Genomic DNA, 144,179 nt, shown 5'->3' on the forward strand with positions numbered 1-144,179 from the left:
CACACGGAGAACCGGGATCTGTGTGTGTAAACACACAGTTTACGGTTCTCTGAGGGGAGAAGAGACAGATCGTCTGTTCATACAGAGTATAAACAGCGATTTATCTCTTCCCCTACACAGTCCACTCCCCCCCTTCAGTTAGAAAACTCACTAGGGAACACATTAAACCCTTGATCGTCAGCTAGTGTTAACCCCTTCTCTGCCAGTGACATTTTTTACAGTAATCAATGCATTTTTATAGCACTGATCGCTGTATAAATGTGAATGGTCCCAAAAATGTGTCAAAATTTTCCGACGTGACCGCCATAATGTCGCAGTCCCGATAAAAATTGTAGATCGCCGCCATTACTAGTAAAAAAAAAATTAATAATAAAAATGCCAAAAAACTATCCCCTATTTTGTAGATGTTATAACTTTTGCGCAAACCAATCAATATTTGCTTATTGTGATTTTTTTTTTTTTTTTTTTTACCAAACATATGTAGAAGAATACTTATCAGCCTAAACTGAGGAAAAAAAATGTTTTTTTTTATATATTTTGGGGGATATTTATTATAGCAAAAAATATTTAGTTTTTTTCAAAATTGACGCTCTTTTTTTGTTTATAGTGCAAAAAAAAAAAAAAACCGCAGAGGTGATCAAATACCACCAAAAGAAAGCTCTATTTGTGGGGGGAAAAAGGACATCAATCTTGTTTGGGTGCAATGTCGCACGACCGCGCAATTGTAAGTTAAAGCAACGCAATGCCGAATAGTAAAAAGTGCTCTGGTCAGGAAGAGGGTAAAATCTTCCGGGGCTGAAGCAGTTAAAGTTCACTAAAACCTAGAGTTTTAATCACTAAAATCTACGCTTTAACATCGTAATGGAATTTTAAATTTAGCAAAATTTTTAAATGTGCATTAAAATGCTACCTGATGATGCTGAAATAAAGGTCTTTCCGCAAGCACTTCCTGTTATGGGGTGAAAACTGTCTATCACTTGTGACTTTACATACACCGTAGGTGGAGACTACAAGCAGCTGAGTGGACACACATTGCACAGACATGGTCTGCCATTGTCACTATCTGGAAACTGGTTCACAGCATAAATATACAGCTGACACTGAAGCAAATACATGTAGATAGGAAGTAGTTGAAATAAGCTGAAGAAGGATGAGAAAGGTGAAAGCAATGAGTTATGGGTAAAACATGGGATAGAGTACAGTGGAGTAATTTTGGGGAAGTGTAAATACAGAAAAATCTGGACATGCTATTTCTAAGACTGGGAATGTCTATTATATAAAGGACTGCTGGACTTCTTACCTTTGCTGTTTCAGAAGTTAGCTCTCAACTCCTAGGAGACATACAAGTGTTCTCTCTCCTTTCTCTATCCCCTTCCCTGTTCCTTTCTCTCCTCCCTACAGTCCCTTTCCTGGGAAAGGGGGTGAATATTGTAGCCTGTCAATTGCAGTACCAGCCATGTGCTTGACATGTTTTATGGAAAATACCTCTTGGTTCCTGAAGAACCTTAACTCTGAAACGCGTTGAAATGAACTACTTCTCAAGCCAAGTGCCCTATGTTAATGGGGGAAACATGGCAATTGCTTATGATACAGAGTGCTTTAGCAAGCCAAATGTCATGCAGTTGCGGTTTAGTTCTAATTTTAAATGGGCTAAACTGGAGTACTAGCACAAGGAGCCAACCAGAATCTATTCTATTTGTCCTAACATGTTTAAGAACTGGGTGCTAAACTGGGAGGTGTTTAGGCAAAGTAGGAGAGCATAGAGAGAGAGTCTCATTTATAGACCAATGAACAAAATGGAGTGAGGAAGCTGCAGAAAAGTCTGAATTATGGTGTCGCCCTCTGCTGATTAATGTGGCAATAATGTGTGGTGTCACCCTCAGGTTGCAAAGACATAAAAGTTTATATTTTCTCAAAAATTATGTTTTTATAGTACTGGATTCAGATTTATAGCAGAGGTGATATAAACATAACATTAAAAATGATACACATTGTACATTGATCCAAATGTTTGTGTCGAAAAACTGTTTGTGTGACCCATAGTAGTCAATCAGATTCCCATTTTTGATGTTTTTAGGGGTTAAATGATAGTAAACACACATAACCTTTTAGTTGTTGCTAAAATGAGCAAAGCAGCACAGTCACATAACTAAAACATCAAATAAAGTCCTTTCCTGCAAAGAAGAAAATATATGCTTACCTCTCCCACTGCCTAAGCCATCAAACGCTGCTTTGATGAAGAGAAATTGCTGCACAAAGTTAGTTCAGAATCCCCTATATCGCTAAAGGACACAGTAGTGTAACAGTCTGGTTAGCACTTCTGCCTTGAAGCACTGAGATCCTCAGTTTGAATCCCAGTCAGGATGGTATCTGCATGGAGTTTGTATTTTCTTCCTGGGCATGTGTGGGTTTCCTCTGGACACTCTGGTTAATTGGCTCCTGTCTAAAATTGCCTGTGTATGCATGTGAGATTGAGACCTTAGATTGTAAGCTCCTTAGGGACTAAAAGTACCCAACATCAACCCCCATTCTTCCATGGATGGGTACCAGAACAACCCCCATCCGATGGATGGGTACCATAACACAACCCCCATCCCCTGGATGGGTACCACATGTTCCATACATGTAACATATAACTTCTCCTATTCCAGGAACCCAACACTGCCAAATCAGCCTGATCACTGCGTTACCCCACCTGTAGAAACCTAGGGCAGGTGGGTGGGAATCTCTTCCTCCACCGCTCTCCTACTGGCGTCACTTCCCCCTAACTTTCCATAGACTCTGCACTACGACCTAACCAGCGCCTCCCCTTTTCTAAAAGGGGAAACCTACTCTTAAAGCGGCATCTGTGCTGTCCAACACTGTCATGCCGTCCCTGCGCACATTGCTTCACATTAGCTCCGGGACTCTCTTGACATTGTAGGACTTAAGCCCAGTCTCCTGATAACCCTCCTTTTTACCCCAAATTTACCCTGCCTCCAAAACATCAGAAAATGACTCAACCCAGTTCTTAGAGTAAATGGCCTTTACGGCCTTATTAATTAAACTTATAAATTAACATAAATATATCATAAATAACCATAACAGTGACCTAACCTTTTTTACCTCTTCCGGGTTAACCCCTCGTAACCTAAAAGTACCCAACATCAACCCCCATCCTTCCATGGATGGGCACCAGAACAACCCCCATCCGATGGATGGGTACCATAAAACAACCCCTATCCCCTGGATGGGTACCACATGTTCCATACATGTAACATATAACTTCTCCTATTCCAGGAACCCAACACTGCCACAGCACGCAAGGGGTAACCCCTTACCCTTGTGCTCACCTCCACACCCTCAGCCCTCTCTGTATCCCTTCTTGCAGTCCCAGAGACCACAAATCCGTCCCCACATCGTTAAGATGTACGCCATCACTACGTAAATACCTCCATATATCCACCTCCAGCTCTCTGTGGCGAATGGCTAAACCCCCGTTTTTGATGAAAAACCTGCTCACCTCCTTATTCACCTTTATCCTAGCCCTGTCCACCTTTTTTGCGGACCATGCCCAGCGCCATGACAACCTGCCCACCATATCCGACCATACTATCACCATCTTCGGATAGGCTGCTCGTAGACGTAAAAAGTCACATTTTACGCCCCGAATAAGGTCCCTCATGGATCTGGCTCCCATATCGTCCCCCCCCTACATGTAATAACAAAACATCGGGGGCCCTATCAAGGCGGGAGAACCTGTGTGTTTCCCCCAAAACCCTGTTCCATCGCATGCCCGGGACCCCGATCCACCTGATAAGAGCCTCTTGCCTGGGTATCCTTAGCTGCCTGCCATTCGGCCAAATATCAGCTCTCTTGGCCCCCCAAAAAACATAAGAATGGCCGAGTATCCACACTAGGCCCACTTCTTGACCTGTGAACAAGAAAAAACAACACAAAACACACATAAAAATATAATACCAATACTGTATAACCATAACCAAAGTATGCAAAAACTATCGCTGCACCATTTGTGGGCGAACATACAATTTGAATCTCTCTGAGTCCCACCTACCAATACGCCTGATTACCTCCTGACTCAGACCCGCCCTGGCCGCCTCTGTGGCCGCCCCAATCCGAAAGGAATGAGAAGAGAAATTTTTCGGGTCGAACCCCCCAAGTGACACGCATCTTTTAAACACCGCTTTAAACTGGAATTTCGATAAGAACGCACCATCCTCATGTATTAGAAAGGACCCCTCAACTACCGGTCGTACGGCTAGAAAGGATTCCACCGCCCTAACAGGGCAAATGCCTGACTCTGTAATCCTGCAGAACTCTAGTTGCCTACCCTTTCCTGCCTGATCAGTCTTAGATCGTCTGATCCAGATTCTGATAGCATCCTGCAAATACTCCACATTCCCACGCATAAGCCCCCCCTGAATCCTTTTAGAAGGGCTGACTAACTCACTTATACGTAGTGCCCAAAAGAAGGCCAACGCGAAAGCAAAAAAACACATTCATAAAAGGATCTGCAGACTTTTTCCAAACTAGCAAATAAAATTTTTAGCATTTCAAAGGAGACAGGGCGCCTCCCATCACTCTTCTTGTGTGCCTTCCTATAACCTTTGACTGCCTGTCTTAACCAGAATTCATTTGTGTAATCCCGTTGCCCTTGCCATTTAAAAAGAAAGGCCAAACCTGCCAACTCAGTCGATGGCAGCTGCCGAGATACCCCTTTCCAGTCCCCCAGTGATGAAATAAAGGACGGCTTGCGCTACGTCCGGATCATCCGGGGCCATACCAAGCTCGTTCAAGCAAGCAAACAATTCTCTCCATACGTTTGAGTAGGCATTCCAAGTAGCCGTACTCACGGATTGCTGTATCCAGTACAGTAGTCAGGACAGGCAACCCCTTGTTGCTCCGCTTCTGGTGCCAACTTTCGGAACCTGTCTATCCCAGGTAAGTGTACAGCATATATGAATGCATTCACTTGTAATCAGCGTAGGACCAAATGTCGCAACAACCTGACCACCGGAACAGATGCCACTGTCAGACGGTTAACCACTTGGACTACACCGAGATTGTCGCAATTAAAGCAGACCTTCAAGTTTCTGAAAGATTCACCCCAAATTTCCATAGCCACAACAATTGGGAACAATTCCAAAAGAACCAGGTTCTGCAGGAACCCGGCATCCTGCCATACCGAAGGCCATCTGGCTGCACACCATTGTCCCTTGCAGAAAGCCCCAAACCCCGTGGAACCCACAGCGTCCGTGAATAGCTCCAGGTCAGAGCCCGCCCATTAAACGACTCTAAGAAAACTTGCCACACCCGCAAATCCTCCCTATGTTCTTGATTAAGACTCACAAAATGCATTGGAGTCCTGATCCCCACGGTGGCTGCCGCCAGCTGACAGCAAAAGATCCTCCCCATCGGGATAATACGGCAAGCAAAATTCAGCTTACCAAGTAAGGATTGTAGTTGGCGCAGCTGCAACTTCCTTACTCCAATGGTCCCACGCACCTCCTCTTTCAGCTTCTCCAATTTGTCCCTCGGAAGCCGGCACTCCATCCTCGTCGAGTCTATTTCGATTCCAAGAAATTGTCTCTGTTGGGCCTTCCATTTTTTCCGGAGCTAGCGTAACCCCAAAACCTTCCGCCAAATGTTGTAACGTCCCTAACAAGACCGCGCAGATATTGGAGCCCGCCGGGCCAACACATAAAAAAATCATCCAAATAATGAATGACTGAGTTGATACCCGAAACATCCCGAACTGCCCATTCCAAAAAGGAGCTGAACATCTCAAAGAGGGCACATGAGATAGAGAATCCCATTGGCAGGCATCGATCAACATAATATGTTTCGTTCCAAGTACAGCCGAGCAGCCGAAAGCTGTCCGGATGCACTGGCAATAGCCGGAAAGCCGACTCAATGTCCGACTTCGCCATTAAGGACCCCTGCCCGAACCTCCTAACCCATGCAACCGCTGCATCAAAAGAGGTGTACGTTACTGCACATTCTTCAGATGCAATGGAATCATTGACCGCCCCCCCCTTTGGAAAGGAAAGGTGGTGTATAAGTCTAAACTTGTTGGGCTCTTTTTTGGGAACCACTCCCAGCGGAGAGACCACCAAATCCGGAAGCGGCACCTCTTTAAAAGGGCCTGCCATGCGCCCCAACAAAACCTCTTTTCCCAATTTTTCGGAAACCACCACTGAGTGCAGCAGTGCTGACCGTAAACTCTTAGCCTCGGGCGGTACTGTCGCCAAAGAACAAGGTATTCGAAAACCACTAGTAAAGCCTGCTTCCAACGTAGCAGCCGCTTCCTGGTCGGGGTATCTACTGAGGAAAGGAAGCATCCTTTCCACCTGCACCGGAGTCCTCCCTCTTACCCGCAGAATCTCCAGCACGACCTTTCCTTTTTTAAAATATTTGGACAGTGCATGAGATCCCTCGCAGCCTGAACACAAGTGTTTGAATCAACAGTTAGAGCCAGATTTACAGGTGCCCTCGTTGAACTGCCAACAATAACCCCATCTCTTTTCGGTCGGTTGTCCTGGAGCTCCCGAACCTCCGACCCCTGCCTAAAAAAACTGATTAGGGGCCCTCGCCGCGGTCATCAGCCTCATCCACAGACTTATGTCATTGTGGTCCCAGCGCAGAGTCGGTCGTACTGCCATCCGTTGTCGAAATTGTTCATCGAACCGGAGCCAAGCCATGCCGCCATAAGTCCTGTGTGCTTCGCTAATGGCTTCCAGATAAACAAACAGCACTGAGCAGTGTTCAGGGGCCTTTTCACCTACTACACTTGCTAAAATGGCAAATGCCTGCAGCCAATTGGAAAATGTACGCGGAATTAAACGGTATCTCCGTCTTTCCTCGTCTTCCTTCTTCCCTTCTACCGGTTTCAACCTGTCCAGGTTGAACTTCTCCAAAGGCAATAACGTGAATATCTCCACGTATTCCCCTTTCCAAATTTTTTCTTTAACCTCTGTCTTTAGATGGGCACCCAAGGGCCCTCAAAACAGACATACACCTCGCTTCTTGTGGCGTCTGCCAACCTAACTGACTCCGCTTTCTTATCACCCGTCTTCCCTTGATCAACAGGAGTAGGAACGACAGCTGTCAGGCTGGGAGACTCTCCTACAGCCGTAGCTGCTACCGCAGGCGGCACAGGCATATCGTCTGCGGCTCGCGTAGCGTCCACCGCCAGTGGGGTGGTTTGCGCCATTGCCCATGCACGCGCCGGACTGCCTGCTGTCCCTGTCTCAATGCGTTGTACCAATTCTTTGAGCCCCACCAACAATTCCCGTAGGCCCTCATTCCCCGTCTGGGGTACCGCAGCTAGCGGTGGAACCGGGTTAGTCTGAACCCCCCCCCCGCCCCTGCTGTCCCCCCCAGCCTTGCATGCCCCGTCTGCTTACCCCACCCCAACAGGCAATGCAATATAGTAGATATGGAAATTGAAGAATCGCACTCACCGGGCTGCCCAGGACTGGGCCCATCAGCCGCCACTCCTGGAACCACCGCCGCTGGATGTCCCTGGTCCTTGCCTCCATCCGACCCGGACAGTTCACCCTCAGATCGATCGCTGCTGCTCTCATTCCTGCCGACCGACTGCTGCACCCCAAATGCGACCACTCTGGTTGCCGCGGGTCTGCGGTGCTGTGCACGACCTTCTTTCCCCGTTTTACCACCAGACTCGTTCGGTGTCCCTCGTGACGGGCTCCTGCGTCTATGACTTTGATGGGTGTGTGTCACTTGTCTGTTTCCTTCACTCACACTGGACCTTGTGTTCCTCTCTGACCCTCTCCTGAACTGCGCTGAACTACTGGCCGACCCTACCGTCTGTGCAGTCTCACGTACTGCCGAGCCTCGCTCTTGTGTGTCCCGGCCACTCCGCCCCTCCCCTGCAGCCCAGTCCACCTGTTCGGTACATCTGCAACGGGCAGGGGCGGAAGAGCCGTGTGCTGTGCCAGGCCTGATTCAGGGCTGAATCTCTCAGGCGGCCGGGACTGCCGCGCACGAGGTGTTGATGGCCTCCTCCCCGCTCACCGCCGTACCGCTGTCCCGCCGTCCGTTAACTGCTGCTGAAGCCAATCCCACCCTGAGTGGCAACCGCCGCTCTTAATTGCTCCAGAAATCCCTCCATCGCTGCCATTATACTCGAATCTACAGAGGGAATGAAGAGCGGTGAGGGTGGTGACTAATCTCTTCCTCCACCGCTCTCCGACTGACGTCACTTCCCCCTAACTTTCCAAAGACTCTGCACTACGACCTAACCAGCTTCTCCCCTTTTCTAAAAGAGGAAACCTACTCTTAAAGTGGCATCTGTGCTGTCCAGCTATGTCATGCCGTCCCTGCGCCCATTGCTTCACATTAGCTCCGGGACTCTCTTTTCAAGCACTGGGAGCTGAAGAGGGAGGTTATCCAAGTGCTGAAACTGATTCATAGTCCAATGAGCAGGGTGGGATGTGGGGAGGTGAGTCAGGAAACTGCAGAGGAGACTTTGAATGCTGGTGTTACCCACTGGCTATATAAGGCACCAGTGTTTGGTCTCACCCTACAGGGTGGAAGTGGCTGAAATTACTTGTCTTTAGCTGATCAAGTGGACATGTATTTGCCAGGACAGAAATATTGAAAGGTGCAATTGCAAGCTTGGTTTGCAGTATCCAGGGCTGTCATCCTCATCCTTGATTCAAAATAGTGAGTTAGTGACCTCTTAATAGGTATGCAGGTCTGAATTCTAGACAGTGCCGGGACAAGGCCATCCAGCTCCCAGGGCAAAGATGCCAAACTGCACCCCCCCATTCCCTTAGGGTTAGGGCGCCCACATCCTGAAATAAGCCATTGTGCCCAGGGCAGCCGCCCCTCCTGCCCACCCCTTGTCCCGGTGTTCTGACATATAGTGTCCTCCTATCAGATGGTGTCCGCCCCGTACTGCGCAGGCGCAGCGCCTGCGCAGTACGGAGCAGCAGGAGATCCTGAAAATGTCCGAAGTTGATCAGCTGACCATCAGCTGTACACGGCGCTCGGGCACCTGTTAGCGATGGCAGTGTAAGAGGGCCCCTCGCGGGCTCGCTTCGCTCGCCACGCTTCGGGCACGGCCTCGCTGCGCTCGGCAACTATTTATTCTAACTCTATGTCCACTTGGATAGTAGGGAATGATCCTGGACATAGGGTAAGAATAAATGCGCAGGCGCCATGTACAGCTGACGATTAGCTGTTGAACTTCGGAGACTTTCGGCGTCTCGTTTGTCCTCCGTACTGCGCCTGCGCAGTACAGGGCGGACACTTCTGGATAGGGGACTGTATTCGACAAGACACCGGACCTGATTGTAGACTTAACTGATTGCATACTTTTTCTAGGTCAGTGACTGCTGAAGTAGTCAAGCCCAGGAACGTCCAAGTCTGCAGCGTATCCCTTATAATTCTGTCCTGATTCTTAAATCCTAAATGTGATGAATTCCACAGAACAACAAAGTTGATTATAAAACAAAACTAGAAGGAAGCAAAGTGGATGTTTTCTATAGCAAGTGAACATATTTTGTCTTTATTTTTGTAGTAGATAAGAGGTAGAATCTGGCTGCTAAATCAACACATATACATGTTCTAAACACAGAGACACAACTGCAATCAATTTCAGCTAAAAAAATTCTTAGGTATGGTGGCTGCAATAGTTTCCTTTTTCCAGAATTTTGTCCTATATTTTCACCCAGAAAATGTATTAATGCAGTTATCACCTTAAGACACCTTTCACACTGGGGCGGTTTGCAGGCGCTATTGCACTAATAATAGCGCCTGCAAACCGACCCGAAACAGCCGCTGCTTTCTCTCCAGTGTGAAAGCCCCGAGGGCTCTCACACTGGAGCGGTGCGCTAGAAGGATGGGTAAAAAAGTCCTGCTAGCAGCATCTTCGGTGTATACACCGCTCCTGCCCACTGAAATGAATGGGACAGCGCGGCTATACCGCCGGCAAAGCGCCTCTGCAGAGGCGCTTTGCGGTGGTTTTTAACCCTTTCTCGGCCTCTAGCGGGGGGTAAAAGCACCCCGCTAGCGGCCGAATACCGACAGTAAATCTCCGCTTACATAGCGGCACTTTACCGCCGCCGACGCACCCGTTCCAGTGTGAAAGGGTCCTAAGGGGGAACACTGAAGCTGCTAACTTTTAATAAAATGACACTTGATTGTCATTTGGGGATTGGGGATCCAGCACTGTCCTCACCCAAGCCTGTTGTTCGCCAGTCTTCGGATCCCCAGCACCAGCATGTTTACTGTGGGAAGCCGGCTGTGACTCCTTGGCTCATGCATGCACATTGGGAAGCCGCCTCCCCAATGTGCATGCATGAGCTGTTCTGTGCTTTGTGAATTCTCCTGCAGCTTTCTGGGACCTGGGATGTGTCCCAGTAAGCAAAGAGAGGAGGGGCAGAGTGGGAGTGGGTGCCTATCAAAACTATGTACCTGCTCTCCCAGAAAAAATTTGATTGTGCCAAATGTGCTAAAGAAGGGAGAGGAGGACATAAAGTAGAAATTCCCCTTTAGGGTGAACTTCTGCTTTAAGGACGGATAAGATGCAATATATTAAATTTTTGTTCTCTAGGTTAGATATTCAAGGCAATTTTGGATTACAGATAAATTTCAGTACAACATATCACATATCTATTTCGGTCTATTCTATACAGGATTATTGGTCTTGCTTTGGTTGATCTTTTTCATAAACTTGAAAGATGTATTTGACTCCTTTTTCTTCCTGAATTTCAGATGGAACTCCCGGGTAACTGAAGATTAAAAAGAGAGAGGATTACACAATAATAACATGTATTATGAGTGAGGAGAATATGAACTATAAATCAGATTTTTTTGTAAAGGTTATGTCCTCCTAAAAGCGTAGGTGGACCATATCCATTCAAGTCCTGATATCTTTCACAAAAGTGAGTACACCTCTCACATTTTTGTAAATATTTTATTACATCTTTTCATGTGACAACACTGAAGAAATTACACTTTGTAACAATGTAAAGTAGTGAGTGTACAGCTTGTATAACAGCGTAAATTTGCTGTCCCCTCAAAATAACTCAACACACAGCCATTAATGTCTAAACTGCTGGCAACAAAAGTGAGTACACCCCTAAGTGAAAATGTCCAAATTTGTCCCAATTAGCCATTTTCCCTCCCCGGTGTCATGTGATTCGTTAGTGTTACAAGGTCTCAGGTGTGAATGGGGAGTAGGTGTGTTAAATTTGGTGTTATCACTCTCACTCTCTCATACTGGTCACTGGAAGTTCAACATGGCACCTCATGGCAAAGAACTTTCTGAGGATTTGAAAAAAAGAATGGTTGCTCTACATAAAGATGGCCTAGGCTATATCAAGATTACCAAGACCCTGAAGCTAGGCTGCAGCACGGTGGCCAAGACCACACAGTGGTTTAACAGGACAGGTTCCACTCAGAACAGGCCTTGCCATGGTCGACCAAATAAGTTGCAGGTGCTCAGCGTCATATCCAGAGGTTGTCTTTGGGAAATAGACGTATGAGTGCTGCCAGCATTGCTGCAGAGGTTGAAGGGGTGGGGGGTCAGCTTGTCAGTGCTCAGCCCTAAGGCCACACACTGCATCAAATTGATCTGCATTGCTGTCATCCCAGAAGGAAGCCTCTTCTAAAGATGATGCACAAGAAAGCCCGCAAACAATTTCATGAAGACAAGCAGACTAAGCACGTGGATTACAGGAACCATGTCCTGTGGTCTGATGAGACCAAGATAAACCTATTTGGTTCAGATGGTGTCAAGCGTGTGTGGCGGCAGGTGGAGGGTACAAAGACAAGTGTGCCTTGCCTACAGTCAAGCATGGTGGTGGGGGTGTCATGGTCTGGGGCTGCATGAGACCTGCCAGTACTGGGGAGCTACAGTTCATTGAGGGAACCATGAATGCCAACATGTACTGTGACATACTGATGCAGAGCATGATCCCCTTCCTTTGGAGACTGGGCCACAGAGCAGTATTCCAACATAACGACCACATACACACCCCCAACATGACCTTTGCCTTGCTAAAGAAGCTGAGGGTAAAGGTAATGGACTGGCCAACCATGCCTCCAGAACTAAACCCTATTGAGGATCTGTGGGGCATCCTAAAACGGAAGGTGGATGTCAGGGCACTGACAGCAGGAGAAGGTCTTTAGGACCCAGCATCTGTCAGGGCACCAATAACAGGAGAAGGGGTCTAGGACACAGCTTCTCCAGCAGTACATCACATGGGCAGAATAATAAAACAGAAAATACAGCGCTGTGAGTGAAATAGCAAATAAATAAATAAATGAATAAAAATCAAAATCATAAAAGTCGAAAAAGCCGCTGCGAGAAGTGGGATACACAAAATTATAAATAAAGCAAAAAGTAGCAGTGCTGAATAACCTCTGGAATGAAAACCACACACCAATAATTAAACAATGTGCAATATAAATGATAAAAACTAGAAAAATGAATAATAGTCCGTCTTTAAAAATATGCTGCGCCTAAATAGACAGGATGTGCATGTAGTTCAATTCTTAGAGTTCATCCTCCACCTCAACACCCGTGAAAGACCACACGGAATGCTCGCTTACCAGACGGCAAGCTCAGAAAGGCTTGCGACCTATACCCGGCCAAGGCCTTTATCAATGGATGGCGAAATCCAGGCAAAACCCTTCAGGATGGTCAGCATGCAAAGCAGAGACCGCCAAACTCCCCAGTCACAGATCATAAGTACGGTCAGAAAATGATGGCATTAAGATGATAGAAGATGCATGCTTGTCAAAGTGAAGTGCAGTCCTGGCATTCCACATGGCTCTGTAGGTCCCACTGCTGTTTTGGATAGCTGGAATAGATCACAGTGTTTCTCCAGGAGCAAAGGTACCAGGAAGCTCCACACTGACCAGCATGGACCGTGGAACAGGAAGTGATGTCACCGGCGTCTGATTCAGACGTCTGACTGGCGTCTTATTCGGCGTCTGTGATCTATTCCAGCTATCCAAAACAGCAGTGGGACCTACAGAGCCATGTGGAATGCCAGGACTGCACTTCACTTTGACAAGCATGCATCTTCTATCATCTTAATGCCATCATTTTCTGACCGTACTTATGATCTGTGACTGGGGAGTTTGGCGGTCTCTGCTTTGCATGCTGACCATCCTGAAGGGTTTTGCCTGGATTTCGCCCTCCATGGATAAAGGCCCTGGTCGGGTATAGGTCGCAAGCCTTTTTGAGCTTGCCGTCTGGTAAGCGAGCATTCTGTGTGGTCTTTCACGGGTGTTGCGGTGGAGGATGAACTCTAATGCCGCGTACACACGAGCGGACTTTACGGCAGACTTTGCCCGGCGGACTTTTCGACGTACTTTACGACGGACTTTCTGAGTGAACGGACTTGCCTACACACAATCCACCAAAGTCCGACGAATTCGGACGTGATGACATACGACCGGACTAAAATAAGGAAGTTCATAGCCAGTAGCCAATAGCTGCCCTAGCGTGGCTTTTTGTCCGTCGAACTAGCATACAGACGAGCGGACTTTTCGACCGGACTCGATTTCAACAGATTGATTTAAAACATGTTTCAAATCTAAGTCCGTCCAACTTTTAAGCAAACAAAGTCCGCTGGAGCCCACACACCATCGAATTGTCCGACGAAATCCAGTACGCCGGACCAAGTCTGCCGTAAAGTCCGGTCGTGTGTATGCGGCATAAGAATTGAACTACATGCAAATCCTGTCTATTTAGGCACAGCATATTTTTAAAGATGGACTATTATTCATTTTTCTAGTTTTTATCATTTATATTGCACATTGTTTAATTATTGGTGTGTGGTTTTCATTCCAGAGGTTATTTAGCGCTGCTACTTTTTGCTTTAGTACATCACATGGGCCTTTATCAGGAAGTGCATCAGTGCTTGAAGTTGCTGACTGATCTCAGCTTGTTACCTGTGTTCCTGTGATTCCTTGCTCCTGTGATCCCTAGTTTCTGACCCGGCTTGTTCCCAACCTGTCTGCCTATCTCCAGTCCCTGACCCCGGCTTGTCTCACGGATTACCCTCTGCCTGCTTCTCGTGTTTGACCCGGCTTCCACCTGACTTCGTCTGCTCTGCTTTAAACCTGGTTCTGATCTCGGCTTGTATTGACTACTCTATTATCTCAGTGACTTTACAGACCTGTCACACTTTACAGGTGCTACCTGCCTGCAGAGTCTGTTTATTACAACAGCAGTATTTCTGAGCTTTCTGCAAGCAACTCCACAGGCGACCTGTGCTACTTTGTGCCCAACTCCTCCTGTCTCACCTTCAGGGGAATCTGGAACTTGGCTGCAAAGGAAGCCCTCTCTCCATTGGCCTCTAGCACCTGGTACGTGATAGTGGGGGAGCGCAAGGTCTCTAACATCCACCAGCTTCGTGATGTAGTCATGGAGGAATGGAAGAGGACTCCAGTGGCAACCCATGAAGCTCTGGAAAATAATGGTGGCCACACAAAATAGTGACACTTTGGGCCCAATTGGGACATTTTCACTTAGGGGTGTACTCACTTTTGTGGCCAGCGGTTTAGACATTAATGGCTGTGAGTTGAGTTATTTTGAGGGGACAGCAAATTTACACTGTTATACAAGCTGTACACTTAATACTTTACATTGTAGCAAAGTGTCATTTCTTCAGCGTTGTCACATGAAAAGATATGATAAAATAATTACAAAAATGTGAGGGGTGTACTCACTTTTGTGAGATACTGTATATCTATATAATGTAGCAGAGCATCCCAGAGAGAGCCGAGAAAAGTCCTGTTCGGGGTTTATACGTCTCCCAGGCTCCTCTCATACACGTTCTGGGATCTCTGATCCATGGTCCAGTTCGGATCTTTGTCCTCTTCCCCCAGGCTAATTTAAGCTCACCTGAGACAGACAGCCTTTGCTCTTGGCCTGGGAAACACAGACAACACTTGTCTGTGAGAGCAAAAGGTTGGTAAAAAGCTGTTAAGCTGTATCTGTGGAGGCTGACAAGCTGTAGGCTTGCTCAGACTGGTAGGTAGGACCTGTGTATATTGTATAGCTAGAGCCGAGACACGGCTAGGTTTTCGTTATGCTATTTTTGTTCCTATTTTGTTTTCTGGAACACTGTACAGCACCTGTATATAACACAAATAAACACTGCACTGTTTGTCACTACCTCACTGGATTTGATCTTTCTGTGCCTGAAAAACTGCTCATCCCAGGGATCTTTGTACTTGTTACCTGTCCCCCAGGTTACAACATACAGTGCTGTGAAATAGTATTTGCTCCCTTCCTGATTTTTTTTTTTTGCATATTTCTCACACTTAAATGAGATCAAACAAATTTTAATATTACACGAAGAGAACCCGAGTAAATCCAAGATGCGGTTTTAAAATTTCATTTATTGAGAGAAAAAAGCTGTTAAAACCTGCCTGGCCCCATGTGAAAAATTGCCCCCTCCCATGCTGAATCATGAATGAACTGTGATTAACCACAATTTTTTGGAAAGCTGAGTTAAATTTCACTTGCCACACCCAGGCCTGATTACTGCCAGACCAGTTGAATCACTTAAATAGAAGCTGTCTGACAAAGTGAAGCACTCTAAAAGATCTCAAAAAGCAACACATCATACCATGATCTAAAGAAATTCAAGAACAGATGAGAAATACATTTATTGACATGTATCAGTCTGGAAAGGATTACAAAGGCTTTGGGACGCCAGCGAACCATGGTGAGAGCCGTTATCCACAAATGGAGAAAACTTGGAACAGTGGTGAACCTTACCAGGAGTGGCCGGCCAACCAAAATGACTCCAAGAGCACAACGACGACTCATTCAGGAGGTCATAAAAGAACCCAGAACAACATCTAAATAACTGCAGGCCTCACTTTCCTCAGGTAAAATCAGTGATCACGATTCAACAATAAGAAAGAGAGTGAGCAAAAATGGCATCCATGGGAGAGTTCCAAAGCCACTGCTGACCAAAAAGAACACAAAAGCTTATCTCACATTTACCAAAAAACCTCTTGATTATCCCCAAGACCTTTAGGCAAATATTCCGTGGACTGATGAGACAAAAATTGTACTTTTTGGAAGGTGTGCGTCCCGTTACATCTGGCATAAAACTAATACAGCATTTCATAACAAGAGCATCATACCAACAGTCAGACATGGAGGTGGTAGCGTGATGGTCTGGGGCTGCTTTGCAGCTTCAGGACCTGGACGACTTACCATAATTGATGGAACCATGAATTCTGATCTCTACCAGAAAATCCTAAAGGAGAATGTCCGGCTATCAGTTCATGACCTCAAGCTCAACTGCATTTGGGTTATGCAGCAGGACAATGATCCGAAACACAAGAGCAAGTCCACCTCCAAATGGGTCAAACAAAGCAAAAATGTGGTTTTGTAGTAGCCTAGTCAAAGCCCAGGACTTAAATCCAATAGAGATGCTGTATCATGACCTTACACTGGCCGTTCATGCTGGAAAACCCTCCAATGTGGCTGAATTAAAACAATTCTGCAAAGAAGGGTGGGCCAAAATTGCTCCACAGCAATGTGAAAGACTCATTGCCAGTTATCGCAAATGCTTGATTGCAGTTGTTGCCGCAAAGGGTGGTACCACCAGTTATTAGGTTTAGGGGGCAATTACTTTTTTAAATAAAGCCAGGCAGGTTTGGGCAGCTTTTTTGCCTTAATAAACAAACCATCATTTAAAAACTGCATTTTGTATTTACTCGGGTTATCTTTGTGTAATAATAAAATTAGTTTGATGATCTGAGTCATTTTAAGTGTGACAAATATGCAAAAAAATAAAAGATCATATATATATATATATATATATATATATATATATATATATATATATATATATATATATATATATATATATATATATATAATATGTCGAAGAAAGAAATATGTAATTTTTTAATATAATAGTGGTGAACATAGTACGTAGTGACGAAACATGGGGATAACTGTACAGTGGTTCAGTAATGACGGGCTTGCAGGGGATCATTTTCTAGTAATATAGTTAGTTTTCTAAACAGTGATGACATAATATGTTGGCACCAACAAGTTATTTGCTACAGTATGCCAGCAATAAATAGGCAATCATTTCAATACATGGGCCACAAATGGGCAATTATATACAAAACACATACAGAAAATGGGCAAACATGACAATATGTGGGCAACAAACTGGTAAGCATGATAAACATTTCACATAAAAGGTGGAGCAGGGCTTTAATGATAACTCAAGATATGTATTTAATGTACATGCTGTAATTTCCCTTTTTAAAATGTGTATGCATTAGAAACACAGTTCTATCCAAAAAAACAAACACTTCTATCATTGGAATTCCATGTCCATAATAATAACCTGTTAATTCTTTTAGTATGTTTGCTAGCTGTGAACTTGCCATAGAGAATGAGTAGTAATTACTCTATATCTCTATATGTATCTGTGGCGGGTCCTCAGTCCTGCTGGTAAGCTTAATGAAACAGGATTTTCCATCTGATATATAACCGTGATAGTTGTGTAATCAACTCTATGGACTCAGCAGGAGATTGGGAGATCAAAAGGGACTTCACAAATACAGCATCAATACAATTCTAAAGAAATGCAAATGAAAAGACACCTAAACTAAACTATAGACATTGAGAAGGGTGAAGGGTAGAGGTCTTGAAGTCACTGTAAATGTGTGGTTATGTGTCAGCTGTGATACAAATATCCCGCAGTGTTCCAATTCCAAGTAATGTGACCCAGCACCTCAAGTCGCATGACCCGTGACAGCTATACTGTTTAGGTGCTAAGGTCAGCAGCCTTCACTGACCTTAAAGACTCAGTTGAGCTTGGGCTAGTTGGTACCATTGGGCTGGTTGTCAAGGTCCTATCCTAAAGCCTAAGGGCATGATTATGCTAACTTGGGTGTATCGTTGACTCTTTGGCTCGTTCCGCTATCTTGTCCCAGGTTCTATTTCCCAAAGGTGTAACGGTATCCAGGCACAGAGTAGCATCCCCACTTTTGGCTCAAAAAATTGTCTTATGCCCTGTACACACGATCGGATTTTCCGATGGAAAATGTGTGATAGGACCTTGTTGTCAGAAATTCCGACCGTGTGTAGGCTCCATCACACATTTTCCATTGGAATTTCCGACACACAAAGTTTGAGAGTTTGCTTTAAAATTTTCCGACAACAAAATCCGTTGTCGGAAATTCTGATAGTATGTACACAAATCCGATGCACAAAGTGCCACGCATGCACAGAATAAATTAAGAGACGAAAGCTATTGACTGCCCCGTTTATAGTCCCGACGTACGTGTTTTACATCACTACATTCAGAACGATCGGATTTTCCGAGAACTTTGTGTGACCGTGTGTATGCAAGACAAGTTTGAGCCAACATCCGTAGGAAAAAATCCATGGATTTTGTTGTCGGGATGTCTGATCAATGTCCGACAGGGCATAAGGCTTGCTTTTTAAAGTTGATTGCAGTATAACTTGGATAGGGCTTAAGGAGCTATGGGGGTACTCCAGTGTGTAGAACAATAGCAACAGGATGCTCTTTCTTCTTCTACAGACACTCCTTAGAAAAGTCCCTTAGCAATGGCTCTGGGAATGGGCAGCACTGGGCCACCAATAGCAGTGTACAAAGCTGGGTGAACCTCAGTCTTTGTATCAAGAGGATAACAGCAGCACAGTCACCCAGGTTCTGCTCTCAGGTCTGTACTGACAAGTCATGCCTTCCTCCTGCCTTAGACATTTGCAGAGTGGACTTTCCAGACTGATCCCTGGGTGAGATTCCCTCCTCTTCTTTAGCCTCAGAGATGTCTTTGAATAGATAGGCCCCAGCTTTATGTCTGCTGGGACTTTGAGTTTCTTGGCAGGGTCAGTTAAGTAACCTGGCAGGGTAATAATCCTCCAGGCTGGGTGCCTCTACTCCTGGAAAATAGCACTGACTGATCCAGCCACAGACTATTTATGTTCTTTCCAACAACCTTCAGAGCAAGCCTCCTCAGGGATTGGCTGGGATATCAGAAATATTCAGACTGCTCGTCTAGCCTGTTTCACTCCTATGTTCTGGAGCTTTCCAGAAAGTAAGGAGAAACAATGAAGGGTGCAGTCAATGGAACCCTGATCAGCCCAAAACAATCAGCAGCTGCTCTGCTGACTACAGAGGAGAACAAAAAGAACTAAATTTACCTCTCAGCCCAGCATCTAACTAGGAGGGTGCTACATCGGAATACGATTTATTGACCCTTCCTAATGACTGCCAAACTGATTATAACAGACCCAGATTTGGAGTTTACTGGTAAAGGGAATCTATGGATGTTTTCCAAGCCTTTTGTTCCTCAACCTAAAGTGAACCTGAGTTTTGCTTTTACAGGCCAAGGCAACAGTTGTACTTTAAGAAGAGATGCTTGAGAGGAGATATGATAGTCATATAGAAATAACTCAATGATGATCCCAGCTTAGGAAGAAAACTATTTAGTCTCAGGGTGTGTAAGTGGACACGGGCCACACATTGAGACTGGAGGAGAAGCGGTTTCACCTTAAGCAGGGGGTTTTTCACTGTCAGGGCGATAAGGATGTGGAACTCTCTTCCACAATCTGTGGTGTCAGCAGGAAGTATTGATAGTTTTAAAAGACTCTTGGACGTGCATCTTAGTAAACACAACATGCAGGGATATGGGAAATGATTATCGACACATGGTGGCTCAGATAGACCTACAACAGGTCTATCTGCTTAGTTAATATGGCACACACCACTCAATGCAAGTTTATTGTGCCAATATAATGGCACAGGAACATTTGTTAATTCCTGGTCTTGTGTTAAAGCATTAACTGGCCCAACAGTGTCCCATGGATTAGGTCACATGGACCTCCATACTTGGAAATTAAACAAAGCAATTGAAAAGGGGGGTATATGCTAGGGGTAAATGGAGGCTTAAAGCAAACCTGTTTCTTTGCTCTGAATAGACAGTAAATACTGGAGAAGTAGACTAATGAGTTTATCTTTCTGCTCTCTCCTCTTATGTTCCCTGTAAAACCGAGAGCGCTAGGCACAACTGCTCGGCCCCTTGTGTTGCTTCTACCTCTCTGAATCTGAGGTCTGCTGTACAGGCTATTGCAAGAGTCTGATTCCAAGCCAGATTTAGACACTTAAACCACTTGCATTTTACGCATTAATGCATAAAGAGCTTGTGGATGGGGCCTCCTTGCCCCTGAACGTGCGGGTTACCTCTCCTCCCGAGCGCATGCTCATCAAAGCTTAGGGGGCCTTGTTCATGTGAAAGTTAAAATTATGTTGGTACCCAGGATTAGAGATGAGCCATACACTGTATGGAGCTGTGTAACATACAGAGTTCCTCTGTGAGCTTACCGTCCCATGTCATTACACACCTTACTTGTTGTATGTTGCTTTTAGGAGGGATACTGCTGAGCCCATTGCTTCTCCACCAGTCCTATGTATCTCTGTTACCTCACTCCCAATGACAGAATTGGGACACCTAGCGCCTCATGCACAATAATTTAGCTCCTTCCACTCTCTTGTACCATGTGGCCAGGTACATGAGGTCTCCATATAGCCTGTTAAGTTCCAGATACTTTGGAGGAACCAACTGCTGGGGAGGGAGGCAGAACACAGATTCCCTCGCTACCAGATGACTTGTCACCAAGGACAGGTACCACGCCCTATTGACCAGCTGCCATACACTCCCACCAGTCTATGGTTACCCGTGGCAACTTCTCTCCTGCTCCAACTCTGCTACCAAGTTAAACTTTCACAGAGGCTTTCCTTCTGTGCCCCATCAGTGTTTTACAGGCCCTGTTCTTCTGTTACACCATGCACCCCTTTCAAAGACTTCAGACCAAGTGTTTGACCACTTTAAGAAACTTTACTGTACACTTCTGAAATATTACAGGTCATAAGGCAGACTCAGTCCTACTCACTAATTAAACTCTGTCTGCCCAGGCTTATCTGTTCAGGTTTAAGTCCATGACTGGCAGAGTCCATTGTTGGAGAATCCCCTTAGGGTGGAAGACGGACATGGCTCTGGGCTACATCTAATAACAACAATCACATGCCTGACAAAGGGGTCCAGCAGGGCTTCCGAAACATTGTGCTACTCTGTGATGTGATCTCTCTTCACTGAAAAAACGTTTGGCGTTCATGGAAGATCTATGGTGTGCTGGCGAATATTCACATTGGGTCCGGGCACATCTTTCCCTGTGATCCAGACTTTCTCATTTTCCATGTGGTCCCACTCGCTCTATATATAGTCCAGGGTGGAGGGCAGAACCCAAAAAGCCCAGTAAACAGGCAGATCCAAAGTTCAACCCTTCCCTAGTCTGGGCAGCTTAGTCTTGCTCACTAGTAGCATACTTCCCTAGTAGGCATCTGCCTACAAGCTGCTTCCATTCGTGTCTTTTAAATATACCCTTTTAACAAAATTCATGCCATTTTTAAATATAACTTACTTTTCCTTTAACTTAAAGACGTCTTTGTCAAACTCTGGGAAGAAGGTGTCACATTCAAAGTCTGCCATAATGTCCGTAAAGTAGATGTGGCTACACCCAGGGTGCTTCAGCATATTCTGCAAAGAGAAAAAACTGATAGGTGGGGGGCCACAGCATGAGTCTTTATCTAATTCTGCCTGTTTCACATTTTTAGACTAGAATTTTAGAATTTTTAGAATACACTACATTCAAATTCCTAAATTGATAAATGAGATTAGTACACACATACAGTTTCATAGTAATTAACAAAGCTTCCCTTGCCGGTCTTTTATTGGGTAGTTTAACCCTTTCAATACTGGGCACTTTTACCCCATTCCTGCCCAGACCAATTTTCAGCTTTCAGAGCTGTCGCACTTATGATGATAATTGCATGGTTATGCAAAGCTATACCCAAACAAAATGTTCATCATTTTTTTGAGACAGATACAGCTTCCTTTTTCAATTGCCACTGGGTTTTTTATTTCTTGCTAAAAAAAAAATGAAAAAAGACCGAAAATTTTAAATACAATAAAGGTTTTGAAAATAATTTTTTTTTTCTCCTTCACTAATGAGACAGCACTGAAGGGCACAGATGAGTTGGCAAATATGAGGAAAAGCACTAATATGCAGCACAAATGGGCACTGATGGGCAGTACTGATGGGAGGGCACTGATGAGCAGGCACTGATGAGCACTGAAAGGCAGCACTGATTGGCATCACTGATGGTCACTGATTGGCAACACTGCTGGGCTCTGACTGGCATCACTGATGGGCACTGTTAGGGCTGCACTGATAATCAGTGCCCTCATTATCTGTGCAGCTCATCCCTGTGAGGAAATGCCACTGATCGGCTTTTCTCAACTCACACACTGTCAGTGTGAAGAGAGGAAAGCCGAAACCCGGCATTTCCTTGTTTACATGTGATCTGGTATGACTGGACATAGCTGATCACATAGGTAAAGAGCCGCGTCATTGGCTCTTTACTGAGATCGGGGATGCGCCGTATCCCAGGGACACCTAAGCGCGGCGGGAGTGGGACGACGTCATATAATGACGTCCCAGAACAACAGAATCACCACACAGCTGTCATTTCCCTATACGGAGGTGGTTAAATGCAGTTACAAACGTAAGATGAACCTGTCATTTTTCCTATTCAATACAAAGTGACTGACTATCTTCATAGCTACCCCCAGCCCACATATACTCACCTCACTTTTGTGTTTTTGCCTATAGGAGCTAATCAGGAGTGTAATTTTTCACTGTGTTGGAGCGTACATAGGGTTAAACTCTATGAAAACCATAAGAACCCATTCTCAATATACATGTGTTGTGCTGTGCTGGGCAGGAATGGTCACGCAATCCCAACACATACTGTAGTCAAGGCAATTTGCTTTTGTCCTATTAGTTCACTTCACACCACTGCACCATGGTGGGATTCGCTGAAAAGTAGGACATGCTGCATTTTTACACAATGCAGGGTGTTACAATGTGACATTGTAATAAAGTTATAAAAATTAATTGAAAAAAGTAAACACACTGTATAACGTTTTGCTTGAATGAGCTCTAAAAGTGACATTTTATCAGTGCATTTCTCTGTTCACATGAATAATCAGTAATAAATACCTGGTGATTTTGCCAGTTCCCTTGTCTTCCTGCAGCAATCTGACCTTGCCAGACATGAAAGCAGATCCTTCGTGGCATGGTCAGCATGTGTCCGTCAGCTTTCTGATTGGAGTTACAAGATGCTTCTCCAACAAATAATGAACCTATAGTCCCATAGTCAGATTTGCTGCCATTCCCCCTGCCTAACCCTGCTCTGCTTTGGTAAAATAGATGGGGAACATAGAAAGCCGCTTCCCATGGGGGCTCCTGTGGGTGCTCGCTCACATGCCACCCCCTATTAACACAGAGCGGGTGGCTTGGCCCACCCCCCGCTCGCTCGGCACAGCATTTGATTGACAAAAGTGGGAGCCAAGGGCTCTCACTTGCTATCAATCTGCCCAATCAGATCTGCACATCACTGGATCAAATCTTGCTCAGGTAAGTAGGTAAAAGAAGGTTTTTCACTTTAATGTGCATTTCTTTGTTGGCAGGTTCTCTTTAATGAGCAATTAAGGGTCTAAAAGACCCCTGAAGTCTCACCTGTCTAAACAGTGAAGCAAATAGAATACAGATCGCATTCATTATATTCTAGCTGGAGAAAGTGACACCAGGAGCTGGAAGTAGGGATGGGCCGAACACCCCAAGGTTCGGTTCACAGCAGAACATGCGAACAGGCAAAAAATTTGTGCGAACACCGTTAAAGTCTATGTGACACGAACATGAATAATCAAAAGTGCTAATTTTAAGGGTTAATATGCAAGTTATTGTCATAAAAAGTGTTTGGGGACCCGGGTCCTGCCCCAGGGGACATGTATCAATGCAAAAAAAAGTTTTAAAAACGGCCGTTTTTTCGGGAGCAGTGATTTTAATAATGCTTAACGTGAAACAATAAAAGTGAAATATTCCTTTAAATTTCTTACCTGGGGGGTGTATATAGTATGCCTGTAAAGTGGAGCATGATTCCCGTGTTTACAACAGTTCGAGAGCAAAATGACATTTCTAAAGGAAAAAAAAGTCATGTAAAAGTACTAGCGGTAGCGCCAGCTGCTATAATGAATTGTTGGGTCTCTGCAATACTCATAAAAGTCATTGAAAAAAACGGCTTGGGATTCCCCCACAGTGCATTACCAGGCCCTTTGGGTCTGGTATGAATATTAAGGGGAACCCCGAACCAAAATTAAAAAAAAAAAATGTGTGGGGGTCCCCCCAAATTCTATACCAGGCCCTTCAGGTCTGGTATGGATATTAAGGAGAACCCTGCGCCAAAATTTAAAAAAAAAATGGCGAGGAGGTCCCTCTAAAATCCATACCAGACCCTTATCCAAGCATGCAACCTGGCAGGCCACAGGAAAAGAGGGGACGAGAGAGTGCCCCCCCTCCTGAACCGTACCAGGCCACATGCCCTCAACATGGGGAGGATGTCCCCATGTTGATGGGGACAAGGGCCTCATCCCCACAACCCTTGCCCGGTGGTTGTGGGGGTATGCGGGCAGGGGGCTTATCGGAATCTGGAAGCCCCCTTTAACAAGGGGACCCCAAGATCCCGCACCCCCCGTGTGAAATGGTAATGGGGTACAAATGTACTCCTACCATTTCACAAAAAAAGTGTCAAAAATGTTAAAAAAGACAAGAGACAGTTTTTGACAATTCCTTTATTAATGTCTTCTTCTTTCCCCGCTTCTTCTTCCATCCTCTTCTGGTCTTCATTCGGTTTTCTTCCTCTTTCTTCTTCCGGACCGTCAATTCATTATAGCGAGTAGTTTTAAATGACTTTATTTCCTTTAGAAATGTCATTTTGCTGTCAGACTATTCTAAACATGGGAAACATGCGCCACTTTACAGGCATACTATAGACACACACACCCCCCCCCCCCGTACGAAATTTAAAGGAATATTACACTTTTATTGTTTCACTTTAAACATTATTAAAATCACTGCTCCCGAAAAAATGGCCATTTTTAAAACTTTTTTTGCATTGATACATGTCCCCTTGGGCAGGACCCAAGTCCCCGCATATTAACCTTTAAAATTAGCACTTTTGATTTCTCCCATTGACTTTTAAAGGGTGTTTCGCGGCTTTCGAATTTGCCGCAAACACACAAAATTGTTTGCTATTTGGCGAACGGGCGAACAGCCAATGTTCGAGTCGAACTCATGTTCGACCCGAACATAAAGCCCATCCCTAGCTGGAAGTGATTCTTTACACCTCTGGGTCATTAACAGGAAGGGGAGATCAGTGAGCAGCTGTTCTCTGATCTCCATTCCCTCTACCCGGCTGCACCCACCATGCCAATCCCAGGTTTGACGAGGGGCAGGCAGAGTCCAGGGAACATGGTGGGGGAGCATGGGAGGGGATCAGCACCCATGGGGGTGTAGGGAAATGACCAGGTGGCTGCACAGGTGTTGGATTATTTCCATCTGACAGTTGGCTTGTCAGATTTACAGTCAGATGTTTCCTTTTAGGTCTTGTTTACACTTGTGCTTGGGAGGGCAGTGTAAAAACTCATTTTTTACCAAACCTCCCAACCACTCCCCTTGTGCTGCAAAGGCTCTACCACTGTAGTACATAGTATGGAGGTGGCGGTGGGGGGGTTGTACACACCCAGCAGACCTAAAAAGGAAGCTTATGGTCATTATCATCATGATGATGATCACACTACAGCAGGCGCTGTATGGCTGTCTGTATATACCTGTATCTCTGTCTGTACCTTCCGGAATGCTGTGCAAGCTTTGCTTCCTGTCAGTGCACCAGGATCCCTGTGCTGCGCCCTCAGCCACATCTCTGTTGAGTCACCCCCCCCATCGCCTGGCTACAGCCTCACCATCCGCACTTACTGAGGGAGGAAGGCAGTATCACTCCACTAGGAAAAGGCTGTGAGTGACTGTGCCTGGCTGGAACTTTAATATCAACATCAGGAAGTTTGGCGCTTGCATGCCAAAATTAAAAAACAGGATCCAGGGAAAATGTACTTAATTTCCTGGCAAGCCTAGGAACCTGGTCATCTGTTTAAAACTGCTTTCACCATATTTGAACAATAAATCTACCCAGCCCCCCCCCCCCCCCATTGAACTGGTGGGGCTCGGCCCAGTACAGGAGGGCTGATTCTACTGGCTTATCGGCAATCCTGCACGTGGGAATCACTTCACTGTGCCAATTGGGCACTATGTCCTGAAAAGAAGGATAAATATCACATCCCCTATACCTGAAAGTGCCATATAGTTCCAAGGGCTCCAGCATGCGGAGTGGGCAGCGAAGAGACTATGCTATGCAGGTCTACCAGCACTACTCTTCACACAAGAAGAAAAGGGGTGCTAGGCATCATGACACTTGGAAGTCAAGTAGGAAAAAGCCAATTACATCTTTTTTTAAAACAGTTTTTTAGGCCTCATTCACACAGGTGTACTTAAGCACACACCCATGTTTAAGGGCTGTATTTTGCCTGCATGGAATGTACAGGTGTTCAATGCATCTATGTGCTGACAGTCTAATTGATATCAATTGGGATTGTTATGCGTTGAAGTATGTCATAGCCCTGACATAACGCGCTATGGGGAACAAAAATCTTCTGACGTAAATAAGCCTTTTTTTAGAGATGGCCTAAACTATTGCAGAGGTAGAGTAACCTGATCTAGAGTGTTGTTTTATGTTTTAGGTAATGCCAATTCTTTGATCATCTTATCAGAATACAGCTCCTCCTTGTGTTCATCATCCTGTGTACAGCACTTACCGTGTAACACTCTATACCTCCTAACACCCATACTGTCTCAATCTCTTCAGACAGAGGAGGCTTTGATAAGAGCTCCACCACTTCTTCTTCATTATGGCAGATATAATGAGCATACTTTGGTAAGTCACTAGATGTAAAAAATAATAGATGTTATTGAAAGAAGATAAACACATTAGTATCACATCCATTCTGTTAAAAGAACAGTAATACAATGTAAAGTACTGGGCAAAAGTTTTAGGCAGGTGTGAAGAAATGCTGTGACATAAGAATTCTTTCAAAAATATATTCCCTAATCCCTTAAGAGTCCCCTTAACTGGAACTAAGGGACCAAGCCCAACCCCTGAACAACCTCACACCATAATCCCCCTCCACCAAATAATCTGGACCAGTGCACAAAGCAAGGTCCATAAAGACATGGATGAGCAAGTATGGGGTAGAAGAACTCAACTGGCTGCACAGAGTCCTAACCTTAACCCAATAGAACACCTTTGAGAATCATTAGAGCAGAGACTGCAAGCCAGGCCTTCTCGTCCGACCTCACAAATGCACCTCTGGAAGAATGGTCAAACATTCCCATAGACACACTCCTAAAGCTTGTGGACAGCCTTCCCAGAAGAGTTGAAGCTGTTATAGCTGCAAAGGGTGGGCCAACTCAATATTGAGCCCTACAGACTAAGACTGGGATGCCATTAAAGGTCATGTGTGTGTAAAGGCAGGCGTAACAATACTTTTGATAATATAGTGTATGTACTGAAAACAGAGAATGTCATTAGCATGGTGATGGGAAAGGAGGGACCAAGGAAGGGAAAAATAAAAGGAATAAACTTAACCTTTAGTTAAAATGTATCTAAAGCAAACATTTTTTTAGTTTTGGATAGAGTAGTGAGAGGTAGGGATGAGCCGAACACCCCCCTGTTCGGTTCGCACCAGAACATGCGAACAGGAAAAAAGTTCACTCGAACACGCGAACACCGTTAAAGTCTATGGGACACGAACATGAATAATCAAAAGTGCTCATTTTAAAGGCTTATATGCAAGTTATTGTCATAAAAAGTGTTTGGGGACCCGGGTCCTGCCCCAGGGGACATGGATCAATGCAAAAAAAAGTTTTAAAAACGGCAATTTTTTCAGGAGCAGTGATTTTAATAATGCTGAAAGTCAAACAATAAAAGTGTAATATCCCTTTAAATTTCGTACCTGGGGGGTGTCTATAGTATGCCTGTAAAGGAGCGCATGTTTCCCGTGTTTAGAACAGTCTGACAGCAAAATGACATTTCGAAGGAAAAATTCCATTTAAAACTACCCGCGGCTATTCTTCTGGTTCTTCTGGTTCTTCCTCTGGCGTTCTCGTCCAGCATCTCCTCCGCGGCGTCTTCTATCTTCTTCTCCTCGGGCCGCTCCGCACCCATGGCATGGGGGGAGGCTCCCGCTCTTCTCTTCATTGTCTTCTTCATCCTCTTCTCTTCTTCCTTCTCTTCTTCATTTTCTTCTCCGGGCCGCACCGCACCCATGCTGGCATGGAGGGAGGCTCCCGCTGTGTGACGGAGTCTCCTCGTCTGACGGTTCTTAAATAACGGGGGGCGGGGCCACCCGGTGACCCCGCCCCCTCTGACGCACGGTGACTTCATGGGACTTCCCTGTGACGTCACGGGGAATGCCACAGGGAAGTCCCATCATGTCCCGTGCGTCAGAGGGGGCGGGGTCACCGGGTGGCCCCGCCCCCCGTTATTTAAGAACCGTCAGACGAGGAGACGCCGTCACACAGCGGGAGCCTTCCTCCATGCCAGCATGGATGCGGAGCGGCCCGGAGAAGAAAATGAAGAAGAGAAGAAGGAAGAAGAGAAGAGGATGAAGAAGAAGATGAAGAGAAGAGCGGGAGCCTCCCCCCATGCCATGGGTGCGGAGCCGCCCGAGGAGAAGAAGATAGAAGACGCCGCGGAGGAGATGCTGGACGAGAACGCCGGTGGAAGAACCAGAAGAGCCAAAAGAACCAGAAGAAGATGAAGGAAGATAGAAGAAAGAAGAAGCATTTAAATCAAGGAATTGTCAAAAACTGTCTCTTGTCATTTTTAACATTTTTGACAGTTTTTTAGTGAAATGGTAGGGGTAAGTACCCCCTTACCATTTCACACAGGGGGGGGGGGGCCGGGATCTGGGGGTTCCCTTGTTAAAGGGGGCTTCCAGATTCCGATAAGCCCCCCGCCCGCAGACCCCCACAACCACCGGCCAGGGTTGTGGGGATGAGGCCCTTGTCCTCATCAACATGGGGACAAGGTGTTTTGGGGGGCTACCCCAAAGCACCCTCCCAATGTTGAGGGCATGTGGCCTAGTACGGTTCAGGAGGGGGGGCGCACTCTCGTCCCCCCCTCTTTTCCTGCGGCTTGCCAGGTTGCGTGCTCGGATAAGGGTCTGGTATGGATTTTTGGGGGGACTCCACGCCGTTTTTTTTTTTTTTTTTTTGGCGCGGGGTTCCCCTTAAAATCCATACCAGACCTGAAGGGCCTGGTATGGAATTTAGGGGGACTCCCACATCATTTTTTTTTAAATTTTGGTTCGGGGTTTCCCTGTGTTGAATTCCCATGCCGTTTTTATCAATGAACTTCTATGTGTATTGTCGGCAATGCAATAGCCGCGGGTAGTTTTAAATGGAATTTTTCCTTCGAAATGTCATTTTGCTGTCAGACTGTTCTAAACATGGGAAACATGCGCCCCTTTACAGGCATACTATAGACACCCCCCAGGTACGAAATTTAAAGGGATATTACACTTTTATTGTTTGACTTTAAGCATTATTAAAATCACTGCTCCTGAAAAAACGGCCGTTTTTAAAACTTTTTTTGCATTGATCCATGTCCCCTGGGGCAGGACCCGGGTCCCCAAACACTTTTTATGACAATAACTTGCATATAAGCCTTTAAAATTAGCACTTTTGATTTCTCCCATAGACTTTTAAAGGGTGTTCTGCGGCATTCGAATTTGCCGCGAACACCCCAAATTGTTCGCTGTTCGGCGAACTTGCGAACAGCTAATGTTCGAGTCGAACATGAGTTCGACTCGAACTCGAAGCTCATCCCTAGTGAGAGGTCAGAATTCCTGTCAGATTTTCATTGCTGTCTGTGTCTTTGTTGAGATTTAGTTTGGAGATATTTCCTCTCACTTCCTTGTCCTGTCAACAGGAAATGATCGTGAATCCATAATTTTACATTTATCCTTGCAACAGGAACAGAGTGGAACCTACAGCATGGGAACACCTGTTCTGGTAATGACTATCTAAGAACAGTTTGCGCCTTATTGTGGCTGATTTCATATCACTTCCTGTTTTATCTCGACAACAGGAAGTGAAGAGTAATCTCTCCAAGAGGACACGTACAGCAAGAAAATTGTGATGGGGTTTGAACCCTTCCCCACTGTATCTGAAAAAAAACTAAACTTTTCTTTATTTGGCTTCCAATCAAATTGACCCCAGGGTGTCTGTGTGCTAGTTTGATTTGTAGGGACAACTGCAGGACAATAAACAGCAAATAGTAGACTTTTTTTTATCCCTGCCCGATCCTTTTATAAACAAAAAGTTTCCTAGACTTAAAAGAGTATAGTAAAAAAATAAAAGAGAGACATTACTATCAATGCAAAGTGTCCTTTGTGCTGCTGGCTCTTGCTATAATTGATGCTTTGATGCCCCTGTGCCCCTACTGCCATAATCTTCTGGCATGGTAGAGGTTAATAGAGCCGAGGACCTGTCATATGCACTCATCAAGAGAGGCGATTACGCCCTTTTCACCCACGTCCTCCATTCATAGAAACTGTACTATGAGTAGAGATGCGCATGACGGAAAAATGTGTTTCATTTCGAACTAGTTCGTTAAGCTAATCATTTTGTTGTGTTATATTCATTATGTTAGAATGATTCATTTTCAGAATGTGCTTTGTATTCTCAAATTCATTTCCTACATGATTATTTTCAATTAGAATAGAATAGGAAAGAATAAAATAAAATAGAATAGAAAAGAATAGAAAAGAATAGAATACAAAAAATAAATAGAATTGAATAAAATTTCGAAATGCAAATTTTGGAAGATGACTATTTTATTCTATTCTTTTCTATTCTACTTTATTTTATTCTATTCTGTTTTTTCTACGAAAAGAAATGTTTCCCCGCATTGGGGTTTTTAGGCAGCACAAGAAAAAAATTAGTCACTATAGTATGAAAAAATATACACTTTTATTGAATAGATAACATGTATCATCAGAGTTAAAAAACCATGAGCTTCAGTGGGTATTTATCTAAAGATTTTAAGCTGAACATACAAAGCAGACATTTGTTCATAGCAATATTGTGTCATGAACATTAGACCTGACGCGTTTCAACCCCTATGACTGGGGTCTTCTTCAGAGGATAGGTCTGCTGGGAAGAACATAAGAATAAGGTTGGTCTACATATACATATTCTAAAAAGTATATATCTAGCAGAAACTACATTAATTGTGCAATGCAACAGTACAGTATAGTATAGTTACCAAATAAACGTATGTCCAATGAAAAACATAAATTCCCACATGGATGTCCCTTTTAAAAGTTTAAAATGCTTTATCCTCTTCCGCCAGAGGGTGATTCCAACCTCCTCTACCGCTGCCACAACCCAGACCGGGATGGCGAGAGACAACGTGGCTTACGAGAGGCCACACTTTGGAGCACCGCCCACCAGAGCAGACAACCAACGGGAGAGCACCAATTACCTGTGATGGAAATTGGCAAGGAAAGAAACATAATAACTAAAAAATCCGTATAAAGATAATTGGGTGTTATCTATGGTCTAAGAAAGCCTTTATGGTATCAAAGACTTTGTAAGTATGATATATATATAGCCCAAGCCAGCTGGGGAATTCTGAACCACAAAGAACAAATGTGGTAAAGGCAATAGACATTGTGCCTGTGCTAAAAAAGGGGAGTGATGATGGTAGTAGGGGAACACTAAAAAGAGGTGTAGTGGTGCTTGAAAAAAGGGGGGAAGTGTGTGAAATACAATTGAGTGCCAGTGCGTGAAACAAGGGGGGGAGGAGGGATGGGGGGGGGGGGTGGTTTGTGTGGAGGGGAGAAAAAGTGAGGGAAGGACAAGGGAAGGGGAGAGGGGAGAGAGGGGGGAGGAAAGGAGGAGGGGGAAGGAAGGGAGGGAAGGGGAAGGAAAGGGGAGGGTGGTATTGTAGTGGCATTACCTTAAAAAAGTGCTAGATGGCACATGTGGATGCATCAAGTTATCCCATATATCTAAACTGTTGCCTACTGGCCAACATGAAAGTGGTCATAGGCTGTATAAGACTCAGGTGATGGTATCCAAAAGCTGAGTCAGCCAGTCTAAAAATAAAGAGAGTATATAGTTGTAAAGAGTCTAGCCACATATATCATAGGTGGTCAAAAGACTGTATGTTGTTATAAATCATAGGGGTAGATAACCCCTATAATTTGGGGCAGCATGATGCTATACAACACAGGGCTATAAAAGTGTACTTACTGTGTGATAGAACACAAGGAGCAGCAAAGGGAGTGACAGACAGCAAGATGTGTTTGCAGTTCGCCAGGCAGGAGGAAATTGAAACTATATCACAGATGTAGGCTTTTATACCCATGATTAAAGGGGCGTGTATACCTTGACTCTTATCTCTCCAGGTGTGTGCAGTCCGGTGATGGTCACCTGGTGGGCGGTAAGGCGGCCAAACATGGCAGCCAAGTGTGGTCTCCCCGGCGTTCCGGAAAAGCTACGCTCCGAGTTCTCGTCATCCTCGCCGAAAACTCGCGATGTCTATGACGTCACGACGCTCGCGCGGGGCCCCGCGCATGCGCGGTGACGCCAGGCATCCGAGGATGTTCCGGAATGCCGCCGGCAGGGAGAAAGAAATTCCCAATGCAGCGCTCGGTGGCCGGCCGGGCGTCCAAGGGGAAAAACATGGGGGGGGGGGAGGAGCCGCCTAATAGCGGGTAGGCTCGTCCCACCTCCCTCACCCTGCCGGGAAGGCACGTCATAAATCACCCCCGCCCCGGGGATGACAGCAGGGAGGGTGCTCGAACTCCCCCAGTGGCGAAAAAAAGAGGAGCAACTTCAAAGGGGAAAAAAAGGAGAATTGATACAGAATATACACAATGCATTTGTTCACAGTTCAAAATTAACAACATTGTTGTATATCTTATATATATAAGATCGTATGTGGAGCTTCAGTGAAAAAACAGGAACAACTCAATCATATGTGTGGATACTTTTTATCCCATCGCTTAAAAATAAAACAGGAAAACAACAACAAAAACAGATCAAGACAGAGTAATGGTAGATATCATTGGATCAACAACAACAGGGAGGGGGTGGAGCAGTAAAAACTGCATAAGGAGGGAACAGGACCTGGTTGCCAATTTCAACCATTCTCTATTGCTTAAGACTATATCATAGCTGATTACAGAGGGGGGGGGAAACCATAATTATTGTGTTTTGCCAGAGACAAAACCTTTTAAGAAAGGAGCAAAAGAGATGGCTTCGTTCAATCCTGGGAACAGGGTGGAATTTAATTTAAATATCCACCTCTGCTCATGCTGCAAAAGAATTTTATTCCAGTCGCCGCCTCGCACTGGTATATGAATACGGTCGAGAGCGGCGAAGGATACCATAGGCATTCTATAGTTGTGGATTTCCCTCACATGTCTCCCAAGGGGCACATACGGGTTGCCAATTTGCATATGATAGATGTGTTTAGATATGCGCTGGTGGAATTCTTGTTTAGTCTTTCCGACGTAGTGTGCTCCTTTTCTTCAAACAAAAGTGTTAAGTCACGTAAGGCTTTACATTCCTTCATGGTGAAGGTGGCCCAATCTGTCATATCTAAGTTAGTGTCAGTCTTTGCATGTAGGCTCTTCAAGAGTAGCCGACGTGCGAATAATTGTAGATCAGTGATTACTTCGAATAAATCGAAGTTTCCTTGTGGGCAGAAAGTCAAACCGCGTGACAACACGTTAGTTTCCGCTACAGATAGCGAATGGGAGGACAAATTGATCACACTGAAGGATTCGTTGGAATCCGCGTGACATATGCGTCCAGGTTCCCTACTCCCCTGTTTGTTTGGGATGGAGAGAATCCCTGCACCTGGTTTAAAGGGGTCTGTGATCCAAATTTTTGATGTCCTAATGATGAGTTGGGGTGTGTTTTAAGTGCTGAAGTGTTAGATGAGAGATCTGTTTCATTTATAGCTACATTCATTCTGTCAGTTTTCGGTCCAATATTTGTCACTTCACCTATATGGTCCCCCAGGTTAGGCTCCAAATTGGCCTCTATGGTCCGTTTTTTACTTTCTTTTTCTGGGGAGCCCTTGTTGTTGCGGTTTCTCTTAAATTTACCGCGTTCTTTAGGTGTTTTTAAATTCTGATTGGTGTCAAGGTCTTTTTTGGGTTTCAAGCTATTGCTGTTTTGTTTTGGGTGTTGTTGTGCCACATGTTGTTTGTTTTTTAAGAAGTTTGTTTGGGACTTGCTGTTCCATCTATATGCTCGTCCTTCAGAAAAAGCCGCATGATCCCTCCAAAACTTTGACTCCTTCTTCTGCAGCACATTCCTATTATAGGTCGACAGGCCATTCCGAAGGTTTGCCTGTAGATCCAAATAAAGGGGGTGCTGCATAAAGGGTCTCAAAGCGGTGTCTATGCTGTCAATCTCTTTATCTAATGACCCCATTTGTTTGTTATATTCTCTAGTGAGAATGGCCATCATTTCCTGGGAACAGGCATTTAGATTGGCCTCCCATTCATTTTTACATTCAGCACTAATTTGGTCCAAATTGGGAAATATTTGGATCCGTAGACCCAAAGGATTAATTTTATCTTCTTTGTATCTATTTAAGGTTTTAATGTGCCAAAACAGTGCTGATTTTTTCTCAAGTGTTCTATTGAGTTTGTGAAAGAGGGAGGAGATCTGGGTTTTTGCTCTGTCCCCTTGTTCGAAATCTGTTTCGAAGCCTGACATTAGGTTTACCCATTCTGTACCTTGAAAATGACTCATATTAACAATGAAAACAGAGTACTTTTGCAAAAATTATCACAACACATAGACAATTAGTCCTATATACTGAAGCTCATGTTTCCACTCTCATGTGTCATTGGGGAAAGGGTGTTTAACCACCCAAATATATTCGAAAAAATGGAGAGACACTAGGGAGGGGAAGAAAGGATTGCTGCTCACCCCTTAGAAATTGGAACGAAAAGAAATGTTTCCCCGCATTGGGGTTTTTAGGCAGCACAAGAAAAAAATTAGTCACTATAGTATGAAAAAATATACACTTTTATTGAATAGATAACATGTATCATCAGAGTTTCTATTCTATTCCATTCTGTTTTATTCTTTTCTACTCTATAAAGCAGTCCAAATGGGAATCAACATCTTATTTCACTTTTACTGTATTTATTTCCATTTCAAATTCATTTTCAACTTCGAATAATTTGTTTTATTATAATCTATTTCAGATTTGTTGAAGTTTGTTACTACTGTGATTCAGAAATTCTGTTACAAAATTTTGTCCGAATTTCCATTCATAACTAAACAAAACGCACATGCCTAACTATAAATGAGAAACGATCAATGAATACTAGGACAGGTAGATGAATGAAAGTTCTGCCTCCTCTATTCATAGATCGTTTTTCATTCATACACGCTATAGTACAGCTTCTATGAATGCAGGAAAGGGGGGGGGGGCAAAAATGGCAGGCATAGTCACCACTCGTGATGAGTGCGTATGACAGGTCTATTAGCTCCTGCTACACCAAAAGATTGCGGGGGGGGGGGGCATCTGCGGAGGAAGGTTTCAACTAAAGCAAGAGCTGGCAACACAAGGCACACATCATAATGATAGTAAGTAATGCCCCTTTAGCTGATTTTTTTTTTTCTTTTTTTTACTCAACCTATGCCCTGTAAACCCGACCAGTTTTGCTGTTGGAATAAACTCTGAAGGTTTTTCCGACGGAGTTCCGACGAAATTCCGCTCAAGCTGTCTTGCATACACCCGGTCACACCAAATTCCGACCGTCCAGAACGTGGTGACGTACAACACGTACGACGGGACTAGAAAATGGAAGTTCAATAGCCAGTAGCCAATAGCTTACATCAGAGCATGCATCGTTTTTGGTGCGTCGGAACAGCGCAATAGTAATTTGTTCCGTCGGAAAAATATAGAACATGTTCTTTATCTAAGTCTGTCTGAATTTTCGACAGAAAAAGTCAGATGGGGCATACAGTACACACGGTCGGAATATACAATGAAAAGCTCCCATTAGACTCTTTCTGTCGGAAATTCCGCTTGTGTGTACATGGCATTAGACTTTGTTTTACTTGGTATCAGCTTATTGCAGTCTCTTTACAACAAAGCTCAATTGTACTGCAGTGCCCATTGTCTAACAAGAGCATGCTAATAGGGGGAGAGAGTAGCATGGTGGAGAGAGTAGCGTGACAGAGAAATGAGCTCATTAGTGTGCTGCTTCTCATTTCACTGCCCAGTCACAGGCTTGGGGGAGGGACAAGACCTGTAAATGTTACTGAATCAGGGCAGAAGAAAATCAGGCATCCTGCCCTGTTAGACAGAACTGTGCTTGGCAGAGCTGTATAAATCTTAGGACTGGTTGAACAAAAATACAAATCTTTTGGTGGGTAAAGAAGCCTCTGTAGTAGTTTATTGGAAAATGTAGCCGTTTGTCTGGAGTTTAGCTTTACAGATAAAAGTTTTGTGACCTCGCTCATCCTTTCCTATCTTTTTCATTTATTGTAATATTTCCTTTATTCTTTGTACTACAATGTCTCTTCCTGTGGTCCCAGAAGTCCCATTACCTCAGTTTCTCGGTCATGAGGGCTATAACAGTGTTTGCCAGAGGTAATAAGTTCTCATCAAAGTTCTCAAAAGACGTTCGGCCCCAGACAAGCAGATTTTTCTTTCCTATAGACAAGTACACAGTCAGAGGATTATTAACCAAAACCAGTTCTACACTACCAGCATGATACGTTGATAGGGGGGTATGTACACTAATATACATAATTCACAGATAAGTGGAACTATTTAATACTTACCTGGCTGTTCTACTGTTGTTAATTTGTTTAACAGATACTGAAATTCATTCCTGGGAAAAAAAAAACATCTTCAAATAGGAAATGTTCAGCATTTTAAAGGTTCAATACAGTTTAAGACAACAACACTAAAGCTGGCCACACACGATCGAAATTTGGCTGGTTTAGCAGGGACCAGCTGAATTTTGATCAGTGTGTGGTCATCTCTTCTTAACAGAAGTCGATCCTTTGATTAAATGAAGTGCAACTTTAAGTTAAAATGTGGTTTTACCTTCACTTCTGCATGACTTGATGATACCAGGAATTCTTAAATCTTTAGCGCTGCTTTTTGTTATTGGGACTTGCATAGGTAACATATTGTCAGAAAAATACTTACGGTAAATTCCACGGTATCCTCCCATTGAGACTGATTCCCATATTATTGCAAGCAGCGGCAATCACTTTTATTGGTTTGTATGTGATGGGCGCATCAGATTTGGACATGGTAGATCCTGAAAAGAAGAAGAATTTATTAAATATCTGCTCCATGCAGATGTGAAAACACTAATGAATGAAATTGTGGATTCATAAAAAAATCTAAATTTTTAAATACAACTAGTGTGAGTACCTGAATTTGGCTTGATATCAGCCTCTTATAATCTGTTGCCCAGTAGAAGGCCAGGGAAGGGGGATAGCGCTCTAAGCCAACTGCATGCTTCATTTACATGTGTCTGACAGGACAGTTCTGGGACAAGGTCATCTAGAGCCCAGGGTGAACCTACCGAACTGCACCCCCCCCCCCCAAGATGTATATGCAATATGTGTCAGCAAAACCCCCCCCCCCCACAAAAACACAGAACACTAATCTGCATGCTTACCCCCTAAGCATAAATTCTGCCTCCTCCCATTACAAATCCACCCCTGCTGAAATACCCCTTCTCAGCAGAAATCATTGCCTCCCCCATACCCTAATTCCCCCCGGCTCAAATGCCCCCCCCAAAAAAAATCACCCCCCCTATTACAAATCTTCTACCCCTAAAGTTTCCCTTCCTAATACACATCCGCCCACCTCACAGCACAAATTCCCCCAAAATCCTCCCTCTGAGCACAAATCGTTTCCCCCCTCCTCCAACACAAATCCCTCCCCCAATTCACCACACCACTTTTAGCAACCCCCCCCCCCCCCAATATCCCCTCCTAGAACAATACTTACCCCCTGCTACTCCCCAAATTTCCCCTTCCAACACAAATCCCCTTCACTCAATCTCCTTATGGTGCCCCAACGGCAGCCGTCCCTCCTGCCCGGCCCTTGTCCCAGCCCTGGACAAGGAACATTCTGACAGGAGGAAAGAGCAGAGGGATGAGCTCATCAGAACCTTGCAGCTCCTTCACTGTCCTTTGAAAAGTTGGGGGCAGAAAGGTGACCTAGCCATATTGCTTAAAGAAAAGTGAGTTCACCAACCTGGCTCTGCTTTCTGGCAGGGAAAACTACTCACACACTTAGATTTCAACAGTGCATTTAGCTGTCTTCTTCTTTAAAATGTATGTAAACCCTAAAAACAAAGTTCTTTTTTTGCTTCATTTTGTTCTGTCAAATAAACCATTGAAAATATTGTATTATATCTGTTCTATAAGTGCAAAAATGATTTATCGTGTCAGAAATTCAGAGCTGTCCTGTGCACACTTCCTGTGTTATCTTGAGGAGTCAAATTAGCCTGCATAGTTCTTCTCTTGGACTACAGATAAATGTGTCACTATATTGTGGTGAATAGGATAGGGGAGGATTTGAGCAAAAGAAAACTGGGATGGGCAGACATCACATAGTCCACAATAGTTGCTGTGTTGTCAGAGTACAGCAGGACTGAGTGCATGTCCTGCAGAACAGGTATTCTAATCTTCTGTACTTGAAGGGTCTTTAAAGGGATAGAACATTGTGAAACATAAATGTATTGCAGAGATATATTGAACAGCGGCGGGCGGTCCATAAGGGGCGCATGGGCACCTCCCCACAGTTAGTTTGCATAATCCTAGAACGATTTATTTTTAAATACCTGATAATATGACTAACATTTTTCACATCTTAAAGTTAAAAAATGTTAGTTATATTATCATTTAATTAAAAATCAATTGTTCTATGTGTGTGCACTTACTGCACTGTGCGGGGCGCCGAACTAGTGGGTTTCTATTAGGTCCGTCATTTTTACAAGCATGTGATTAGAGCCTGAGGCTCTAATTGGCTTGTTTTAGGTTGTCCTGGTCTGCGCCCCAAATCCTCCCACTTGTGATTTTAGCAAATCATTATTCGCCATTGAGTCACTTCCAGTTTCCGGCTTCTCGTCCCGGCCAATCAGGACAGGAGGCTGAAGATTTGGAACCCGGAAAGATGACCGGAAGTTAACACGGAAGGCGCTGGGTATCAGGGGAGCCATGTTGGCTGCAGGGCTCCATTTGTAGGCAGGTCTCACGACATCCTCTGGTGTGTGCGGACCTGGAGGGGTTTGTTTAAAAAACCTTTTAGCACCAGCCGTTACTGTTATTGAATATGTTTTTTTTTTTTTTTTCATTTTGCCATGACATACATTTTAATACTTATTATATGCTAAAGGGATATCAGTCTTAATATGCAAGGCTATTTTTTTTTGTAGAGAGGTATACAATTACTTCTGAAATGTTCATAATAACCGCAATGCAATGCAATGCAACATGCACTGCAATAAATAATATGACCACTAGATGGTGCTGCATGATCTTTAAAATGTGAATGATCATTTCAGGTTAAGTAGGGATGCGAGAATGTGCATGTGCAAAGTTTCAAGCTTTTTTGGGATCTCCTCTTCCAGTGCTCAGTGTCTTAGGCTTAGGGGTTGACCTGATGGTGGCCTGAGATTAGATGTTGCTAAATAAGGAGGCCTGACAGCTTGTCTTTTCTTAGTTCTAAACAGCTCTGTGGCTGACCTAAAGCTAGCCATATACGTTTAGATTTCTCATGTTCAGCCCTGTAGGCAGGAGGTCTTTGGACACGTGTGACCACATTTTGCTTGGCAAGTTGGAAGACTGCCCCGTGTTACTACTACAAATTATGGCACTTTGCTTTTTTTTCCATGTTGTAGCCAAATGGTGTATGTTTGCCTCCATTGGAGACGCACATTACCTTTTTTTTTTTTCTCTTTCTCTCTTTCTTTCTCTATTCTCCATCACTGTTTTCCACAAGTTCTACCTCATGGCCCTTCCAAAACATTGTTGGCCTACTTTAAGGAATGAGCATAATAAACAACAGGCGTGTCTCAAATCTATATTTTCAGTAAAAAAAAATACACTAAATTGAAAGTAGAACTATAGGCAAAGCTTTTTTTTTTTTTTTTTCATTTTGGATAGAGTAACCCCTGTTTGAATAGAATAACACCTGTCAGCTTTTTTTGCCATGTATAATTGGGGAGATTCAGCTTCACTTCCTCTCCCATAGGCAAAACAGGAAGTTAGAGGAAATCTCTCCAAATTAACCACCTTTTCCCCTCTTTCTGCCCAGGCCAATTTTCGGCTTTCAGTGGACTCACACCTTCAATGACAATTACTGTCATGCTCCACTGTATCCAAATAATGTTTTATCATTTTTTTAGAGACAGATAGAGCTTTCTATGTATATGTGTACAGTATCTCACAAAAGTGAGTACACCCCTCACATTTTTGTAAATATTTTATTATATGTTTCCATGTGACAACACTGAAGAAATAACACTTTGCTACAATGCAAAGTAGTGATTATTCAGCTTGTATAACAGTGTAAATTTGCTGTCCCCTCAAAATAACTCAACACACAGCCATTCATGTCTAAACTGCTGGCAAGAAAAGTGAGTACACCCCTAAGTGAAAATTTCCAAATTGGGCCCAATTAGCCATTTTCCCTTCCGGTGTCATGTGACTCGTTAGTGTTACAAGTTCTCAGGTGTGAATGGGGAGCAGGTGTGTTAAATTTGGTGTTTTCGCTCTTACTCTTTCATACTGGTCACTGGAAGTTCAACATGGCACCTCACGGCAAAGAACTCTTTGTGGATCTGAAAAAAAAGAATTGTTGCTCTACATAAAGATGGTCTAGGCTAGACTATTGCCAAGACCCTGAAACTGAGCTGCAGCATGGTGGCCAACACCATACAGCGGTTTAACAGGACAGGTTCCACTCAGAACAGGCCTCGCCATGGTGGACCAAAGAGGTTGAGTGCACGTGCTCAGAGTCATATCCAGAGGTTGTCTTTGGGAAATAGACGTATGAGTGCAGCCAGCATTACTGCAGAGGTTGAAGGGGTGGGGGGTCAGCCTGTCAGTACTCAGACCATACGTCTCACACTGCATCAAATCGGTCTGCATGGCTGCCGTCCCAGAAGGAAGCCTCTTCTAAAGATGATGCACAAAAAAGCCCACAAACAGTTTGCTGAAGACAAGCAGGCTAAGGACATGGATTACTGGAACCATGTCCTGTGGTCTGATGAAAGCAAGATAAACTTATTAAATTTAGATGGTGTCAAGCTTGTGTGGCGGCAACCAGGTGAGGAGTACAAAGACAAGTGTGTCTTGCCTACAGTCAAGCATGGTGGTGGGAGTGTCATGGTCTGGGGCTGCATGAGTGCTGCCGGCACTGGGGGGCTACAGTTCATTGAGGGAACCATGAATGCCAACATGTACTGTGACATACTGAAGCAGAGAATGATCCCCTTGCTTTGGAAACTGGGCCACAGGTATTCCAACATGACAACGACTCCAAACACACCTCCAAGACGACCACTGCCTTGCTAAAGATGCTGAGGGTAGAGGTGATGGACTGGCCAAGCATGTCTCCAGACCTAAACCCTATTGAGCATCTGTGGGGCATCTCAAATAGAAGAGGGAGGAGCGCAAGGTCTCTAACATCCACCAGCTCTGTGATGTCCTTATGGAGGAGTGGAAGAGTACTCCAGTGGCAACCTGTGAAGCTCTGATAAACTCCATGCCCAAGAGGGTTAAGGCAGTGCTGGAAAATAATGGTGGCCACACAAAATATTGACACTTTGGACCCAATTCGGACATTTTCACTTAGGGATGTACTCACTTTTGTTGCCAGCAGTTTAGACAACCTCTGGATATGACGCTGAGCACATGCACTCAACTTCTTTGGTCGACCATGGCGAGGCCTGTTCTGAGTGGAACCTGTCCTGTTAAACTGCTGTATGGTCTTGGCCACCGTGCTGCAGCTCAGTTTCAGGGTCTTGACAATCTTCTTATAGCCTAGGCCATCTTTATGTAGAGCAACAAACTTTTTTTCAGATCCTCAGAGAGTTCTTTGCCATGAGGTGCCATGTTGAACTTGCAGTGACCAGTATGAGAGAGTGAGAGCGATAACACCAAATTTAACACACCTGTTCCCCATTCACACCTGAGACCTTGTAACACTAACAAATCACATGACAACAGGGAGGGAAAATGGCTATATGGGCCCAATTTGAACATTTTCACTTAGGGGTGTACTTTTGTTGCCAGCGGTTTCTACATTAATGGCTGATGGCTGGAGTTATTTTGAGGGGACAGCAAATTTACACTGTATACAAGCTGTACACTCACTACTTTATATTGTAGCAAAGTGTAGTTTCTTCAGTGTTGTCACATGAAAAGATATAATAAAATATTTACAAAAATGTGAGGGGTGTACTCACTTTTGTGAGATACTGTACAGTATATAATCACCACTGGGGTTGTTTTTTTTCTTTTTTTTGTAAAATAAACTAAAACAGAATTTTTTTTAAAAAAAACAAGTTTTTCTTAGTTTGTTATAAAATAAAAATTTTGCAAATACGAGGTTTGTCCAGAAAGTTATGAGAGTGATATTTTAAAAATTATTTTATTGAAAAAAATTTACAATTGAACATTGTCTTCTTCAAAGTATGCACCTTGTGAGTGTACACAATGCTCCCAGCAATTTTTACATTCTTCATAGCATCCTGGAAGTCTTCAAGTGGGATGGCGATCAGAGCCTGCATAGTGACTCTTTGTACGTTATCCCCACTACCAAAATGGTGTCCTTTCTCATGTTCAATCCTGCGTCACAAATTCATGAACAATTAACTTGGTAATTCCCATTTCCTCTGCAATCATTTTGATAGTGAGCCGTCGGTCACGGTTCAGAACAGACCTCGCTGCATCCACATTCTGTTCCGTTTTTGACCGATGCCTCACTATCAGGAGGAGCATAAATTGCACCTAAATTATGCATGTAATTTCCTGACTACCTATTACACCCCAAAGTACAATCTGCTACTGAGTATGGCGATACCAGATTTTTTCATAGCCTAGCCGCATAGAGAGGCCCAACATCAAGGAGCACCGTTCTAGGGGAATACATTACAAATCTAATTTCCTGACTACCTATCACATTAATGGAAGCCCCCGGAGCACCAGGACAATGGAAACACCCACAAAATTACCACATTGTGGAAAGCAAACCCCCACCTGTGGTTTTGGTAGTGCAGTTGTCGGCAGAGGATGAGTAAAACTGGTGTCTCACAGGAATGTAGCCAGTGGGATGTGTAGATGGATCAGTACCGGCGGCAGGCAGAGAAGTGGTCTGAAAACAGGTAAAACATTGGTCCAGGCAGCAGGCAGAGATGTGTTCAGCAACAGCCAAAAGAATCATCCAGGCAGCAGGCAGTGGCATGGTCATTACAGCCAAACTATTGGTCTAGGCAGCAGGCAGGAACATAAAACAGGACATGGTCAGTACAGGCATCAGACTGACATCTAGGCAGCAGGCAGCAACATGGTCCATAAACAAGCCAGGGTCAGTACAGGAAGCAGGCAGAGACATGGTCAACACAGCCAAAGTACTAGTGCAGGAAGCAGGCAAGAACATGGCTCATTAACAGGCCAGGGTCAATTCAGGTGGCAGGCAGAGGCATGATCAGTTCAGACAGCAGGCAGAGGCAAGGTGTCAAGAACAGGTGTGACCAGATTGTGTGGACTGAAAAGAGGAAACCCAACCGCATGTAAAGTGAAATAGAATAATGTTTATTAAAGATAAGTGATATAAATAAACAACACCCCAAATACAAATAGTGCTCAACCAACCAACAGAAACCCACAAACAACAGATAATATATACAGCCAAAGGGAAGTACCAAAATCAAACACGTTAGCCAGGCCAGGGTCATACACAGGGGGATCAGCAACTGAACAAGGGCAGGTTAGGAGAGGGAGATAATGGATGGGATATAGCTACAAGGGAATAGGAACACAGGAGGGACAAGATCAGGATGGGATTGGATACCGGCTCAGGAGCAGGTTCAGGTTCAGGTTCCAGATACAGGTTCCAGATACAGGGCACAAGGAAGAAAGATACCAAGGCAAGCATGTGATTGCTTGCCGGGTATTTATAGGCCTGTGATTGGCCTTAAGTCACACCTGTTTGCAGGAGGTACTGTCTGCTCCACACTGCCAGGATCCATCCACTGGTGGACGGCAGTACTGCGGCCCAAAGATGACATAACATCAGCAGGGGAAAGCTCTCCTGACAGTTCCAAACTGCCAGCAGACACCTGCTGGTGGACCTCAGTACTGCATGCCAAATGACAGATATTACCAGCGGATGGAACATTTCCTGACAGTACCCCCCCCCCCCTCAAAGGAGCGGCCTCCGGATGCTCCAACTGGTTGTAATTGTCCATAGTCTATGGCATCAAGCAGAATGGTGGAAGAAAGTATTTCGTGTTGGTTGTCAGGCACATCCGGGCAGATAGGTGGCACATCCAGATCATTGAGCTGGGCAGCGGACAGAAATACACCAAGCTGGGCAGCAGACAGGAACACACCAAGCTGGGCAGCAGACAGGAACACATCAAGCTGGGCAGCGGGCACGGGCACTTCAAGCTGGGCAGCCAGCACTTCAAGCTGGGCAGCCGGCAAATCAGGCTGGGCAGCAGGCACGGGCACTTCAGGCTGGGCAGCGGGCACTTCAGGCTGGGCAGCAGGCAGGGGCACTTCAGGCTGGGCAGCAGGCACGGGCACTTCAGGCTGGGCAGCAGGCACGGGCACTTCAGGCTGGGAAGCTGGCACATCAGGCTGGGAAGCTGGCACATCAGGCTGGGAAGCTGGCACTGCGACATCAGGCTGGAAGTCAGGCACTTAGACAATAGGCTGGAAAGCGGGCACATCAGACTGGGAAGCTGGCACATCAGGCTGGGAGGCTGGTACATAAGGCTGGGAGGCTGGCACATCAGGCTGGGAGGCAGGCATCGAGACATCAGGCTGGAAGGCAAGCTTCGAGACAACAGACTGGGAAGCTGGCACATCAGACTGGGAAGCTGGCACATCAGACTGGGAAGCTGGCACATCAGGCTGGGGAGCTGGTACATCAGGCTGGGAGGCAGGCATCGAGACATCAGGCTGGAAGGCAAGCTTCGAGACAACAGACTGGGAAGCTGGCGCATCAGACTGGGAAGCTGGCACATCAGGCTGGGGAGCTGGCACATCAGGCTGGAAGGCAGGCATCGAGACATCAGGCTGGAACGCAAGCTTCGAGACATCAGGCTGGAAGGCAGGCATGAGACAACAGACTGGGAAGCTGGCACATCAGACTGGGAAGCTGGCACATCAGGCTGGAAGGCAGACACATCAGGCTGGATGGCAGGCACCAGGATGGCAGGTTTAGGTGGGTCATCAACTTCAACTGGCATGAACGCAGGCTGGAACAGGTTGGTTGGTGTGGAAGCAAGTTGGGTTAATGGCAGGATCGTGTGAGTGGGGAAGAACTTCCGTTTCTTCTTTGGCTTAACTGCTGGGGATCTGTAGGTGGCTGTATGACTGTAGACAGGAGGTGAGGCATACTGAAACAAAGGGCTAGGATATGGCAAGGAAGGTGGAACAGCGGCCAGAGGAAGTTCTTGTGGGGAAGTTGCAGGTATTAGAGAAGAGGCAGGTGGGTTAAAGGCAGGATAGGTACAGAAAGTAGAAACAGGGTATTGATACTTGGTGGGGAGCAGGGTATATTGGACTGTAGCTGAGGTTGCCAGGGGTGATGGGAGAAAGGACATCTGAGCAGGCAGGTGTTTAGTAGCAGGTCTGGGTTGTGGAGAGCTGACAGAGGCTGGGCATAACAGGTCTGACCATGCCTGAAGTACAGGTAGCACAAAAGTAGGGCTCACATATCCTCTGTCCAATCAGGGACTGCACTTCATCTATACAATCTTTCAGCAGCTGTTTGGGACAAACTGAATAATGCTCAAAAAAGGATGCAGAGTCATCCTCCAACAGTATGTAAAGTGAAATAGAATAATGTTTATTAAAGATAAGCAGACAGGAACACACCAAGCTGGGCAGCGGGCACGGGCACTTCAAGCTGGGCAGCCGTCACTTCAAGCTGGGCAGCCGGCACTTCAAGCTGGGCAGCAGGCACGGGCACTTCAGGCTGGGCAGCGGGCACTTCAGGCTGGGCAGCAGGCAGGGGCACTTCAGGCTGGGCAGCAGGCACGGGCACTTCAGGCTGGGCAGCAGGCACGGGCACTTCAGGCTGGGCAGCAGGCACGGGCACTTCAGACTGGGAAGCTGGTAGATCAGGCTGGGAAGCTGGTACTTCAAGCTGGGCAGCCGGCAAATCAGGCTGGGCAGCAGGCACGGGCACTTCAGGCTGGGCAGCGGGCACTTCAGGCTGGGCAGCAGGCAGGGGCACTTCAGGCTGGGCAGCAGGCATGGGCACTTCAGGCTGGGCAGCAGGCACATCAGGCTGGGAAGCTGGCACATCAGGCTGGGAAGCTGGCACTGCGACATCAGGCTGGAAGTCAGGCACTTAGACAATAGGCTGGAAAGCGGGCACATCAGACTGGGAAGCTGGCACATCAGGCTGGGAGGCTGGTACATAAGGCTGGGAGGCTGGCACATCAGGCTGGGAGGCAGGCATCGAGACATCAGGCTGGAAGGCAAGCTTCGAGACAACAGACTGGGAAGCTGGCACATCAGACTGGGAAGCTGGCACATCAGACTGGGAAGCTGGCACATCAGGCTGGGGAGCTGGCACATCAGGCTGGGAGGCAGGCATCGAGACATCAGGCTGGAAGGCAAGCTTCGAGACAACAGACTGGGAAGCTGGCACATCAGACTGGGAAGCTGGCACATCAGGCTGGGGAGCTGGCACATCAGGCTGGAAGGCAGGCATCGAGACATCAGGCTGGAAGGCAAGCTTCGAGACATCAGGCTGGAAGGCAGGCATGAGACAACAGACTGGGAAGCTGGCACATCAGACTGGGAAGCTGGCACATCAGGCTGGAAGGCAGACACATCAGGCTGGATGGCAGGCACCAGGTTGGCAGGTTTAGGTGGGTCATCAACTTCAACTGGCATGAACGCAGGCTGGAACAGGTTGTTTGGTGTGGAAGCAAGTTGGGTTAATGGCAGGATCGTGTGAGTGGGGAAGAACTTCCGTTTCTTCTTTGGCTTAACTGCTGGGGATCTGTAGGTGGCTGTATGACTGTAGACGGGAGGTGAGGCATACTGAAACAAAGGGCTAGGATATGGCAAGGAAGGTGGAACAGCGGCCAGAGGAAGTTCTTGTGGGGAAGTTGCAGGTATTAGAGAAGAGGCAGGTGGGTTAAAGGCAGGATAGGTGCAGAAAGTAGAAACAGGGTATTGATACTTGGTGGGGAGCAGGGTATATTGGACTGTAGCTGAGGTTGCCAGGGGTGATGGGAGAAAGGACATCTGAGCAGGCAGGTGTTTAGTAGCAGGTCTGGGTTGTGGAGAGCTGACAGAGGCTGGGCATAACAGGTCTGACCATGCCTGAAGTACAGGTAGCACAAAAGTAGGGCTCACACATCCTCTGTCCGATCAGGGACTGCACTTCATCTATACAATCTTTCAGCAGCTGTTTGGGACAAACTGAATAATGCTCAAAAAAGGATGCAGAGTCATCCTCCAACGGTATGTAAAGTGAAATAGAATAATGTTTATTAAAGATAAGCAGACAGGAACACATCAAGCTGGGCAGCGGGCACGGGCACTTCAAGCTGGGCAGCCGGCACTTCAAGCTAGGCAGCCAGCACTTCAAGCTGGGCAGCCGGCACTTCAAGCTGGGCAGCAGGCATGGGCACTTCAGGCTGGGCAGCGGGCACTTCAGGCTGGGCAGCAGGCACTTCAGGCTGGGCAGCAGGCACTTCAGGCTGGGCAGCAGGCACTTCAGGCTGGGCAGCAGGCACTTCAGGCTGGGCAGCAGGCACGGGCACTTCAGGCTGGGCAGCAGGCACGGGCACTTCAGGCTGGGCAGCAGGCATGGGCACTTCAGGCTGGGAAGCTGGTAGATCAGGCTGGGAAGCTGGCACATCAGGCTGGGAAGCTGGCACATCAGGCTGGGAAGCTGGCACTGCGACATCAGGCTGGAAGTCAGGCACTTAGACAATAGGCTGGAAAGCGGGCACATCAGACTGGGAGGCTGGTACATAAGGCTGGGAGGCTGGCACATCAGGCTGGGAGGCAGGCATCGAGACATCAGGCTGGAAGGCAAGCTTCGAGACAACAGACTGGGAAGCTGGCACATCAGACTGGGAAGCTGGCACATCAGGCTGGGGAGCTGGCACATCAGGCTGGAAGGCAGTCATCGAGACATCAGGCTGGAAGGCAAGCTTCGAGACATCAGGCTGGAAGGCAGGCACTGAGACAACAGACTGGGAAGCTGGCACATCAGACTGGGAAGCTGGCACATCAGACTGGGAAGCTGGCACATCAGGCTGGAAGGCAGACACATCAGGCTGGATGGCAGGCACCAGGTTGGCAGGTTTAGGTGGGTCATCAACTTCAACTGGCATGAACGCAGGCTGGAACAGGTTGGTTGGTGTGGAAGCAAGTTGGGTTAATGGCAGGATTGTGTGAGTGGAGAAGAACTTCCGTTTCTTCTTTGGCTTAACTGCTGGGGATCTGTAGGTGGCTGTATGACTGTAGACAGGAGGTGAGGCATACTGAAACAAAGGGCTAGGATATTGCAAGGAAGGTGGAACAGCGGCCAGAGGAAGTTCTTGTGGGGAAGTTGCAGGTATTAGAGAAGAGGCAGGTGGGTTAAAGGCAGGATAGGTGCAGAAAGTAGAAACAGGGTATTGATACTTGGTGGGGAGCAGGGTATATTGGACTGTAGCTGAGGTTGCCAGGGGTGATGGGAGAAAGGACATCTGAGCAGGCAGGTGTTTAGTAGCAGGTCTGGGTTGTGGAGAGCTGACAGAGGCTGGGCATAACAGGTCTGACCATGCCTGAAGTACAGGTAGCACAAAAGTAGGGCTCACATATCCTCTGTCCGATCAGGGACTGCACTTCATCTATACAATCTTTCAGCAGCTGTTTGGGACAAACTGAATAGTGCTCAAAAAAGGATGCAGAGTCATCCTCCAACAGCCATACTAAGGATGCAACCTGGTTAATGCTGAAGGGGGGAGAAAAGTCATCATGGCCCTTTGGGATACAAGGCAGAGCCAGCTCTGTACACATTCCAATCAAAGGCTTAACATCCTCAAACCGTATACTGCCCTGATCGACCACAGAGTGAGCTAAACGGATAATCTCCAGCAGCTGATCACTGGACCACCCTTCCAACGTCTGGCGGAGATATTCAGAACTCTCTGTTGCCAGCAGAGCATAATAAACAATAATATCTGAATTCATCCAAGCACGTGAAATGGAACCGAGATGGTTCCCCTGTGCAGCCACTTCTGGTCAGAGATGGCCTTGGTATACTGTCATGAACAGGTGTGACCAGATTGTGTGGACTGCAAAGAGGAAACCCAACCGCATGTAAAGTGAAATAGAATAATGTTTATTAAAGATAAGTGATATAAATAAACAACACCCCAAATACAAATAGTGCTCAACCAACCAAGAAAAACCCACAGACAACAGATAATATATACAGCCAAAGGGAAGTACCGAAATCAAACATGTTAGCCAGGCCAGGGTCATACACAGGGGGATCAGCAACTGAACAAGGGCAGGTTAGGAGAGGGAGATAATGGATGGGATATAGCTACAAGGGAATAGGAACACAGCAGGGACAAGATCAGGATGGGATCGTATACCGGCTCAGGAGCAGGTTCAGGTTCAGGTTCCAGATACAGGTTCCAGATACAGGTTCCAGGTCAGGACACAAGGAAGAAAGATACCAAGGCAAGCATGTGATTGCTTGCCGGGTATTTATAGGCCTGTGATTGGCCTCAAGTGGCACCTGTTTGTAGGAGGTACTGTCTGCTCCACACTGCCAGGATCCATCCGCTGGTGGACGCCAGTACTGCGGCCCAAAGATGACATAACATCAGCAGGGGAAAGCTCTCCTGACAGTTCCAAACTGCCAGGAGACACCTGCTGGTGGACCTCAGTACTGCATGCCAAATGACAGATATTACCAGAAGATGGAACATTTCCTGACACAAGGTCAATTAACAGACCAGGGTCAGTTCAGGCAGGGTCATGATCAGTTCAGACGGCAGGCAGAGTCGTGGTTGACTAACAGGCCAGGGTCAGTACAGGCAGCAGGCAGAGGTATGGTTGATTAGCAGGCCAGAGTCAGTTCAGATGACAGGCAGAGGCGTGGTCAATTAACAGGCCAGGGTCAGATGTCAGCAGACAGAAACATCAGGCTTAGGGCCTCGGTCAGGTAAGACCTTGGCACAGGGTTAGAAGCTTCTTCCCACCCATAGCTTTTCGAAGCCTCCGGACTTCAGACCCTGAAACCCGGGAATTACAAAACTTGGAAAAAAAACGAAAACGTTGATTTCTCCATTCAGAAAAACTACTCTAGAACTTCTCACATACGTGAAACTCCCATGTTATCTTGAATCCCACTACTACAGTGGCAGGGTAAAAGATCAGTTTAAGTGGCAGGTAAAAACGGTCAATAACAGGCAGAGGTTAGTTCAGGTGGAAGGCAGACACGTGGTCAATAAACAATCTAGGGTCAGTTCAGGCGGCAAGCAGAGGCATCATCAATAAACAGGCCAGGGTCAGTTAGGGCAGCAGGCAGAGGCATCATCAATAAACAGGCCAGGGTCAGTTAAGGCAGCAGGCAGAGGCATCATCAATAAACAGGCCAGGGTCAATTCAGGCAGCAGGCAGAGGCATGGTCAATTAACAGGCCAGAGTCAGTTAAGACAGTAGGCAGAGGCATGGTCATACAGGGAAATGGCAGGTAGCGGACACTGGAGCAATATCTTCATTATATTTAACCAATAGTGATGTATGGTAGATACAGAAGTACTCTCTTATACAGAGACCAGGCTGAGAGGGACATTGGGGACAATAGTATTGGGTGTCACATTAAATTCTGTCACTGGTGAGAACACAACATTTTTTGGTGGGTTGCAGCCTGTTTAGGGCAGGAGGGATGATATCGGAAGTGTCTTTCATGTAGCCTGCTCACTGAATCAGAGCAAGTTTGTTCAGGGGTATGGACTTCCAGATAGATAAGGGCTGTAACAATGTCCCCTTGGTACTTCAGGTAGGATAGGAGTCTTTGTGTGCACTTACAAAAGATGACATAAGAATTGTACAGGGCTAACTTAAAAAAGTATACAGATACTTTTTTGAACCAATAAATTGATCTCCTGGTGGTTAAGTAGGGCTGTAACATTTGGTCGCTGAAATCCACACCCACCTATGAATTGGCTATAGTCATGTATGCACTTGGGTTTTGGGACGGGACCATGCCTTTCTTGAAATTCCACCACAGTGTCATTTTGGATGGAGGAAAGGACATACAAATCTCTTTTACCCCTCTACTTTAGGCCAAAATCTTTTAATTCCGCAAACTGGCTGACTCTTCCCTTTTGAGTGTTGTGGTGACCAATCTTTGTGAGAAGCCCTTGTGGTTTGGAGGATTTGATTGCCAGTGCTTGTCTCTGACAACAGTGGGCACTCTGGAGACCAGTGCTGTTATGCACAAAAGTTCACAGCCTGCAGGCTGTGCATCTATCTGCAGCTGCTCGTAAATACACAGCCTTGGCCAATGGATCACACAAAGCCACAGCACTGAAAGATCTTTCACTACTATTGATGAAAAACAAAGGGGTCAGGCTGCTACCATGTATGACACAGTCCTGCAGTGTCAAGTGGTCTTTCATTCCATGTCACACACAACACCAACCTGACCCTGCTGATTGTTCATTTATAATAGTTATAATATCACTTAGTGCTACAGCACTGTGTGATCCATCTACTGCGGAAATGTATTTACAAACCGCCACAGAATATAACCGTCTTTCAAAAATTCGAAATTCAAATAGAATAAATTTCAATTAGACTAGAATTTGAATTCGTAGAGTTGAATTTTCCGAATTCGGTTGAATTGAAATCAATACAACCGAATTCGGAAAATTCAAATCGATTCAAATTCGAATAAATTAAATGAATTCCGAAAACAAATTAAACAATTAAACCAATTAAAATAAACAAATTTATGTAACTAACTAATTGAAACGAAACACATTGTTTTCATTCTGCACATGTCTATGAAGAAGTAGGAGCCATTGGCTCCTGCTGCTGTCAATCAAAGCCAGTGAGGAGGGGGCAGGGCCAAGTCCCACTGTCTGCGTCTATAGATGCAGACAGTGAGGCTCGAGAATGAGCCCGCATGAGTGCCCCCATAGAAACTAGCTTTCTTGGGTGTGGTCTAGACATGGCGTAGGTAGACGCATGTAGCTCGAACTCCCAGCCTGCCCCCACCTTGCCCAGCTTACAAGACCCTTAAATCTCAGATATTTATGGCATGCCCATGGTCAGGAAATGCAAAACGAAGGGGGGCACACAGACCAGCCGCTTCATCGGCCTCAGACTCCTACTCGGATGTTCCACTGGATCTCCAATCCGCCTCTCGGAGCCCTTTGCTGCTGCCCTGCTCCCTTCAAATGTATGCTGAACTCCGAGCTATTCTCCAGGCCCTCCCATCCAAGTCAGACATAGAGCTGATCATCGGGCGCCTGGGGGAGAAGCACCGCAAGGACTTACAGGTAGTAAAGACAGACGTTCAATCCCTGTCCACCAGGTTAACTACAGGGGAGCCCTCTATGGTGGCCTTGAGCCAGCGGGTGTCAGTGCTGGAGTCCAAACAAGACGCCCATGTAGATACTGCAGTATCCCTACAGCTCCATTTTGAGGATGTGGAAGATAGGAGCAGAAGAAACAATCTGAGGATTGGAGGCCTACCTGAGGCGACAGGTCCTGAGGAACTAGCAGAAACAGTTACCGCGTTCTTCCAGAGGGTCTCCGGAGATGCCCTCCCTAACCAGGTAGAATTCACAGAGCGCTGGTACCCCACTCTATCAACCCCAATAGACCGAGAGACGTGATCTGCAGGCTGCACAGATACACACTCAAGGAGACAGTCCTCAGGAAAGCTTGGGAGTTCGGGGAACTGAACTGATGGGGCACTCATAAAAATACCCCCAGACATCTCCAGAGCCACATTGCAAAGGCGGGCTATGCTTTGCCCGGTCCTGGATGTGGCCTGTCAGCCACCTTCCGCAGAGACCAACGCTCCTTTACACTGCGATCACCGGGAGACCTGCCAGCCCTATTTGCGTTCATGGGGGCAAACCCTGTCCCAGTCCAGAATTGGCTGATGTTCTTGCCCCGACCGAGGCGCGCATGTTCGGGGCCACCCGGGAGGACCTCCTAATCCTGGCCACAGAGAGCACGAAGACGCTCCCGGGCGCCCTCACCGGAGGCCCAATGGGAGTCATGAGCCATGACAACCGCAACACAGAGAAGCCTTTCCCCAACCAGTTCTGATGACCCCTCCGACTGTTCCAGGCTCCGCAGTGTTTTGGCTATATGACTTTTCTGGGGCACTCCCAATGGCCCCCGGAAGACATTCCAATCCGAACAAGTCCAGGATGGGGAAACCGACGTCTTACCGCTGCTCCACGGCACACCCAGGACAGGTAACTTTGGCTTATGGGCACTTTTGTCAGGAACACCAAATGACATGACTGCTACCCTGACTCCAACACTGAGCTGACACTCCCATGACTCTGCTCGACTTGCCTCCCCCTGGCCCCATGATTATCCATACTGTCCAATCCAACAGTCTGTCTACAAAGGGGTGTCCAGGGGTTACATCACTGACACTGGCGATTTAATATTGCTCTTCAATAGGGATGAGCTTCGTGTTCGAATCGAACCCATCGATCGTTCGTCGAATTGCGAACGATATGGGCCGTTTGCTCCAAATTCGTGTGGTGCGTCACGGCCCATAATTCACTCCGGCATCGCAGTGCATTGCTGGCTGATGATTGGCCAAGCATGCACTATGACCCGCATGCTCGGCCAATCACAGTGCCGTCGGTAGAGAGAGCTGTAATTGGCCAAAGCCAGGGTGGCTTTGGCCAATTATGGCTCAGGGGATTTAGAACACGCCCCACACTATATAAGGCCGCCTGCACAGCGGCCCTGTGTAGCGTGTTCCGGCGTGCTTAGAGAGGGAGAGAGACAGCGTCATTTCATTTGAGTTAGCTAGATTAGGCAGGACAGTAAGTGAGTTAGCTGCACTTACAGTGTATATATATATGCATCCCAGGTGTTGCATATATATATACATATATATATATATATATATATACATACACTGTATTCAGTTTAGCTAGATCCGTTCCTGTTATCTTCCTACTGACAGGCAGGCTTGTCTTGTTACAGTATTTACAGCTACCTGAAGAAAATTGCTGGTGTTCTTTTGATCAGATTAGTACCACAGTCAGGCAGCTAGACTATTTACAGTTAGTGTAGTGCGTCCTCCTCACAGTGTTCAGTTAAAGCTACAAGTTAGTTTAGTGTGACCTCTGCACAGTGTTCAGCTAACACTACAAGTTAGTGTAGTGCGTCCTGCTCACAGTGTTCAGCTAAAGCTACAAGTTAGGGTAGTGCGTCCTCCTCACGGTGTTCAGCTAAAGCTACAAGTTAGTTTAGTGTGACCTCTGCACAGTGTTCAGCTAAAGCTACAAGTTAGTGTAGTGCGTCCTGCTCACAGTGTTCAGCTAAAACTACAAGTTAGTGTAGTGCAACCTCTGCACAGTGTTCAGCTAAAGCTACAAGTTAGTGTAGTGAGACCTCTGCACAGTGTTCAGCTAAAGTTACAAGTTAGTGTAGTGCGTCCTGCTCACAGTGTTCAGCTAAAACTACAAGTTAGTGTAGTGAGAGTTCTGCACAGTGTTCAGCTAAAGCTACAAGTTAGTGTGGTGCGTCCTCCTCACAGTGTTCAGCTAAAACTACAAGTTAGTGTAGTGAGACCTTTGCACAGTGTTCAGCTAAAGCTACAAGTTAGTGTAGTGCGTCCTCCTCACAGTGTTCAGCTAAAGCTACAAGTTAGTTTAGTGTGACCTCTGCACAGTGTTCAGCTAAAGCTACAAGTTAGGGTAGTGCGTCCTCCTCACAGTGTTCAGCTAAAGCTACAAGTTGGTGTAGTGTGTCCTCCTCACAGTGTTCAGCGAAAACTACAAGTTAGTGTAGTGCGACCTCTGCACAGTGTTCAGCTAAAGCTACAAGTTAGTGTAGTGCGTCCTCCTCTAAAGCTACAAGTTAGTGTAGTGCGTCCTCCTCACAGTGTTCAGCTAAAACTACAAGTTAGTGTAGTGAGACCTCTGCACAGTGTTCAGCTAAAGCTACAAGTTAGTGTAGTGCATCCTCCTCACAGTGTTCAGGTAAAGCTTCAAGTTAGTTTAGTGTGACCTCTGCACAGTGTTCAGCTAAAGCTACAAGTTAGGGTAGTGCGTCCTCCTCACAGTGTTCAGGTAAAGCTACAAGTTGGTGTAGTGTGTCCTCACAGTGTTCAGCGAAAACTACAAGTTAGTGTAGTGCGACCTCTGCACAGTGTTCAGCTAAAGCTACAAGTTGGTGTAGTGTGTCCTCAAAGTGTTAAGCGAAAACTACAAGTTAGTTTAGTGTGACCTCTGCACAGTGTTCAGCTAAAGCTACAAGTTAGTGTAGTGCGTCCTCCTCTAAAGCTACAAGTTAGGGTAGTGCGTCCTCCTCATAGTGTTCAGCTAAAGCTACAAGTTGGTGTAGTGTGTCCTCCTCACAGTGTTCAGCGAAAACTACAAGTTAGTGTAGTGCGACCTCTGCACAGTGTTCAGCTAAAGTTACAAGTTAGTGTAGTGCATCCTCCTCACAGTGTTCAGCTAAAGCTACAAGTTAGTTTAGTGTGACCTCTGCACAGTGTTCAGCTAAAGCTACAAGTTAGGGTAGTGCGTCCTCCTCACAGTGTTCAGCTAAAGCTACAAGTTGGTGTAGTGTGTCCTCCTCACAGTGTTCAGCTAAAACTACAAGTTAGTGTAGTGCAACCCCTGCACAGTGTTCAGCTAAAGCTACAAGTTAGTGTAGTGCGTCCTCCTCACAGTTTCAGCTAAACCTACAAGTTATTTTTTGGCGAGCTCTGCACAGTGTTCACCTAAAGCTACCTGTAGAAGGTTGGTGGTGTTCTCATACTACAGGCAGTTGATTTTGCTAGCTGCAGTATCAGTATATATATATATATATATATATATATATATATATATATATATATATATCCCAGCTTAGTGCAGCTACAGGCCATTAGTATGTCTGGAAGGCCAATAAGGAGAGGCAGACAGTCACAAGCCAATAAAAGAGGGCAAGCAGGCTCTGTGTCTAGAGGCAACAGTGCTGGTCGTGGAGATGGTGCATCCTCATCAGCACGTGGCCGTGGGACACGCTTGGCCTTTTTTCGGCAGCTGGCCGTGTTGAGCCGCAACATGCAGAAGACTTGGTCGAGTGGATGACCAAGCCGTCCTCATCCTCTCTCACCCATGCTCAGGGTACTTTGTCTGGCAAAGCAGCGGCCCCTTCCCTCGGCTCAATGTCATCAGTGACTCCTTCCCTAGCCCCACCATGTCCTCCTGAGGAGTCCCTCGAACTGTTTGACCACAGTGTTGGGTACATCCTCCAGGAGGATGCCCAGCGTTTGGAAGGCTCTGATGATGATACTAAGCTAGATGAAGGCAGTAACGTGAGCATGGACAGAGGGGGTGCCCAAGAAGGACAGCAATCTGGCAGTCATGCTCCCCCTGCTGAAGCATACTGCCAGGTTTGCTCCAGTGATGAGGAGGGAGGGGATGATGAGGTCACTGACTCAACGTGGGTGCCTGATAGGAGAGAGGAGGAGGAGGCACATCACAAACGAGGCAGGATGCCCTCCAGGGGCCAGCCTAAGGGCAGCACACTGACTGCATCACACCCCAAAGCTCCGCATGTGCAGGGCGCTGCAGTCTCTGCGCATTATTCAAAAAGTTCTTTGGTGTGGGCCTTTTTTGAGACGAGTGCATCAGATCGCACCGCTGCTATTTGCAACATATGTCTCAAGCGTATCTCGCATGGCCAAAACATCTCCCGCTTGGGCACCACATGCTTGACCAGACATATGTTGACCTGCCATGCAGTTCGTTGGCAAGCGTATCTAAAAGACCCACACCAAAGAACAAAGAGGACCTCTCCTTGCTCCTCATCAGCTGAGATCTCCAAGCCCACTATACCTTCAGTCCTCTCTGAGACGTGCACTGAGAGGAATGAAGGTGTAGAATTAGGTGTGTCACAGCCAAGTACTTGTGGGCAATCTGCTTTCAGTACACCGACGTCAGATTGTACCAGGCAAATTTCCCTGCCCCAGCTGCTGCACCACTGAAAGAAGTTCGCTCCCAGCCATCCACATGCCCAGCGGTTGAATGCTAGCTTGGCAAAATTGCTAGCACTTCAACTGCTGCCTTTTCAGTTGGTAGACTCTGCCCCCTTCCGTGAGTTTGTGGAATGTGCGGTTCCTCAGTGGCAGGTACCCAAACGCCACTTTTTCTCATGGAAGGCGATTCCGGCTCTCTACCGGCATGTGGAAGGCAATGTCTTGGCCTCGCTGGACAGGGCGGTCAGCGGTAAGGTGCATATTATCGCTGACTCATGGTCCAGCAGGCATGGACAGGGACATTACCTAAGTTTCACCGCGCATTGGGTGACTCTGCTGGCAGCTGGGAAGGATGCAGGACAAGGTGCAGTAGTGTTGGAGGTTGTTCCACCACCACGCCTCCAAAATGCCACTACTAATGATTGTGACACACCTCTCTCCTCCGCCCCCTCCTCTTCTTCTTCCTCCATGGCCTCTTCCTGTGATTTGTCCTCAGAACCAGCGGTGCTCCGTAGGTGGGCCAAAAGATGCCATGCGGTGCTTGAGCTGGTGTGCTTGGGGGACAGGAGCCACACTGGGGCAGAGGTTCTGTCAGCTCTGCAGGGGCAGGTTCAGAGGTGGTTGACACCACGCCAACTTAAGGCAGGAATGGTGGTTTGCGACAATGGTACCAACCTCCTCTCTGCCCTCCGACAGAGACAAATGACCCATGTGCCCTGTTTGGCTCACGTCCTTAACTTGGTGGTGCAGCGGTTCTTGGGCAGGTACCCGGGCTTACAGGATGTCCTGAGGCAGGCCAGGAAAGTCTGTGTGCATTTCCGCCGGTTATATAATGCCAGTGCTCGGCTGGCGGACCTCCAAAAGGAGTTTAACCTGCCCAAGAACCGCCTAATCTGTGACATGCCCACCAGGTGGAACTCAACGTTGGCCATGCTGCAGCGGCTGCACACGCAGCAGAGGGCCATCAATGAATACCTGTGCGACTATGGCAACAGGGGCATGTAATTACAATTCTTGATCTAATATTTCACAGCAGGGCCCATTTCTGCGCCCACCAAGAGCGAGTGAGGACTTACAGTGTTGTGGCACCAGCACCACCACCACCACCAAGGCCCAATTTTTCTGCCCCTGTTCAACAGGGGCATGTAATTACAATTCTTGATCTAATATTTCACAGCAGGGCCCTGTGAGGGCTTACAGTGTTGTGGCCACAACATCACCTAAGGCCCAAATTTCTGCTGAGTATATAGGGCAGGCCCCTACTTTCAAACATCCAACTTACAAATGACTCCTACTTGCAAACGGAAGGAGACAACAGGAAGTGAGATTAAATCTACCCCATGGAAGGGAAATTGTCTCCTGTAAGAGTTAATATGGGAAAAACATTTCTCCTTTCCACTGATGCTTTATCACCAATCCTTGTTTCACAAAAAAAACCCAAATTTTCAAAAAACATTTGGCATTGGGACAAAAAGTGAGGTTCAATCTTCTGAAAAGGAGCACAGACAGCAAAACAAATGTCACAGGGGTGATGTTTTCCAAAAAGCTTAAAAAAGATTTTTTGGCTGGAGCTAAACACGTTAAAAATGTACCCGTTCAAAATTACAAACAGATTCTACTTAACAACAAACCTACAGTCCCTGTCTTGTTTGCACCGCCTGTGTACTGCTGTTCAGATTATATAGGGCCTAGTGGCCCCACACCTTTCCTTTTTTTAATTTGGGTGCGGGGTTCCCCTTAATATCCATACAAGACCCAAAGGGCCTGGTAATTGACTGGGGGGTACCCATGCCGTTTGTCTCACTGATTTTCATCCATATTGCCAGGACCCGACATTACATTAAAGCCGCAAGCAGTTTTGAATGACTTTTTTTCCTTTAAAAAAGACATTTTGTGCAGGGACTGTTCTAAGCAGGGGAAACACGCGCCACTTTACAGGCATACTATAGACACCCCCCAGGTACGATATTTAAAGGAATATTTCACTTTTTTTTTTTTTTTTTTACTTTAAGCATCATTAAAATCACTGCTCCCGAAAAAACGGCCGTTTTTACAACTTTTTTTTGCATTGATACATGTCCCCTGGGGCAGGACCCGGGTCCCCAAACCCTTTTTAGGACAATACCATGAAAATTAGCCTTTAAAATGAGCACTTTTGATTTCGAACATTCAAGTCCCATAGACGTCAATGGGGTTCTAATGTTCGTGCGAATTTTCGGTCCGTTCGCAGGTTCTGGTGCGAACCGAACCGGGGGGTGTTCGGCTCATCCCTGCTCTTCAAGAACCCCAACCACTGCCTTATTGACCACCTGCTCACCCCTCGAAGAGCGGACCATGACTGCATACACTATTGGAGGTCTTAGTACCTCCATTTTTGAGCCACATACTTCTGCTGGGTAACAACATATGTTGATACAGTATACTGTGGAACTAACTATTTACATGCGGACACAAGAAAGAAAAGGCACGAACAATAACCACCACTCCCGACACCATTTCGTGCCCCTTATATAATGTTCTAAGGGGTGGACAATGCCACCGGCACGCTTTTATATATATATATATATATATATATATATATATACCTACCCAGAAATAGAGAACCCTAACATTACTGGTAGTGAGGTAAAAATGGTATGTCTATACTCATTCTTAGGTATGCCAGGGTGAAAGGGGTTTAGTGGAAATTACGGTACAATAGCCAATCGGGCCCCTACCTTGTCGTTGGCGGACAAACTTCTGTCCAGTTGATGAGAGGGGACAGAGTGGAACTATGAGGAGAAATGCTCGGTTGGAACGCCGATGATGCCTACCTGGACACGATTAGAGGCAAGAAGAGAACGATACTGTGGAGCCAGTGCTGGTGGGAGACAGAGGCGCACAAAGGGTGGGCGGTGCTTTGGGTTTTCTGCCTGATAGCCTGCAAGAACCTAATACCCATATAGGTATTAATGTAGCCTCACTCGACATAACTACCCTCCCCACACCAATGGTTACCCCTCTCTGGACACAATAGGGCCCCTGGGTGGGACCAGTGTTGCCAACCCCCCAAAGTGAAATTTACTGGCAGAACGCCAAAATTTACAAATGGCACCAATTTTTTACTGGCAAAAAATCATGAAATTTACTGATGGATCCACATTCTTTACTGGCACTGCAAAAAAGTACCTAAAATGACTGTTTTTAGTGCTAAACAGTGCAAATATCAATATTTGAACTATAAACACATAGCTAGTGCTATTAGCAATGTGTTTAAGTTAAAAAACATATTTCGCAATTTACATGAAGATCAGGATACTATAACTCAGCCGGCACAGAGTTCTCCCTTACATGTACATCAGAGTCTGTAGGATGGTGACCAGAGACCACCTTCCACAGAGTGAATACACTAAGGTAAGGGGCGAGGGATTACTAATATAGGGGGGAACCTTTATATCAGTGCCCCCTTACATTATTGTATTCACTCCCCCCTTACATCAGTGACCCCCCCTCAGGCTGGCCTGTCTCTTTCCGTAACTCCCATCCCGGCAGCGCTCCCACTCTTGACTCCTTTTTAGGATCCCCTCAGACTGCAAAAATGATAAAAGACAAGAGATGGTCAGAGGCTGCGGACATGATACAGGAGGTGGACAGAGGCTGCGGACATACTACAGGAGGTGGACAGAGGCTGCGGACATACTACAGGAGGTGGACAGTTTCGGGTATCTGGCCGCACGTGCCCCCCAAACCTACTTACTGCCTTAGCACCTAACAATCTTCTTCTTTCTATTTCCATACTTCTACTCTATCTATACATGCTTGACTGCTACACCCTTCTTTCCTCCCTCCCCCCGCTTCCCCCTGTGCCAAACCCCTCTCCCTACTTTGGGATGGATAGTGTCAAAATAATCTCACTCAATGCCAAGGGATTAATGTCGCGTCCACACGATCGGACTTCTCGTCGGAAAAAGATATGATGGCTTTTTCGACGGGATTCCGCTCAAGTTTGCCTTGCATACACACGGTCACGCAAAAGTTCGCTGAACTTACGACCGCCAAGAACGCGGTGACGTACAACACTACGACGAGGCGAGAAAATGAAGTTCAATGCTTCCGAGTATGCGTCAAATTGTTTCCGAGCATGCGTAGGAATTTTGCGCATCGGAATTGCCATAGACAATCGCATTTTCGGATAGGAACTTTTTCCGACCGAAAAATTGAGAACATGCTCTAAATCTTTTGCTGGCTGGAATTCGGCCAGCAAAAGTCCGATGGAGCATACACACGGTCGCATTTTGCGATGAAAAACTCTCATCTGTCTTTTGCGGGCCGAAATTACGATCATGTGTACGCGGCATAAATGTTCCCGAAAAGAGACGTATACTTTTGAATGATCTGAAACGCTCGCATGTAGATGTGGCATTCATTCAACCCACTTCAGAGACGATAAACTTTCAATGCTGAAAAGTTGTTTTTCCCAGTCACCTACCATTCCACTAATAAACTCACTAAATCTAAATGTGTATCTATACTATTATCCAACAGACTTCCCTGGACATGTCACAACAAACTGTCAGACCCTGATGGCCGCTTCACGTTCATCAAAGGGTCGCTCGGGGGGTCGCTCGCGGGGATCAAGATGACATTTGCTACAATCTATGCCCCTGATGGCCGACGGGACCTTTTTCTGGGCCGCGTGATAGACTTACTCATGGAATTTTCCACGGGTCAGTTAATATTAGGGAGAGACTTCAATTTTCCGTTACTTTCTACTGACGATACCTCCTCCGGCACATCCTCCGTTACCCCTGCCATCTGAAAACGAATAGCGGAGTCCCGACTATTTTCTGATCCCACACTCACAGCTGCAGGCTGTACAAAGTTCATCTATTAACACGATAACATGGTCAGACCATGCACCAATGGAAATAACGTACAAACTGTCAGATGTGTCCTCCTCTAGAACCAGATTCTGGAAGTTAAATGAAAGCCTCCTGCAGACCCCCGAAGTAATGGAAGACGTTCAAAAGGAACCAAGTCTGTACTTTCAATATATGCAAAATAATTCTGCGCTGCTCACAAGAGAGACAAAAAAAGCAGCTAACACAACCAACAAAGTGTATATGGAAAGAAACAACAAAAAGTGTAGCGCTAAACCATATCATAAATGACAATAGATTGGTAGGTATACAGTGAAGGGGATCACCTATGCAAAGACCTATTCATAGGTAGGAAGTCCTGATATAGGTGTTATGACTAAAAGGTAACAATATTTAGTCCTTATGCAGACATATTATAAACAGGTAATTCCAGTGTCCCAAAAAAGGCAAATCAGCTCACTACCACCGGGAGAAGAAAAGGCTTACCAGATGTGGTGGACCCGACAGGGCATACGCCGAATTGGGTCAGATAAGGCTTGGGTGGTAAGTGGCTGTAGGTGTCTGTGATCTCACGGATGGCTGGATTCCTCCAACTGGCACCCGGGTCCTGGAAGGTGTGGGGAGTCCCAAGAATGTAGATGATTCTATGGATCCTAGGAGGGATGAGGTGTTCCGTGGATGGATCCCTCAAACTTGGAAGGAAGGACCCAGCAGGCAGAAGGCTCACTGGCTAGGTTATCAGGTTTCAGAGCGTCCAATACAGAACACAGACGGATCTCAGTTTGAACGTTCAAACACGCTCCGACCCCGGCGCTTGAAAGGGACCTCTTATCCCTCCTCAAACAGACATCAGACTTACTGAGATACCGAGCTAAAGCAGCCATACAAATATTCAGAAGACTCAGTTATGAGTCTAGAGATAAGTGTGTCAGAAAACTAGCCAGATCGATCAGGGAACAAAAACAAGCCTCATATATCCCTCAAATTATTACGCCCCCAAGGCCAAAAAGCAGTACTCCCTAAACAGATTGCCCAGGGCTTTAAAGAATTCTACACTTCCCTATAGAAACTGTCATACCAGTCTCCTTCCCAGACACAAAAAGAAGACTTCATAGCCTCCTCTCAGCTCCCCCAGCTGACCCCTGAAGTACGTGATGAGTTGGAAGCACCAATTACCCTAGACGAACTACAGAATGCACTTAACATTTCAAAGACAGTCAAGGTCCCAGGTCCCAATGGTTTTACACTTCAATACTACAAACAATTCCTACCACTCCTGGGCCCCCATCTAGTAGATCTGTTCAATGGACTGGGGTATGAAACACTCTTCCCTAGAGACACCTTAAAAGCCCATATCACGGTAATCCCCAAAGAAGGTAAGGATACAACTTGCTGTGGCAGCTGTAGACCTATCTCACTCTTGAACTGTGATCTTAAACTGTTTACGAAGATTATTGCCACGCAAATTGCATAAACATCTACAACCACCGATTCACCTTGATCAAGTGGGATTTATTCCAACTAGAGAAGCCTGCAATAACACACCTAAAGTATTGAACCTCATCCACACAATACAGGAGTCACAGACCCCCTGTGTTCTAATAGGAACGGATGCTGAAAAAGCGGTTGACCGCGTGAACTGGCGCTTCATGTTTGCAGTTCTACATCGCATTGGCCTGGGAGAACATATGTTACAGTGGATCACCAAGTTATACTCCAACCCAACGGCCCAAGTGAAAGCCAATGGGATCCTTTTGGACCCCTTTCCTATTTACAACGGAACAAGGCAGGGTTGCCCATTATCCCCCCTGCTCTTTGCTCTCTCTCTGGAACCCTTTCTGTGTGCGATCCAATTAAACCCAGATAACTCTGGGGTTCAGGTAGGGAACAGACAGCATAAAATTTCCGCTTATGCTGATGACTTGCTCTACTCCCTCACTAACCCCTCAGTATCACTTCCCAACTTTGTTCATGAATTTGATACCCATGGAAAGCTTTCCAACTTGCAGATCGGTAAATCAGAAGCTATGGGGGTGGGGGTCCCCCCCTGCGCTCCTCAGAACCTTACAGCTAAACTTTAAATTCAAGTGGATAGAGATGGCCCTAAAATACCTGGGAACACAAATCCCATCTAACTTATCTAAGGTTTTTGAACTCAACTTCCCTGCTCTCCTGACCAGAACCTGTGGCCTGTTAGAAACGTGGAATTGAGGTCTACGTTCCTGGTTTGGAAGATGCAATCTTTTAAAGATGTGTATCTTACCCAAGTATCTATATTTCTTCCAAACTTTGCCAGTTAAAATACCCTCCCAGTACTTCAAACAGGTCCACTCCATGTTCATTAAATTTATCTGGGCTCACAAGAGACCACGTAACCGTCACTCTGCTGGAAAACTCTGGGTACAAATTGAACAAGCGCAGACAGATGTTCCACTAAACAGAGCACATTGGTGCTTAGATAATCTACCATCCTTAAACCTGCATCTCCTGATTGGCCCTACAGTAAGTAGCTGTGCACATGTATTTGCAAAGACCTCTCTTGACCATGGACTCACCCCTGATGCCCATCATTGGGAACCCTTGGTTCCCCCCAGGCCTTAGAGATCATCATTTCTCTACACTTAGACAAAATAACTGTTCAGGCATCGCACTTCCTAGTGGCAGGGGGCTGGCCCTCCATCGCCTTATTAATGGAACCTACAGCCACCTTCTGTTTGCCGTTCTGGAGTGCTCTACTACTCAATCACTTTCTCCACTCGATACAGACTCCAGGAAAATATGGTATGTCTATCCACATTTGAGGAATATTGCTCAGATGATGGAGTATTGCTGCAAGTACTCTCAAAAACATATAGCCTACTGATTTCCCCACCAGAACACCTGCAACTACCCTGGCTGGAGAAATGGGAGAAAGAAATGAACCGTACATGCATGCTCAGCCAACGACAAAATATTGTCAGGTTCTCCCTGAAATCATCTATCTGCACTAAGATTCAGGAGACTAATTATAAAATGCTGACGAGGTGGTATCACACCCCGCAGATGCTACATAATTTTTACCCTGAGATGCCGGATCGATGTTGGAGATGCCAGGACTGGAGAGGTATGATGCTACACATATTTTGGTACTGTCCGAAAATAAAATCATACTGGAGGGAAGTACGGAACATTGTTCAAAAATTCACAGACTACAAAATCCAGAATGACCCAGCTTTCTTCCTATTACATGTATCAACCATCCCAGCAAAAAAATATAAAAAAATCAATTTTGCAACACCTACTAAACGCAGCTAAGGCATGCATTTCCCTGAACTGGAAGAACCCAGCACCTCCCACTGTCGGATGCTGGCTCCACAAAGTGGAAGAGATCAATAAAATGAAAGATCTCACACTTTCAGCACAAAACAAACAAGAAAAATACCCCGAGTTGTGGAGACTGTGGAACATGTTTATCCTCCCTGAAGAGAGTCTAAACCCCCCATACTGCCCCCCCCCCTCCCCCCCTTGCTCCTCTCGCCCAGATTTCCTTTTGAACTAAATGTTCTTTTCTTTAACTTTTCTGTACCTTAGAAATTGTAAAATGGTTTAGGTGAGCTCAGGACTCGGTACAACGGGTCTTTCTCTCAGCTGATACAATACATAGACCATATTCGATGTCCGTAACAATATTGTTTACACAGAATTGCCGAGTTAACCTGGACTCGCCTCTTGTGGTTTTGTGATTTAACTAAAATATTTGAAAAAAAAAAAAAAACGAAGAAACCGGCTTTCTATGGGGGCACTTGCCAGAGAGAAGCCAGGAGCACCAGCAGGGAATTCGACAAGAGGAGGTTTGGGGTCACTCTGTTCAATTTCATTGCACATAGCTGGTACGTATAAACCTACTTGTTATTTAGAAAAATTTAAAAAAAAGGATATACAATAGTTTTATGTTTATCATAATGAACGCTGTCTGTACTGTGCTGGCAGATCTCATTATCATTTGTAAACTAAATGTACACACTGCCTGTTCTAACAGAGTGTTAAATATTTCAAGGTGTGAGTATAATTTTTGAAAGAGGGATTTAAAAAAAATAGCAGGGAGTGAAGTTTCTCTTTAATTGCACATAATGCCCCGTACACACGGTTGGACTTTGTTCGGACATTCCGACAACAAAATCCTAGGATTTTTTCCGACGGATGTTGGCTCAAACTTGTTTTGCCTACACATGGTCGCACAAAGTTGTCGGAATTTCCGATCGACAACAACGCGGTGACGTACACCACGTACGACGAGACTAGAAAAGGCCGGTTCAGAACCAAGCGCGGCACCCTTTGGGCTCCTTTTGCTAATCTCGTGTTAGTAAAAGTTTGGTGAGAGACGATTCGCGCTTTTTCAGACTCGTGGCTTTCAGATCGTTTTCTGACGTTCAGTTTGTGCTTGTGGGTTTGTATCTGCTCTTCAGTGCGTGCAGTCAGTTCGTATCAGAGTTTTCTGTGTGATCTTGCCTGCTCGTTGCTGTTTTTCAGGTCGCTCTTCACAGGCCTTGCTGTTCTTCAGTGCGTTCTGTTACTTCGTTCTGAGCAGCCGACCGTTTTCTAGCCATGTTTCGTATGCGTACTCCTCGTAGAGTTCGTGCTGTGCGGGGGCTTGGTGTTGGGGTCCTGACCTTGACACAAGTCCAGGCCATGAACAGGGTGAGGAGGAGTTCATGGACCAAGAATTGGTTGCTTCAGCGTGACCAGTTCTGTCATATGCCTTTGCTCCGTGAGATCTGTGAGAATAATCCTGATGATTTCAGGAACTTTCTCAGGATGAAGGACCCCGTGTTTCTCCGTTTGTTGGCTTCGCTGACCCCCTATATCAGCAGGCAGGATAGCTGCATGAGGCAAGCCATCACTCCGGAGCAGAGGTTGGTCGCTACCTTGCGGTATTTGGCCACAGGGAGAAGTCTGCAGGACTTGAAGTTCTCGACAGGCATCTCCCCCCAGGCTCTTCTTTGTGGACATTTACTGCTTGTGTTTGTTTGAGCTGACCCTGACAGAAATGTGTGGAGTGCAGAAAATGTCGTGATTGTGTAACCTTATACAAAGCACTGTTGGCTGTTATTTACTAAATGCAAAGACACTTTTCACTACAAGTGCACTTGCAACTGCACTGAAACTGCACTTGTAGTGCAAAGTGGATTTCCCCTTAGGAAATAACCCCCATTTTCTCATAAAACAACAATTACATCACCCCAAAAGTGTTGTAGCATTGAGACAATAATCCACACATTCTTGATGAACAATCTTTTTATTACCTGCACAATCACATGTGCATTTACCAAAGGTTTTTCTGACAAACCAACATGTTTGTTGTATAACAATTTTTGTGGTGTCATTATCCAAAATCAAAATGTCCATTTTATAGAAAACAGGCATGTGTAAAACCAACAAGAAAGACACAAATCTTGATCTTACAAAGTTCACATTTGGTAGAACTGGAAGGCAATATCAGACATGAGTATTTAGGAACTGTGTTTGATATTGCGTTCAGATGGGGGGAAATCACCCCTGGCAAAGCCAAATTTGGAAAATGCACACAAATTTCACAATGTCAACATGTGCTAGCTGCCATCACGGGGGATCAAGGGACGTGTTTTGGGGGAGAAAGCCCTTCCTCACCGCTACTTTATTATTGAGGAAGGGGTTGCACCCCCAAAACGCGCCCATTGATCTCCCGTGATGGCAGATAGCACATGTTGACACACTGTGTGCATCCTCCAAATTTGGCTTTGGGAAAAATCACAAAAACATTTCGCACATTGTAGCAGACAAAAGAAGAAAGTGATTTGGAGGGGCTTTAAACTCGCCCCAAAACATCAATGATGTTTTTATATTTTGGAATAACATCATTGATGTTTTGCTTGATGTTTTCCAATTGTAAATTACACCCCATGATCTCCCCGATCACAATCTGGGCACTTTCTGATGTGAAAGGATCTTCATCCACAACCTCACGATCACCTAAAAAGAGAGGAACCCCAAAATAAATTAGGTGTAAAAAATATGCCGCCATCCATCTCTTATCTGAGCCTGTGGTCGCAGACACTCACCTGTTGTGGTGACTACTTCCACCACGTCTTCATCCTCCTGCTCATCTTGTGTTGGGGGGATTTCACCTTCTTCCAGAGGGGGGGGGGGGCTCTGGTCTCCTCACATGAGGGGTGTCCTCCGAGTCTTTTCTCCCCTATGTAAAACAAAAATGGTATAATTAGCACACAGATATTTGATGGCAGAACTATATAAAGATGAAACATTGCTTGGAAGTGGGGTACAATGATATATTTTAGCAGAGTTCCAAGATGTAGCTTTTTTAGTGCCCTTTGTCAAGCTGCAATACTTTACCTGTTTAGTACAAGCTTCACAGGTGTAGCCCCCCCTATAGTATACACTGGAGCACCTGTGTGGCCCCCCTAATAAAAATGGTGTTCTGGGGTCCCACACTAGTGCTCCAGTGTCCAGATGTGAAAACAGCTGCTGAGTGTCCTCTCCTTACACAGAATCTAGTTTGCATTTCATTCTAGTAACAAAGCCATCTACACAACCCAATTCTTTGAAGACAAGTATAGGGCCTCAAAATGGTGGCCAAATGCATATGGCCTAAACAATGGTATTTTCTAGTCCGCAAAAAAAATGTGTGATCCGAACGAATAATGTGCCCATGAACATGAAAGTTGCCATTTTAAACTGTACAACAGTTCCTAAAAGCACATGGAGCAGCACGAACGTCATAAACATAAAGAATAGGAACACAGCACAAATACTTACTTTTTTGCAGCACTCTCCGGATCTTTCTGTACTGCTCGTGTTCTCGTAATTTCAGGTCCGACCACCGCTTCCTGAGCTGATCTTTCGATCGTCGTACCCCGAATTTCCGGTGCAGACTCCTGACCACTTTCGCCATGATCTTGGCCTTTCGGACATTGGGGTTGGGGTAAGGCCCATACTTTCCATCATAGTCGGCCCTCTTCAGGATGTCCACCATTTCCAACATCTCCCCAAAGGACATATTTGAGTCCTTTAATCTCCTTCTGGATCTGGACGTTTCAGGCTCCGGCCTTTCCTCCTCCTCCTCGTTGCTCCAATTCTCAGGATCCTGCTGTCTCTCCGCCATGTGCTCTTCCTCCACTGCGCCGAACGAAAAGGGGCGGGGAATAGAATAGAAAGAACGTCAGGGGCGGGCGGAGTTATACGCATGCACAGTGTGTATAAATCGTAACGCGCGCGTCTTACGTACGATCTGTGAGCGGAGGAAGGAGCATCGGAGACGCCGATCGTGCTAACGAAGGTAGGATCTAAACTTGGCCCTATACTGCTTCGAAATTGAAGCCTATATTGTAACAAGATTAGGGGAGTTTGGCCTGACATTAGGCTTTGTCTTGTGTTGTGTCTTGCATAGAAAATGGATGGGTTCAATGACCACAATTTCCTGCCCCTGTTCATAGACAAGTACAGGGAGCTGCCCTGTCTGTGGCAGGTGAGACACCCCCACTATAATCACAAACAGAAGAGGCAGGCAGCGCTGGAGAAACTGCTGGAGTTGGTGACGCCAGTGGTCCCCACAGCAACCATCCCTTATTTAAAAGCTAAAATTGGTGGCCTGAGGAGCACTTATCTTAGGGAGCGCAAGAAGGTCACAGATTCCCAGAGATCCGGAGCTGCAGCAGATGACGTTTATGTCCCCAGGCTGTGGTACTATGAGAGACTGCGATTTCTGTCAGACCACACTGAAGTCAGGGAATCCCTCTCTACTCTTCCTTCCACGCTTCCTTCCACCCCAGCTGAGGCTTCCGATGTCCAACCTGGGCCTTCCAGCCAGGAAGAAGTGGAGGAGCCCAGCTGGAGTCAGGTATAGCATTCTTCTACAGATTTCTGGTCAATCAATAAATGATGTTTATTAGATGTTATTATTGATCACTAATTGCTGATTGAAAAAAGGGTTTTACATATCAATAGACAGTAGTGGGCACCCAAAATTGGGACAAGAATGAAAACTGCTGGGCTCAGAAGGATAGTCTGTTATATTTGTTAACATTCAATTTGCAGCAGTCAGGAGGTGAAAATTGTGTGTGATTGATGAATAAAAAACTAAAACTATGTCCCTTTTTCATACACAGGAAGACCTCAGCCAGGAGGAGGCTGTGGAACGTGGCAGTCAGGAGGAGGCGGGGATTAGTGGCAGCCAGGAGGAGGCGGGGATTAGTGGCAGCCAGGAGGAGGCGGGGCTAAGTGTCAGCCAAGAGAAGCCTGGGACCAGTCGCAGCCTGACTGAGTCTCAGGTTCCTCCCCTCCGCCTGCCATACAAAAGGGCCAGGAAGGCCACTCCGAGTCCCGTGCAGGATTCAGCATACAGGCTGATCCAGGAGGCTTCGGCGTCCCTCCGAGCCTTCCCCAGTCCTGAAGAGGCCTTTGCCTGCATGGCTGCCACAAAATTGCAGGGCATGCAGGAGGGCCAACGCAAGATTTCTGAGGACCTGATTTATAAAGTCCTACGTAAGGGGGAGAGTGTGGAACTGACACACAAGACAGATGTCATGGAGAGGGACGATCCTCCTCCTCCTCCTCCTCCTGCTGCCACAACTCCACCACCACAGCCAAAGCCTGTAAGGAAGCGTGGAAGGAAGACCAAAGAGTGATGGCCCTGGGTTCAGTCTGGTCTGACAGAAGATGCAGTCTCTCGTATGACCACAGCCTGGGGACACACATGTCATCTGCTGCTTTCCGGATCTCTGGGACTTCTGGACCAGACTGCCCTCCCTTATGATATGGACTCCTCAGGCCACCAATTTTACTTTTAAATAATTGATGTCTGCCCTGGGGGTCCAAGGCTTCACCCACTTCTGCAGTTTCTCCAGCGTTGCCTCCCTCATTGTTTAGTTGTGAGCCCTTAATAAAATATTTTTCGGGAAATTCTACTCTCCTGTGTGTGTTTTCATCCAAAAAGGATAGTTTGTTGGGGACGATTCAGGTACATTTCTAAAGTACAATGTGAAATTAACAAGGGACAACAACACCAAACAATCTCCTACAGATTAAATAGAACAACATATTAGTGGTGTTGTGGGAACTTGTCACCAAAAACACACAAACATTTTCGGGAATACAAATCCAAATCACCAAAAAAAAAAAAAATAAAAAGAGAAACACAAAAAAAGATTCTACATTAAAGTAAAAAAACCTAAAAAAAAAAATATGTTGTCAGATGTGAGAAATCAAAATATATTGAGGGAATCCCGATAAATAGTAACGAAAAAAGTTTGTGAGAAGTGTGTGTGAATATGAGCATCAAAACGACTTAATTCTTGTCACATTATAAAGAAGAAGAGAGTGCGCTGTATTAAACCATTTTGAACATTGCAGTGTGACGAAAGTGCTTTATCCATTACGAACGCTAAGTTTACCAGAACGAGCTGTCCCGTGTCTGAATTTCTTCTGAGCATGCGTGGCACTTTGTGCGTCGGAACAGGCCACACACGGTCGGAATTGACGCGATCGGATTTTGTTGTCGGAAAATTTTATCTCCTGCTGTCCAACTTTGTGTGTCGGAAAATCCGATGGAAAACACACGGTCGGAATTTCCGACAACACGCTCCGATCGGACATTGTCCATCGGAAAATCCGACCGTGTGTACGGGGCATAAGAAGCTATTCTAAACAAAAGAGGCAGCTTACTAACTTCTGCATAGAATCCTGCTGCAAAAAAATAACTAGAAAGGTAAAAAATATTTGAGAGAAACCCTAGAGGTCCACAAGACAATGATTATAGAGAACTGATCGGACCGGACAGGTGGCAATCCTGCCTGGGAGTCAGAACGGCAGCTTTCTCTTTACCCCACATTTGCAGCACAACAGGTCCTTTAATTAGGGGTTTAGAAAAATAAGAGTGTTCATGTGCAAAATGCTGTTTCAGTTTTTGTAATGATGAATGCCTCCTTCTTCTGGGAATAATGCTCAGCAATTATCTTAGTTTTTTTTTTTAAAGATGCAGAATCTGAACCTGTGATAAATGCAGGTGAAGTTTTCCTGGGATTACAACTCTTGCCTCTGTTGTTCTTAAGCAGCAATACTACAGAGTCCAGAATCATGACAACAGGGTGAGCTCAACAAGAATCGCTGGCAAACATCTGCTGAACTGAGCTATATTTACTATAGGTATTTATATAGTGCCCGACAATTTACAGAGCGCACTACATATATACAGTACATTGTACATTCACATCTCCTACCCCCCAAGGAGCTTGCAATCTAAGGTTCCAAACTCACATACGGCCAATTTAGACAGGGACCAATAACTTAAAAGCATGTCCTTGGATCGTGGGAGTAAACCCACACAGACACAGGGAGAACATGTTCTTCAATAGTTTAACTTCAGTCTCCAAACTGTGCACAGTGCTCCACAATACTAAGATCACTGTCATTGATATTCCATCTCACACTGCATGGTACTGTTAAATCATGCTGTGGATAATCCACCCAATTAGACAAGCACACACCAGACCATAAGATCCCTTAATTTAATAAGTGGGTCCATTGTGCTTATTGTTACTCCAAGAGCCACAATCGTCATTCATATGATTTCCTTTATAGGAAACAGGAAAAGGCAAAAAATCCTATAGTGTAAAAAACATTTATCAAAATCAATAAAGTTGCACTGCTCACTTTACGTTTTGTTGATTGCCCAAAAAAGTGTTACATTTATTTGAGATTTATTGTTTGCACATTTGCATTTTATTTATTCATAAACATAGTGATGTAATTGATTTATAACTCTGTATACTGTAATATCTACAGTGGCAAGTAAAAGTATGTAAACCCCTTGGAATTAACTTGTTTTCTGCAGCAATTTTCCATAAAATGTGATCTGATCCTCATCTAAGTCACAACAGTAGACAAACACGATGTGCTTAAAATGATAGCACACAAAAAATTTAATTTTTTTGTATCTTTATTGAACACACCCATTAAACATTCACATTTACAGTGCTGGCGGAAAAAGTAACTGAACCCATAGACTAATTACTTCATGAAAGCTAATTTGGAGTCATAATTTAGAGACTTGAAGTCCAATTAATTAAATGAGTTTAGAGGTGTGGTTTAGAGCTACTTTGTTTGATAAAAGACACTCAAACATTTTAAGATTGCTGTTCATAAGAAGCATCAGCTAATGTGATCCATACGGCCAAGTTAAGTTGATCTGCATAAGGCTGGAAAGGGATACAAAGCAATCTCAAAAGTGTTAAGGCATCCAGCAATCAACAATTAGGGGGGTTAGTGGAAGTGTCAAAGAGAAATAAACTCCCTGCTCAGGAGTTTTGCCATCATATGTGTAAGTAGGCACATTATGCCATAGTGCCCCTCCTCACTCTCTCATTGCTCTGTCACCATTCCTAATATGTGCACTTGCTCTTCATCCAGGTTGATCATCTTTGGCCATCTTTGATTGGCCAAGTCAGAACCAGAGGCATGCTAACGCTAACAATGTACAGCAGTGTTTCCTGCTTGAGGTCTTTAGTTCCACTTTATGTCCAAGAGTTAAATCACTGTGTATTTAAGAAAAGAGTACTGAAAAAAATCTAGATTGGAATTTGTGAACCTCTTTCAGAATTCCTCTTCGTCATTAAGACACTAGTATACCTGAATGCTACACTAGATTATCACATGACAGCTGACTGTGGTTGCACCACAGATTTTATTCAGTAAAGGTGAGCCCCAATCCGACAGCTAACACACACACACACACTGTAACAGCAGATCTATAGGCTTTGCCTTACTAGTTAAAAGATTAGTAAGGTTATGCACTTAGGTTGGCCATGCACATTACAATATTACTGTATATTGTATGTACCTTGGCCTTCAAAGCGTTAGTAAACCGTGGTTGGCAAAAAAAAAAAAAAATCCCCAGCAATTGCATAATGTACTAGTATGCATTACTGCTGACAGGGCTTCCATCTTCTCCCGGTCTTCCTTCTGGGTTCGGGGGCTCCAGCTTTATGAGTGACCGGAGCCACAATGACATCACTCCTGTGCATACGCTCAGGAGCCATCCGCTGCGGCACAGCTGTCAAGGTCTGGCATTATATGCCGGACCTTCAAAATGCATGCACAGGTGATGTCACCGGCTTCATCCCTTGGGAATATCTTCTAAACACCGCAAGTTTAGGAGATATTCAATGTACCTACAGGTAAGCCTTATTATAGGGTTACCTGTAGGGTCAAGTCCAAAAAAAGCCTTTACTACCACAAACCAACTGCCCCCTTTTCCCTATGGAGTCCCACCAGTTGTACGTTATACTGTTTTTTTTTTTTTTAAATACTTATTACCTTTTTTCAGAAGTCTTCATGCCAGTTTAATGGATCTCTTCCTCTTCAGTCTTCTGGCAGGGAGCAATCCTCTATGATGCAGTGCTCCTTGCATCAATGCACTCACATTGTAAGTGCAGGATCCCATGGTAACTACCTGAATACACAGTCTTTACTTAATCATCCAGGTTCATTGATCTTGGGCATCATCAACCCAGAAAACTGAGGACATCTCGTGATGGAAAAGAAGTAATGTGAAGGTCAGCCTAAAGCAAAGTTTTGTAGCTAGAGCTTCTTTTGCTATAAAAAGATGCACTGCGGCCTGCTTATATAGAATACATAAACAAAGAATACATAATCTGTTCAATTTATATTCAGTTAGGTAAGCTTTTGTATTACCTACTTGGTGGTAACTCTAGAGAGGATGCGATAAGATAGATAGGTGTAGGGCCAGGTCTACTCCTGTGATCTATCACCCCTAATGTGGTATGTGGCTTTATAGCTGTAGTGGCATCCTAGATAGGTGTCAAGACTAATACTCACCGAGGCCGAGATGCCGTGAGCGGCCCGCCCTTACGACCACGCGCACCCAGACCCCCGAAGTTGGTACAAGGAGCTGGGGGCACGCAGAGGCACGGGCTTCCGGTATGCAGGAGATCCGTAGGTGGGAAACTGATGCACTGGAATCCGTATATTAGGCCAAAGGTCAGAACCGGGTATCAGGCAGAGGCAAGTCCGTATAACAGGCAGAGGTCAGATGGGTTTCAGGCAATCAGGCAAAGGCAAGTCCGTTAAGCAGGCAGAGGTCAGGGTATCAGGCAATCAGGCAAAGGCAAAGTCCGTTATGCAGGCAGAGGTCAGGGTATCAGGCAATCAGGCAGAGGCAAAGTCCGTTATGCAGGCAGAGGTCAGGGTATCAGGCAATCAGGCAATCAGGCAGAGACAAAGTCCATTATGCAGGCAGAGGTCAGGGTATCAGGCAATCAGGCAGAGTAGGTATTTAACAAGCCAAGGGTTCAGTACACAGAGCAGTAGACAGGTCACAACAGGAACAACTAGACACAGGGATCAGGGAGAGCTGACGACGAACCAGCAACCCGACTGGGCGCTGGAGCCGTCAGAAATAGTCTCCCCCCGGCGAGCGCGTCAGCATGACGCGCTACCGGGTACCCGCACGGGCGACGGCGCGCACACGGGGACCGCCGTGCACCCGCACGCGCCACACCATCAGGCCGCGGACGGGTGTGCGGCGAAGCACCAGTCCGCCGCGCATGCGCCCCGGAGCCCGGCGAGCGGAGACGCTCCCAGTCTCCTGACAATAGGTGCTAGGTTAGGTAAATTTAGTTACTGGCTCACTATAATCAGTTGAGCTGAATGTGATTGTTTTGGTCTGTTCTGTGTTTCACGGGCTGCAGGGTTGACTGCTTCCCCTTTTCTGTCTGCAAAGGTTCTGGAAGATAGTGGGCTGGGAGAGTCAGATCAGCAGCTGAATATTTATTGCATCCGTGGCCAATCCAGGAGTAGAGGTGCCCAGATGGTGGCTGGGAGGGAGTGCAAATACTCTAAGACCTGGAGCAGAGGGGCCCTTATCCTAGGAGGAGGATATTCTGGCCCGGAGGACTGCTGCCCCCCTGGCAGGCTTGCCATGTGTCTGCGGCTCATCGGGGTCCTAGCTAGGCTAGCTGGGGGGGCCTATTCTGCTGAAAGTTGCTGGAGCTGACTGAGAGACTTTCATCTAGGGATCTGGCCTGCTTTTACTGGAAAAGGTTTCTAGAAGATATTGGAAGGAGACGTCTAACTATTCAAGGACATTAGTGAGCACAGACTATAGTGAGAGATCTTTCAAACTGTGTGCTGCTGCTATCCCTCGGGCGTTAGATTCAGCATTGCTCAAAAGGGGACATTGGAATTGATTTATTAAAGGCAAATCCACTTTGCACTGCAAGTGCATTGCAAGTGCACTTGGAAGTGCAGTCGCTTAAGATCTGAGGGAAAGATCTGAAATGAGGGGAAGCTCTGCTGATTGTATCATCCAATCATGTACAAGCAAAAATACTGCTTTTTATTTTCCTTGCATGCCCCCCTCAGATATATAGGGACTGCACTTCCAAGTGCACTTGCAGTGCACTTGTAGTGCAAAGTAGATTTGCCTTTAGTAAATAACCCCCATTGTGTATGGAGTCCTGGTATAGCTCAGTTCAATAACTGCTTGTGCAAGGACTTTGCTTGGTATAATTAAAGGAAGATTAGTGTCCTTAAGTTGCTGTGAAAGTAGTCAGTGGGGAAGGTGATAGGTGATTTTTAAGGGTGCAATGGTCTTGAAATAGCTCCCAAGGGTTACAGAAGCTCCATTCAATTGGCCTGGTCCTGTTCCTGTGCCCCTTTTAAGCCTATTATTTACATTTTTTTTTCACAGACCGAAAGAAACAGACAGTGGAAATAAGGAAAGTAAATACATAAATCATATAAAGATGAAAAGTCACAGTACATAAACAATGGTCAAATACACAAAAAAGTAAAAAAAACAAAAAAACACAAGTACAAGAACACTAAGGACAGAGTTATAAAGTAATGGTATTGCTTTAACCGGTTCCGGACCAGCCATCGCTGTTATACTGTGGCAGGTTGGCCTGACTGCACAAAGCGTCGTAGCTATACGTTGCGCAGGCAACAATCGGGCTCGATCCAGAACCGATCAATCCATAGGCCCAGGCCAATGGTATCTGGCCTGGACCTGGTAATCTCTCCTGGCGAATGAGATCCTTCCCCTGCATGTGTAAGTGTAAACACAGCAGGGGAATTGATGTCATCTCTCCTTGTGGAAGTCTTTTTGTTCCAGAGAGAGGACAGAAGACATCCCAGAGTAAGTGCACCAACACTACACTGGCACCAGTCCACGTAGGCACACTTGCCACCTCCCTGATCACCCCCCATTTAACCCCTTCACCCCCTGTCACTGTGTCACCCAGTGCAGTGTTCATATTTTTTTTTATCACTGTACTGGTGTCATTAGTGACAAAAATCAGCCTTAGGGTAATTAGTATTAGGCCCAGATAGGTCTAGGGACCCCCCCTAATAAAGGTTTAACCCCTTGGTCACCCACTGTCACCAGTGATCACTGTATAGCTGGTTAGCTAGTTTATTGTTTATAGCTTCAGGGCACCAGCCATATTTTACCTAAATAAAGGTTTAACCCCCTGATCACCTGGTGGGTGATATCAGTTAGGTTTTAGTATCAGATAGGGTCTGCGTCGCTCCAGGCAGCGTCAGATTAGTGCCAGTAGCGCTAAAACCCACTCATGCACCATACACCTCACTTAGTAGTATAGTGTCTAAACGGATCGATATCTGATCTGATCAGATCTATAGTAGCGTCCCCAGCAGTTTAGGGTTCCCAAAAACGCAGTGTTAGCGGAATCAGCCCAGATACCTGCTAGCACCTGTGTTTAGCCCAGCCCACCCAAGTGCAGTATCAATCGATTACTGTCACTTACAAAACACATAACTGCAGCGTTCGCAGAGTCAGGCCTGATCCCTGCGATCGCTAACAGTTTTTTGGTAGCGTTTGAATCAGTCGCTAACAGTCAGGAGCTTTATTACCTGTGAGTATCAGTAAGAGAACAAAATGTAAAATCGAAGGTACACTAGTGAAGAGGCTTACATGTTTCTGAGCATGACAGATAGTGAAGAGGAAGTCACCCATCTGTCAGATTCAGGCTCAGAATACGAACCTGTAGACAGCAGCGGCACCCTGACAGATAGCTCTGACGATAAACTTTTTTAATCCTTATCTTTATTAAATTCATCAATAAATCAATAAATAGAAAAGTCCCCCCTTGATCCAAGGGTGACAAACCACATAACAGGTGCTGCGACAGGGTGGGAGGGAAGGGGAGCTCGCCAAGCCCCTATGGGGTCAACTATGACTGGAGCCAAGATGCCGGGGTCTTATATAAACCCCAAACACGTGTATAGCTCCAGAATACATGTGTTTTTCCCACCTGCAATCACGTGTTTCCCACTTGGAATCCACATGCCTGTCAGGTTCGTAACTTAAAGGGACAGTAACCAAAAAAACTTTTTTTTTTCTTTTGACCGCCACAATCCCATGCTGTGGGCACTAATTAATGCCCACTTCTCTCAGGCGTACCCGACCCCGTTCTTCTGCTGTCGTTGAGCTGCAAGAACCACAGGGCTCTCAAATGGAGCAGAGAGCCAGTACTAGTGCCGCTCATCCTTCTGGTGAACTGGCAGGCACCAGCGGCCTAGTACATCCTGGTTGTACATCCAGCACTGCAGTAACACTTGGTGACATGGCAAGTCCCATAAGTGCAGTACAAGCTGGCGAGGTGGCTAGCACGAGTAGTGTCCCACTGCCACCAAGAAGAAGACAAACACAGGCCCATCGAGCCCATAGTGCCCTTCCTGCTGCATTCGCCAAACCTAATTGGGAGCCCACCACTGCAGCACCCGTACTTCGCCCATTCACTGGCCAACCTGGAATTCAGGTGGAAACAGTTGATTTTACGTCATTTGATTTTTATTCGCTGTTTTTATCCAAAGATCTCTATAGATCTATTGTGGACTAAAGCAATTTGTATGCTGGTCAATTAATCGCCGCTAATCCCCAGTTGACCCTTGCCAAAGATTGAAGACCTATTACAGTCTCCGAATTTAAGACCTTCCTGGCCCTATCCCTCCTCATGGTCATAACTAAAAAAAGTGAGTTGCGGTCATATTGGTCCACTGACCCAATTCACCATATGCCCATGTTCTCTGCCTCCATGACCAGGACACGATACGAGCAGATCTTGTGGTTCATGCACTTCAATGATAATGAACTCTGTCGTCCTTGGGGTGACCCTGGATTTGACAAAATTCGGCTCCTCGTAAACCACTACAACCAACAGTTTGCAGCCTTGTTTACTCTCGATCAAGTTGTCTGCATTGATGAGTCCCTGATTAAGTTTTCTGGCCACTTGTCTATCAAACAGTATCTTCCCAGCAAGCGTGCCAGATATGGGGTCAAGATGTATGTGTGACAGGGCAACAGGCTATATATATAGTTTTATGGTTTACGAGGGAAAAGATAGTCTCATAGAGCCGGAGAACTGCCCAGACTAGGAGCACTGTAAGATTGTGTGGGACTTGGTGCCACCCTTATTCGGAAAGGGGCACCACTTGTATGAGGACAATTATTACACAAGCGTGCCACTTTTTAGTCACCTTTTTTATTATGGAATTGGCGCATGTGGCACCGTGCGATCTAATCGCCGGGGGTTCCCCCAATGGCTTGTAGAATCCCGACTTAGACGAGGGGAGAGAGCCTGCTTGAAGTGTAATAATTTGTTAGCAGTGAAGTGGAGGGATTCACGGAATGTTTTCGTTCTGTCCTCCCTTCACACAGATACGACAGTCCAAATTCCTACAACGACTGGTGTTGTGGAGAAACCCCTCTGTGTCCACGAATACAACCTTAATATGGGAGGGGTGGACCTCAACAACCAGTTGTTGGCGCCTTACCTAATTGTCCGTAAGGCCAGACGCTGGTACAAAAAAGCATCTGTATATTTATTTCAATTGGCTCTGCTGAATACTTTTGTGCTATACAAAGCTTCAGGACGGACTGGATCCTTCCTTAAATTCTAGGAAGAGATCATCACAGCCCTTCTGTTTCCAGATGGTGCTATGGCCCACCTTCCCAACGCAAATGCAGTGAGCCGGCTACATGAGAGGCATTTTATGTATGTCCTCCCTGGTACCCCTACCCAAAGAACACCCCAAAGAAGATGTTGTGTCTGCAGAAAACATGGATTTAGGCGAAACACCCACTTTTATTGTCCCTCCTGTCTTGACCAACTTGGTCTCTGCATCGGTGACTGTTTCAAACGCTACCACACATTAGTAGCGTAGGGTACAGCACTACACAGTCCTAGGCACACGTACACAGGGTCTTGAAAGATGTGATGGCCATCACATTTTGAGAGACCCTAATCTGCAATGTTCAGTTTACAGTTTTTTTTACATTTTTTATAAAAGTGAAAAAAGTGGAAAAAAAAACAAACAAAAAACACACACAAAAACGCAAAAAAAAACTAAAATAAAAAGCCAAAAATAGTTTTTGTTTTATTTTTCTTCTCTCTCTCTCTCTGTTGTTCTCTCTCTTATGTCGCTCTCTACTGTCCGTTCTACTGTTCGCTCACTATTGTTCTATATCTATTGTTCTCTCTCTGTTTTATTTTTACTATGTTTTATTGTATTTGCTTTGCGGGTATGGTATATTATACTGTAATGTTTGTTTTATTGTTAACCATCATTACTTAGCAGGTACGCCATTCAGCTGCAGCACGGGTTTATTTATTCTGACAGCAACAGCGTTTGCTCCCACGATACATAAAGCCGTGACTCCAGCGCTGTCGGAGGTGATTTCACCACCACAGTTAAAAAAAAAGAGCATATATGTCGAAGCATGGGGGCAGGGGTGGAGGAGCTACTTGCTCTTAACATTAGGGGCGGATTGCCCCCATGCTTCAGCATATATTTTTTAGGCACAGATTGCAATGTTTTATTTTTACTATGTTTTATTGTATTTGCTTTGCAGGTATGGTAAGTCTTACTGTTATACTGTAATGTAACTTTTTTTTTTATTGTTAACCATCATTTGCTTAGCAGGTATGCCATTCAGCTGCAGCATGGGTTTATTTATCTTGACAGCAACAGCGTTTGCTCCCACAATATGTAAATCAGCAACCCTGGGTTTTCTCTGGCTCTCCTGTCCCAACAGGGAACCCGAGAATGCAGCCGGTGGTTCCGCCAGCTGACCATAGAGCTGATCAGAGACCGAAATGGCTCCAATCATCTCTATGGCCTAAGAAACCGGAAGCTACGAGCATTTCATGACTTAGGTTTCGCCAGATATAAACAGCACCATTGGGAAATTGGCAAAGCATTTTATCACACCGATCTTGGTATGGTCAGATGCTTTGAGGGCAGAGGAGAGATCTAGGGTCTAATAGACCCCAATTTTTTTTTAAAAGAGTACCTGTCACTAACTATTGCTGTCATAGGGGATATTTACATTCCCTGGGATAACAACAATAAAAATGATTTAAAAAAATGAAAGGAACAATTCAAAAATAAAATAAAAAAGCAAAATAAATAATTAAAAAAAAAAAAAGCAAATTTTATATTTTGCCACAAGTTGCGGGAAAATGAAAAATTTTTTTTTTTTTGCAATTTAGTCGTCACTAAATGATATATTGCTCAAACATGCCATGGGCATATGTGAAATTACACCCCAAAATACATTCTGCTGCTTCTCCTGAGTACTTCCTGTAATTCCACATATGCCAATGGCATCTTTGAGCAATATATCATTTAGTGACAACTTTGTGCAAAAAAAAAAAAAAAAAAAGTTTGTAATTTTCCCGCAACTTGTGGCAAAATATAAAATATTCCATGGACTCAATGTGCCTCTCAGCAAATAGCTTGGGGTGTCTACTTTCCAAAATGGGGTCATTTGGGATTTTTTTGTGCTATCTGGCCCTACCATTTTAGCACCCCAAGAAATGAGATAGGCAGTTTGTAGACGCTACAACTTTTTCACAAACCAATAAATATACGCTTATTGACATTTTTTTACCAAAGACATGTGGCCTAAATGTATGACTAAAATTGAGTTTATTGGATTTTTCTCCTAACAAAAAGTAGAAAATATCATTTTTTTTCAACATTTTCGGTATTTTTCCGTTTATATCGCAAAAAATAAAAATCACAGAGGCAATCAAATAGCATCAAAAGAAAGCTCTATTTGTGGGAAAGAAAGGACGCAAGTTTTGTTTGGGTACAGCATTGCATGACCGCGCAATTACCAGTTAAAGCAGCGCAGTGTCAAATTGTAAAAAGTGCTCTGGTCATTGAGCAGCCTAATCTTCCGGGGGCTGAAGTGGTTAACCACTTGCTGACCAGCCGCTGCAGTTTTACTGTGGCAGAATGGCACGGCTGGGCGAAACGACGTTATATAACGTCGCTTCGCCCTGTGGCCACAAGGGGCGCACACGCCCGCTGCGTACAAAGTATGAACATTGATCTGTCATCTCTCCTAGACAGTCCCCTCCCCCCTTCAGTTAGAACACACACTAAGGAACACAATCAACCCCTTGATCGCCCCCCCCCCCCAGTGTGTGTGTGTGTGTGTGTGTGTGTCTATATATATATATATATATATATATATATATATATATATATATATATATATATATATATACACAGTATATATTGTTGCTTACTAGTCCCTAGATGTAGTTCTTGCACTTGTTTTTTGTTGTTTTTTTTCAAGCGTTTGTTCCTTTATTTTAACCTGGTTATCCTGCCAGCAACACAATTGGGCTTATGCACACTGCAGCTAAAAAAAGGCTGCTTTTACAGGCATTTGAGCTTTTATTTCTCTGCCTAAAAGCTTCTGCTTTATTGTGCTCTTTTGCACGTTTTTATTGAGCTTCTTCCAGCTGCTTTGAGCTTTTTTGAGCATAAATAAGTGTTTTTTTCACAAACCCTCCCCTCAACTCATTTTTAACTTTTTTTTTTTTTGTGCATTGTCAAGATTTTTTGGGCACTTGGCGTCTTTTCTGCTCAAAAGCTCCTCTCAAAATGGACACATTGGCTAACATGGAGGGGAGTTTCCAGGCAGAGAAAAATTAGAGCTCAAAAAAGCTCAAAAGCCTGTAGGAGCAGCTTCTTTGAGATGCAGTGTGCATGAGCTCTTGAAGAAAAAACTCACTCCCCCATCTGTATTAAGATTACAAAAACAATATAGGACCCTGGTACCCTGCCCCTTTCCCATTTTTCATTACACAGAGGGTCATGGTGCTATAGTCCTCAGGGATAGATGAGAACAATGTAATTGATAGCAGTCGACAGAAGCAAAGAGCACAGGATGTTATCAGCTCAAAAGATTTCTGGAAAGATCAGCAGGTATTTTTTGCACTTATCAAACAGAACAAAATGTTCTGTTTGATGTTCTGTTTCCGGAGGTATATTTAAAAGTCCAATGGGGCCCAAATAAGAGAAATTTGTTGTTAGGATTTATATACATTTTAAAGTGGTATTAAACCTAAACACAAGCATTTATTACTTTGCAGCTTACTAATTCTTAGATGTGGTGGTTGCATTCGTTTTTGTTTTTTAGGCTTTTTTTCTTTTATTTCACCCAGTGACCTGGCCCCTGACTGCAAGAACTGTTCTTGTCTGGGGTTAGCCATACACGTGTAGATTTATTTTGTTCCGCCCAACAGGCTAAATGGGAGAAATTAATACATTTTTCATCCACGCTGAACAATGATGGATGAATCTCCCCTGCTGAGTATTGTATTTAGACAGCCATAGCACCTGCTACCCGCTCAATACTTTTCCATGCGGCTCAGTTGTTTTTTTGAATCATCTTTTGCAGAGCCAGGTGGTCCAGGCAGTTGACAGAGCTAATCCATGAAGTCAGTGGGTCAAGCCGGAGACAAAAAGTGAAACTAAATCAGAGAGGAGCATATATATATATATATATATAGCTTATAGAGCTAATAGCACATCTTGAGATCACAGTTTTTAAGAAGGACTTTCACATTTAAAGACAATGGGGGCTTTTTACTAAAGGCAAATCCCCTTTGCACTACAAGTGCACTTGAAAGTGCAGTCACTTTAGATCTGAGGGGGACATGCAAGGAAAATAAAAAAACAGCATTTTAGCTTGCACATGATTGGATGATAAAATCAGCAGAGCTTCCCCTCATTTCAGATCTTCCCCTCAGATCTACTACAGTGACAACCACTTAATTAGGCAATACTGATTGAGAAAAGATCTGCATCCTGGAAATCAAATGAAAACAAGAATACATTTTGTTTACAGAGGAAACTGCGTACCTGCAGGAGAGGCTGTAACTGCTTTCCAGGAAGACAATACAGAACAGATGATATGATGATGCTGCTTGTTTAAAGGCTTGTGTGCTGCAGGCTGCTGACAGAGAGCAGATGCCGAGATCTATACACACTGAATGAATAAAAAGGGAGTGGGCGGAGTTTAGTCACATACAAAAGAGCATTTTTTTTTTATTCTTTTTTTAGGCTGCACGTTTTCATGCGTAAAGGGAAGAAATCTGTGTTATGTTTAAAAGCTGTGATGAAATGCTAATCCCTAAATTACATTTTTTTCATGCTTCTGAGTTGATAAATTTGGTTTAGCTGCTGCTAAAAAAAAAGCAAAACTAAAATATCACAAACAATAAATAAAATATGACTAACTGAAACCATGCTGGGTGCTGGGGATGCCAGTGCAGTGACAGCTCAGCCAAGTAAACAAAGGGGGTTTTTTACTAAAGGCAAATCCACTTTGCACTGAAAGTGCACTTGGAAGTAAAGTCACTGTAGATCCGAGGGGGATATGCAAGGAAAATAAAAAACAGCATTTTAGCTTGTAAGCTTGCACGTGATTGGATGATAAAATCAGCAGTTTCCACTCATTTCAGATCTACCCCTAATGCCGTGTACACACGACCGGACTTTTCGACCAAACTGGTCCGCAATTCGATCGTGTGTGGCCTTCATCGGTCCTTTTCTGTCGAAAAATCTGTCGGACTTTAGAAATAGAATATGTTTCAAATCTTTCCGATGGACTTGGGTCCGGTCGAAAAATCTGTTCGTCTGTATGCTAGTCCGACAGACAAAAAAGGACGCAGGGGCAGCTATTGGCTGCTGGCTTTGAACTTCCTTATTCTAGTGTGTCATCACGTTTGAAACGATCGGGCTTTAGTGTGATCGTGTGTAGGCAAGTCCGTTTCGTTGGAACTCCGTCGGAAGTCCGTCGAAAAGTCCTTCGGAGTTCAGTCCAACGAAAAGTCCGGTCGTGTGTAGGCGGCATTAGATTTAGAGCGACTGCCCTTCCAAGTGCACTTTCAAGTGCACTTGCAGTGCAAAGTGGATTTACCTTTTGTAAATAACCCCCAAAGAGTCACAGCAAAGGAAGATTTCCACCACTGGCATTATCTACTTTAATGAGTCATCAGTCAGAGTTGGCAGAGAACTGGGTAGAGGAAGCCTCTTGCTTTCCTCTCTTTGTTCACAAGTGGCAGCATTGATAGTCTGAGCTATCACTGCACTGGTATCCCTCCAGAGGAGTCAGGGCCTATCACTGCATCTGTCTAGAGAAAAATCAGCAGAAAAGAACAGTGAAAGAGGTGAGAATTCTTCTACAAGATTCCAGATCGATCAAGCAGCAAGGTATTAAGCACCAGCATCCCCCTCCCCCACTGCCTGGCAGTGCCCCCAATCTGCCCCCACTAATCACCAGGACCCCCATCTCTCTCCACTAAGCACCAGGACCACCCATCTCCCCCCCAATAAACACCAGGATAACCCATCAAACCCAACTGAGCACCAGTGCCTCCTTGTACCCTCACTAAGCACCATTGCCCCCTTGTCTCCCTTGACTGAGCACCATTGCCCCCTTTTGTCCTCCCAGTGAGCACCAGTGCCCCCCTTATTCCTCCAGTGAGCACCAATGCCCCCTCCCTTGTTCCCCTACTGAGTACCAGTGCTCTCTTTGTCCCCACACTGAGCACAGCGCCCCCCTGTCCCCCCACTGAGCACCAGTACCCCCCCCCCATCCCACCACTGAGCACCAGTGACCCCCTCGGTACAGATCACTCATTTGGTTTACTATGCATCAGTTTATGAATGAACAGGAAGCCGCTCAGCACAGAGCACTTCCCATTCATTCACTGTCCAGTGCAGTTGAGGCTGCAGAATAAGGGACTGGGGAATCTGTCCTCAGTCTTTTACACTGTCTCAATAGTGAGACATCAGGGGTTTGTTTAGACCACTAAAGCCCCCCCAATAGGGCTTCTAAAAAATTGTAAAAAGATGGAGGAAAACTATAGTTGTCTCAGCAGCTAGAAGGGATGTGGGAGAGAACTTTTAGCAAAGACTGGGGTCACTTGGCGCCAGACCGGGATAAGAGACGTGTGAGCTCTTGAGTGCCCACACAGCTTATCCTCAGCTATCCAGAGACCTTGTGTGAGATTGCCATCCTACTTTCGGGTATCCCAAAACCCTGTGCAAGATCATCATCCTGCTCCCAGCTACCATAAGACATTCAGCAGGTTTACCGATTCAGCACCTGTCAGCTAAAGACACAGAGCAGTATTGCTGGCCTGTCTTCCCGCCTTTCTGAGACACAAGATAGGGCACAATCTTGTTCCTGCTGGGCAGAAGAGTCAACCAGGTTGGTGGTAAAGCATCACATTCCCAAGGAACCAGAGTTGATGGGAGGGTTGTATACCCACCCTTAATTTGCTCAATAAACACGGATACAATAGTCTACCACATCTCTAACATACCAGTAAGACTGTATTTAGCCTAACAGTTCCCCTGATGCCACCCGCAGTGATATTGTGTCAGCCCATAATCCGACTTATCACCCTGGAGCATAGATATTCTCCTGCTTTACTTCCTTCCACCAGTTTTAGTGCCCTTCTCATTTGCTATCTTACTGAAGCTGTCTTCAAACAGTTAAAGAAGCATCTCATAGTCATAGGCGTGCGCACAGGGTGTGCCGTGTGTGCCCGGGCACACCCTAATTACCCCATGTGCATTAGTATTATCCAGGAGCAGCACCAGGTGGGTGGTTGGGGGTGCCAGTGGCCAGTGTAAACGCCCCATTATATTAAGGTCTAGGTTCAACATTAGGAACACGTTACACCGTATTTAGGGTGTACCGTAATATTCTCTCAATCAACTGTCTCCCACATCAGAGCCCCCTTCCTGTGACAGCAGGTGGCGTTCATGTGTGTTTGAACTTTGGGGTGCACACCCTAATGCAATAGGCTGCGCACACCTATGCTCATAGTTTAAACTCTTTATCAGCCCATTGCCTCTGTCTAGGAGGAACCCAGTGGAATACATTTAGGTGCACCACTGTATGGGCCCCAACAAAGCTGGTTTATAATAGTTACTGTCATCCATATATAGAGTTTGTTTGAGTCTCTGATAGTCTGTATAGCAGAATGCTATTCCTAGTTGTGTTTGGTGACCTGCTGACAGACTTGAACTTACTGGGGTCACGCAATGTTTGTTTTATGTGCCGGTTGTCACCACTGTGCCCCTTGGTGTCCTTGTTACAGTTTAAGCTGATTTACTGATTAGAGTCCAGGCCCGGGTATCCTTAGCATTGTAGGTCCCTGTCTAGAGTTAGGGGGTTGCTAATGTTCATTTCTTTATGGTATTGTTACTCAGAGGGTGTACTCATTATGCAGATCCTATGCCGGTAAGCTACATGCAGGTAAAACACACATATGTAAACTGTCCTGCCTGTTGAATGATTTGTAATTCTGTTCAGCCAATCTAGTGTTTCAAGCACTACTGAGCTGACAGATATTACAGCTAGGTCGTGACCTCAGTTTTCTCCACTATACAGCCTGGTCACCGGTCTACTGATTGAACAATGAGGATTCAGTAGCACATTAACCACTTGCCATTCAGGCCAATTTTGAAAATTTTCACATACATAATAAAGTCAGCATTTTTTTGCTAGAAAATCGCTTAGAACCTCCAAACATATATCAGAGCCTCTGGAGAACAAAATGGTGGTTGTTGCATTTTTTTTATGTTGCATGATATTTGTGCAGCTGTTTACAAAATGCAAATTTTCAAGAAAAAATACACTTAAATGCATTCTAGTAAACAAAAACATAATATAATACCCAATTTTTTTGCACACTCGTGAAATGGCAACAAACTATGGTAAGGTCTCCATAAGTGACACTTTCCAAGCCTTTGAAGGTTACCATTTCAACGTAAGTTCTGGCGCTGGAATTACTTCTCTCTCTTTGACGTTCACAGTGATACCTCACATATGTGGTGCAATCACCATTTACATATATGCGTGCAGGATCTATATGCACTTTCACATCTGCACGCAAGCACAGGGAGACAGGGGTTGCTATAAATTTGCTTTTTTTTTTTTTACTGGAAAGCCCATCAACAGCTAAAAAAATTGATAACAGGCTGTAACCATTATCTCGGTATAACTACTTGTTCCCAAGGTTGTATAAGTATATACAGCCGTAAGGACGGCAAGAGGTTAAAAGATAACTTCACCTTCCTGACAATGTTTCATGTTACACCTGTATTTAGGGTGTAACAAGAATCATGGTCAGTATGCACAGCCACCCACCCCCAAACTGGTTCCCCTTCTTTTACAATATATAACTACTGGTATAACTAGTTGTTCCCAAGGTTGTATAAGTATATACAGCCTAAGGAGGGCAACAGGTTAAAAGATAACTTCACCTTCCTCACAATGTTTCATGTTATACCTGTATTTCGGTTATAACAAGAATTATGGTCAGTATGCACAACCTCCCACCCCCAAACTGGGGGCTTCCCCTCCTTCCTTCTTTTACAATATTTAAGAACTGGTAGTGGATCCTGATATTTCCGAGGATTCAATGAAATGAAATGCTGTAAATTAAGAATGCTTTCAGAAATAGAAGTGTTAATAGTATATTTTTATCAATTAACAAAATGGAAAGTAAATGAACAGAAGAAAAAGCCAAATCAATGAAATTGATAGAAATTTTCGCAACTTCAACTCCTCTCTCCTCTATTCTGCTACTGACCACCTCTATGACAAAATCTCTCCCCTGTCCTGCCCCAACCAAGCCACGTCCATCTACAATAAATCCCTGTCCTCCATCCTGGACAAGCTTGCTCCCCTCACTACACGAGGAATCAGGCCTTGACCCCTACAACCCTGGCAAACAGATGACACTAAAATTCTTAAAAAATATAGTCGCGCACTTGAGCGTCTGTGGCACAAGACTAAGTCTCTCAAAGACTTCAACCAATACAAATCTGCCCTCCAAAAATACTATTCTTTCCTCCACACTGCCAAGCAAACCTATTTTACAGCTCTTATTAACACCTTCTCATCTAGTCCCCGTAAACTCTTCTCTACCTTCAACTCTCTACTTTGTCCTCCACCGCCTCCACCCACTGACTCACTCACTGCCCAGGAGATCGCTAATCACTTCAAAAACAAGATTGATACAATCCGCGATGAAATCTCTGCTCTACAGGTATCTCCCCCAGCTAAGACCCCGTGTCAACAGGTACAACTGACACTCCCCCTATTCAAATCTGCTACTACAGACGAAGTTGCTAAACTCCTTTCTATCGCCCACCTAACCACAAGTCCCCTGGACCCTATTCCCTCTCATATGCTACGGTCGCCCTCTGACTCCATCCTACACTCTCTAACCCACATCTTCAATCTCTCCCTCACCTCTGGCGTCTTCCCCAATGCTCTAAAACATGCACTGGTCACCCCCATACTTAAAAAGCCGTCCTTGGACCCTACCAATCCTAACAACCTACGCACTATCTCCTTGCTCCCTTTTTTCTCTAAACTCCTTGAACGCCTGGTTTACAACCAACTGAGTGACCACCTCATTAAAAATAACCTTCTTGATCCCCTTCAATCTGGATTTCACCCTCAACACTCCACAGAAACTGCTCTTTTAAAACTCACAAATGACCTACTAACTGCAAAAACCAATGGACACTATTCTGTACTCCTACTTCTGGATCTTTCAGCTGCCTTTGACACGGTTGACCACCCCCTCCTCCTCAAAAAACTTTACTGCCTCGGTCTCCTTGACTGCGCTCTTCAGTGGCTCTCATCCTACCTATCCAAACGCACCTTCAGTGTCACTTACAATTCTACTTCCTCCACTCCTCTTCCCTTCTCTGTCGGGGTCCCCCAAGGTTCTGTTCTTGGACCTCTTTTATTTTCAATCTACACCTCTTCCCTGGGTCAGCTGATAGCCTCTCACAGCTTTCAATATCATTTATACGATGACAACACACAAATCTATCTCTCCACCCCTCAACTCACTCCATCAGTCTCCTTACGCATCACTAACTTACTAAACGACATATCTGTATGGACGTCACACCACTTCCTCAAACTCAACTTGTCCAAAACCAAGCTTATAATATTTCGTCCCTCACGTGACTCTTCCCCTGTCAAGAGCAATGGCACAACCATCCACCCGTCCCCACATGTCAGGGTACTAGGTGTTATCCTGGATTCTGAACTCTCCTTTCGGCCCCACATACAATCACTTTCCAAAGCTTGCCGCCTCAATCTCAATCTCTAAACTACGTCCCTTTCTAACCAACAAAACCACACAGCGCCTGATTCACTCCCTGGTTATCTCTCGCCTCGACTACTGCAACTCCCTCCTCATTGGCTTACCTTTAAATAGACTATCCCCCCTTCAGTCCATCATGAATGCTTCTGCCAGACTCATCCACCTTACAAACCGCTCAGTGTCTGCTACCCCTCTCTACCAATCCCTCCATTGGCTGCCACTCGCCCAACAAATTAAATTAAAAATACTAACAATAAGTTACAAAGCCATCCACAACTCTGCCCCCAGCTACATCACTAGCCTAGTCTCAAAATACCAACCTAATCGCCCTCTTCATTCCTCCCAGGACTTCCTGCTCTCTAGCTCCCTCATCACCTCCTCCCATATCCGCCTCCAGGACTTGATGATGTTGAGATCAGGGCTCTGTCTGTGGGGGCCAAACCATCACTTCCAGGACTCCTTGGTCTTCTTTACGCTGAAGATAGTTCTTAATGACATTGGCTGTATGTTTGGGTCATTGTCCTGCTGCAGAAAAAAATTGGGGCCAATCACACATCTCCCTGTTGGTATGGCATGATGGATAAGTATCTGCCTGAATTTCTCAGCATTAAGGACACCATTGATCCTGATTCCTGACCAAATCTCCAAATCAGAAATGCAGCCCCAAACTGGCAAGAAACCTCCACCATCCTTTGCGGTTTCCTGCAGATTCTCATCTTGAAACAGTCTGCTTTGAAATCTTTGCCTGAAAGAGACCTAGTTGATGCAGTATAACTACCTTGTGTCTTGTTGCTGTGCTCAGTCTTGTCATGGCGTATGACCTGTGATATGAAACAGTCTTCCACAAATTCCCCCTGCTAGCATTACCCTGTTTCAGGTAATGACTTTGTTTCAACCTACATGAAATTGATGATCATTAGAACCTGCTTGGTATAATTGATTAATCATACACCTGACTCTAATCCTACAAAGTCCCTGACTTTGTGCAAGTGTACAAAGTGTACAAGTGTAAGACCTGATGCTGGTTTGAAGCCAAAGAGTAGTCACGCCAAATATTGATTTGATTTAGGTTTCTCTTCTGTTCGCTCACTGTGCATTTTGTAAATTGATAAAAATAAACAAATAAAGTATATATTTTTGAAAGCGTTCTTTCTTTACAGCTTTTCTTCACACCTGCCTAAAATTTTGCAGAGTACAGTATATTCTTCTTTAACAGGTATGGATTGATTTGCCACGTTTATGGTATGCCATGTTTATAGTGTAAGTTATATAAAAAAAAATACTTAGTACATCTGTGCACTATATGTACATTGCCCAATGATTTGTCTGTGTAGCGTTACATACAGGAAAAAATAACTGTCGATCTGTAGGGATCTCCTAATGACCTGTGGTGAGCTGACAACACTGCCCCTGCTGCACTGAAATCCCCATGGTGTTGTCAGCACCGCCTGAGTTCTCCCCTGCTGGATTACAGAACACTTCCCCCTCTCCTTATCCCCATAGTATGAGGGGGAAAGTTAGCACTGTGCTTGCAGAACTAATGAAGGCCCCTTGACCCTAAGGAAAGGGAGCCTTGACTGCTGGATGCTTGGCAAACAAGCGGGCGTCAAACTAATCAGGGAGTCGGAGTGGCTCAGTTGGGATTGGCTACAATGGCACAAGGTGACTTGGTGGAGCCGGAATTCTAGAAAAGGCTACGCGAGACACGTCCCACTACTTCGAGAGAAGTTGACATCACAAGAGTTGCCCACCCGCCCGTTGTGTTTTCGTCACAGCTTCCTTGGCGGTTGTACCTTGCCAGCGATTGGTATTACTTTATGGGCTATGCCCTCAAGTTAATTACGGGGTCAGTTTAATGCCTGTCTGGCAGTGATGGTGGAGACAGGCCTCTTAGACTATACGGTTTGGTTATAGATGCTCACGGTGTAACCATGACCGGCATGGTATTTGTATTTTGAAAGTTGTTATACTAAGATGTTCAATAAAGCTGTGGCCTTGCCCTAATTCCAACTTAAAGTGGCCTGTGTGTCTTTTTGGGGGGCAAGGGTTTTGTTGTGGTTTACATAAGTGGGGGGCAAGACAAGACTAAGCTTCTCAGCAATCATGTCCTGTCTTAACCACTTGCTTACTGGGCACCTAAACCTCCCTCCTGCCCAGACCAATTTTCAGCTTTTAGCGCTGTCACTCTTTGAATGACAATTGTGCGGTCATACAACACTGTACCCAAATGAAATTTTTATTATTTTTTCCCATAAATAGAGCTTTCTTTTGGTGGTATTTGATCACCTCTGGGTTTTTTATTTTTTTTTTTACAAAATGAAAAAAGACCGAACTAAAAAAAAAAAAAAAAATACAAAACCGTTTTATATTTTGTTAATAAATTTTGCAAACAGATAATTTTTCTCCTTCATTGATGTACACTGATGAGGCTACACTGATGGGCACTGATAGGCTGCATTGATGGGCACTGATAAGGTGACACTGATGGGCACTGATAAGGCGGCACTGATGGGCACTGATAAGGCGGCACTGGTGGGCACTAATAGGCGGCAATGGTGGGCAGTGATGAGGTGGCACTGATGGGCGCCACTTAAGGGCATTGATAGGTGGCACTGAAGGGCACTAATAGGTGGCACTGATGGGTGGCAGTGATGGGCACTGATGGGTGGCAGTGATGGGCACTGATCGGCATTGGTAGGCGACACTGATAGGCAGCACTGCTAGGTGGCACTGATGAGGCACCACTGGTGGGCATTGATAGGTGGCACTAGTGGGGATTGATTGGTGGCACTCATGGGCATTGATAGGTGCCACTGATGTACTTGTGGGCACTGATTGGTGGGCACTGATTGGTGGGCACTGTGGGCACATATGAGGCAGCTTCGCCTCTCCCTGCTCGGGACCGTTGTCCCTTTAACAGGAGCCGGCGATCTGCTTTTTTTTCTCCTCATGCTGTTAGCGTGAGAAGAAAAAAAAAGATTACTGATCCTCTGTTTACATCACATGATCAGCTGTCATTGGATGACAGCTGATCACGTGGTAAGGGGTCGGGATCAACCCCTTACTCGGATCTGTGATCACCCAAGTCTCATTGACTCGGGTGATCACAGAGTGCGCCGCACGTGCCCTGCAGGGGGGCGTGGCCAGCTTGCAAAGGGGGGGACATCTATTGACGCCCTCCCGGCAAAGCAGATCCGCGCTGTAGCCGTCATTCGGCTATAGCGCGGATCTGAAGGAGTTACATTCTGACCAGATTCACTATCTGCATCAAGAGATATTTGAATAAACAACAATGTAATACATTGCAGCTTTCCAGTCCTTAGATGTGGTGGCTGTATTAGTTTTATATTTCAGGCTTTTCTAGTGTATTTCCATCTGGAGATCCTGCCAGTAGTATAACTCCCAACTGTCCCTGATTTTGAGGGACTGTCCCTGATTTTAAAGGAGCTGTCCCTGATTTGGAACAAAGTCCCTCTGTCCCTCTTTTCTCCTCATCTTGGTCTGATTTAAATAGTTGTATAAAAAATGCACTATTTATCTTTTAACAATGTTTCCCAGTGCTAAACCTTTCATCCAATTTCAAAATTGCTGCATTTGGAAGTTTTAAAAGCTATTATAGAGGAATGGTAGTGGTAAAAAAAGCACTTGTGAGTTTAACTAATCTTTTTTTTTTTTTTTTTGTATAATTCTCCTTTAGGGGGCGTGGCAGAGGGTGTGTCCTATGCCTACATACTTTTGCTAAAGTTCCATCTTAGTCCCATCTGAAAAAGTTGAGAGGTATATAGCAACACACATCCCGGCCTAGGTCTTTAATATTTGCAAACAAAATGAAGGTTTCCTATTTAGAATAATAAGCTCTCAGGTTAGTAAAACAACAATATCAGAACTGATTCAATCATACAGTTTGTAGTGTAGGTAGATTTGCAAAACAATGGGATAAAGGAATATTCCTGAATTTGATTTATCTAATGGTTACTGTGAAATTGTGTTAATGCATCAATGTAGTGCATGCTATCTCAGTTTGCAGAGCTTGGATTCATTGAATGAGTTTACCAAAAATGTAAATATTGCAGAATATACAGCCTCATGCTACATAACTAAAGGTCCATTTTATGCTGAATAAACTAAATTATTAATGTATCTTAAATATAAAACTATCTTTAGATAGATTTTTACTCCAAAAAATAAAATAAAATAATTAAAAAAAATTTTATAAAAATCCAAGATCCCTTGAGGGTAGAGACTGATCTGAATTAATAATATATATGTAAAGTGCTATGTAAAATTGACAGCGCAATAGATGTACCTGTAATAATAATAATAACTGTCGGCATAGGCAGAGCCTACAGGAAGTTACCAACATTTTCTGGCAGGATTCTGACAGGTAATCTTTTTGCACTTAGTGAACTTATTTAATAAATTCTTTTAATGGTATATTTAAGAGAACAAAGGAAGCAAATGAAAAAAAGTTAAATGTTAGGGATTACTGTAGATACATCGTAACTATTCTCCACCCAAAATAAAATGTGTGTTTGTAAGGCTGAATAACTGAAAGAATTGTCGATTCTACAAAAAAAAGACCAAAAAAAAAATGTGTCCATGACAACCAGAACAAAAATCACAACAACAATTTTACCATAAGATTATATGTGCGTTAATATAATTTATGTACAGTATGTTATTTACCTGTATCAACCTCCCTTCTAAAAGAGACTGCGGTTAGCTGCTGCCATCTTTGATGTGATAGCAGCAGCCCGAGCAGGCTCAAAGCTGTCACTCAAGTGATACCCTATAGTGTTCCCCTTCTAACCTCCCCCAGTTGCTACATAAAAGTTTATATAGGAAGGTGAGGGGAGGGGCAGAGGAGCTAGACCAACACAGACAGGATTTAGACACTCTTGGAAAAGGAGAGGACTATGCCGTGCACCTAGGGAGGTAGTGATCTGCTATACTAGGAAATTGGCAGTCCTGTAGTAGTCAAATTTTATAGCAAATTAAAAAAGCACAGTGCAAATGGATTAAAAAACATTTATTAACCACTTGCCTACTGGCCACTTTTCCCCCCTTCCGGCCCAGGACAATTTTCAGCCTTCAGCGTGGTGCGCGGTCATACAACACTGTACCCAAACTACATGTTTATAATTTTCTTCAAACAAATAGAGCTTTCTTTTGGTGGTATTTGATCAACACTGGGTTTGTATTTTTTGCTAAACAAACTAAAAAAGACCGAAATTTTTTAAAAAAAAAGTTTTTCTTCGTTTCTGTTTCTGTTTTCTGCTTCAGTGACAGGCACTGACGAGGCTGCACTAATGGGCACTGATGAGTTGGCACTAATGGGCACTGATGAGGAGGCACTAATATGTAGAATTGATGGGCACCGATAGGCAGCAATGATATGCAGGACTGATGGGCACTGATAGATGGCACTGATGAGCACTGACGGGCGGCACTGGCACTGATGGGCACTAATCGCGGCTTATCCTGCTGGACGTTCAGTCAGGACGTCCAGTCAGGATAACAGAACCACTGGCCTGTCATTCTGCTGTAGGCCGGGTGGGAAGTGGTTAATCACCACTGGGTTTTTTATTTTTTGCTAAACAAATGAAAATTTTTGAAAAATGTTAGTTTGTTATAAAACTTTGCAAACGGGTAATTTTTCTCCTTCACTGATGTGCACTGAGGGGCATTAATAGGTGGCACTGATGGACATTAAGAGGTGGCACTGATAGGCAGCACTGATGGACACTGATAGGTGGCACTGATGGGCTCTGATAGGCAGCACTGAAGGGCACTGATAGTTGGCACTGATAGGCAGTACAAAAACAAAATAAAATAGAAGGCGCACGCACCTAATGCATTACCGAAAACGTTTATTCAATGATAGAATCAATAAAAAATGGATACTCACAAGGTAGCAACTATTAGTAGGCCTTAAAAACACATAAAGCTGGGCAGCATGGACAAACCTGTGCCGTATTCACATTGCGGGGTATACAGCTGACGCAGTTCAGGGGCGCACCCCCTTCCTCAGAGCTAAGCTACCACTAATAGGGCACTGGGGCACTAAGGGCACTGATAGGCAGCACTTATAGGTGGCACTGACAAATGGCACTCGTAGGCGGCACTGATGGGCACTGGTAGGCGGCACTGATAGGTGGCACTGATGAAGAGGCACTGATTGGAAGCACTGGTGGGCACTGATTGGCAGCACTGGTGGGGACTGCACTGATAATCAGGACACTGATAGTCAGTGCCCTGATTATCATTGTCGATGTCCCTTTAACACAAGCCAGTTATCGGCTCTCTCCTGCTCTCCTCACACTAGGGGTGCAACGGATCGTCACCGATCCGTGAACCGAATGGTTCAAACTGTTTGGATCGGTACACATGCGCTCCTCGGAGCGCACCGCTGCCTCGGCCTTAGGAAAGGCCGCGGCTTCGGCCTAGCTCCGGAGCGGCGGCCATCTTGGTACACCCGGCGGCCGTTTACCACGTGATCGCTCCGTCAAATGACATGTCATGACGCCGGTTCCTCACTCCCCTCTGTGTACTGATCTGTACAGTGGAGGGGAGAGATCGGATGGCAGCAGTGCCAATACCCTGCAATACCCTGCCAATACTCTGCCATACCCTGCCAATACTCTGCCATACCCTGACAATACTCTGCCATACCCTGCCAATACTCTGCCATACCCTGCCAATACTCTGCCATACCCTGCCATACTCTGCAATACCCTGCAATACTCTGCAATACCACCCTGCAATACCCTGCAATACTCTGCAATACTCTGCCAATACCCTGCAATACCCTGCAATACTCTGCGATACTCTGCCAATACTCTGCAATACCCACCAATACCCTGCCAATACTCTGCCATACGCTGCCATTCTCTGCCAATACTCTGCCAATACCCTGCCAATACTCTGCAATACTCTGCCAATACCCTGCAATACCCTGCCAATATCCTGCAATACTCTGCGATACTCTGCCAATACACTGCAATACCCACCAATACCCTGCCTATACTCTGCCATACCCTGCCATACGCTGCCATACTCTGCAATACTCGCCAATACTCTGCCAATACTCTGTCAATACTCTGTCAATACTCTGCCAATACCTGCCATACCCTGTCATACTCTGCCATACCCTGCCAATACTCTGCAATACCCTGCCAATACTCTGCCAATACCCTGCCAATACTCTGCCAGTTCTATGCCAATACCCTACAATACTCTGCCATACCCTGCTAATATATTATTACAGTGGGGGAGATTGTGGATATTATTACAGTGTGGAGATTGTGGATATTACAGTAGGGGAGATTGTGGATATTACAGTGGGGGAGATTGTGGATATTGCAGTGGGGGAGATGACGTGGATATTACAGTGGGGGAGATGACGTGGATATTACAGTGGGGGAGATTTTTTTTTGTTGATCCGAAAATGATCCGAACCGTGACTCCTGATCCGAGGAACGTTCCGAACCGTGAGTTTTTTGATCCGTTGCACCCTTACCTCACACTGTCAGCGTGAGAAAAGAAAAGCCGATAACCGGCTCGTGTTTACATCTGTGATCAGCTGTTATTGGACACAGCTGATCATGTGGTAAAGGGTCGCTGTAATTGGCCCTTTACCCCGTTCTTTGATCAGCTGAGTCCGGAGGACTCAGGGGGCATGCAGGCAGCATGATCACAGGAGGACATCCATGTATGCCCTCCCAACAAAGTAAGCCCGAAAAAAATGAAAAACAAATACTTGATTTTCTGTGTTTTTACCTGAAAATGTTTAATTTGTTTACAAAGTCTCTTTAAGTCTTTTGTAGAAATCCACATAAGGTAGACCTCTTTCTGAAAAACGCCTCCCCTGCAGCCCCAGCATGAAAGCCCGAGTGCTTTCACACTGGAGCGGTGTGCTCGCAAGACGTTTCCCTTTCTTCGGCCGCTAGCAGGGGTTAAAAGTGCCCCGCTAGCGGCCTAAAACTAGCGGCGCTTTACTGCTAACGCGGCCCGCTGCCAGTGTGAAAGGGGTCTTAATGTTTGAAGTAAAAAAAACTGTCCTGAAAGAAACAGGTAGGTAAGTGCGCATTTGTGGGAGCTCCGTAAATAGCTGCTTGAGCCGGGAGCTCCGCATCACCCCTGCCCCACGAGCTGGGCACAGCGCCCCCTGATACTGGGCTCCTCATCCGTCACCAGGAATCCTCCGGGAGTCCCCCTGGATGTCCGGCCTGCTGCCAGACGCGACCTCGGGCCGGAATTCAACAAACTAGGCCGGGACGGGTGTACCAAGATGGCCGCCGCTGCCTTCACACAGCCACACGCGGCCTTCAGGGAAAGGAGGCTGGAGCAGAAACAAGTGATAGCAGCAGCTATCCTCACATATTCCCAGGTGACCCAGGGAACCCCACAATACCCCCAGGCTCCCTCTCCGGCCTCCACAAAATCTCTACTAGGCCGCACCATGGATGAATATGCTCTGTCCCCAGCCGGGCCTACGCCACTATTCCAGCATGCTACTCCCTCCCCAAGCCTGCCTGACCAGGACCCATATTCCCCGCAGGGGGACCTATTCCTCAAACTTTCTGCCCTCCTGGAGAGAGGACTGGCCAACACAGCCACCCAAATCACAAGAGACATTAAATCTGACTTTGCTAATCTAGGTTCCAGAATGGAGGCCATAGAAAGTAAACTGGACATTACTGTCTCCCATACTAATCAAAACACAGCCCATATCCAGGTTCTACAGGACCAGCTTGACACTGCCCTGTCCAGGATTGATGACCTCGAAAATAGGTCCAGGAGATATAACCTTAGGATCCGAGGCCTTCCTGAGAACATCACGGATATCCCCTCCGCGGTACAAGACCTCATTAAGGAGCTTTTACCCAGCACACCCCCCCACCACCTGGAGTTGGACAGAGCTTACAGGGCCCTAGGACCCCCCAGAAAGGATGGCTCCCCGAGGGATGTCATTGTGAAGCCACACTTCTACTTCATTAAGGAGGAAGTCATGAGACAATCCCGCCTCAAGCAGCAGGCCACTTGCCGCGGCCAAAAAAGGCGAGCTCTCAAACCGCTTCTCACAGTCCTCGCCCAGCGGGATACCGCTGGGCCTTCCCCCTTGCAGTAAAATTTGCCATCCAGGGCAAAGCTTATGCCTTTTCCAGCTTACCGGAAGGAGAGAGACTTTTCCTTCACCTCATGTTGACGTCGCAGGAAGCACCCATGGATTTCTCTGCGGCATCAGCGAGCTCCGCCAAGAGACCATCCCCAACAAGTCCTGTCTCCCCCCTTTGGAACACAGGGAAGACCAAGAAATCCAAAGACCGCAGGCCCCCATAAGACGGATGATTATTATTATTATTATTTAAGGTACTTATATAGCGCCGTCAATTTACGCAGCGCTTTACATATACATTGTACATTCACATCAGTCCCTACCCTCAAGGAGCTTACAATCTAAGATCCCTAACACACATTCATATACTAGGGACAATTTAGACAGAAGCCAATTAACCTACCAGCATGTCTTTGGAGTGTGTGAGGAAACCAGAGTACCCGGAGGAAACCCACGCAGGCACAGGCAGAACACCCCACTCTGGGACTGTAGTCCCCATTGTTGATGGAGCTCCGGGCTCCTACCCTAAGCCGTTGTTAGGATGGCCCTTTTATGTTTGCCTCCAGGTAAACTTTTTTTTTTCTCTTTCGTTTACTTGTTTTGGTTCTCTGTTCTCTTTTTTCACTGTTCACAAGCGTCCTAAAAGACTTGCCGGAGTTCTCCCTAAAGGGACAGCATGAAATGCCCTAGATGACCTTAGGGTCTTGGACCTCTATTAAGAGACCTCAACGTTAGCCAACTCGGCTCCCTTCGGCAGGCATCCCAATAACCTTCAGGAACTCTCCCGGAGATACCAGGACATTGTAAGCCATCCTGGCTGGAGGTTTCTCGAGATGCTTACTTTCAGGATCTTCTCGATTGCCATATGTGCACTACTACCTTTTCTAAAGTTTTTGCCAACTGTTACTGTTAGCTGTGTTAGTTTATATTTTCGGTCCACATAGATGCAAGGGTCGGGTGACACCCTTGCGCCTCCACCCATCCCTTAGAAGCGGGTTTTCGCCTCTGCGGAATGGATCGTCGGCCCTCACTTAGAGGTTACCAATGCCTTTTGTTGGGTATCTGGCAGGACTATTCCTCACCAGACACCTTCAGTCTTCTCGGAAGACTTTGTTTCATGTTTTGTTTGTTCCCCTCTTTCTCCCCCTCCCTAAACTCTTTTCTTTCTCGAGCCAGTCAGCAGGTTGTGTATAAAAAAAAGTACACACCTCTGGACAAAGGTAGTAAGCTCTTCTCCACTGGGATTCCCTGTAGCCCACCTATCTTTGGCGCCCAGGTCCACAGTCCTGGAATAGCTGCTTAGACTGGGTCCGGCCCTTGCATCTAGCCAAGACACATTGTACTACTTGTAAAAAAAAGTTCCTGATATGCAAAGTAAACACAAAGAACTGAGGCTGACAGGCTGTGGATACTTGATTGGAGTTGCCCTCATCATATATACTTCTTTCAAGTACCTTGGCTATCCTCACTACATCTCCAGAGATCTACAGCTATACAAGCCTAATTGGCACAGTGGGTGTACACCCATCTGTGTGAAATTGTTCTGGTAAGCCCCCCACTTTTACTTACGGTGGTGGATCTGCTATCAACACCTGAATATTATTTTTTCTACACTTTTGGGTGTTTATTATATATACACCTCACCGGATACTTTATGGACTCACTTGTGCATAACTATTTGTGTTAAATGTTATCATTCTTTATACTCTTGGGTGTTTAACATATATACACCTCATTGGATATTTTATGGACTCACCTGTGTATACCACTTTATATTCAATAATCTCCTACTATGCCCCCAATAAAGGTCAAACTGAATTTTTTCAAGTTCTTGTTAAAACCCCACTCCCTCTTGTAGAGGGCAAGGTCATCTTTGAAGGGGACTCAAATGTGGCCTTTGACCAGGGGCTTGACAAGTCTAGACCCCCTAAGACCCAGCTAACACACCCCAGCTTGAACATAGCAAGATCCCTTCATGCCCACGGCCTGGTTGACATTTGGAGAAAGTTGAACCCCTCGAAAAGGGATTACACCCACTACTCCTCCCCCCCACCAGTCCTATGCCAGGATAGATCACATCCTTGTGTCCCCCAACCTTATCCATTCAACACACAAAGCAACCATTATTGACACTGCTTCGTCTGACCACTCCCTGGTCCATCTCACCTTGCAAAACACCCTCACTAGGACGTCTGGGACACACTGGCGTCTTAATGAATCCAACCTCAGTGATTCCATCAATACCACAGACATAAGAACTCCCTAAAGGAATACTTCCTTCTTAACAATGTAGAAAACATCTCCCCCGAGGTACTCTGGGCAGCTCATAAAGTACCTATCAGGGGCAAAATAATCAGCATAGCGACCCAACTCAAAAAAGAGAGGCTAATAGACATTAAAAACTTAGAAAACAAACTTGCAGCCCTGAAAACCCAACACCAGAATTACCCTTCCAAAATTCTAGCGGAACAACTGGATGCTACCAGGCTAGAACTTAACTTGGCTCTCACAGCAAAAGCAGAGAAACATATCCGCTGGAGTGGAGCAAAATTCTACCACCAAAAAGACAAAATTGGATCTACGCTAGTTTCCAAGCTCTCCCTGCGTTTTCACACCCACTCCCTGCCCAAGATCAGAGTCACAGGACAACCCCCCTCAGCCAACCCCAATAAGATACTTGAAGTCTTCCAAGAGTTTTACTCCAAACTCTATAGCTCTACCCACACAGACAAAGGCCCTGAGATCTCCAGCTTTATTCATGATCTCCCAATCCCAACACTCTCATCTGACCATAGGGACATTCTCTGTTGAGGTGATAAAAGAGGTCATAAAGAACCTCAGAACAGGTTCAGCCCCTGGACCTGATGGACTTTCTGTACCATACTACAAGGCTTTTGCAGACGCAGTAGCACCTTTCATGGCAACATTTTTTAATACAAAAGCTAAGGGTTCTCCTTTAGATCCTCAACTCAATACCGCCTACATAACAGTAATCCCTAAACCAAACAAGAACCCAGAGGAGGTTGAGAACTATAGACCCATCTCCCTCATACACAACAACCTCAAGATATTGACGAAAATTTTAGCCAACCGCCTTACCTCCTTCATTGGTAGATACATCCATAAGGACCAAATAGGGTTTATCCTGGGCAGAAAGGGGCCAGACCAAATTAGGAGGGCCATTGATGTAATCTCCCTTCTTCAATCGGGTTGGGACCGAGGCCCCAAACAAGAAGCGATGCTTCTATCGCTAGACTTACACAAGGCGTTCGACTCCGTCGAATGGCCCTACATATTCACTCTCATGGAATAATAGGGTTTCGGTCAACGTTTCTTAGGCATTTTACACTCCTTTTATTCCACCCCGAAAGCAATGATTCGCCTCCAAGGGCATTACACGAAACCGTTTAGTATTTCCAAGGGCACCAGACAGGGATGCCCCCTTTCCCCCTTAATCTTTGCTATCGCCATTGAGACACTGATATTGAGACACTGATATCGCCATTGATAGCTATACGCTCCAACCCAACAATCAAGGAGTCTCTTGTGGAGCCCAGACCCATAAATGAGGCCTCTTCGCAGACGACATGCTGCTTTTCATAACATCCCCCATCACATCTCTCCCCAACCGCTGCAAAACTTTAAAAGATTTCACAAAGGTTTCAGGCCTTCGGGTACCAAATCCCACGCCCTCAACAGTTCACTAAAACCAGACACAGTAGTGACACTACAGAACGACTTTGATTTTAGGTGGAAGGACACCTCCTTAGAATACTTAGGGATCAATCTCACTGCTAAAATAGATCACCTGTATTCAGAAAACTTTCCACCTACTTATCAGAAGCTTGAGTCAGACCTGAAAAGATGGGCTAGGGGTGAGCTATCCTGGCTAGGTAGAATACATTCCATAAAAATGACATTCCTTCCCTCGACTTCTATACTTGTTTAGAGCTATCCCGATTAACATCAGAAAAGACCACCTGCAATCCCTTCAAAGAAAAGTAACCAAGTTCATTTGGGGGGGAGCAGGGCATAGGTTACCTGCGGAACACCCTTTTCAGACTTAAAAAGAAGTGGGGGCTGGGTCTAGCAAGACTGCTTTGGTATTTCCAGGAGGCACGACTTGCTCAACTCTCCACGGTGTATTCCAAATCAAAAAAACCTGACTGGATACAAATAAAGAGACAGGCTGCCCCACATACACCTTAGATTACTTACTATGGGTCCCCTCAAGGGAACGACCCCCCATACGCTCACCTATCCTCTCGCAATCCCTGACCCTATGGGACAGGCTGAAAACTGAGACCTCCTTAACCTCTGAATGCCGCCCCCCAGCCCACATTTTTAACAACCCAGACTTCACCCCTGGTCGAGAAATCAAATCCTTCAAATGGTGGTTGGTGAAAAAAATACCCCCAAATAAGGTTGTGGGACTTTAACGGCAACAGCGTAATGTAAAAACAATTTTATTCCATAGAAAAATGTATATATGTATACAAAACATAAGCATAGTTAATAAACATAACACACTGAACACAATAAAAAGCTGAAACACAGCTGTACTGATGTGCATTGGATAAAGATACTTGTAATGTCTTCCACGAAGGCCTACGCGTTTCGGGACTGAAACTGACCGTCCCTTCGTCAAGGGCGACTCGTGGGACAAGCTCTTACTGTATGGTGAAATACAAGATTGGAAAAAATATAAATAAATACAACATTTTCTATCGCATAATATTGTCATAGCATTGCTTAGATAACATGAAGTCTATGAAACCAAAACAAGAGAAACAGCCTACCCAAACATGACAGTGTTGGAGCACCCATTGCCCAAATCACGGTGGCGGATATGTCAAAACCACCCACAGATCCAAAAACCGGAGCCTGGTGTGTGTGGTTGGACCCACTCTGCCCACACTGATCCACCCCCCCCCAAAAAAAATGGTGGTTAGACAAGGGGTTGTATCGAATCGGACCCTTTTTTACGGCCTCGGGACCAATAACTCTGAAATTCTGTGAGCGGCAGCTTGAGATCCCGACCTCGGAACACTTCAGGCTTAGCCAGATACAACACTTTCTCCACAAAATTTGGAAAGGGAAACCCATTTCACCCTGCTTCACAGCCTACAAATTATGGTGCTGACAAGCCACGGAACAGAGGGGTGGAATCTCTGTTATCTACCAGTCACTTGCCCAGCGGGTCTGCAAAGCCCCATTTATGACTGCTTGGGAAAATGATCTTCAAATACAATGGGATCTGGACACATGGCTGACCTCCTTTTCTAGAGCCTACAAGGGGATAAGGAATGTTTCTCTAATTGAAGCTAACCTCAAAGTGATGACCAGATGGTACCTCACACCCGCCAAATTAGCCCTTATGTATCCCTCCGCGAACCCTCACTGCTTCAGAGGATGCGAAATTGTGGGTTCTATGGCCCACATATGGTGGGAATGTCCCAAAATTAGGCCTTTCTGGAAAAGAATCTTCAACCTAATCCTAAAAGTGACAGACCTTCAGGTCCCAAGAACCCCCGCTGTAGCCCTCCTTAACGCTTCCATCCCCAAGACTCACAAATTCACCCGCAATTTAATCCACTTCATTCTATTGGGTGCCAAGCTGACAATAGTCAAGGCTTGAAAACAACCCAGGGTTTCCTTTTTAGCTGCCAAATGCAAAATCTCATGGATCATGTCCCTGGGAAAATTGACCAGTGTTTTGCTTGACTCAAAAGACCAGTTTGAATCAACCTGGGAGCACTGGGCCCATCATATGGGCATTGCTCTCCGCCCGGGGATACCGGCATAACAAACTCACAGCTACTCCTCTCAGTCAGCTCGCACCCTGTTGACTGGCTCCTCCTCTTCTTCTTCTCTTCCCTTTTCTGTTCTGTTTCCCAGCTCTCCCCCTCTCGTATACAATATGGCCCTCAACAGCAACCGAAATTACCTTGTATACTAGTTACCTTTGGGAAATTGGGTCAAAGGCCCCCCCCCCTCCCCCGAGATACATAGGCTAGCTACCTAAACTACTTTTATAAATCACAAAACTCATAGTCTATCTTTGGTGACAGTCACACTCCGGGAGCCCAGGGGTGGCTGTCCAGGCACAGTATGTTCCCATTTCGGGTGCCGGGACGGCCTCTCCGGGATCCTGGAATAGGTACCGTAGTTGCATGAGTTCTCGGCCATGATTACGGTACCGCATTACGATTCTTAGCCTTATCACACCACTATTGTTTTTCGCTTCTGTAATATAGAGGCTCGTTTATTGCCTCGTGAGAAATTTGTATTCCATATATGTTTATTTGTAAATGAATAAAAATCTTTGAAAGAAAAAAAAAAAAGAAACAGGTAGGCTGCCATTGCTAAACTCTCTTTTTAAAAACGTCAGTTGTCTGGTTGTAATCCTTATTGCGTTGCTTCACTACTTTGCAAGCCTCTCACCCTGAATAAATACACAATTTTTTAAACAAATTTCCTACGGAAATGTTCCTATGGACGGATTACAGAAGATCAAGGTGCACAATCACTATCCAGTCACAGAGAGCTAATCAGTGAGGTGTTTGAAGCTCAGGTACACTCAGATCACAAATCATTGGCTGGGAGGATATTATCTGACTTTGTTCTGGTTTTTTTTTCGAAATGCTTATCATGTTGTACCTGCATGTTTATAGATCCTCTTTTACATTCTGATATTTAAAAACATATAGAATTATCCTTAAATTGTTCAAAGTGTTTTAGTACGAGAATATGAACATACCTACCTTTCAGTTTGTCAGTCTTGTGCAATACGATAAGTCATGTACAAGCTAAGATAATGATTAACAGAAGGGCTTTGTAAAAACCTATTCTTGTCAATCAGTACAAATCAGTAAGCACTGGAATCCCAAGCTCACTGGGTTATATTGATTTGTCTCCTGTCATTTTTCTTCAGTACAAAAATAGTATTTAGACTTGTACAATTGAAACCATTTTAAAGCCCAAACACCACTTCCAACAGCATATTCAAAAAACTTTAATCAAGTTTAACTTTAACTACTGGTTCCTCTCCTTTGATGCCTATTGCCCTATACCAGTCCTTGAAGTGTTTGTTACCCCAACACTTCATATTCCTGATCTGTGCCTGCTGTACCATGTAATTGTATGAGAAAGTATCCTGTTCTTTTTGTATTGCTTCCTTAATGGGAAATCCTTGATGTTCCTGCCAGTCCCCTTGCTTTCCTAATAAAAACTGACCACACTAAGCAGGAGAGCACACCGTGTGCAGTTCTCTAGCTGTTCTGAGAACTCAGTGTTCTCTCCTCCAATGATTAGACTTGTCCTGACACCCACTGCACAGCCATTCACTGCAAAGCTCAGTGTAATGCTGCTTCTCCTTCCCCCAGCTGCAGCTGAGAACAGAGGGAATATGATTACTTATAAAAAAAAAGGTATTTATAATTTTTTTTTATATCTATACGCATTGCTTTTCCTTTCTATTTTAGGTGATCGTTTACAATCACTTTATTCATACAGTGCTAGTAGGGAGCAAAACATGACAGAGAAGAGGAACAGGTAGAGTGTCTCTGCCACTGGCTCAGTAAAGTTTTATTACACTTGGAGGCATTATGCGGCCTTGCGTTTCCACATCTGCAGTCAAGGGGGTTGGATGAGGTCCAGAGTATGGCTTAAACCATGTACCAAGTTATTCTTGATAAAAATCTGCTGCCATCTCCAAGGATGATGAAGATGAAATGAGGGTGGACATTTCAGCAAGACAATGATCCCATACACAAGGCCAAGGAAACTCTCAGTTGATTTCAAAGAAAGAATAAAAAGCTGCTACAATGGGCCAGCCAATCACTTGACTTGAATCCAATAGAAAATCCATGTAAAGAACTAAAGTTCAGAGTTCATAGAAGAGGCCCATGCAGTGGCGTCGCTATGGGGGTGTGGGGGCCAGAGCTTTTTTTTGGGCCGGCAACCACCTCCGGCAATAGCCCCTTATGCACCGCTCACTGCTTTCACTTTCACACAGAACTGATGACAGCGCCCTGGCTCTCTTGACGGTTTGCCTCCCTGGCCAGCAGTATCTCTTTGAGAGAGGGAGGGGGCGGGGGGATGATGTACATGGCAGCTCTACCATCCCGGGGGCAGCTCCACTATCCTGGCCCGTCGGCAGCTCCCCTATCCCGGGCCGGCAGCAGCTCCACTATCCCGGCCCAGCAGCAGCTCCACCATCCCGGCCCAGTGGCAGCTCCGCTATCCTGGCCCGGCAGAAGCTCCTTCTAAAGCCCATGTATGCAGACTGCACACCCTCTGTAAGTTGAAGCAGCCCCTCCGTCCCCTCTTCTGCCCTGTGAAACATGCAGTACTTAACACCTTATACATAGAGAACTCTTGAGCCTTGCACCCTGTACATAGTAATCCTTGCTCCCTTGCTGTACATAGTGATCCTTGCACCATGGCTGTACATAGCGATCCTTGCAAGCTGGCTGTACATAGCGATCCTTGCACCCTGGCTGCACATAGCGATCCTTGCACCCTGGCTGTACATAGCGATCTTTGCACCCTGGCTGTACATAGCGATCCTTGCACCCTGGCTGTACATTTCGATCCTTGCACCCTTGCTGTACATAGCGATCCTTGCACCCTTGCTGTACATAGCGATCCTTGCACCCTGGCTGTACATAGCGATCCTTGCACCCTGGCTGTACATAGCGATCCTTGCACCCTGGCTGTACATAGCAATCCTTGCACCCTGGCTGTACATAGCGATCCTTGCACCCTTGTACCTTGGCTGCACATAGCAATCCTTGCACCCTGGCTGTACATAGCGATCCTTGCAAGCTGACTGTACATAGCGATCCTTGCACCCTGGCTGTACATAGCGATCCTTGCACCCTGGCTGTACATAGCGATCCTTGCACCCTGGCTGTACATAGCGATTCTTGCATCCTTGCACCCTGGCTGTACATAGCGATCCTTGCACCCTTGTACCTTGGCTGCACATAGCAATCCTAGCACCCTGGCTGAACATAGCGATCCTTGCACCCTGGCTGTACATAGCGATCCTTGCACCCTGGCTGTACATAGCGATCTTTGCACCCTGGCTGTACATAGTGACCCTTGCACCCTGGCTGTACATAGTGATCCTTGCACCCTGGCTGTACATAGCGATCCTTGCACCCTGGCTGTAGATAGCGATCCTTGCACCCTGGCTGTACATAGCGATCTTTGCACCCTGGCTGTACATAGCGATCCTTGCACCCTGGCTGTACATAGCGATCCTTGCACCCTTGCACCCTGGCTGTACATAGCGATCTTTGCATCCTTGCTGTAAATGGCGATCTTTGCACCCTGGTTGTACATAGCGATACTTGCACCCTGGCTGTACATAGCGATCCTTGCACCCAGCACCCTGGCTGTACATAGTGATCCTTGCATCTTGGCTGTACATTGCGATCTTTGCACCATGGCTGTACATAGTGATCCTTGCACCCTGGCTGTACATAGCGATCCTTTCACCCTGGTTGTACATAGCGATCCTTGCACCCAGCACCCTGGCTGTACATAGTGATCCTTGCATCCTGGCTGTACATAGCGATCTTTGCACCATGGCTGTACATAGTGACCCTTGCACCCTGGCTGTACATAGCGATCCTTTCACCCTGGCTGTACATAGTGATCCTTGCACCCTCTACATAGCGAACTTCTGAGCCTTGCACCCTCTACATATTGAACTCCTGCACCCTGTTTGTATCACATTCCTGAACGCTGCACTCTGTATGTAGCGCGCTTCTGAACCCTGTCCATAATGCACTCATGGTATTTACCAATGCCTTTGTAAGGCCCTCCCATTGTTAGTGCAATTCGGCCACACCTACCCTATAATGCGGTGTACTCACCTCCTGTGGGGGGGTTGTACTGGAGGCGTGGTTGAGCTTTGGGTGACACCATCAAGTCAGTACACTGTGGCAGGCTAGACAGGAGAGAGACTGATGCTCTAGCCTACCAAGTGTCTACTGATCTGTCCTGTTTCTGCCGTCACTCCACAGAGGCAGGACAGAGCACTGTGGCAGGCTAGGAGGGGAGAGCCATTGCAGTGCGGTAAAACATGGGGGGGGGTGATACCATGTTTTACCGCACCAGGTGACACCAACCCTAGTGACGCCACTGCGCCCATGGAACCTTCAAGATTTGAAGACTGTTTGTGTGGAAGAATGGGCTAAAATCACACCTGAGAAATGCATGTGACTAGTTTCCCCATAGAGAAGGCATCTTGAAGCTCTCATTACCAACAAAGGATTTTGTACAAAGTAATAAATTCATTTCAGTTAGTGCGTTCAATAGTTTTTCCCTGTGTCATTCCATTTTATTACACATAATTTGATTTCTGAACTTATTTGTTTTGGTTTCTTTGTATGTATGGATTGCATGAGTTGTTACCGACGTTGTAAAAATTTCATGTCACTAGCACCTTTAAAAATATATTTACCTAGAAAAATGGTGCCGTGTTAAATACTTATTTTACCCGCTGTATATGTACTGTACATCCATCCCAGAACATGTAAAGTGGAAGATCACAGACACACAATGCAAATCATGCTGGCAAAACAAGGCCCTTAAGCATACACAGCTGATAGAGACAGGGAAAAGCTGCTCTTGCTCTTGGCTGGTCTTCCAGTCCTAAGTAACACTGTCCCACCAGTGACCACATCACCCTCAGAATAAAAATGGAGCTTACAGAGGCCACAACAGATTCACTGACTCCAAATAACCTTCCATCATGTATTGACTAACCATTAACCAGGGCCATCTTAAGAGCATTATAGGCCCCCGGGCAATACAGTGCACTGGGGCCCTGTCTACACAATCACGCTCAAGAATAAAAATGCAAATTATCAAAAAGGCTTTATTTATTGGTACTTCCAACAAAATCAGTGTTTAAACATTAACACAATGTTTGGACAATATAACACGAGTTTGATGGGCACTGTGGCAGCGTTTGATGGGCACAGTGGCAGCTTTTGATGGGCACAGCGTCAGCTTTTGATTTGCACAGTGGCAGCTTTGATGGACACAGTGGCTGTGTTTGATGGGCACAGTGGCAGCTGTGTTAGACTTAGGGCTGCCGACCTGGTGCAGTACAGTGTGTCACTCACAGCAGCAATGCAGCACCAGCTATCAAGGGCCGTCTTTCCGCTCTGCTCCCTCTCCACGCTGTCTGAAGAACATGGCAGAGGTGGGCGGAGCTTGTCCACTAGCAGCTGGGGTGGCCGAGGAACGCTATGAATGCTGGGGCGGCCGCGGCCTCTGACTGACGTCACTGGTTGCTAGCTAGACGCCGGCCGGCAATTCTTGCAAGTGAGCAACCGGTGCAGTCAGTCAACTTAAGCAGCAGATTGCAGCACTGAGGATCGGCCCTGGATGGGGCCCTCCAGACAAGTGGAAAAAACGGCCCTGCCATTAACCCCCAGACACTTTCCTACCTCTTTAGACCTCAGCAATTTTATAAATCCCCTTGGATAGTCCTATTCACTCGTGGGGATCAATACTGACTACTTTGAGAACCCTGCTTTAAGCAAAATTACTGCTTCCTGTGCAGTACTTTATGCTGAAAGAGCTGGCTAACAACCAAACCCTAACTAAGTTCAGTTCATATCAGTGTTGCTGCCATTATGTAAGAAGATGTTCTTCCTCACTTAAAATGTGCCCATGATGGTGGCTGACTTCTTCCAGATGCTTCTTTTTCTGGGATTAAACAATCATGAGGGTGCAGAGGCACAGTAAGTTTAAAATGATACTAAACAAGTCCTGTATGGCTTAATTTACACCTATGCAGGTTGCAGTTTGCATATTGCAGGTGCATTTTGCGTTTTTCAATACACGCTTTTGATCTATTGAAGTCTATGGAACCAAAAACCAGAAAGTCCCTGGTCCTTTCCATAAAATGCACAGATATGACCTACATCCTTAGGGAAACCATGTTAAATGGACTGTAGTGTGTTTCTGCAAATGTGAAAATGCACTAAAAAATGCATAGGTGTGAACCAGGCCTAAGTAAAGGTGGGGGCAGTACTGTTTGACAACTAGAGGGAGCTCAAGGTTAAACAGTCACAACAACAAACTTGATTAAATCCTAGGCTAGAGACATGACACTCCCCACCTTGTAACAGCTAATACCACTACTTGCATCCTTTCATGATAGAAATTAGATCCGTTCAGAAATCGGTTTACTTGAATAAAGGAAAGTTGCTGGAGTAAATTAGAAAGGATCCCCTGTGTCAATTGGTACAGAAATTATACATATGGCATCGATGATGGCTCACACTTCTGCCTCAAAGGTTTTTTGACTCTCCCAAGTGAGCCTTATGGTTCCTACTATTAGGAAGATGGCATCAATAATTTAGGAAGCTATGCCGATCTTTCTTTCCCAGGCCTCACTTTTGATTGCTCAATTTATATTTGGGCTGAAAAGAATAGCAAATATCTACTTCACAACCCTACAAAAATCTCACAATCTTCCGAACTCTGAAAGTTTCTGCATGTCAGACTAATTGCGGGTACACATGGGCGAAAAATCAGCCCGAAAACGGTTGGTTCGGTAGGAAGCAGCTGACTTTTGGCCCATGTGTACAGTCTCACGACCGGCTTCTGTCAAAGGGGCATGCTGGAAAACCATCATTCGAATGGCATCCAATCAACGCTAGCAGCCAATGGCTGTGAGCGCTGACCAGTGTGTTCTGGTGGGGGGGAATTGTCGAAGCGCAATAGCACTCACTTGCGTTAGTACAGCCATCTGTCAGTTTTTTTCGTTCAGTTCGCTGGGTTGAACGGAAAAAAACCTAGTGCGTACCAGTCTTATAGCTGGTCATAGACGATAGACCATGAATGGGCAGGCTGAATGTAGCCAAGTTGATCAATCAATCAACTTGGGTACAACCAGCCTGCCGAGTTTTACATATAAATATTGCTAGTGGGATTTCCCCATCAACACTGTGTTGATGGGGGAATCAAGCTAATTTCTTTTCTGCAACCAGTAGTTGCAGGAAATAAATTTGCTGTGTCTATGGCCGGCTTAAAGTGATTGTAAACAATCACCTTGTAAAAGAACCCATTCATTTTAATATAAAAATGAAAGGCAAAACATTTTTGAATAGATATTAAAAAAGTAGCCAAGTTTATAGATTGATCAACTTGGGTACAACCAGCCTGCCAGATTTTACATATGATTATTGCTAGTGGGATTTCCCCATCAACACTGACTGTGTTGATGGGGAATTGAGCAAATTTCTTTCGTGCAATCCATAGTTGCAGGAAAGAAATTCGCTCTTTCTATAGCCAGCTTAAAGTGATTGTAAACAATCACCTTGTAAAGGAACCCATTCATTTCAATATAAAAATGAAATGCAAAACATTTTTGTATAGATATAAAAAAAAAAATTATAAATACCTTTTTTTCCCTTTTAACAAGTGATCACATGCCCTCTGTTCTCAGCTGCATAAGAGCTGGAGGAGGAGAAGCAGCAGCACACTGTGATTTCCAGTGAATGGCTGTGCAGCAGGGGTGTGTCAGAACAAGTCTGATCATTGGAGGAGACACTCTGAGTTCCCAGCATAGCTATAGAACCGACCATGGTGTGCTCTCCTGCTTAGTGTGTCAGTTTTTAATAGGAAAGCAGAGGGACTGATAGGAATACCAGGGATTTCACATAAAGGAAGCAATACAAAGAGAACAGAATACTTTCTCATACAAGTACATGGTACAGCAAGCACATATCAGGAAAATGAAATGTTGGGGTAACAAACGATTTAAGTCTGTTACTGAATGCTGATTACTGATAGCACCAGGTGTAACTCTGGTGCCTGCTGGGTTTATATTTAAACTCCCTTCACAACTGCTTTAACAGTAAAATTTAAGTACCGGTAAATGTGTAAAAATGGAGGCTATTAAAACCGTGATCTGACTGTATATTAATTTACAGTTGATATAAAAAGTCTACACACCCCTGTTAAAATGTCAGGTTTCTGTGATGTAACAAACTGGTTTTAAGCAAAATATTGGTATTATATGCATATCATACAACATTTGGACATGCCAACTAGGACAACGTCCATACTAGGTCAACATGACCTCATACCTGTCTAACAAAGACCTACTATCTAAAACACCCCACTCCCCCCCCCCCCCATTCCCCCCTCCCACCACCCACGAACCACAGCTCGACAAGATATCAGGACCTTTAGTTTCCCATCAATAAACTAAAAGAGAAGCTTATGTAAGTATTCATATATTACTGTCTTAGACGCCTCTAAAGACAAGCATTGAAATTCATGAGACCTCCAGAAGACATATTCATCTAAATATAGCACCTTTAGTCAGAAGACTTCCTCCACTATCCCACCATGGTGCTAGACTTAAACCACGTTTGCCACACTCTATCAAATTTCTTCATACAGCCTCTAGCCTCATACGTAACCTTGTAGTAAGGTAGCATGGAGTTCACTAGGCCCTTCCAGGATGAAATACTCGGTGCCTCTGGCTTTTTCCAGGCCAACAAGATAACCTTTCTTCCATAAAAGAGGAGTACAGTCAGCAGTGTTCGCATGGCACGTTTTGGTACTACATCATCCACTAGACCCAACAGACAAACCCTGACAGTGATCGGAATCGGTACTGATATTAATTCTGCAATACAAGACGTAATATCTTTCCCAAAATCTCTGGATATGGGGTCAGTGCCAAAAAATGTGGTCAGCATCCGCAGGTGAATGAAAACATCTCCAACATTCTGCCGATGCCATAGGGAAGATCTTACTCAGCTAGTTGGAGTATAATAGCTTCTATGTAAAGATTTGAACTAGATCAACCTATCCCTTGCAGACACCAAATGCTTAAATGGTTGGGACCATAATTCGTCCCAGTCCTCCCCTTGCACATCCGGGACCTCCACCTCCCATCTCTCCCTGCATCTTGCGATTGCCAGTGGGGTTACCTTAAAAAATTCCTTGTACGTTACCGAGAGCGGCTTGGCCAAGTCTCCATCTGCCAATAACGTTTCAAGAGGCAAAGGCAGGGACTCCACCCTCAACTCTCTAAATTGCACCTGAAAGGCATGTCTAACCTGTAGAAATCTAAACAGATATGAATTGGGAAGATCATGTCTCGATTGTAATTGAGAAAAGGTCAATAGCTCCCCAAAAGATGTTAAGACAAGGAATAGGGGCGCCTCTGAGAAATTATCATAAAACACTTTATTTTAAACAAAATATCCACTCAAATGAGAGTAGAAGAAGTCATGTACAGGAGCATGGTGAGGGCTGAAGAGCTGAAAAACACAGGACTGTAGGCAGAAGCTGTATCAATGTAGCTGAAGCACAATCAAATCCAGGCAGGCAGGGGTGCAGATGGCTGAGCACATATACACACCGGTGTAATACAATGTCCCTGGAAGATGGTGTCAGTAGTCCAGTGGAAGAGGAAAGGATCAGTCCAATGATGGCATGAATGTCATTTGTCCTTGATAAAGTGCCTGATATCTGGTCTTCCTTGTATATACTGACTTCTTCTACTTTCATGTGAGTGGATATTTTGTTTAAAATAAAGTGTTTTATGATAATTTCTCAGAGGCGCCCCTATTCCTTGTCTTTTCTTAGCTATTGGAACTCACTTTTGGTTTCTTGGTGGCTGCCCTGACTGAGACAGCGGTTTTATATTACCAGTGTACAGATCTGTACATCCACATTCCTGGACAATTGGGTACTACATTGTAAGGTATCTGCATATTGCGCCTTGTTACTTGTTTAGTTTTTTAACCCCAAAAGATGTTATATCTCTTTACGTCTTGATTCCTTTAACCGCCCAAATCATAGGATCTGGTAGTTTGTAGAACTGTGGCAATGTCGAGTTCATCCAAATAGGGGTTGAAGGTGATACCCCTCCATAGCTAGGGCATGCCAATTTCACCGCTGTCACCCATGCCTTGATGGTGGCTTTCATTGTCAACATCAAGGGCAGATCAGACCTGAAACCCCTAAACAAGGCAAATCTAAGACTTTCATATGATCCGAGGTGGGCCGCCTCCAACACCGTGGCCGCATCTCCATCCTCAGCCATCAACCACCTACGGGCGAAGACCATTTGCCCCGCTGTATAATATTTTTGCCAATCAGGCAGTGCCAAGCCCCCTTGATCTCCAGGTTCCTGCAGTACCTTAAGGCCTATTCTTGGAGGCTTGGGAGCCCAGATAAAAGAGGAGATGATGCTGTCCAGCTTCCGAAAGTATGATCTCGGAATCCAGACAGGTGCATGTCTCAGAAAGTATAAAATGATAGGGAGAAATTTCATTTTTAACAAACTAATGCGACCTATGAGGGACAACGGGAGTTTTATCCATGTTTGAACCTTTTGTTTTAATAACGTTATCAATGGCAGCAAATTAGGGGCATGTAGTCCTGAACATTTGCTGTGATTTGTACTCCTAGGTACTTGATAGACGTGACCCACTGCAGCGGCAGACTAGGATCTGCCCTTGCCCTGGCCTCTGTATCTATTGGCAAAATGGAGGATTTGCCCCAATTTACTTTTAACACTGAGAAGGTGGCAAAATGATCAATGATTCCTAATGCCGCTCTCAGGGAATCCTCAGGGTCCACAAGGAACAATAACATATCGTCCGCGTATAACGCCAGAGACTCATCTATTGTTCCCACCCGTATAGATCTTATATTTTTTGAGGACCTAATTGCGACCGCCAGAGGCTCCAGGGCAAGGGCAAACAAAAAGAGGGATAGCAGACAACCCTGTCGAGTTCCCCTACCCACTTCGAAGAAGTCCGAAATGGATGAACCCAATCGGACAGCCACTTTCGGACATCTGTATAGCATGGCTACCCATTTTCTGAATCTTGGGCCAAACCCCATAATCTCCAAGACCTTAAACAAACAGCCAGTCTACAGAATCGAGGGCCTTTTCAAAATCTATAGAAACCACTACTCTAGTGCTAACAGCCCTTGCCTGAATTTGCAGGTGGGTGAAAAGTCTTCTTAAATTTGTGTCAGTCGACTTCCCCGGCATAAAACCTGTTTGGTCTGTGTTGACAATAGAGGGGAGTACCGTAGCCAGTCTGAGGGCCAATATCTTGGTCAAAATTTTTAAGTCCATGTTTAGCAAAGCTATAGGTCGGTATGACGCACATTCCTTCGGGTCCTTCCCTGGTTTTAAAAAAAAGAACCATATAGGCCTCCACCATAGAGTCGGGTAAGGTGTCATGTTCATGACAATATTCCAAGAGTAAATTAATTCTAGGGGTCAATACTTCAACATTAGCCTTATAGAAATCGGCAGGGAAGCCGTCCGGTCCAGGGGCTTTATTCTGGGGGAATGAAAATATCGCCTTTTCAAATTCTTTGGTCGTAATTTTAGCTTTTAGAGTGTTCATGTCGTCCTCTGAAAGTCTTGGTATGGGTAAGTCAGCTAAAAGGGAGTCTAAATCCGCAGGGTCATAAGCAGGGATTGGGGAGTAGAGAGATGAATAAAACCTGACAAACTCTTGCATAATACGCCTGGGTTCACTAATCAATTCTCCCCTCTGATCTCTAATAATTGGGATCCTAGTAAGCGGATGATAATCAGCAACTAGCATAGCCAGGAGTTTCCCGTTCTTGTCTCCCTCTGCAAAAACTGTCTGAGCACTTTTTACCATGTCTGCACGAGCCTGACCTGTAAAATTTATGGATAAAGAATGTCGCGCCTCCAACAAGGCGTCATATGAGGTCCCCGTAGGGGTCTCCGCATGAGCCCTAGCACATTGCTGAGATGCATTCCCCCCCGGGTCACTGCCTTAAAGGCATCCCATACCATTGGAGGGTCCGCTGAATCTGCATTGGAAGACCAATATAACTGCATGGCCTCTGCCAGTTGGACAGAAACCTGCTCATTTTGCAACCATCCGGGTGAAAGTCACCAACTCCCCCCCCCTGCTCCCGACACAAAAGTCAGAGTAACCACAAGGGGGTTGTGGTCAGTCAGGCCTCCAGCCAAATATGTTACATCTTTTACAAAGGGCAACAATAGATTATTTCCAAAAGCTAAATCAATCCTGGCCGAGGACCTGTGGGCCGTGGACACATGCGAGAAGCCACTATCAGTTGGATGCTTCCAGCGCCACAGCTCCGTAAGATCCGCCACCGACTTCCAGCCATTCAGATCATTGGAGCTTCCCCTAGCTGGGTTGGAAGTGTCCAACACTGCATCAAGAACAGCATTGAAATCCCCCAACAGAACCATAGGGAGGTGAGCATATGGTGCTATTTTAGCTAAGAGATCATATAATATCTTGGCCTGAAAGGGAGGGGGCACATAAATATTTACCACCATAATAGTCTTATGACATATATCGATAACAAGTGCCACATATCTGCCTCCTGGATCAGAGAACACCTGCTGAATTGTGCAGGGTATAGTTCTACTAATTAGGATAGATACACCTCTAGCAAAGGTGGAATAAGTTGAATGTATGGCCTTTTGGATCCACGGTTTACGCAGAGAAAGTATTCTACTGCCATTAAAGTGTGTCTCTTGTAGGAGTATGATATGTGGGCGGGTTTGTTTAAGATATTGAAATATTGAGGCCCTCTTCACCAGTTGCCGACCGCCTAACCCAGATATACTGCGGCAGAATGGCACGGGCAGGAAAAATCACGTACCTGGTACGTGATCTGCCTCCTGCGGGCGGAGGGGTCCGATCGGACCCCCCCCCGGTGCCCGAGGCGGTCGGCTTGTGTCTGGCAGTGATCAGACGTGAGGGGGAGACCATCCATTCGTGGCCCCCCCTCGCGATCGCTCCCAGCCAATCAGATTCTTCCTCTGCTGCTGTATAGTAAACAGCAGCAGAGGAAATGATGTCATCTCTCCTCGGCTCGGTATTTTCCGTTCTGGCGCCGAGGAGAGAAGACATCCGAGTGAGTGCGCAACACACACACAGTAGAACACGCCAGGCATACATTACACCGCCGATCACCCCCTGATCACCCCAGTCACACTGACACCAAGCACTTTGGGTTTTTTTTTTTCTGATTACTGCATTGGTGTCAGTTTGTGACAGTTAGTGCGGTAGGGCAGTTAGTGTTAGCCCCCTTTAGGTCTAGGGTACCACCCTACCCCCCCTAATAAAGTTTTAACCCCTTGATCACCCCCCGTCGCCAGTGTCACTAAGAGATCATTTTTCTGATCGCTGTATTAGTGTCACTGGTGATGCTAGTTAGGGAGGTAAATATTTAGGTTCACCGTCAGCGTTTTATAGCATCAGGGACACCCATATACTACCTAATAAAGGTTTTAACCCCTTGATTGCCCCCTAGTTAACCCTTTCACCACTGATCACCGTATAACTGTTACGGGTGACGCTGGTTGGTTCGTTTATTTTTTATAGTGTCAGGGCACCCGCCGTTTATTACCTAATAAAGGTTTAGCCCCCTAATCGCCCAACGGTGATATAACTTATGTTTTAGGGTCAGATAAGGTCTGCGTCGCCCCAGGCAGCGTCAGGTTAGCGCCAGTACCGCTAACACCCACGCACGCAGCATACACCTCCCTTAGTGGTATAGTATCTGAATGGATCAATATCTGAACCGATCAGATCTATACTAGCGTCCCCAGCAGTTTAGGGTTCCCAAAAACGCAGTGTTAGCGGGATCAGCCCAGATACCTGCTAGCACCTGCGTTTTGCCCCTCCGCCCGGCCCAGCCCAGCCCACCCAAGTGCAGTATCGATCGATCACTGTCACTTACAAAACACTAAACACACATAACTGCAGCGTTCGCAGAGTCAGGCGTGATCCCTGCGATCGCTAACAGTTTTTTTGGTAGCGTTTTGGTGAACTGGCAAGCAGCAGCCCCAAGCAGCGTCAGTTTAGTGCCAGTAGCGATAACACCCACGCACGCACCGTACACCTCCCTTAGTGGCATAGTATCTGAACGGATCAATATCTGATCCGATCAGATCTATACTAGTGTCCCCAGCAGTTTAGGGTTCCCAAAAACGCAGTGTTAGCGGGATCAGCCCAGATACCTGCTAGCACCTGCGTTTTGCCCCTCCGCCCGGCCCAGCCCAGCCCACCCCACCCAAGTGCAGTATCGATCGATCACTGTCACTTGCAGAGTCAGGCCTGATCCCTGCGATCGCTAACAGTTTTTTTGGTAGCGTTTTGGTGAACTGGCAAGCACCAGCGGCCTAGTACACCCCGGTCGTAGTCAAACCAGCACTGCAGTAACACTTGGTGACGTGGCGAGTCCCATAAGTGCAGTTCAAGCTGGTGAGGTGGCAAGCACAAGTAGTGTCCCGCTGCCACCAAGAAGAATACAAACACAGGCCCGTTGTGCCCATAATGCCCTTCCTGCTGTATTCGCCAATCCTAATAATTGGGAACCCACCACTTCTGCAGAGCCTGTACTTCCCCCATTCACATCTTCAACCAAATGCAGTCGGCTGCATGAGAGGCATTTTCTTTATGTCCTCCCGAGTACCCCTATCCAATGAACCCCCCCCCAAAAAGATGTGGTGTCTGCAGCAAGCACGGATATGGGCTTGACACCCGCTATTATTTTCCCTCCTGTCCTTACAATCCTGGTCTTTGCATTGGTGAATGTTTTGAACGCTACCATTCACTAGTTGAGTATTAGCGTAGGGTACAGCATTGCACAGACTAGGCACACTTTCACAGGGTCTCCCAAGATGCCATCGTATTTTGAGAGACCCGAACCTGGAACCGGTTACAGTTATAAAAGTTACAGTTACAAAAAAAAGTGTAAAAAAAAAACACAAAAAATATATAAAATAAAAAAAAATAGTTGTCGTTTTATTGTTCTCTCTCTCTCTCTCTCTATTCTCTCTCTATTGTTCTGCTCTTTTTTACTGTATTCTATTCTGCAATGTTTTATTGTTATTAAGTTTTATCATGTTTGCTTTTCAGGTATGCAATTTTTTATACTTTACCGTTTACTGTGTTTTATCGTTAACCATTTTTTTGTCTTCAGGTACGCCATTCACGACTTTGAGTGGTTATACCAGAATGATGCCTGCAGGTTTAGGTATCATCTTGGTATCATTCTTTTCAGACAGCGGTCGGCTTTCATGTAAAAGCAATCCTAGCGGCCTCTAGACTGCTTTTACAAGCAGTGGGAAGGAATGCCACCCCCCCACGTCTTCCGTGTTTTTCTCTGGCTCTCCTGTCTCAACAGGGAACCTGAGAATGCAGCCGGTGATTCAGCCAGCTGACCATAGAGCTGATCAGAGACCAGAGTGGCTCTAAACATCTCTATGGCCTAAGAAACCGGAAGCTACGAGCATTTCATGACTTAGATTTCGCCGGATGTAAACAGCTCCATTGGGAAATTGGGAAAGCATTTTATCACACCGATCTTGTTGTGGTCAGATGCTTTGAGGGCAGAGGAGAGATCTAGGGTCTAATAGACCCCAAATTTTTCAAAAAAGAGTACCTGTCACTACCTATTGCTATCATAGGGGATATTTACATTCCCTGAGATAACAATAAAAATGATTAAAAAAAAATGAAAGGAACAGTTTAAAAATAAGATAAAAAAGCAAAAAAATAATAAAGAAAAAAAAAAAAAAAAAGCACCCCTGTCCACCCCAGCTGTCACGCTAAGGCGAACGCAAGCGTCGGTCTGGTGTCAAATGTAAACAGCAATTGCACCATGCATGTGAGGTATCACTGCGAAAGTCAGATCGAGGGCAGTAATTTTAGCAGTAGACCTCCTCTGTAAATCTAAAATGGTAATGTGTAAAGGCTTTTAAAGGCTTTTAAAAATGTATTTCGTTTGTTGCCACTGCACGTTTGTGTGCAATTTTAAAGCATGTCATGTTTGGTATCCATGTACTCGGCCTAAGATCATCTTTTTTATTTCATCAAACATTTGGGCAATATAGTGTGTTTTAGTGCATTAAGATTTTAAAAAGTGTGTTTTTTCCCAAAAAAAAGTGTTTATAAATTCGCTGCGCAAATACTGTGTGAAAAAAAAAATGAAACACCCACCATATTTGCTTTAAAAAAATATATAATGTTTGAGGGTTCAAAGTAATTTTCTTGCAAAAAAAAAGAATTTTTTCATGTAAACAAAAAGTGTCAGAAAGGGCTTTGTCTTCAAGTGGTTAGAAGAGTGGGTGATGTGTGACATAAGCTTCTAAATGTTGTGCATAAAATGCCAATATTTTTATATTGTGACACAAGTTGCAGGAAAAAGACACTTTTTTTTTTTTTTTTTTGCACAAAGTTGTCACTAAATGATATATTGCTCAAACATGCCATGGGAATATGTGAAATTACACCCCAAAATATGTTCTGTTGCTTCTTCTGAGTACGGGGATACCACATGTGTGAGACTTTTTGGGAGCCTAGCCGCATACGGGATCCCGAAAACCAAGCACTGCCTTCAGGCTTTCTAAGGGCGTAAATTTTTGATTTCACTCTTCACTGCCTATCACAGTTTCGGAGGCCATGGAATGCCCAGGTGGCACAAAACCCCTCCAAATTACCCTATTTTGGAAAGTAGACACCCCAAGCTATGTGCTGAGAGGTATAGTGAGTATTTTGCAGACCTCACTTTTTGTCACAAAGTTTTATAATTTGAAAAAAGAAAAAAAAAATTTTTTTCTTGTCTTTCTTCATTTTCAAAAACAAATGAGAGCTGCAAAATACTCACCATACCTCTCAGCAAATAGCTTGGGGTGTCTACTTTCCAAAATGGGGTCATTTGGGGGGGGGGGGGTTGTGCCACCTGGGCATTCCATGGCCTCCGAAACTGTGATAGGCAGTGAAGAGTGAAATCAAAAATTTACGCCCTTAGAAATCCTGAAGGTGGTGATTGGTTTTCGGGGCCCCGTACGCGGCTAGGCTCCCAAAAAGTCCCACACATGTGGTATCCCCATACTCAGGAGAAGCAGCTAAATGTATTTTGGGGTGCAATTCAACATATGCCCATGGCCTGTGTGAGCAATATATCATTTAGTGACAACTTTGTGCAAAAAAAAAATAAAAAATAAAAAATGTGTCACTTTCCCGCAACTTGTGTCAAAATATGAAATATTCCATGGACTCAACATGCCTCTCAGCAAATAGCTTGGGGTGTCTACTTTCCAAAATGGGGTCATGGGGGGGGGGGGGGGGGTTGTGCCATCTGGGCATTTTATGGCCTTCAAAACTGTGATAGGTAGTGAGGAGTGAAATCAAACATTTACGCCCTTAGAAATCCTGAAGGCGGTGATTGGTTTTCGGGGCCCCGTACGCAGCTAGGCTTCCAAAAAGTCCCACACATGTGGTATCCCTGTACTCAGGAGAAGCAGCTGAATGTATTTTGGGGTGCAATTCCACATAGCCCATGGCCTATGTGAGCAATATATCATTTAGTGACAACTTTTAGTAAATTTTTTTTTTTTTTTTTTGTCATTATTCAATCACTTGGGACAAAAAAAATTAATATTCAATGGGCTCAACATGCCTCTCAGCAATTTCCTTGGGGTGTCTACTTTCCAAAATGGGGTCATTTGGGGGGGGGTTTGTACTGCCCTGCCATTTTAGCACCTCAAGAAATGACATAGGCAGTCATAAACAAAAAGCTGTGTAAATTCCAGAAAATGTACCCTAGTTTGTAGACGCTATAACTTTTGCGCAAACCAATAAATATAGGCTTATTGACATTTTTTTTACCAAAGACATGTGGCCGAATACATTTTGGCCTAAATGTATGACTAAAATTGAGTTTATTGTATTTTTTTTGTAACAATATAATTAATAATTATAGCGCAAAAAATAAAAACCGCAGAGGTGATCAAATACCATCAAAAGAAAGCTCTATTTGTGGGAAGAAAAGGACGCAAATTTCGTTTGGGTACAGCATTGCATGACCGCGCAATTAGCAGTTAAATCAACGCAGTGCCAAAATGTAAAAAGTGCTCTGGTCAGGAAGGGGGTAAATCCTTCAGGGGCTGAAGTGGTTAAGTTTGTGGTTAAGGCCTCGAACATTCCAAGACACAATCCTAATATCATCCGCCATTGCAATTTGTACTGTCAAACATAAACCAGAGTACCATCTGTAAAGGGGAGTTAACCCAAGATACAATGCATAGTATATCTACTGAGAAAACAAATTTAGTGCATATATCCCTAGGTTGAGCTGTGGCTCCAGAACACCCCACCCTTGCTTTTATACCAGAAACAAACAAACCCAGTCCGGCATATAGCTTTATCCCAAAACAAAAAAAACAAAAAAAATTGGTGAGTTCCCGCCGCTGGAATCGAAAGTTCGGCAGTTCCTTTTGTATCTCCTTTTCACCTCCACCTGCTCCAGTAAGAATTAGTGGAGCTATATCCGATAAGGAAAAGAGCTGCATATTTGGTTACCTCAGGGGAGGTGTTAACACAAAAAAGAAAAAGAAACAGCAGATATGAACGAATAAAACCATGCACTTGTAATACAGGAGGAAGGGCCATCTCATAAATTCAAGAGTCTGTATAGCCCAAACTGGGTACGTGGATGTCACTGATGATGTAAAATATTCATAGCATATTCACCCCATACCCCTCCACGGCCCTTCCATCTCCCTCAAAGGACTATGTAAAGTGTGAGGAGACAATAGCCCTCCAGGCCAAGTACATTTTAGGGGTTTAAATTAACCTTCTCCCCAACACATGCTTAATGGAAAAAACTGCCAGGGTGATAATCCTAGAACTTGAAGAGCATGTTCAGGGTATAAGAAAACCATATCAGAAAATAGAAAAACAAAATATACCAACTTCAAGTGCAGGTCTGTATGTAGGGTGCAGGGCCTCAGAATTCTTTATCCATCCAGTCACAGGCTTCTTCTGGGTGCTCAAAAAATTTTACCACCCCTTTATGCTGAACCCTAAGCTTGCTAGGGTATAGCATGCTATATTTGACTTCCTTCTCCCTTAGTCGTCTTCGGACTTTATTAAACGATCGTCGTTTCTGTTGCATAACTGCCGAGAAGTCTGGAAATAACATTACCTGCGTGTTCTCGTGTCGCAGCTCCTGCTGTTTTCTGGCCCGGGTCAGGTTCATGTCACGATCACGGAAATTCAGGAATCAAACCAGAAACGGCCGAGGAAAGGCACCTGGAGGTCTGCTGCCAGTAGGGACCCTGTGAGCTTGTTCCACAATGTAGGTAGGAGGCATATCTTGTATGGATAGCAACTGTTTGAAGAAGTTCTCAGCGAATTGAGTAGGCTTGTCTCCTTCAGCCCCCTCTGGGAGCCCTACCACCCGGATGTTGTTCCACCTCTGGCGGCCTTCTGCATCTATGGCTTTGTGTTGCAGAGCCCTAACTTGATCTCTCAGGTCAGCTAGCTGGGCACCATGATCATGAGACGTGTCTTCTATGTCAGAGACCCGCGTCTCCACCGTAGTCAGGCAGCCCCGGATCTTATCTAAGTTGTGCCTTATTAGGTTACACTCAGATGAGAGGTGGTCTATGCGTCCCATGAGCTCTGCTTTGCAAGTACTGATTGCCTCCAAGATTGGCCAGGTAATTGCCTCGGTGTCCACTGCAGGAGTCTGGTCAGGTGCCTGAGCAATCCCTTTAGCTTCCTTAGTCTATGCCATCTTAGCAGCTACTGTGTTTGCACGTTGTTCCTTTGGTGAGGAAGATAAGATGGCGGGGGGGCGGGACCAGGAGCCGTATCCTTAATGGAGCGGGTCTGTCTCTGCTCCGAGGGTAGCTTAGCGGGCTTCTTTGAGGCAGATGAAGGCATCGCTGGGTTCAGTACACCCTCCCCTGTCCGGTGGTATAAATTTAAACAGGTACAAGCAGGTACAAAACACTCCAAAATCCCGGAGATTTTTCAGGAGTAACGGAGCTGTGGAGGAAGGTATGCTGCCTCGATCACATCCGGCCTGAAGTCTAACTTTTTCCACTTTTAATTTGACCTATAAACTGTACAACTCCGTTGGATAAAAAACTGAAATCTTTTAGGTGGAGGGAAGTAAAAATAAAAAACTAAAATAATATGGTTGCATAAGTGTGCACACCCTTAAACTAATACTTTGTTGAAGCACCTTTTGATTTTTTTTACAGCACTGAGTCTTTTTGGGTATAAGTCTATCAGCATGGCACATCTTGACTTGGCAATATTTGCCCACTCTTCTTTGCAAAAACACTCCAAATCTGTTAGCTTATGAGGGCTTCTCCTGTGCACAGCCCTCTTCAGATCACTCCACAGATTTTCTATCGGATTCAGGTCTGGGCTCTGGCTGGGCCATTCCAAAACTTTAATCTTCTTCTGGTGAAGCTATTCCTTTGTTGATTTGGATACATGCTTTGGGTCGTTGTCATGCTGAAAGATAAAGTTCCTCTTTATGTTCAGCTTTCTAGCAAAAGCCTGAAGGTTTTGTGCCAATATTGATTGGTATTTGGAACTGTTCATAATTCCCTCTACCTTGACTAGGGCCTCTGTTCCAGCTGAAGAAAAACAGTCGAAAAGCATGATGCTGCCACCACCATGCTTCACGGTGGGGTGTTCTTTTGGTGATGTGCAGTGTTGTTTTTGCGCCAAACATATCTTTTGGAATTATTGCCAAAAAGTTCAACCTTGGTTTCATCAGAACATAACACATTTTCCAACATGCTTTTGGGAGACTTAAGATGTGTTTTTGCAAAATTTAGCCAGGCTTGGATGTTCTTTTTTCATAAGAAAGGGCTTACGTCTTGCCACTCTACCCCATAGCCCAGACATGTGAAGAATACGGGAGATTTTGTCACATGTACCACACAGCCAGTACTTGCCAGATATTCCTGCAGCTCCTTTAATGTTGCTGTAGGCCTCTTGGCAGCCTCCCTGACCGGTTTTCCTCTCGTCTTTTCATCAATTTTGGAGGGACGTCCAGTTCTTGGTAATGTCACTGTTGTGCCATATTTTCTCCACTTGATGATGACTGTCTTCACTGTGTTCCATGGTATATTTAATGCCTTGGAATTCTTTTGTAACTTTCTCCTGACTAATACCTTTTAACAATGAGATCCCTCTGATGCTTTGGAAGCTCTCTGCGGACCATGGCTTTTGCTGTAGGATGTGACTAAGAAAATGTCAGGAAAGGCTGACTAGAACAGCTGAACTTTATTTGGGGTTGATCAGAGGCACTTTAACCACTTGACATCCGCGCTATGGCCGAATGACGGCCACAGCGCGGACCTGAATTCCCGGGAGGCCCTCTTATGACAGCCTCCCCTGTGCACGCTCCCTGCGCGCGCTGTGATTCACTGAGTCACTGAGACTCGGGTGATCACCGATCCAAGTAAGGGGCCGGTCCCGAGCCCTTACCATGTGATCAGCTGTCAGCCAATGACAGCTGATCACATGATGTAAACAAAAGATCGGTAATCAGCTTTTTTTTCTACTCACGCTAACAGCGTGAGTAGAAAAAAAAGCCGATCACCGGCTCGGATGCGAGGGACATTGGTCCCGAAGTGGAAGAGACACATCTGCCTCATCTGTGCCCAAATAACAGTGCTCACAGTGCCACCTAACAATGCCCACAGTGCCCCCTATCAGTGCCCACAAGTGCCACCTATCAGTGCCCACAAGTGCCAGCTATCAGTGCCCCCTAGCAGTGCTGCCTATCAGTGTAACTGATAGTGCCCATCACTGCCGCCTATCGGTGTCCATCAGTGCCGCCTCATCAGCGTACATCAAGGAGAAAAATTACCTGTTTTAATTTTTTTATAACAAAATATAAAAAAAAAAAAATTTTTTTTAAATTCAGTTTTTTTACAGTTTTTTAACAAAAAATAAAAACCGCAGAGGTGATCAAATACCGCCAAAAGAAAGCTCTATTTGTAGGGAAAAAATGATAAAAATTTCATTTGGGTACAGTGTTGTGTGACTGCGCAATTGTCATTCAAAGTGCATCAGTGCTGAAAGCTGAAAATTGGTCTGGATAGGAGGGGTGTTTAAGTGCCCAGTAAGCAAGTGGTTAAAAGATGGCAGGTGTGCACTGACTCCTATTTAACATGAGTTTGAATGTGATTGCTTAATTCTGAACACAGCTACAACCCCAGTTATAAGAGGGTGTGCACACCTATGCAACTTTTTATTTTTACTCCCCCCCCCCCCAAAAAAAAAAGATTTGTTTGTTTTTCAATTTATTTACAGTTTATAGGTCACATTAAAGGTGGAAAAAGTTCTGAAATGATTTAGTTTTGTCTCATTTTTTTTTACAGCACATAAACCTGACATTGTAACAGGGGTGTGTAGACTTTTTATATCCACTGTATGTAACTTCAATCTGAGCTTTTTTAAACAGAACAAGAAAATCAAATTAATCTCATTTTTGTTTCTGTGTGACAAGCAACCTTGTTCTCCATCTACTTGTGTTTACCAGTAACATGTCATCTACCTGTTTCCCAATATGCAAGCTAGGGAGTCCGAAACTGTCAACTTCACACTGCTGATAATAAAGAGTGGTATATATTCTGAAGGTCCATTTTGCCTTTACCATTAATTTTTGGACACAAAATCAGAGCTGAAAGTGATTGTAAACCCTTACAGACCACTTTTACCTACAGGTAAGCCTAGATTAAGGCTTACCTGTAGGTGCAGAGAAATATCTCCTAAACCTACACAGTTTAGGAGATATTTCCAAAAGACAGGCACTGATGTCTACGACGCGCCGTTTCTAACGGCGATCATGCCGTTAGTGGCGGCACCAGTGCGCATGCGCGGGAGTGACGTCATTGCGGCTCCGGCCAATCACAGCGCCGGAGCTGCAATACCCGGAAAGAAGATGGACGCTTCATGGAAGAAGGGACAGCGGTGACATTGCAGGCTCCTGTGTCAGGTAAGTGACACATAATGGGTTACTATGCGATGCATAGTAGCCCATTATGCTTTACCTTTGCAGGGAAACAAAGAGGAAGTAAACCCATCAGTAATTCCTCTTGAATTTAGACATCATGGGACCCCTAGATACCTTTTATCGCAAGCTGTGTCCTTTATATCTTGGGACTACCTGTTTCCCAATCTAGGGAGTCCCAAATTGTCAACTTCACTTCAAACTGATAAAAAAAAGAGTAGTATATATTCTGAAGGACCATTTTGCCATTTACCATTAATCTTAGGCTACTGACCTGGAAATTTATAGATAGGCAAGTCCTATCCTCATATTGATTAGTGGTTCCAAATTAATAATAACTACTGCAGTAGGGAACAGACACAAAAGATACACTCCGCATCTTTCCAAATAACTGTTCTGCTTTATTATGACGCAATTGAAGGTTTTTATACACGTGATTACGTAGGTATCACATTAATATTACAATTGTACATTTATGGTAAGAAGGGGCGTGACATAGGCAGACTAATTCTAATCAGGACTCAAAAGAATGCAAACATGTAGTGAAAACATTAGTGCTGTGTGCACATTGAGGGCAGTGTGCAATACATACAAAATAGAATACAATTATATACAGAACTTACAAATTTCCTTTATAGTCTCCTCTCTTTTAAACAATAATTTGATCACTAACCATACCGGCTATAACCCTTAACATGGAACCTCCACACGCTTAGGTTAAGGTAGTCCTGGCCAAAGAGGCAAAACTCCATTGTGGAGAATATAATAGCTGAGCAGTTTTTTCATTACAAAATTACTTTTCATTGTGAAAAACAAATGATTGATAAGACATATTTACAGAGTACTGGCTGTACACTCCTGTGGCCAGAATGGCCTTCTAGCTGAATTGTTGGCATGCTGACTTATCAGCATATGTAAACACAGACAATTCTACCTAAAATGGAAGATGTACAAAAGACAAATATGGCTAAACTACTTTTCAAATCACATTATATTTATATACACACACACTTATTTATTTATTTCAGGTACTTATATAGTGCCGTCAATTTATGCAACGATATATATAATATAATATATATATATATATATATATATATATATATATATATATATATATATATATATATATATATATATATATATATATATAAATATATATATATATATATATATATATCCCTTACAAATTAAAGTATTTGAATAAATAGTACCCTAGACTGTGATTGCAAGAGGGAAACAACTCAAACACAGAGATTTCTTTAATTTAGTCATTTTTCAGTGTCTGGTGTGGATCCAAGTGACTTTTCTTTCAAGTTTTGCACAGCTGTACATGAAATAGATGCTGTATTGAGTCTCCAAACATTTCCTTATATATAAATGTTTCTTAACAATCCACAAGTCACCTGGCTTAAGATATAGATCCTTCCAAACTTAGGATATGGAATTGGGGAGAAAACACATAAATTAGTTTGTCAAAAACCTTAAAAGATCAGCAACAGTCTTTGTGAGATCCGAATGAAGGACTTCAGCTGCTGAGACAAAATATAAGCAAGTGAGTAACACACTCCCAAACCAAATCCCATAGGGAGAGAAGGGGCGTAACATAGGCAGCCTAATTCTAATCAGAACTCGAAAGAATGCAAACATGTAATGAAAACATTATTAGTGCCATGTGCACAGTGAGGGCAACGTGCAATACATACAAAATAGAATACAATTATATACAGAACTTACAAATTTCCTTTACACTACAAAATCAGAGCTGTATTTAGACAACATGGAGCCCTTAGGCACCATTTTATCGCAAGCTGTGTCCTTTTGTGTCAGATCTATGTGATAAAAAATAAGCCTTCATTTTATAGAAAACTAATTTTTAGTTCTCTCCTGCACTCAATATGCTAAATCCTCTCATCAGACACCACCTCCTAAATTTAACACATTTCCAGAGATGGACAAAAGAGGGAAACAAAGTGAATGTCAACCTGTTTTTTGTATGTTTGGCCCCCTGCATCACTGTACACAATTTTTTCTTAAATTGTTTTTGTAAATCTGTTGCAGAGATTCTGCTGGGGATCCGGCCAACAAGAACATTTCTGACAGTCATGCTGAAGTGACTTCTGTGTCTCCAGTTACCCTACTCAGCCCTCTGTTCTCCTGTGTCTCCAGTGTCTCTAGTGAGTCCCGTATCCCCATTGTCACCCATTGACCTTAGAGCATCACATGTCATCCTGTGACACCTGTGTGCACTGAGCACCTGCATCTCCAAGCAGACTCAAGCACACTCCTTTATTTCCTAGCATGTCTATTCCTATGTGGAAATGGACCCCTGCCTGTGACAGTTGTGTCCATTAGAGACCTCAATACCTCTAGTTGAAGTGTATTAGACAGTCTAAAATTTCCATTAGAAAAACCCTACCTCAAAGCAGACTGTGATTACAGTGCTTTCTCTCTAGCTAAATCTATCTTTGCATGCAAAAAAATTAAAATCTGACAAGGGTCAGATATCGACCAGAAAAAACAGACTTTATAGGCTCAATATGGGAGACCATACACAATTATAAAACATAATAAATGTATTGTTTAACATTAAAACGGAATTTAAAAACATATCCACATAGTAAATTCCATTTTAATGTTAACCACTTCCCACCCGGCCACTGCACATATACGGCCGGGTGGGAGTTTCCTCCTTCTGTGTGGACATTCAGGAACGTCCCTCAGAAGGAGGTTGATTGCACGCGTGCCCTTGCAGCTGCGTGATCCTGATGCGCTCGTGTCACCCAGACACGGCGCATCTCTGATCGGCAGGAGGGTTCTGTGATTGGCCCTCCTGATCACATGATGACTGTGTCAAATCAGAGCCGTAATGTGATGTAAACAGAGCTGGTTGCTAGGCTCTCCTCACACGGAAGTTGTCAGTAAGGAGAGGAGAGGTGATTGCTGCAGCCAGCCGGTGATCAGTCAGTATGAGCTGTTTTTTACAGCTTTTTACACATTGATCACCGGCCCAGTGTCCCCACACAGTGTAAACACATAATGTCCCCTACATAGTGTCCCCAAAAACACTGTCCCCACACATGTCCACACACATGTGCCCACACAGTAAAAAGATCTGTCCCACATATGTAAGAGTAAAATCATATGTCCCAATGATCATCTGCACACGTCCGTGATCATCTGCGCACATATGTACATGATCATCTGCGCACATATGTCCGTGATCACACAAACCAATTATTATACACTTAACGGGATTTTTTTTTACCAAAAACATTTAGCAGAATACATTTTGGCTTAAATTTATGACAAAATTTGATTTCATTTGATTTCTTTTAAAACAGAAAGTAGAAAATATTGTTCTTTTTTAAATTTCCGCTCTTTTTCCGCTTCTTTTTTATATTGCAAAAAATAAAAAAAGATTTTTGAATAAATACCACCAAAATAAAGCTCTATTTGTGTGAATAAAATGATAAAAATTTCATTTGGTTACAGTGTTGCATGACCGCACAATTCTTATTGAAAGTGCAAGAGCGCCGAAAGCTGAAAATTGGCCTGGGAAAACAGGGGGTGAAAGTGCCCAGTATTGAAGTGGTTAAACAATAAAGGTAATATGTTTTATAATTGTGTATGGTCTCCCATATTGAGCCTATAATGTCTGTTTTTCTAGTCAATGGGGAACAATCCACTAAAGCTTATCACATGTGTTATGTCGGTCACGTGATCACCTACCGCATGCGATAACGAAAATGTGAATTCACTATCGCTCGTATGCAGTATTTGAAACACCAAAAATGTTCGGTAAATAACGCATAAAAAGGCATTAAAGTCAATTCACTAAAAGAAAACAAATAAACAAATGCATGTGGTAATTAAGTACTTGCAATAACTAAATAACACTGCGGTAACCATGGCAATGTCACACCCCCAGTGATAGGTTGAAACATAGATGGGAAAGTGTAAGCTGGAGGTGTGTGAAGTGTAATGCCCCGTACACACGATCGGACATTCTGACAACAAAATCCATGGATTTTTTCCGACGGATGTTGGCTCAAACTTGTCTTGCATACACACAGTCACACAAATCTTGTCGGAAATTCCGAACGTCAAGAACGCGGTGACGTGCAACGTGTACGACAAGCCAAGAAAAATTAAGTTCAATAGCCAGTGCGACGGCTCTTCTGCTTGATTCCGAGCATACGTGGAACTTTGTGTGTCGGAATTGTGTACACACGATCGGAATTTACGGCAATAGATTTTGTTGTCGGAAAATTTGAGATCCAGATCTCAAATTTTGTGTGACGGAAATTCCGTTGCAGCCTATACATAGTCGGAATTTCCGACAACAAGCTCCCATCGAACATTTTCCGTTGGAAAATCCAACCGTGTGTACGGGCCATAAGAGTGAGAAGTGTTATCTAGATAGAAGCTGTCAGAGCATATCTTATTGAAATGGAGCCCTTTGCATCCAGTCTCCTGGAATTCAAGGCAATACAGAAGAGGAGGAGGAGGAGGAGGAGATGTCAAGTGGTCCTTTTGAAGGAAAGAACCTTCAAGGAGTGCACACTTCTGGACCAATTCTCTGAAGCTGAAACCCTGAAGAAGTTCAGGTTAGCCAAGAAACTGATAATGGAGCTCTATATCCAATTGATCGGGTACCTTGCGCTCTCTAACAGCGCATTCATGCCATACCAGCCATGACCAAGTTGCTGTCAGCCTTACATTTTTTTGGAAAGGCGTCATACCAGATGGTCGCAAGTGAGATTGTGGGAATTTCCCAGTCCTCTTTTTCCCGTCTCCTCACCCAAGCTCTAATTGGATTCCGTGCAATAGCACCAAAATTCATCTTTTTTTCCCTGATTCTCTCCAGGAGTGGGATGAAATAAAAAAAGATTTCTACAGTTTTACCGGAATATCCAATGTGCTCGGTGCAATTGATGTACCCATGTTGCCTTTTTTACACCATCATTTAATGAGCACACATACAGGAACAGGAAGTGTTACCACTCCTTAAACATCCAGGTGGTTTGTGATGCCAATCTGATCATCAGGAATGTGGTCACAGGATTTCTGGGATCTGTGCATGATGCACACATATTAGGCCAATCCCTAATCTATGAGAATATCGAAGCTCAAAATGTATCCACAGGTTGGCTGATAGGTAAGACACTTACATGTTTCATCCTTTTTTTTAAGCTTGTGTTCTTACTCTTTAAAAAAACTAGATGCTTGCGATAACTTACTGCACGTTGTCATGCGGTATTTTAGAATAGATAACGCATGCAAGTTTATAACAAGAGTTTCTTCGTGCATTGCAAAGTTGTTTTTTTTAAAACGTTGTGCGATATTTTACTGCATACTCAAATGCGGTAACATATCGCTTAGTGAATTGTGCCCACTATCTGACCCTTGTCAGACCATACTTTTTTGCATTCTAAGTTTGGATGTGGCCTTTAGTCAAAAATGTATTTGTCTATATCTACCTTTATCAAGAATTGTATAAATATCCCTGTTGAGGCCTGAATGATAAAACGTTTTGTTTCAGAAGGAAATATATTGCATGACCAAAAGTTTGTGGACACCTGACCCTCACACTTATATGAGCTTGTTGGTCATCTTATTCCAAAACCAGAATTGGCCTTCCTTTTTGACTGTATGTTGCACCCTGGAGTTTAGGCAGGTAGGCTCCTCACAAATTTAGTTGCCAGGAGTAGTTATCCTGTTTGATTGTTAGAGATCCATTGATTTCTCCCTAAGTTTGGCCTTGTTGCACTTTTCTCTTCTACCGCTAGGTGGCCGGGTACTTGGTGGTACTGGATATAAAAAGGGCAACCCAAGGTCGGGTTATGGGTATATGGGGTGTCTCAGCCAATGGGCGGGGGTTTTCTTGGATCCCTTGGCCTGCTGGGTGAGCCTATATATTCGGGTGGAGTCAGGTGATCTACGTTCTGTGCCACCTTGAAGGCTGTCTGGGAGGACGTGTGTTGTGTGCCCTGGGCTGCTAATCCGGAGATTGGGCCTATCCCGGGGGGCGTTTGGCTGCTAGGCTGTCTGAGGGCCTATCCAGAAGCAAGAGAGCAGCGCAGGTTTGGGACTGCGCCTTGCAGTCCAACCAGAAGTGATGGTTCTGCCGGCCGGAGAACCTGTCAGTGGTCGGAGGTAAAAGGGAAGCTGTCGCCACTAAGGGACCAATCACCTTATTGCCAGAGACTATAGTGAGTAACTGAAGCAAGTACTGGAGCAGTATTCTCACCAAACGGGCACGGTGGAGAATCTGGAAACTTCAGGCAGTGATCAAGTCAGGGACCCAGCCAGCGGAGGTGACGCTTGCAGAGCAGCCTTGTGTGTCAAGCCAGGCACCGAGCAGGCCAGTGGGGTGAAGCTTGAGAAGTATGCAAAGTGCCAAGCTAGGGACCCAGCAGAGAGGCAGGGGTGACGCTTGAGGAAGATACCACCGTAAAGATTGGAGAAGCTCAAGGGATTCTGTGCCAGTGAATCAGAGGGTCTAGTGAGAGACCAGGAGCTTAGTGGGCTGAAGAACTACAAAGAGAAGTTGTAGTGAAGGCGAAAGAACTTTTACACTTTGTGTTAGGAACTGTTCAAAGGACGCTCTGCTAAAACTGCTTCCTTTCCCCTGCACAAAAGTACTTTGCTAGCAGTGAACATTCCAGAAAGCTGTACTGCCAGGACTGTGCTAGACTTAACACTGCCGACAGTAACATGGAGTGTTTCACCCTGAAGACTAATCTGTGAAATTTCTTGAAATTGTTTGTTGTATCCTATCACAGAGTGGTCCTGTGGATACAAAAACAGTAACCAGTGCCACGTCCTATAAATTTGGAATAACGAGAAAAAAAATGGGGCTTTGACTTTTTAGGCATAACCAAACGATTATACATAAATATAATTTTTATTATAAACACATACAAATTGAATTACATGTCTAAAAACCCACATTAATAAATCAACACATATTGTAAAGTACCACTAAAGTACAAAACCCATATCATATCTGCGAGGAGACTAGGAGATGAATCAGAGTCATTCCATAGTGTAAAAGAATCCAAGAGTATGGTTTAATTAACGAGAAGCGGTAGAAAGATGTTGATAGTAACCATTCGCTCTAAATGTTACTTGCTTCTTCAGGAGAGTTTACATTAACTATCAATAAATGGAAAAGAGAGGCATACATAAATGAATATACTGCATAATAATAAAAAAACAACAAATAAACAACATAATGTACATATAATGAGCTAACCCATCTAAACCCCTAGTGGCCAGACGCAAGCATCTAAAAAGCGGATCGAGAGAGACAAACCAGAAGACTATGGGAACGTGCATAACATAGTAAAATGATGAAGCAAATCTGTAAGGGAAGGAGGCAATAGCCCCCTAGAAACAAAGCAATATGTATGGTATTAACAATATGAGAGTCCGTCTAAGGACACAAGAGGGAGGAAGTAAATATGAATATGCAGACTATAGGGTCAATGAAAAAGGAAACCAGCGTAATCAAATATATCTAATGCAATTACTAATAATGGCAAATCAGGAAGTATAATCGTATGTAATATAGCAACTAGCACAAAACCCCAGACGAGGCCATTTCCATGCAGTCACAGAGGACAGAAAGGTAAAATTTCAGACTTTTAATTAACAAAGCATATGGTGGAGGAAAGACTTCAAAAGGCCTGCTGGTGGTGATTGCAGGGATACATTCTGGTGACAGTCACAAACACTGTTTATTTTGAGTCCTACCCTCTGGCTATCATTTGGACGGGTACTTTATCCCTCCTTAACACCTTCATTGATATTTTGAACCAGAACCAGTTTAATTTAAAATTTACAGTGGCCAGTGATTTGCACAAAATTACATTTTTGGACCTTACTATCTTTAAAGATGATGATAACTGTCTTGCCTCTATACTTTTCAGAAAGGAAACAGCAGGAAATACATTACTACATGCTTATAGTGCACACCCGGTGGCACTCATCCGCAGTATTTCTTATGCCCAGTATTTGTGGTTACCCGCAATTGCACCCACCTTGATGAATTTAAAACACAAGCAAATTTACTTCGTGATCGCCTAAAGGCAAGAGGGTACAGAAAATCACTATTATGCAGTGCCTATAATAAAGCACTGCGTCAATCACGCATGTCCTTACTTTTTAAAACTAAAACTGTTAAATCCACACAAACAGTTAAATATATTACCAGATACTCCCAACATCATCAAGAACTGCGTAATGTTCTGGCAAACCACTGGCCACTATTGCATGATGATCCTGTTCTTACCAAATGCGTTAGTCCAATTACTTTCAGAAGGTCAAGATCATTGCGAGATAAGTCATTATTCTAGTAGCTCGCAGACGTCCCCTTAATGGTATTACCAGATGTGGTAAATGTGCGTTTTGCCCCTGGATTACCACAGGCACTAGATTCATGCTCCCGAATGGCGAACTGTTTGTCCCTTCAGTCCATGTAGATTGCGACACTCAAGGCATTGTATATTTGATGTCATGCAAATGCAACGCTTTTTACGTTGGAAAAACAGCCAGACGTTCTCGTTCCAGAATCAAGGACCATGTCTATTATTCGGCAAATGGCAAAATGGTTACTGCCGTTAGTAGACATCTTGACTTATAATCACAAATTTGATGCTTCTCTAGTTTCATTCATTGCCTTAGCTGTGGTCCCCAAAGACCCACGAGGTAGTGAATGGGACAGATTCTTCGTCGGGAGACGATTTGGATTGAACGCTTGAACGCCATTCATGCCCCTGGCATAAATGAAGCTCAGACATACAAACCTTTTCTTTAACTTAACCAAGTTCTAGAACATGCTTACATCTATATAGAACCGTTTATTTGGCTCCATTGCAATTTTGCAATTATATCACTATACTGTTTCATTCTATGCCTGTCCACTCCCTATGTCCCTCTAATGAGACAATTTGTATTGTCACTAGAATCATTTTTGGATATTCTTTATTACCATACATTATTGCTGACTAAGACTATACTTTTGTGAGTCTTTTAGTGTTATTTAGTTAGCCATCAGCTTAATCAATATTGGATACCTAAATGTTTTATTAGATTTTGTATGTACTAGTATCTATATATATATATATATATATATATATATATATATATATATATATATATATATATATATATATTTTTCCATTCTTATGTTGTTGCTATGAGCTACCCGCTGTTCCCTTTTGTTGTCTTGTCTCTTGCTGGCAGAGTTGGGACATGTTCCAGTGCTATGTGGTCGCCTAGCGTCGCGTCTGGCATCCTATATGTTAGGCGTGACGCATGGAGGATCAGCTGGAGGGGGCATTCCCTCCTCCTGGTCCAAGTACCTCACTCCAATGCCCCGTACACACGGTCGGATTTTCCGACGGAAAATGTGTGATAGGACCTTGTTGTCGGAAATTCCGACCGTGTGTAGGCTCCATCACACATTTTCCATCGGATTTTCCGACACACAAAGTTTGAGAGCAGGATATAAAATTTTCCGACAACAAAATCCGTTCTCGGAAATTCCGATCGTGTGTACACAAATCCAACGGACAAAGTGCCACGCATGCTCAGAATAAATAAAGAGATGAAAGCTATTGGCCACTGCCCTGTTTATAGTCCCGACGTACGTGTTTTACGTCACCGCGTTTAGAACGATCGGATTTTCCAACAACTTTGTGTGACCGTGTGTATGCAAGACAAGTTTGAGCCAACATCCGTCGGAAAAAATCCTAGGATTTTGTTGTCGGAATGTCCGAACAAAGTCCGACCGTGTGTACAGGGCACTAGAGCCCTTCCTCCATTCGCCGGGTGTTTGTTTTCCATCTCTCCACGCAGGCGCGGCTGGCGTTGGGTGCATGCGCAGTGACTACTCGCGGCCGGTCCAGATGACGTCACATTGGCGCCTGAAGATTCGTTGACTACGGGCAGGGCGCGCATTCAAAAGCATGCTGTTTTAGTGCTCCATCTAGCTGTTATCACCGCTATCAGCCTTACGGAGGCTGTTGTTTTGTAAGGGGTCAAAAGCACGCTGTTTTAGTGCTCCATCTAGCTGCTATCACCGCTATCAGCCTTAAGGAGGCTGCTGTTTTGTGAGGGGTCCTGTTTATTAAGGTATTTTTATTTGGCTCTCCTGGCCCATGCTTTCTATACTTTTGCCATTAATAACCCTACTAGTCATGCTTACCCTGTGATACTAATAAAATCAAAGTTTATGACACAGTTTTAATTAGTTACCTTCATGCTATGCTCCTTTTTAAGTAATCGTTACCTTGTTTGCCTTTTCTTGGGTTATGACTATGATTCAATTTACCCCCCAATTCAGCGGTTTTGTGCATTTCCGTTCATGCTTTTACTTGTTTTTAATCGCATGTTTTCAAAGTATCCCACATTATTTAGTAAGTATACTTTTTCATTACCAGTGTCCATTGACACTATACTACATACGATTATACTTCCTGACTTTCCATTATTAGTAATTGCAATAGATATATCTGGTTTCCCTTTTCATTAACCCTATAGTCTGCATATTCATATTTACTTCCTCCCTCTTGTGTTCTTAGATGGACTCTAGTATTGTTAATACCATACATATTGCTTTGTTTCTAGGGAGCTATAGCCTCTTTCCCTTACAGATTAGCTTCATCATTTTACTATGTTATACACATTCCCATAGTCTTCTGGTTTATCTCTCTCTGTCTGCATTTTAGACGGGTCTGGCCACTAGGGGTTTAGATGGGATAGCTCATTATATGTACATTATATTGTTAATTTGTTGTTTTTCATTATTATGCAGTATATTCATTTATGTATGTCTCTCTTTTCCATTTTTTGATAGTCAATGTAAACGCTCCTGAAGAAGCGCAAAGAGCGCGTAACATGTAGAGCGAATGGTTACTATCAACATCTTTCTACAGCTTCTCGTTAATTAAACCATACTCTTGGATTCTTTTACACTATGGAATGACTCTGATTCATCTCCTAGTCTCCTCGCTGATATGATATGGTTTTGTACTTTAGCGGTACTTTACAATATGTGTTGATTTATTAATGTGGGTTTTTAGACATCATGTAATTCAATTTTTATGTGTTTATAATAAAAATTATATTTTTGTATAATCGTTTGGTTGTGCCTAAAAAGTCCAAGCCCCATTTTTTCTCTCATTATAAAGAAAGTTTCTTGTCATTGGCTGTCGTGTGGACAGACTGAAGATATCTTTGCAAGGGTACCTGTGTCCTAAAGTGTGGCCCCTTGCACCATGGCCTGACTGCTTGTTGACTGAAGTGCAGTCATGCCTTTTGTGCCCAGAGATGCCTTTAAAGAAGAAAGGGAACTGCTGGGAAATGTTGTTCACCCCAAGTGAAATTGATGGACTGAGACATGCCATGGACACAGGGTGTGTAGTTAGTTAGAATAGGCTGTGATAGGAGCAGTTGCCTATTTTCTTCAAATAATGAACTCATCTATGTATCAGTAGTGTTACTTGATAAAACCACTACTGAAGTGCTATGCTGATTAGGAAAGGGGGTGGCATTCTCAGTGAGAATGGGGCCTGCTTTCATTATGTAAATAATGTAGATGGTTAAAGGGTGTATTTACATTGCCATGCTGTCTTCGGCTGAGGACAATTGAAAACCATTCAATCACATATGTATATTTGTACTCAGTGTCTCTAGTAGACCGTATTAGGAAAGGTACAAAGGGAAAACAGGAAGTGACTTGGGGTGTGCCGTAGTCACGTGGTCAGTATGCCTAAAGGGGGCATATCCAACTATAAGTAAAAGAGAAGAAATAGAAAAAAAGGGAAAGGGTGGGTGGGACACGAGAGAAACATCGACAGGAAATGGAGGCTAGAGAGTGGGCTTAAATACAGCCCGACTCCTCCTACAAATTCAGGCTGACCCGCGGTTTCTCCCTAAGTTCGGCCTTGTTGCACTTTTCTCTTCTACCGCTAGATGGCCGGTACTTGGTGGTACTAGATATGAGAAGGGCAACCCAAGGTCAGGTTATGGGTATATGGGGTGTCTCACCCAATGGGCAGGGGTTTTCTGGTTTTCTTGGATCCCTTGGCCTGCTGGGAGAGCCTATATAGTCGGGTGGAGTCAGGTGATCTATGTTCTGTTCCACCTGGACGGCTGTCTGGGTGGACGTGTCATGTGCCCCGGGCTGCTAGGCCAGAGATTGGGCCTAACCCGGGGGCGTCTGGCTGCTAGGCTGTCTGAGTGCCTATCCAGAAGCAAGAGAGCAGCGCAGGGTTGGGACTGCGGCTTGCAGTCTGACCAGAAGTGACAGTTCAGAGAACCTGTCAGTGGTCGGAGGTAAAAAGGAAGCTGTCGCCACTAAGTGACCAATCACCTTATTGCCAGGGACCACAGTGAGTAACTGAAGCAAGTACCAGAGCAGTATTCTCACCGAACAGGCACAGTGGAGAATGGGGAAACTTCAGCTTGAGAAGTATCCAGAGTGCCAAGCTAGGGACCCAGCAGAGAGGCGGGGGTGATGCTTGAGGAAGATACCACTGTGAAGATTGGAAGAGCTCAAGGGATTCAGTGCCAGTGAATCAGAGGGTCTACTGAGAGACCGGGAGCTCAGTGGGCTGAAGAACTACAAGGAGAAGTTGTAGTGAAGGTGAAAGAACTGTTACCCTTTGTATTAGGAACTGTTAAAGACTATTGCCATAGGAGACAGCATTCCTGCATGTGCAGATGTGGCTTCTTGCTGGAGACCTTTCCCTGCATGCCTGTCCTCCTATTGAAGTCTGCTAATTGAACTTGCAACTATTCAAGGTGTCCTGGCCCTGACCCTTCCCACTAATTCGGGGTACTTTGTCGCAGTAAGTGGGCTTAGCACTATATGTATAATAAAGCGTGGTGCTGCGCTAATCCAGCAACAAAATATTAGAATGAAAAATGAAAATAAAGTGACGGTGCCAATGGTATACGCGCTAATCCAGCAATAAAAAATAATTAGAGTAAACAGTGAAAATAAAGTGACAGTGCTAATGATATACACACTACGTAATACATAATAGCTAATGTCTATAGCAAAAAGTAAGTAGAAACACATGTGATCAAAACATGTGAAAAACAATTAAAGGTGTATAAAAGTGCAACATGCAAGCACAATAAGTGAAAATAGCACCAATGGAAAAGCTTAATCTGGAAATATACCTGTTAAATGCAAACAGTGCAAATTGCTAAAATAATATAATAACATAATAACTTAGATAAAGTGCAAATGTACAATGTGGATAGTATAATACTGTGCGTGACATGCACACAGCAAACATACACTAAACAAAGTAACTTGTGCAAAAAACAATCCTCGTGACTGCTAGTTCATAATGTCCAAGTAAACATATGAAAGTCCTCCTTTAAAGGGTGAAACAGCTGGAACAAATCTACAGTGGTGTTTCCTCTTCGTGCAACAAACCACACACTTACAAGTAATGGCCCCTTACCTTCAGGTAATGGGATAACAGCATAGAGTTGATAACCAACAAAATGGCTGCGCCCGTCAACCTCCGGGAAAATGGCCGCTATGCTATCCCCTATAGACTACAAGAAAATGGCCGCCCATTATTGTCTATGGGTTAGCTATTTAAAAGACATCTCCTGTGCCTCCCTGTATCCCCTGATGAAGTCACGTGGTGTGTGACGTCACGCGTAGGGACGGGACAGGCACTCTATGCTGATTGGAGATTACGAGCTCGCCGCTCTTTAGAGATAAGGCACCTTTTTTCATTGATGCTACGTGAGTACTTTTATTGTGTTAATAAAACCAAACTTTTAGCCTACAATACTACACTATTTGGGACCTTCCTGTTTTCCATTTTCACCCCCCATACCCGTGGAGGGACTGAGCTCCTGCATTAGGATGTCGAACACAGGGTAAAAGGTTGCTACTCCCAACAATGGTCTTACGCTGTTACCCCGTTACCTGGAAGGATTAAGTTCCTGCATTAGGATAAAGGGCTGTTACTTCCAATACTGGTCTTATGCTGCTACCCCATTACCTGAAGGTAAGAGGCCATTACTTATAAGTGTGTGGTTTGTTGCACGAAGAGGAAACACCACTGTAGATTTGTTCCAGCTGTTTCACCCTTTAAAGGAGGACTTTCACAGTTTTACTTGGACATTATGAACTAGCAGTCACGAGGATTGTTTTTTGCACAAGTCACTTTGTTTAGTGTATGTTTGCTGTGTGCATGTCACGCACAGTATTATACTATCCACATTGTACATTTGCACTTTATCTAAGTTATTATATTATTATATTTTTTTAGCAATTTGCACTGTTTGCATTTAACAGGTATATTTCCAGATTAAGCTTTTCCATTGGTGTTATTTTCACTTATTGTGCTTGCACGTTGCACTTTTATACACCCTTAATTGTTTTTCACATGTTTTGGTCACGTGTTTCTACTTACTTTTTTGCTATAGACATTAGCTATTTTGTATTACGTAGTGTGTATATCATTAGCACTGTCACTTTATTTTTACTTTTTACTCTAATTATTTTTTATTGCTGGATTAGCGCGTATACCATTAGCACCGTCACTTTATTTTCATTTTTCATTCTAATATTTTGTTGCTGGATTAGCGCAGCACCACGCTTTATTATATATTTTTTTTCCACTGGTTATTAGGGGCAGGGTGTAACCTATCCTGTGCAGGCAGCTTTTCCACTAGTTCCGTTACAACACACATGATAGCGCAGGAATAATCATACATCTTAGCACTATATGATCATATAGTGTGACCAAACCCCCGTATTTTTTAATATGTTCAGGTGTTTTTAACTAGCCTTGCAGTATAAATGTCATTTTTGTATGTGTGCACTGTAATCTGTTTTGTACTGTTTTTGGTCTTATAGCAGCACCATGTTGAATGTAAAGCATTTTAGGGTGTGCCCCCTAAATATGTTTTTGTATATTGTATGGACCCTGACCAGGTCTCTTGGGCTGGAGTACCCCTCCCCCTCTTCATTATCTCTTATTAGTGGCTACCATTGCATAGGAGGAATCCTTTCAGTTCTCCCACATAGAGGAGTTTATCTCCCATGGTTGAGACACGGGTACTTTTATTCTGTTACTAGGGTAGGACCCACTAATTCGGGGTACTTTGTCACAGTCAGTGGGCTTAGCACTATATGACCATATAGTGTGACCAAACCCCCGTATTTTTAAATATGTTCATGTGTTTTTAACTAGCCTTGGAGGATAAATGTAATTTTTGTATGTGCGCG

The 144,179-nt window shown here is 44.8% G+C and overlaps 1 protein-coding gene across 3 annotated transcripts; it reads right to left on the bottom strand.

Annotated features, from left to right (window-relative positions):
* Positions 1-9,502: 9,502 nt before the first annotated feature.
* On the bottom strand, positions 9,503-106,843 carry LOC141132621 (dihydrofolate reductase-like). Of its 3 annotated transcripts, XM_073621220.1 has the most exons (8): positions 106,801-106,828; positions 84,632-84,758; positions 37,275-37,389; positions 36,902-36,951; positions 36,665-36,770; positions 26,824-26,950; positions 21,476-21,591; positions 9,505-10,760 (listed from the first exon to the last, which is right to left on the bottom strand). In XM_073621220.1, the coding sequence occupies exons 3-8, from the start codon at positions 37,379-37,381 to the stop codon at positions 10,667-10,669; spliced, it is 600 nt and encodes a 199-aa protein (XP_073477321.1). In that variant the 5' UTR covers positions 37,382-37,389; positions 84,632-84,758; positions 106,801-106,828; the 3' UTR covers positions 9,505-10,666. The 3 variants fall into 3 exon arrangements, with proteins under 3 accessions (XP_073477322.1, XP_073477323.1, XP_073477321.1); XM_073621221.1 differs by lacking the exon at positions 84,632-84,758 and having other exon boundaries at positions 9,503-10,760; positions 106,801-106,843; XM_073621222.1 differs by lacking the exon at positions 106,801-106,828 and having other exon boundaries at positions 9,503-10,760; positions 84,632-84,746.
* Positions 106,844-144,179: the final 37,336 nt, after the last annotated feature.

This window comes from Aquarana catesbeiana, linkage group LG03, assembly GCF_042186555.1.
Source record: "Aquarana catesbeiana isolate 2022-GZ linkage group LG03, ASM4218655v1, whole genome shotgun sequence".
Lineage (NCBI taxonomy): Eukaryota > Metazoa > Chordata > Amphibia > Anura > Ranidae > Aquarana > Aquarana catesbeiana.

Coding starts and splice junctions, on each gene's coding strand:
- LOC141132621 (XM_073621221.1), bottom strand. CDS start 37,381: ATGTCCAAATCTGATGCGCCCATCACATACAAACCAATAAAAGTGATT. Junction 36,952..37,274: donor AGGATACCGTGGAATTTACC/GTAAGTATTTTT, acceptor TTTTTTTCCCAG/GAATGAATTTCAGTATCTGT. Junction 36,771..36,901: donor AACAACAGTAGAACAGCCAG/GTAAGTATTAAA, acceptor ACTTGTCTATAG/GAAAGAAAAATCTGCTTGTC.